The sequence below is a fragment of the Dasypus novemcinctus genome, chromosome 18, assembly GCF_030445035.2.
Source record: "Dasypus novemcinctus isolate mDasNov1 chromosome 18, mDasNov1.1.hap2, whole genome shotgun sequence".
In the NCBI taxonomy this organism is placed as follows: domain Eukaryota; kingdom Metazoa; phylum Chordata; class Mammalia; order Cingulata; family Dasypodidae; genus Dasypus; species Dasypus novemcinctus.
In genome coordinates, this window is record NC_080690.1 from 75,227,395 (window position 1) to 75,331,093 (window position 103,699).

Here is a 103,699-nt window from a genome sequence, read left to right on the forward strand (position 1 = left end):
TGCCCAGGAATGGTGCCGCACACAGAGAGGTGTCACAAGATGGCGCAACCAAAAGAAACACAGATTCCCATGCTGCTGACAATAACAAAAGCAGACAAAGGATGACACAGCAAATAGACACAGAGAATAGACAACCAGGGTGGGGGTGGGGGAAGGGGAGAGAAATAAATCTTAAAAAAAAAAATCTAAAACACCAATTCTTGAGGTCATAAGATATTCAGCATTTATTAGTAGTGAAGGAGGAAAGAATCATCCAATTTAGATGTTTTTCATTCACAACCATCCTACCTTAAATGGCAGAGATGCAAGACAATTGTACTTATGAAACGTGATCATATCAACTGCATTTTAACATTAGACCATAGTATAACTCATGTGATCAAAAATATTCTTAAGGACCTTCACAACTGGAAAAGCTCTATTTGAAATGTTCAGGGATGCAATGGAGACTTCAGGTAGATTTCCTCAAGGACTTAAAATATATTCATTTGATTTTTTATTTATTCATTTTCTTTGGTACAAATAAAATGTATAGGAATCCCAAAAATAAAAACAAAATTTTGGGGCATAATGGGATTGTGCGTTACACCAAATAGTATACGGTATGTAATATTCTATACCCACCTTTTCACAAAGACAGGAGATTCCTCTCTGTATTAGAATACAATGACCTTCTTTATTCTTTTTAGGTTTTATATTTATTTTTAAAAGTTTACCCCTCCCTCCCCAAGATGATTCTCTTGTCTATCTGCTCATTGTTTGCTCTCCCTCTCCAGGAGGCACTGGAAGCATGTGGTGTCTCCTGGCTTGTGGCATCTGGTCGTTTAACCGTCTGCTCATTACTGTGGGGTGCATGTTTGGCTCCACCAAATCTATAAGCATATTTACACCACAGTTACACATATATTCTGTCACTCCCCATGATCTTATTCATTTTTCACATCCACACAATATTGCATTAAGTTTCCATATCCTTGTTCTTCCAGGGAATAGTCATTACATTTGTATGGTTTTTCTCCATTATGAATTCTCCCACGATCCTGAAGGCTAGAGCTTGAAAAAAACATTGTTATGGGGGAGCAGATGAGGTCCTGGGTTCAATCCCCAGCCCTCAGTACCTCAAATAAAAAAAAACAAAACAAAACATTGTTACATATTTCAGATTCACCTTCTTTCTTTTTCAGTATGTGTTTTGTGATGTCTATTCAAGGTTAGGAAATTGAGTATAGGCTTTACCAGGTTTATTACATTTCTAAGGTTTCTTGGCAGTATGAATTTTCTGATGTTTAACAAGGCTTGAACTTTGGGTAAAAGCCTTATCACATACATTACATATGTGAAGCTTTTTTCCACAGGTTGTATTCTGATGCCTATAGAGATTTGTGTAATAGCCAAAGGATTTGCCACAGATGTTACATTTGTAAGGTTTCTCCCCAGTATGAATTCTCTGATGATTTACAAGGCCTCTATGTTGGGTAAAAGCCTTGCCACACACATTACATATGTATGGTTTCTCTCCACAGGTTTTAGTCTGATGCCAAGAGAGGTTTGAGAAATCTTTAAAGGATTTGCCACAGATGTTACATTTGTAGGATTTCTTCTCTCCAGTATGAATTCTTTGGTGGGTTTTGAGGCCAGAATATCGCCTAAAGGCCTTTCTGCATGCAACACATTTGTATGGTTTCTCTCCAGTATGAATTCTACAATGACTTGCAAGGGTTGAATTATGTGTATAGGCCTTGCCATATACATTACATGTACATTGTTTCTCTCTCATATGGATTCTTTGATCTTTTGTGAGACTTGACACCTGTTTAAAGTCTTTGCCACATTCATTACATTTGTAAAGTCTCTCCTCAGAATGAATTATCTGATGGTTAGTAAGGACTGAGTAATAGCAAAAAGGCTTCCCACATCCATCACATTTGTAAGGTTCTTCTCTAATGTGAGTTTTCTGCTGCTGTGCAGGCTGTGACTGAGACATGAAAACGTTCCCATGTTTATGGCAAATGTTGCTTTTGACACTAGGAGGAAATCTTTGAAGCGGTGAAACCGAGAGACAATTTTTGATAGACTTTCCAACTTGATCAGATTCATACATTTTCTCTTCAGTTTGAAATCTCTGTATTTCAGCCAGATGTGACTTAAATCCAAATCTATTTTCAAGACATTTGACATCCTTGTTCTCTGCATAGCCTGGGTTATTTTTTAGCTTCAATGAATTCCTTAAAAATGGCTTCCCATGCCTGAAATATTGATATGAACTTTTTCTAACAAAAACGCTCTGCTTTAGTGGGCAATTATCACAGGATTTGATGTGTTGTTGATCTCTTCTACAAGTGACACTTTTGCTTTTGGTTGTAGGCACTCCTCTGCAGGTTCTTTTGCCATGTCCCCACTGACTCTCTGGAAATAATTCCTCAATTGCACATTTTGGAGCAATATCTGAAAGATACAAAAGACCATAGGCTTCCTAGTAACTAGAGTTAGAACATGAATATTTTATATTAGAAAACATAATATTACAGCAAAAATGATACAGTGAACAGAAGAAACATCAATCATGGTCTTCCAAATGTTTAGGTAATTAGTGCAATAAACTACATTGATAAATTGAAGAGGAAAAATCCCATGATTCTCTCAACTGATGCAGAAAAGGCATTTGATAAATAAGCACTTTTTCTTGATAAAAACACTCCAAAAGATAGGAACAGAAGGAAGTTTTCTCAATATGGTAAAGTGCATTGACAAAAAATCTACAGCTAACATTGTTCTCAACAGTGAAGCTTTCCCACTGAGATAGGAACAAGACAAGGATGCCACTGTCACCATTATTATTCAATACTGTGCTAGATGTTCCAGCATGAATAATTAGGCTAGATAAAGAAATAAAAGCCACCCAAATAAGAAAGGAACAAGTAAAACTATTTGCTGATGATACGGTACTATATATAGAAAATCCTGAAAAATCTACAACAAAACTTCAACAATTAATAGATGAATTCAGCAAAGTGATGGTATACAAGATTAATATGCAAAAATGCCAGTATTTCTATATACTACTGATGTGCAATCTGAGAAGGAAATCAGAAAAAAAACCTTCCATTTATAAAATAGCAACTAAAACAATCAAGTATTTAGGAATAAACTTAACCGAGAACATGAGACCTGTATTCAGAAAACTACAAAACATTGCTTAAACAAACTGAAAAAAAAAAAAAAACTTAAATAAATGGAAGAATATTCCACTTTCTCATGGAATAGAAGGTTAAATATTTAGATTTAGGGTAGATTTCAATTCTACCCAAACTGATATACAGATTTGACACAATCTCAAGAAAAACACCAAAATCCTTTTACAGAAATCGAAAAGCCAATAATGAAATTAATTTGGAAGGAGAAAGGACCACAAGCAGCCAAAAATGTCTTAAAAAATAAGTTGTACTACTCTCTCTTCTTGATTTTAAAGCATATTATTTAGTGACAGTGGTAAATACAGCATGGTACTGGCATGAAGACAGACAGAGGACCAAGGGAACCAAATCAAGAACTCAGAAATGGACCCTTACATCTAGTGAAGTGATTTTTAAAAAATGTCCATAGCAGCTTTATTTTTTTTAAAACAAGTCAATTTTATTAGTATATATTAATAAAGCATACAATTAATCCAAATTGTACAAACAGTGGTAATTGGTATAATCACATAGTTGTTCATTCATTGCTTCAATCATTATTAGAGCATCAAGAACCATAAAGCTCCTAGAAAAAAATGTAGAAAAACATTTTCAAGATCCTGTGGTAGGTGGTAGTTTCTTAAATCTTACACCCAAAGCATGAGCAATGAAAGAAAAAATAGATAAATGGGACCTCCTCAAAATTAAACAATTTTGTACCTCTAAGGAGTCTGTCAAGTGGTTGAAAAGGCAGTCAAGTCAATGGGAGAATATATTTGGAAATCATATATCTGATAAGTGTTTAATATCCATGATTTTTAAAGAGATCATACAACTCAAAAATAAAAAGACAATAAAAAATAGGCCAAGGTCTTAAAAAGACAACTGCCCAAAGAAGAAATACAAAGGTGAAGAAACACATGAAAAAATGTTCAATATCACTAGCAATTAGGGAAATGCAAGTCAAAACTATGATATATCACTTCACATCTATCAGACTGGAAAATTATAAATGTTGGGAAGATATAGAGATAGGAATGCTTATTCACTGTTGGTGGAATGCAGAATGATACAGCTACTGTGGAGGACTGTTTGGCAGTTCCTAAGGAAGGTGAATATAGATTTGCCGAGTGACCTGGTAGTACCATTGTTAGTATAAGGACAGCTAAAAAATGTAACACAGGACTGCATAACATAGTGAATCATTATGGAAAATATGAATATGGGTGAATTGCATATATGACAGTTTAACAAAATATAAATACACATAAACTAGAGATAAGGAAACAAAATAGCAGCTAAGTACAGCAGGGCAAGCATAAAAAGATTGAGTGGTGATGGATTGGTTTTTATTATTGGAATAATAAAAGTGTTCTAAAAATGATTGGGGAGATGAACGCACAACTATGTGATTACACTGAATACCACTGATTGTACATTTTGGATGGAGTTATGGTTTATTAATATGTATCAACAAAATCGACTTGTTTAAAAAAATGTTTATGTACAAGAAAAACCCCCATGATACTTAAATAAAGACTAATTCCATGCAATTCAAATGATTTTAAGGGAATCCTAATTTCATACAACCTATGACCAAAGCACTTACACTAAATAAACTTATATGTGTGCTGATCCAAACTATTTTCCACTGCAATCTCAAAGCACACACCAAATGGCAGTGGATATATGGGTGTTGATATTTGCAGAGAAAAAGATATTACTGAATATTTATTCCATTGTTGCCATATGCAGTGACAGAAAAGGGCCAATATTGTATGGTTATTCTCATTTGAAACAATTAGAATAAACAAACTCAAAAAGAATCTAGAATATAGGTCATGAGGGTACAGAGTAGAAACAGGGAAATGGGAAGTTTATGTTTAAAATGTACAGGGTTCCTACTTGGAATGATGGAAATGATTTGTTAATGGGTGGTGGTAATGGTAACACAACATTGTGAATGTAATTAACAGCACTGAAATACATATCTGAATATGATTAAAAGGGGAAATATTAAGATTATATATATGGTAACAGAATAAAAATTCCAAAAAAATCCATGGAACTATACTACACAAACAGTGAACCCTAAGTTTTTCTGTGAACATTAATAGTACAATTATAAAAATGTACTATCATCATTGAAACAAATGTTCCACACCAATGCAGGTGTTAACAATAGGCTGGTATATGGGAATTATGTATTTTATGCATGATTACTCTGTAAACCCACAACTTCTCTAATAACAGGAAAAAAACTCACAAGAAAGCTGCAGTAATGGAAAAAGTGTGCTTAGTACTGGCATAAGGAAGATATATAGATCAATGGAATAAAATGAGAGTTGAAAAATAAATCCATATACCCATGGTCAATTCATTTTGACAAGGTGCCAGGACCATTCAATGGGGGAAAGAATAGTTTCTTCAAGTGTTATTGGGACATCTGAAACCCACATACAAAAGAATGAAGTTGGACACTACCTTCATACCATATACAAAATTTAACTCAAAGTGGAAAAAGGATCTAAATATGAGAACAAAAGCTATAAAATTATCAGTTGGGCTCCCGTCTACCATATGGGAGGTCCTGGGTTTGGGACCTGGGACCTTCTTGTGAAGGCAGGCTCACTCGCATGCTGCAGAGAGCTGCTGGCCTGCAAGTGCCGCAGAGAGCCAACTCAGCAAGGTGACACAACAAAAAGGGAGACAAGCAAACAAACAAACACAGAAAAGCACACAGCAAATGGACACAGAGAGCGGACAAGCAAACCTCAAGGGGGGTAATAAATAAAAAATAAAGACACAGAAGAAAGCACAGCAAATGGACACAGAGAGTGGATAGCAAGCAAAAAGCCATGGAGGTGGAGAGATTTTAAAAAATGAGGTATTACTTCAACCATATAAAGATGGATGTTGTTAAAAACAAAACAAACAGGGAAGCGGACTTGGCCCAATGGATAGGGCATCCATCTACTGCATGGGAGGCTTGCGGTTCAAACCCTGGGCCTCCTTGACCCGTGTGGAGCTAGTCCACATGCAGTGCTGATGCACTCAAGGAGTGCCGTGCCACACAGGGGTGCCCCCCCGCATAGGGGAGCCCCATGCGCAAGGAGTGTGCCCCGTAAGGAGAGCTGCCCAGCATGAAAGGAAGTGCAGCCTGCCCAGGAATGGCACTGCACACATGGAGAACTGACGCAGCAAGATGACACAACAAAAAGAGACAGATTCTGCTGACAACGACAGAAGTGGACAAAGAAGAACTTGCAGCAAATGGACACAGAGAACAGACAACTGGGGGGGAAGGGGAGAGAAATAAGTAAATAAAAAACAAAATCTTTTAAAAAATGACAAAAAACAACAACAAACAGAAAACAAGTTAGGAGAAGAAACAGGGAAATTGGAACTGTAATTCACTGTTGCCAGGAATGAAAAGTGGTACAGCCACTGTGGAAAGTAATATGGTAGTTCCTCACAAAATTATAGATGGAATTATCATGTAAACTACCGATTCCACTTCTAGATATACTATTTAGACATAAAAAAGAATGATAAATTGACACATGCGCAATAGGGGTGAACTTTGAAAACATGATGCAAAAGACAGAAGCCAGTCACAAAACTCTGTTGGCCTGTTCTTGCCCTTTTCCCTTGCCTGGATCAGCATACAAGTAAACCTGGGCATTTGTAATCTGTGATGGGGACTGTAGTCTGTAAATCAGCCCTCTTTCACTCTTTTCAGCCCCTTTCCTCTCTACCTGGGACCCAGAATCTGTTATTTTCTCCATTTCTCTTTCCTCCATTCCTTAATAAATCACTGGCCTAATTGGAAAATCAATAGTCAGAAAGTAGATTAATGGCTGCATATAGTGTGGAGGGAGTGGAGGGCTATGAGGGTGACAGCTGAAGGGTAAAAGGCAAAGATACCCAAGGGCACGACCACCACTAACCTAGCATGAAGTGTGTGGTTAAAGTCCAGATGCTTTAGTATGACACTTGTCATTTCTGAAACCAACACAACTTACTCAGTTAAAAGCAAAGTTGAGGATCCCAAGTGACTCACAAGGGAAAATGCAGATACCCAAGGGCACAACCTGACTTCTGGAAGGAAGTTATGCTCACCCAGGGAGACCAGGTTCCTGTAGTTCTCCAACATCACGTCCCAGTACAAAGCCCTCTGTTCAGTGTCCAGGCATTCCCATTCCTCCTGAGAGAATTCTATGGTCACATCCTGGAATGTCAACAGTCCCTGAAATGAAAACACATTTCACCAAGTGGCCATAGGGAGAGTTCTTACCCTCCACAAAATGAGAGATTGTGTTAAAGATCAAATCGACTTAAGTAAATGTTTTGACAGATCCATGTAAGATAATTTTGAACTAGATATATATGCCAAATTTTGTTTCATCATGCTTTTCTATCAAAGGATATGAAATACACACTGCACATTTCAAATTTTTATTTTTAAGATCAATTTTATACATACATATTAATAAACATACACTCGATCCAAAGTGAACAATAAATGATATTTGCTGTCATGACACATAGTGAATTCATCATTTCAGTGAATGTTAGGGTGTTTTCATTACTCCAATAATAAGCAAGAAAAACAAAAAACAGACAAAAAAAACTACCTCTTAATAATCACCACATGGTCTATCCTTCCTCTGCCAGACACAGTTGCCATTCTGTTTCCATCTCCTTTATTTGTATCTATATTTTACATAGATGAAGTCAAACAATACACAGTACCTTTTCTCAAGTTTCTTCTATTTAGTATATATACATATTTTTTAACCATTAAGGGAAGATTATTAATATATTAATAAATAGTATGGTCCAGTTTGTTTTGCTTGTGGTTTTGTTTGATATTAATATCTTGTAACATTAACATGAATTTTTTCTGTTGCAAAGTAAAACATTGTTCTATATGCAATATTACCAATATTCATTATTTCTCATGAGGTTTGCTATATTATACTTTACCATGTTACAATTTTTAGGTTTCCTTCTCTTAAAATATAGGACCTTAAGCTTTCCCTTTCAACTGATATCATCACCATTCTTTTCCATGAAAGGATTTGAAATACATACTTAATCATGATGGATTTCACATTTTTGTGGATGATAAAGGAAACATGTAAGTTAAAATGTTCAACACAGGGTCCTCTGTGGGAATGCCAGATAGGATATTGTACACATGACAGGGTAGTTTCTAAAAGAACTAGAGCAGGAGTGGTATCCTCAAGGATGACCAGGCCAAAGGGGTTCAGGAAAGTCAGAATCTACAAATTGTTGAGGGTATACCAAAAGCAAAGACTAATTAGTTTTTCAGCACTTATCATGTGCTCAGCATTACTCTAAAAGCTTTACTCTAGTGACTCCATCATGACAGAAAAGTTTATATTAAAATTTTAATAGTTTTTCTTTTGAAATGAACAAATGTTAACACTACCAGATGTTAATAGCATACAAAAAAACATTATGCTAAGTAAAAGAAACCAGACACAAAGTCTACTACATACCATATGATTCCATTTATATAAAATATAAATCAATTTAGAAAAATGAAATTAGATTAGTGGTTATGTAGGGCTGGGGAAGAACTGCTAAGGGATGTGGAATTACTCTTTTTGAAGTAATGACATTATCTAAAATTTGCGTTGATGAATGCACAACATAGTGATTGTATTAAAAACCCTTGATTATATACTTTGGGTAGATCATATAGAATGTGACTATATCTCAATAAAACTGAATAATAATTGTGTAAAAATAGAAATAGTAGCTATGTACAGCAGGGGAAGCAGAGATTGAGAGGTGAAGAATTTTGTTTGTTTCTGGTTTATTACTATTGAAAAAAATGAAAATGCTCCATGACTATGTGATTATACCAAAAATCAGTGATTGCACACTTTGGATGAATTGTATTTATTTTTAAAAAATCAATAGCAAATTCATTATAAAAATGAGGCACAGCAGGTATTTCCTTATCACTCATTAATTTGGCATATAAGCAAAATGCAGTTTCACTAATTATGGTCTACAGAGAGCTGACAGTGCATCCAGACATATAATCCTAAAGAATCCCTGCTGTCTACTTTTATTGGCACCATGTGACCTACTCCCATCTCCAAGTCTCCAATCCACGCCTGGGTGGAAGCATCCTAGGATGATCCCGAGTGAGTAGGAATAAACTTCTTAGGCAGGAAGTTTCAGAGTCAGAGAAGATTAGGAAGTTCAAGAAAAGGCATTTAAGAAGGAGACAAAACAGTCAACAGAGAACATGACTTTTACCTGGGAAAGAGCCATTGCTGACACTTCTTTCTCAGGTAAGCTCTCTATGCTTCTTTCTTGGGCAAGATAAGTCTTGAGAAGTCAACCCTGAGGTTGAAAATATGCTGTTTAATGCTTAGATTCAACATATTCCATTCCTGCACCAAACCATGTATATCAGAAGGACCTCAACATGGGGGAAAAGATGGAGCTGTCAACTGTAACAGGAGGTATTTAGGGACAATATACTTCTTCATGGAAATCTGCCCTGAGTATTCCACACTTGCTTCCAAATATCCTCCCCTTTTAGTGAAATCCACAAATTTTGTTGGAAGACTGGGGATTTGGGCTACACAGAGAGAAAGATTTCTAAAAAAATAATCTGATGCCCTGCAAGACAGGAAGTGTTTTCTTTTGTTTTTTAATATTACAGATGTCTTTTATTGGTTTTCTACCTTTAAAGCCAAATTATACACAAAGCATTGAAAACAAACTTAAAATTATAGAACAGTATGGAAAAGGCTACAAGCCTGGATTTTAGTATCTGTCAGCTGAAAAGCTGGGAGAAGGAAGGGTGGAGGCAAAGCTAAGCTGTGAACTATTCTCCTTAGCTTCCAGAATAGGGAAGCTGTTGATCCTGTCTAAGTTGAGGAATCAATATGATGGTTAATTTCCTATCAACTTGAATGGGTAATTGTGATGGTTTGAAGGTATACAGACTCCAGAAAAATCTTGTTCTTAGGTTCAGTATGTTGCTAATAGGAAAAGTAAGATGGCAAGGGAGGGAAAATTAGTCAACTGGATTTACAAAAGAGGAGGTCTTTGGGGACTCCAAGAAAGAATTTATCAGTGGAATGCAGGGTCCCACAAAGGAGGGGCAGACTGGCTCCAATGAGTCCTGGGGCAGGAATGAAAACTTCCCTGGTGTCTCCCCAAACTGAGCTTTCCTGTTCTGACCAGGAATACAGCCCTTCAGCTAACTGTCCCCTATCTGAGGAACTGTTGCATCTCTAAATCTCCTCACCTGTGCGCCTGACTGGGGAAGGTTGAAACAATGGCTGCTGCTACCTTTTTTTCAGAGTGGGATTGAAACAGTGACTGTCCTTGGAGGACTGAGCAACTGAAATAGAAAACTGCCAGTCAAAAACTCTTTATCTGGCAAAATTGTCCTACAAAAATGAGGGAGAGTTTAAAATATTCACAGAGAAACAGAAACTGGGAGCATTCATCCATAAAAGAATTGCCCACCAAGAATTACTAAGGTGAGTCCTGCAAGTTGAAAGGAAAAGGCAGGACAGAGTGGCCTGGAGTATTGTGAAGAAATGAGGACTTTCAGTAAGGGTAACTAAGAATAAATGCAAAACCCAATAGTACTGTACCCCACAACATACACCTCTACGCCCTATAAGAGTCGGAATATAATGAGCAACAACAAAAAAGGCTTATTTCCTAATAATAGTCATGAAATATAAATTGGTAAAGTGGGACAAAAACAACATAAAGAGGGGAAACAGAAGGATGTGAAAGCAGAGAACATGTTTGCTATCCTAGCTAAGATGGCAACTTCTCAAATTTGTAGGTAATAGATATAAGTGCAGCAGTATAAACCCCAGAAAAACTACAGAGTTTATACAGAATAAGTGGTTGCAACAAAGAACTAAGAGACAAAAAAAATAAAAAGACATAAACGGGGGAAAATGGCCGAAGTAAGTACTACCTTTACAGTAATAACACTGAATGTTAATGGATTAAACTATCTAATCAAAAGCAAAGATTTGGGAAGCGGATGTGGCTCAGGTGATTAGGCTCTCTCCTACCATATGGTAGGTCCAGGGTTTGATTCTTGAGGCCTTCTGGTGAAGGCAGGCTGACCTGGGAGGTGAGCTGGGCCATACAGAGTGCTGGCACAGCAAGATGACACAACAAAAAGAGACACAGAGGAGAGACAATAAAAGATGCAGCAGACTAGGGAGCTGAGGTGGCACAAGAGATTGAGTGCCCCTATCCCACTCCAGAAGGTCCCAGGATCACTTCCTGGTGCTGCCTAAAGACAAGACAAGCAGACACAGAAGAACACACAGTGTATGGGCACGGAGAACAAACAGTGGGTGCAAACAATGTGGAGGGGGGAGAAATTTAAAAATGAAGCAAAACTTATGTAAAACAAGAATACAGATGATATTGCATATATGACTGTTTTTACAAAATATAAATAAAAATATACTAGAGAGAAGAAAAAGAATAGCAGCTATGTATGTCAGAGGAAGCAGTGATTGAGAGGTGATGTTTTGTTCTTTTGTTCCTTATTATTATTGAAATAATGAGAATGCTCTAAGATTGTTATCTATTATTTGGAAGTTTAATTTGTAGGACTGAAATGATGACTGCACAAATAGATGATTACACTGAATACTACTGATTGTACATTTTGGATGATTTATGCTTTATTAATATTTATCAATAAAGTTGAGTTGTTTTAAAAAAAGACATAGGCTGACAGAATGGGTAAGAAAACATGAGCCATCTATATGCTGTCTGAAGGAGACTCACCTTAGACTAAAGAATGCAGAAAGACTGAAAATGAAAGGGTATAAAAAGATATTTCACACAAATAGTAAGCAAAAAAGAACAGAGGTAGCTATACTAAAATTAGAAAAAAACAACCTTTAAATGCAAAAAAAAAAAAAAAAAAAAAAGGTAAGAGGGCAATGTATGTTGCTCAAGTAGTTGAATGCCTGCTTCCTGTGTAGAAGGTACCAGGTTCAATCCTGGAACCTCCTAAAAACAAAAACAAACAAATGAATAAACCAACATTCAATGGGGAGCAAAAGTAACTCAGTGGTTCAGCTCCTGCTTCCCATGTTTGAGGTCCTTGGGTTCAATTTCCCAGTATTTCTGGGGGGGGGGGGGGGGGGGGCGGAGATGAGATACACATTATATATTAATAAAAGGGATAATCTACCAGGAAGAAATAACCATCATAAATGTCTAAGAACCTAACCGGGGTGCTCCAAAATACACGAGGCAAACTCAGCAAAACAGAAGAAAGAAATAGACAACACTACAATAATAGTTGGAGAATTCAACACCCCACTGATGTCATTAGATAGAACAAGGAGACAGAATATCAATAAAGAAACAGAACATAAAAATGAGCTATACCTAATAGGCATTTACAGAACATTGCATCCTTAATTAGCAGGATATACATTCTTCTCAAGTACTCAAGGATCTTTCCAAAGGATAGACCACATGTTGGGTCACAAGTAAGTAATAAATAAGAGAGAATGAAATTATACAAAGCAACCTCTTAGATCATAATGGAATGAAACTGCAAACAATAACAGACAAGAAAGGGGAAAATTCACAAATGTGTGAAAGCTAAACAATACATTCCCAAACACAATTGGTGGATCAAAGAAGAAATTGCAAGGAAAATCAGTCAATATCTTAAGACAAATGAAAATGAGAACACAACTTACCAAAACATGGGATCCAGTGAAAGCAGTGCTGAGAAGAAAATGTATAGCCCTAAATGCCTATATGAAAAGAGAGCTAAAAATCAAAGATTTAACTGAACTGGAAAAACTAGAAAAAGAACAGCAAACCATTCCCAAAGCAAGCATGTACTAGTTAACAATACTGTATAGTTTGAAGAAGCAAATGATTAAATTTGAGTATTCAAAATCTGAGCAGTAGACTTATCTCTATGTGCTTTAATGTATAATTACAAATACATCATGTATTCTATACTGATGGTTATTTATATATTTATAATATATATATAAATATATATCTATGCGCATGTTAAAAAAAAAACCAGCATGGTTCTGGCAGAAAAAGTTAAATATGAAGAGCAATGGAATCAAATCACATTTACGGCCTATTGATTTTTGGCCAGGTTGCCAAGTCCATTCAACTGGGACAGTACAGTCTCTTGGATAAATGGTGCTGTAAAAACTGAATATCCATATGCAAAAGAATGAAGGAGAATCCCTACCTCACTCCAAATAAAAATGGATGAAAGACCCAAATAAAACAACCAGGACCATAAAACTCCTAGAAGAAAATGAAGGGAAGAATCTTCAGAATTTTGTGTTAGGCAATGGTTTCTTTAGACTTTACCTTCAAAGCACAACAACATATTGAAATAGGACCTCATCAAAATTAAAAACATTTGTGCATCAGAGAACTATATCAATGAAAAGAACAACCTACTTAATGGGAGCAAATATTTGGAAGCCATGTATCTGATAAGGGTTTAATATCCAGAGTATATCAAGAAATCCTGTAACAACAATAAAAACATAAACAACCCAATTTAAAAATTTGGCAAAATACTTTAACAGACATTTCTCCTAAGAGGATATACAAATGGGTAAAAAGGACATGAAAAGATGCTTAACATCACTAGTTATTGGGAATACAAAATGGTGCAGCTGTGTAAGAAGACAGTTTGGCAGTTCCTCAGAAAGCCAAGTACAGAATTACCATATGACACAGCTATCCTCTATTAGGTGTATTCCCAAATAATTGAAAGTGGGGTTTCAAACATGTTTTTACAGAAAGATGTTCAAAGAGGCAGCATTCACAATCACCAGAAGAAAGAAAAAAAACAAATGTCGATCAACAAATGAATGGATAAAGATCTTCCTCTCCCCTCTTCCTTTCACTTGGCTACGAGGTACCTGAGGGGCTCCTAACCAGGTAGCTCCATATCTCCCCGCTCCTCTTTCCTAGACAGTACAGCAACCAAGTAGCTTAATTATGGTCAAAGAAAATATTCATCAGGTAGCCCTGATGGGACCTCCGGAAATCCCTCACCCATCTCGACGGAAACTTCCTAACTGCAACCTCTGCAAATCCCTCACTCATCCCTTGCTATCTTCCCAGGATTTTCTTCCAATCCACCCCAGCCCTTAAAAAGCTGGCTCTCCTTTGTCTCCAGGAAGTTGAGTTTCACTCTCTCCCCCCTGCTAAAAGAGCCACCGAATAAAGCCATCCTTGCCTGTTTAACCCTGTCCGGTGCTGTTTCTCCTTTGACAAAGGGAAGCCTGTCTGACTCCAGAATCAGAGCCATGTGCCCAGCTTTGGTGGATTTCCCAGTGTTGAGAAATAAAAAGCATAACCGTGCAGAAAAAAATATCTAACGAGCCACTCCTGCCCTGCTTCTGTTAATCAGCCCATGAAGTATATCAAACAAACAACTCTGGTCCCCCTGCTTCTGTAAATCAGCCCGCAACCTTGCACCTGCCTTCTGCTTCTGTAACCACATTTGCAAAATTTCACCTAGCAAGGCATTAGCCAATAAGCAAAAGTCACACTGATCCCACATAAAATCCTATATAAACCTATGAAAACTGAAAAATGGGGCTCAGAATTTGGAGATTCTTCTCTGGGCCAGTGCTTAAAAAATCTGTTTCTCTGCCTCTCCGAGTGGTTTTAGGTTTTTCTGCCATGCAGAACTCCTGGCTTTGCTGCAATACCAGGGCACCCCCTTTGGTTTTATAAAGGGAGAAACTGAGGATGCGAGGGAGGCTGTGAGGGTCTTCACCCACCACTCCCAACAAGTACAGCTGATTCTGACTGGGCCTTTACAACAGCCCAGACGCTTTACAATCAGTCCTCACAACCACTCAACGAAAGCAAGAGGACGCCTATTATCCACGTTTTATGGAAAACAGAGGCTCAGAGCCGTTAAGTTAACTCCCCGCAGCAGTGGGAGATGGCGCTGGGAGGGGCACCAGGTCCGCCAGGAAGCCCTCAGCCCGCTCAGGGCCTCGGGCCCGTCTCAAAGAGACCCCATCCCCTACGACCCACTCGGGAGGAAAAAGGGACCCCCGCTCAGGCAGCTGCCCAACCCCCTGGGCGACGGGGGAGAGGAAGGAGAGGGAAAGGGCGGGTTTCCTCTAGAGTTCCCACCCACCACCACCCCCTCCTCTCAGGGGAACTAGAAACACTTGATCCCCGAGAAGAGTAATGGCGAAATCAGCCCATTCCCATGATCTCTCCACAGCACATCGGCCCCGTGGCTGAAACCCACGAAAGAGAAAATTCCTGGCCCATCGCACACTCACAGCCAGTCACAGGCCAACCCCCCACGTCTAGCAGCCTTTCAAGGCCTCCCAGTCCGAGGCATTCGTTCCATTCCTCAGACCCGCCCTCACCCCGCCAGCCGGGCCGCCGATGCCCAATCCTGAGCGCCGTCTCATCGGGTCCAAGGAACTTGACGGATGAGACCTTGACGCAGATTGGCTGCCAGCCGTTCCCCAGGTAACACGTTGCTTCCTCCTCGAGGGCCGCCCGGCGCCCCAGGACCCCCTTGCCATCTTTCCAGAGGCCCGTGAATCCTCCCGACCCGCAGAGCCTCGTTGCAGTGCTCGTCTGTGACAACCGCCTTAGGTACCGCAAGTCGTCACCGTTTACCTCCGCCATCTTGTCTCCTTCACCTTCAGAGGAAGCGGAAGGACCGTATTATGGCAAGAGAGGAGGAGAGGCCCGCGAAGAGGCGCCAGGGCCCCACAGGGCCTGCCCCGCGTCAGTGGCCCCGCCCAGCTCCCCCTCCTTTGGTCCAGGTAGATCCCGGCCCGCTCACGGCCGTTTCCATTGGTCGACGCTTAGGCCCTGGAAGCCTAGGCCTGGGGTAAGGAAACAAAATCCCTGGCATCTTAATAGCAGCTGGTTCCCACCTCCATCGTCACTAACGACCAGACGAGCAGTTCCTTCCAGCCAATGAGGGGCGAGATTGGGCGTGGGCGCAGCCTGTTCCGCTTCCACCTCCTTCAGTTGGGGCCTTTTATCCATTAAGTACCTAGGGCTAAGGAATTTTCAAAGGCCTGTGAGGATATAAATATATAAGTATAAATATATATGGCACCCAAACTGCAGGAAGCATAGGTTATAATAAAATAGTATATATTTCAGGAGAGATGACTACATTCTATGAAACTTTTAGGGGTTTTTAATCTCAGAGACAAAAAGAAAATAAATTTGTGGTTCCAAATACGAAAGGAAAACTGCAACTTTGACAAGTACTTAAGGAAGTGGATGTGACTGACGCAACTGAGCTCCTGTTACCAGATTTCGTTTAGGTTCCTTGGCTATGCTGGAGAAATGAATTTCAAGAGCCCGCTCGGGTTAGTCCAATAATTTACTCAGGTAGGGAGGGAAGAGAAATGGGAGAAAGTAACAGAGTAGGAGTCCCAGGTAGAGAGGAAGGGGCTGAGAAGTGATAAAGAGGGTTAATTTACAGGCTACAATTCCCCATTATAGGCTATAAATGCCCAGGTTTTACTTGCATGGTGATCCAAGTGGGGGAGAAGCAGATGGAGCCCGGATCCAGAGTCAAGAGAGCAGGAGAGAGAACTCAGCCCCGGTGCCGCTTTTTAAAATGCTAATTATTCCACTCCTTTGCTAATGGCAGGGGAGGAGTTCCTGCTGTTCACCACTCTGACTGCTTATTTCCGTCATCAATCTCCCAGGAGGGCCCAATGATAAGGTCCTTGGGGGAATATTTGCAGCTACTCCTGGTTCTGGAGGAAGTCTTCTTCTGAGTGGCAGAATCTTGGGGGAGGGTCTTCCAGCAGCCATCTTGGAGTTGCTGATGTCCATGTGGACTCTCTGCCAGGTTCCAGAACCATCTATTCCCTATCTTACTAGCCTGCTTCATGACCACCACCTGGGAGGTCTCTGGTTCTGTTCCCAGTGCCTTCTAGAAGGAGAAGACCAGCACACAACAAATGGACATAGCAAATATAAACAATGAGGGGTGGGGAGAAATAATTGAAATCTTTTTTTCCCAAAAGTATTTAAGAAATACCTAAATGAATGACAATTATAGTAAATCCCACTTCCTCACAACAACCCTATGAGATGGGTAAAGGACCATTATCACCCCCATTTTATGGGTGAGAAAACTGAGGTATAGTGCAGTTGAGGAATTTCTCCCAGGTCTTTGAACTTGGGCAAATTGATCCTGATGTACTCTTGAAGAAAATGAAAGCATTAGGAATAATATAAAAATTATATAAAATTTTATTTAGTGTGGAATTTAGGATTAGTTTGCTATTTAAGAATGTAGGATGGATGTACCTGAAAGTAACTTGTTTCTCTCCCTGTTGCTAGGATAGAAAGTAATGAATTATATATAAATTAGAAGGTAATGAGATGAAATCTCTTGGTGCCAAATTCCACTTTTGGTGGTCAGGAATATCCTGTCGAAGCAATGAAGTATGAAAATCAGCTTCAACCAGCTTGCCAAACCTGTGCAGAAGAAGCCCCTTGCTGTTCTCACTTCAACTTGCTTAATATAGTAAAATTACCACCCAGGGTGGCATTATCTGCCCTTTTTTTTGATAATGCAATATAGTGCAAGTGTGATTTTCTGAACAAACTAATCATACAATTATATAGCTAGGTATGTTTATACATATGCATAAAAGCTAATTCATAAAGCAAATGCTAAGTAGTAACTAAAGTATTTAAGGAAGAGTAAACAACAGCATGGGGAATCAGGTCTGAGTAGCTTAGACTGACCTTGGCTCCTGCCTGCAGACGTAATAAATATAAGTCCTGCCTAACTCTCATGTTAAAGTATTTTTCCCCCCTTTATATCTCTGGTTAGCCCCAAAGGCCCAGCTTTGGGGCCTAACACTATATCTGAGCTCATGTGCAGTAGGTGGCAGGTGCAATAAAACAAAACAGTAGGAGCTTCTGGTATTGAGAAACTTTTGTTTTGTTTTTATTAAGGGGGTTTATTGGGGGCAAATGCTTACGCTTTTGAGGCCATGAAATGTCCAAATCAAAGCACTATCAGAGGGGAAGTGGACTTGGCCCAATGGCTAGGGCATCTGCCTACCATGGGAGGTCTGTGGTTCATACCCCGGGCCTCCTTGACCCGTATGGAGCTGGCCCATGTGCAGTGCTGATGCATGCAAGGAGTGCCATGCCATGTGGGGGTGTCCCCTGCATAGGGGAGCCCCACGCGCAAGGAGTGTGCCCCATAAGGAGAGCTGCCCAGCGCAAAATAAAGTGCAGCCTGCCAAGAATGGTGCCGCACACACAGAGAGCTGACACAGCAAGATGATGCAACGAAAAGAAACACAGATTCCTGGTGCTGCTGATAAGGATAGAAGCGGTCACAGAAGAACACACAGTGAATGGACACAGAGAACAGACAACTGGGTGGAGGAAGGAGAGAGAAATGAAAAATAAATCTTTAAAAAAAACCACTTTCAGAGATGCTTTCTCATCAGAGTCAGCTATGGGTCATCATCCTGCCATGTGATGATAGGCATATGGTAGGGCTATCTCCATAGCCTTGAGCTTCTCCTTCAGCAGAGCCCTTGGGGGCCTCTTTCCCTGCCCCATGCTCTGCTGTTTGCAAACTCCTGGACCTCTTTCAGTCTCTTAGAAGCTGTAGGTGAACCTGGTGTCCTTTTTCTCACATGCCTGGGTCAAAATGGCAGAGCTCCCTTTCTCTGGGTGTCTCAATTTATATAAGACCCAGCAAGAGGCAGAAACCCAATCTGTGTCATGCCTCACTGATGTAGGCCAATTAAAAGGCCCCACACCCACAGGAATGGATTGGTTCAATAACATGATCTTTTTGTTTTGGGGATACATAAAAGAATTTTGAGCTGTGACAAAGATATATTGGAGTCCTGTGTATTGTTTATGTATTATTTTTGTGAATTTCTATAAGTTACAAATTATTTCCAATTAAGTAAAAATAGGGAGGCGGATGTGGCTCAAGCAACTGAGCTCCCATCTACCATATAGGAGGTCCAGTGTTTAATGCCCAGGGCCTCCTGGTGAAAGCAGGTTGGCCCATACAGTGGGCTGGCCCATGTGAAGTGCTGACCTGCATGGAGTACACGCAGGAGTGCTGCCCTGTGCAGGAGTGCTAACACATGCAGAGAGCTGGCACAGCAAAGTGACACAACAAAAAGAGACACAGAGAAGAACTAATAAGAGACACAACAGACCATGGAGCTGAGGTGGTGCAAGGAATGATTGCCTCTCTCCCACTCCAGAAGGTCCCAGTATTGGTTCCTGGAGCCACCTAATGAGAATACAAGCAGACACAAAAGAACACACAGCAAATGGATACAGCAGACAATGGCGGGGGGGAGGGGATAAATAAGCAAGTAAGTAAGTAAATAAATAAATCTTTACCCCCCCAAAGCAAAAATGAATCTCCTGAAATGAACACTGGAACCAATGGATCATTGTTCTCTTTGATTGGAATCTTCTTTTTCCCATGGTTTTCCACATGCTTTGGGATCGTCTCCTACTGCCCACTAAAGGACACTTAGAGGAAAGGTCAACTGAAAATATGTGCAAAGATGAAGGGAGTTCAGAATTTCCTTACAAGGCATTATTTGTACCACACTGTATATTCACTGCCATGAAAGCAGAAAATAGTTGAGTTAATCCTCACAAAGCAAATTAAGACAATACTGTCCTGGGTTACATTTGTGGATTATCAGATTTCCATCTGTTATCCATCACTCTTAAGCTTTTGCTCAGCAAATACTCAAAACCTAATTAGGTTTTTTGTTTGTTTGTTTGTTTGTTTGTTTTAAAGACTAAAAGCCAGTAAATGTAGAAGTGGAAGGGAAAGAGGAAAATATTCAGTATAGATTATTTGAATTTTCTTCTTCCCAGATATCTATAACATCCCACATGTCACTGTTTTTGATGCAGACTTGCAACATTTCCTCTCCAGTTCTTTGGACTCACCCAGGACAACAAACAAGGAGATTATGATGGACAATGACCACCTGAAGGAACAGAGTTTGCAACTGCAAGCAAGATAGTCCCACTCATCTGCCCCATGGGATCTAAGCTCCCTCTCAGATAGAGGTGGAGTGAACATCACCATCCCAGAATCCTCAGGATTGGGGAATGAATGATGGATTACAGTAGACTTACTGTTAATCTACTATAGACTTTTTTTTTAATGATTCTAGCAATGGAGGAACTTTTATCATTGATGTGGAGGCAGTGGCCACCGGAGGTTCTGAGGGGAGGGACAGGGAAAAACAGGTGTAATTTGGGGGCATTTTCAAGACAAGAGAATTGTCCTGAATGACATTGCAATGACAGATGCAGGCCATTATACATCTTATAATAACTTACAAAAATATGCAGAGAGAATGTGAACTCTAATATAAAGTGTAATCCACACTTAGTGGCAATGCTCCAAAATGTGTTCATCAATTATAATAAATATGCCATACTAATGAAGAATGTTGTTAGTATGGGAAAATGTGGAAAAGCTAGGAAGCAGGGCATGTGGGAAACTCCTATGTATTTTATGTAACTTTTATGTAATATGAGCATCTTTTTAAAAAAATTAAAAAGTGTATATATATATATAGAGAGAGAGAGAGACAGAGAGAGAGAGAGAGAGATACTGATCCCTGGAAGAAGCAAACCTAATGACCTCTAAACCAGAAGCCAATAAATTCTTATTGTTGAGAAACCTATGAAAATGGTGGCGATGGTGGCTGGTCTAAGCGGCTGGCTTGGGCCAGACATTGGGCTGAGGTTATTTTTGGTGACTGTGCTTCAAGCGGTATCTTCACTTGGGACAGAGTTTTCATCGGAAGCATGCAGAGAGTTAGGCTTCTCCAGCAACTTGCTCTGCAGCTCTTGTGATCTTCTTGGACAGTTCAACCTGCTTCAGCTGGATCCTGACTGCAGAGGATGCTGTCAGGAAGAAGCACAATTTGAAACCAAAAAGCTGTATGCAGGAGCTATTCTTGAAGTCTGTGGATGAAAACTGGGGAGGTTCCCTCAAGTCCAAGCTTTGTCAGGAGTGATAAACCCAAACTATTCAGAGGCCTACAAATCAAGTATGTTCATGGTTCAGACCCTGTACTAAAGCTTTTGGATGACAATGGGAACATTGCTGAAGAACTGAGCATCCTCAAATGGAATACAGACAGTGTAGAAGAATTCCTGCATGAAAAGTTGGAACACATAAAAATCTTGCTTAAATTTTCTCCTATCCTTTTGTTATATCAAATGAAATGTCACTGCATCTAGAAAAGAATTTAGATCTTGCTTTACTGATCAGCCTTTTACTGTGAGGCATTGAACATCTAATTAGAAACTGAAATTGCAATACAGCCCATGATATCTAATGAGTTGGCAAGCTTAACAAATCCCATTTTAAAAAAATTTCCACCCTCCTTTAATTGTTTATGCCACTAACAAAATCCTTCATAGCAGACTTGTGGTTAATTATGCAAATGATAGTTTGTGATAATTGGTCCAGTTTTACAAACAATGAATTTTTAAATTAGAGAGGTTAATAAGGGGGAGATGATTACTATGCCTCATGTGCCATGTGCTTTTTGAAAGTAATAACAGGAAACTACAAAGCAAATAAGATATACTGTCTCAACAGATTGACTGCTCCTCAGTCTTTCATATTTTTGTATTATCCAGTTTTCCTTTTAATAGAAATGTCGTTTATAGTTTATAATGAATGTATGGCATAAAAACTTAGTAGCTTCATTATTGTGAAGCAGTCATGGTCTACAATGAGAATGAAACATTTACAAAGATTCACACTAATGAAGACTACACAGAAAACCTTTCTAAGGATCTGTATGGATCTGATATTTAGCAAATTTTTGTGTTTTCCACTCTTGCAGAAAAATGAATTTATAAGACCAAAATATAAATAAAAATTTTCAAAAGTCAAAAAAAATCTCATTGTTAAGCCAACACATTTATTTATTTTTGAGGTACTGAGAGCAGGCATTGAAACCAGGATCCTCTATGTAGGAAGCTGGTGCTCAACCACTGAGCGACTCTGGCTCCCTTGAGGTGCCTTTGCATTTGTTTGCTTGATAGTTGTTGTTTTAAGAGGCACCAGGAACCAAACTCAGTATTTCCCATGTGGGAGATGGGTGCCCAACTGCTTGAGTCACATCCGTTTCCCAAAGTCAACCCATTGTATGGTATTTGTTTCAGAAGGAGGGAGACTAAACCCTCCATTGGCTCCATGGTTTTTGTCCTGCCCACACACAAATAGCAGGTCCAAACATTCATGGGAAAAACATGCCACCTAGATCCTCCCCCATGATCAGGGCCATGCAAAGCATCCTTGTCCTGGTGAGCACCTGTATCTGTCTTCCTACCCACTACTCCAGCTTTCAGGCTTACATGGGTTTTTTGATAATCCTGATTACCGTGTGCACACACCTCTGCATTAATTGCTGCATGTTTCCCAACAGTCAGCCCCTTTGCTCTTGTGAGCCAAGACCCCAAAATATCCAGGCTCTGTTTTGCCTGGATGAGGGATTAAAAATCCTGCTATTATCAGAAATCTACAAATAGTCTATTTTTGCACAAAGTTCATTTATTCACTTATGCTCCACAGAGTCTTAAGAACAGCCATGAAACAGTCACATTACAAGAGGATGCTCAACAGGCAGATGGGGCTACTGTTCCAATGATTAAAAGAAAAAAGTAATAGTAATCCTATGTGGGATATCATGAGTGATCAAATTACTTATATAGTTGAAGTTTCATTAATGTTTGTAATGAAGTAGTTCAGATTCTGTGCCATAATAAAAGAGTCTTTTCTCCATTTTTGATTGAGTTCTTTACCTTTTTACTGTTGAATTGTAGAACTTCATTATATATTCTGGATGTTAAAACCTTAATGGGGGGAAGTGGACTTGGCATAATGGATAGGGTGTCTGCTACCACATGGGAGGTCTGTGGTTCAAACCCTGGGCCTCCTTGACCTGTGTGGAGCTGGCCCATGTGCAGTGCTGATGCGCACAAGGAGTACCATGCCATGCAGGGGTGTCTGCCATGCAGGGGTGTCCCCCGCATAGGGGAGTCCCATGTGCAGGGAGTGCACCCTGTAAGGAGAGCCACCCAGCATAAAAGAAAGTGCAGCCTGACCAAGAGTGGCACCACACACAGGGAGAGCTGACACAACAAGATGATGCAACAAAAAGAAACGCAGATTCCCAGTGCTGCTGATAAGGATAGAAGCGGTCACAGAAGAATACACAGCGAATGGACACAGAGAGTAGACAATGGCAGGGAGGGGAGAGAAATAAATAAAAAAACAAACAAAAAAGCCTTAATGGACATCCTCCAGCAGGACCAACCTTAGTTCTAATACTACCACCAGAGGCAAAAGGGAGAATTTAGGTGGAGATTGGAGGAGTAATTGAATTTCCATATAAAAGGCAAAAAGTAAAGTTTAGCATTTGGAGTGGAATAGTATTTATTTGTTGTTAATAGCCTATGGTAGACCTGATATTACATTAACTTCCACTTTTATTTAAAAATAAATAAAAAATGAAAGAGCTGGTCCAGAAACAATCTGGAAATCTTAGGGCAGTCTTCGAGTGTCTAACTTTAAATTTGTGTTAAATTTTCTCTTATCTGCTTGTGGAGTTAGAGGGAAAATTCCATTTAATGGAGCAGCATGTGAAAGGATCATACAAGTAACTGAGGAAAAAAATGTTCCCATGTTAGAATGAAGTGGCCTTTGGTAAACCTGGAGATGTTGTGGACCAAAAGGGAGCTCTTACTCAATGTGCTCAGATTTAATCTGTAGACAGGAAGTTTTTGTGAAAAGAGAATGTTTATTTAGGAAAGTTTGGCCCTGAGAAGACAGGAGGATTCATTTTGCTCAAATCCATCTCCCCAAGTTATAAAGCTGAGGGGTACTCATGGATTAAACAAGGGAAGATGGGAGAGGGATATTAGGGCTTTAGGCACATTGGGAGTGGTGAGCAAGCATTGAAATTAACGACTCCAGTTGTTTATTATCACTGGCAATGTCTACGTTTAAATTAGGTGCTGTCAATTGGTTATTATCATTATGAAGAAGGGGTCTGTAGTCAGAAATTAAGCTCTTGTTTTCTCTCAGGTCCAGTATTTCCTATCCTGGTGTTTTGTTTGTTTTGTATTGTGTTTGTATATTACATCCTTAGGGTGATAGTAGTCTTTCAAAATAGGATTTATTGGAGGGAGATTTGTATAATTAAGGTTCTCACATAAAATATGGCCAGATTGAACTGGAGTGGGGCTAAGGATAGCACAGAACAAAATGCTAGATGATGTTTTAAAGACTTCAGACATATGTCAACCATTCAAAAAGATAGCCTACCTTGGATAAAACTGCAGGATTGGGGGATATGTAGAAGGTAATATGCCCATTCCAGAAGGGAGAAGGTGGGAGGAAAACAGGGCTCATAGGTCCCCAAAAAAGTCTGAAACCCAGCTGGGCAAACTCAACTAGATCTCAAGGGCTGAGAGTTATCTGTGGATCAATGGTTTGTCCTCCAGGCCTGAGGGAAAGGCAATTTCACCCCTTCCAAGCACCTGTACAGAGGCCACATTCTCTCCAAAACCTGGACTGTAGGCCCCACCTTCTCCAAGCATTGGGGTGGTGGTGAGGCACTCCACAAAAGAAACCAAGCTCCCCTTTGACATTTAGCTAGAGAACCCTCTCAGCTAAACATCCAAGTTCATCATGCTACAGTTCTACCTTCCATTCAATATCAGAACTCGGTTTCATCACGTTCTCTGCACTTTACAACAAGGGTCACCTTTCCCCCAGTTTCCAGTAACACAGTCATCATTTCCTTCTAAGTCCTTGTGGAAAGTACTTTAAATTCCATATTTCTACCAACAGTGTATTCTGATCATCTGCTTTTTTCTATCAAGTGCCTCACAATTCTCTGTCTTCTCCATTACCCAATTCCAAAGCCATTTCCACATTTTAGGTGTCTGTCATAGTCGCAGTCTGATTTTCCTCACAAGAGGAACATACGTTTTGTGGGGGATGCATTTTGACCCTCACCACCACCATTATTCCTGATAATTTCCAACTGAAAACAACCCATAGGCTCATTAACAGTGGAAGGACTAATAGCTTGGGATTTACACAACACTTTTACACATCTGTGCTAATGTGTGGGCCATAATAAAATGCAAAAACAAATCCACAAACAACCTAAGGAAAGAAAAAAGGCAAATATAAAAGAAAGAAAAAAGGCAAATACAAATACAAAGTAATGTTCTTTATTCCATTGATATAAAATTAAACTCAGGTGAAAATGATCTAGGCTGTTAGATGTCAGAAAAAACTAACTGTGGACAGGGACATGGATAAACCAAGAATCTCCTACATAGTTGATGGGTGTGAAAATTCATACAAACATTATGGAAAATCATTTAGCAATATCTCCTACATCTCAGCTGATGTGAGCCTATGACTCACAGGTTCCATGACTACAAAATTCATGACTACAAAAATTCACATGCATCACCGAAACGTGTAGAATATATATACTAGCACTATTCATAATGGCTCCAAACTCAAAAATACTCATAGATGCATCAACAGAGGAATGATTAAATTGGAGTTTTGGGGGATATTTACACAATGGATATTGATCATCAGCAAGATGATAAATTCATGAGCTTACAGAATTTAAAGTGAAAAATACATAAGAATACATACTGTGTGACTCTTAGCAACAGTGAGTGAGGGGAGACACCAGGGGAAATCTGGGGGCTGATGATATTCTGTTCTTAGATCTAGGATCTGCACACAGAGGGGTGTCCAGTTTGTGAAATTTCATTAATGTGGGCACTCATGACCTGCACATGTACTTTCAAAATTGAAATAGTGCTTATTGGCAATTAAAACATAAGATATAAGAAGGAAACCTGTTTAGTATAGCAAGCAGTTATATTCTCAGAGTACATGTTAAAGGTTTAAAATAACTTTACATCTTCTGACTATTAAAAAGTATATTGTAATTTCTACACTAAAAATACAGTGAACATTAATAGTACAATTATAAAAATGTACTATCATCATTGAAACAAATGTTCCACACCAATGCAGGTGTTAACAATAGGCTGGTATATGGGAATTATGTATTTTATGCATGATTACTCTGTAAACCCACAACTTCTCTAATAACAGGAAAAAAACTCACAAGAAAGCTGCAGTAATGGAAAAAGTGTGCTTAGTACTGGCATAAGGAAGATATATAGATCAATGGAATAAAATGAGAGTTGAAAAATAAATCCATATACCCATGGTCAATTCATTTTGACAAGGTGCCAGGACCATTCAATGGGGGAAAGAATAGTTTCTTCAAGTGTTATTGGGACATCTGAAACCCACATACAAAAGAATGAAGTTGGACACTACCTTCATACCATATACAAAATTTAACTCAAAGTGGAAAAAGGATCTAAATATGAGAACAAAAGCTATAAAATTATCAGTTGGGCTCCCGTCTACCATATGGGAGGTCCTGGGTTTGGGACCTGGGACCTTCTTGTGAAGGCAGGCTCACTCGCATGCTGCAGAGAGCTGCTGGCCTGCAAGTGCCGCAGAGAGCCAACTCAGCAAGGTGACACAACAAAAAGGGAGACAAGCAAACAAACAAACACAGAAAAGCACACAGCAAATGGACACAGAGAGCGGACAAGCAAACCTCAAGGGGGGTAATAAATAAAAAATAAAGACACAGAAGAAAGCACAGTAAATGGACACAGAGAGCGGATAGCAAGCAAAAAGCCATGGAGGGGGAGAGATTTTAAAAAATGAGGTATTACTTCAACCATATAAAGATGGATGTTGTTAAAAACAAAACAAACAGGGAAGCGGACTTGGCCCAATGGATAGGGCATCCATCTACTGCATGGGAGGTTTGCGGTTCAAACCCTGGGCCTCCTTGACCCGTGTGGAGCTGGTCCACATGCAGTGCTGATGCACGCAAGGAGTGCCGTGCCACACAGGGGTGCCCCCCCGCATAGGGGAGCCCCATGCGCAAGGAGTGCGCCCCGTAAGGAGAGCTGCCCAGCATGAAAGAAAGTGCAGCCTGCCCAGGAATGGCACCGCACACATGGAGAACTGACGCAGCAAGATGACACAACAAAAAGAGACAGATTCCGCTGACAATGACAGAAGTGGACAAAGAAGAACTTGCAGCAAATGGACACAGAGAACAGACAACTGGGGGGGAAGGGGAGAGAAATAATAAAAAATAAAATCTTTTAAAAAATGACAAAAAACAACAACAAACAGAAAACAAGTTAGGAGAAGAAACAGAGAAATTGGAACTGCAGAACATTGTTGGTAGGAATGAAAAATGTTGCGGCCACTGTGGAAATATGGTAGTGTCTAACAAAATTATAGACGGAATTATGTGAACTAGCAATTCCTCTTCTAGATATACTATTTGGACATACTCAACATGGGTAAACCTTGAAAACATGATGCAAAAGAGAAGCCAGTCACAAAAAACTTTGTCATAAGGTTCCATTCAAAAGAAATATACTGAATAGGAAAATCTATGCAGTCAGAAACTAGATTAGTGGTTGCGTAGGGATGGAATGAATGGAGGGACATGAGCTTCACAGCTGAAGGGTTAAGGGCACTTTATGAGGTGATGTAAATATCTATGAATATACTAAAAACCACTGAAGGGTACATTTATTTTTAGAAGGTATCAGGAATTGAACCTAGGACCTTATATATGATATGGGAAGCAAGCACTGACCACTACATTTTAAGTGAGTGAATTCTTTTTTTTTTTTAAGATTAAAATTTTTTTAAAATTATTTATTTATTTCTCTCTCCTTCCCCGCCCCTCCCCAGTTGTTTGTTCTCTGTGTCCATTTGCTGCATGTTCTTCTTCATTTGCTTCTGTTGTCAGCGGCATGGGAATCTGTGTTTCTTTTTGTTGTGTAATTTTGCTGCATCAACTCTCTGTGGCGGTGGCACCATTCTTGGGCAGGCTGCACTTTCTTTCGTGCTGGGTGGCTCTCCTTACGGGGTACACTCCTTGCATGTGGGGCTTCCCTACGTGGGGGACACCCCTGCGTGGCATGGCACTCCTTGTGTGCATCAGCACTGCATGTGGGCCAGCTCCACACGGGTCAAGGAGGCCTGGGGTTTGAACCACGGACCTCCCATGTGGTAGACAGACACCCTATCCACTGGGCCAAGTCCGCTTCCCAAGGACTTACTTTCCCACACCGGCAGTCGAACCTGGGTCGCCTGGGTGAAAACCAGGAATCCTAACTGCTAGACCATGTGGGAAACTAAATTCTATAGTTTGTAAATTATACATCAATAGAGTTAAGAAAAAAATTGACATAAGGTTTTGTGCTTAGTCGTCCTTAGAACCACCACTAACCTAGCATGAAGTATGTGGTTAAAGTCCAGATGCTTTAGTATGACACCTGTCATTTCTGAAACCAACACAACTTAATCTCAGTTAAAAGCAAAGCTAAGGATCTCAAGTGACTCACAAGGGAAAAGGCAAAGGTACCCAAGGGCACCTCCTGACTTCTGGAAGGAAGTTATCCTCACCCAGGGAGACCAGGTTCCTGTAGTTCTCCATCATCACATCCCTGTACAAAGCCCCTGCTCAGGGTCCAGGCATTCCCATTCCTCCTGAGAGAATTCTATGGCCACATACCAGAATGTCAATAGACCCTGAAATGAAAAACACATTTCACTAAGCGACCATGGGGAGAGTGCTTACCCTCCCATAAAATGAGAGAGACTACTTAAGGGTCAACTCAACTGATGTGACTGTTTTGACAGATCCATGTAAGATAATTTTTAACTAGATACATAGCCCTAATTTTGTTTCATCATGCTTTTCCATCAAAGGATGTGAAACACACAGTAAAACACTACACATTTCAAATTTTTAAAACCAATTTTATTGAAAGATATTAATAAAATATATATACCATCCAAAGTTAACAATCAACAGTATTTGCTATAATGACAGAATAGTGCATTCACCACTTCAGTGAATGTTAGGGTGTTTTCATCACTCCAATAAAATAAATAACAGACCAAAAAAATCTGCCCTTTAATAATCACCACAGGGAAGTGGATGTGGCTCAAGTGGGGCTCCCATCTACCATATTGGAGGTCCAAAGCTCGATTCCCAGGGCCTCCTGGTAAAGGTGAGCTGGCCTGCACGACGAGCTGGCCCAAATGGAGAACTGGTATATGCAGAGTGCTGACATTCACAGAGAGCTGGTGCAGCAAGGTAATGCAACAAAAAGAGACAGTGGAGAAATAATAAGAGACACAGCAGACCAGGGAGCTGAGATGGCGCAAGAGCCTGAACACCTCTCTCCCACTCTAGAAGGTCCCAGAATTGGTTCCTGGTGTTGCCTAAAGACAAGCAGACAGAGAAGAATGCACAGTGAATGGACCCAGAGAGCACATGGAGGGCGATGGGTGGAGGTAAGAGAAATAAATTAATCAATCTATGAAATCATAATCATAATCATAGTCTCTCTAGCCTTCCCCTGACAGATATAGCTGCCTTTCTGTTTCAATCTCTATAATTTATATGTATTTATATTATATGTAGATGGAATCAAACAATATGAGGTACCTTTTGTCAAGTTTCTTCCACTTAGCACATTTTCTTTATTTTTTTTTTTTACTATTGATGGAAGATTATTAATGTATTAATAAACATTACAGTTCATAGTTTGTTTGCAGTTTTGCTTAATATTAAAACCTTGTAACATTAACATACTTTTTTCTGTTTTAAAGAAAAAGTGTTACATATGCAATCATGTCCATATTCACATATCACATGATGTTTCGATATGCTATACTTTTCCATATTACATTTTTTTAGCTCTCCTAGCAAAATACAGGACCTTAGACTTTATCTTTCAACCAATATCATCATCATGCTTTTCCATGAAAGGATTTGAAATACACAGTAAATCACGATGGATTTTACATTTTTGTGGTTGATAAAGGAAACGTGCAAGTGAAAAATGTTCAACACAGGATCCTCTATGTGAGACTGCCAGATATGATGTACACACCACAGGGTAGTTTCTAAAAGAGCTAGAGGGAAGCAGATTTGGCTCAATGGACAGAGCATCTACCTACCACATGGGAGGTCCAGTGTTCAAACCCAGGGCCTCCTGACCCATGTGATGAGCTGGCCCATGCACACTGTTGATGTATGCAAGGAGTGCCATGCCAAGCAGGGGTGTCCCCCACATAGAGGAGCCCCATGTGCAAGGAATTTGCCCTGTTAAGGAGAGCCTTCCAGCACAAAAAAAGTGCAGCTTGCCCAGGAGTGGCACCACACACATGGAGAGCTGATGCAGCAAGATGACACAACAAAAAGAGACACAGATTCCCAGTGCCACTGATAAGAATACAAGTGGGCACGGAAGAACACTTAGCGAATGGACACAGAGAGCAGAGAACTGGTGGGGGCCGGGAAGGGGAGAGAAATAAATTTTAAAATCTTTAAAAAAAAAAATTAAAGAGCTAGAGCAGGAGTGATGTCCTCAGAGATGACCAAGTCCACAGGGGTTAAGGAAAGTAAGAAACTACAAATTGTTGAGGGGACTGCCAAGAGCAAAGACTAATAGTTTTTCAACACTTATGTGCTCGGCATTACTCTAAATGCTTTATTTGAGTAACTCCTATCATGACACAAAAGTTTATTAAAGGATGATCAAATTCTACCTTACAGATGAAAAAACTGAAGTCAAAAGCATATAAAGAATTGTCTTGTCCCATATAATGAGAGTGAAGGTATACCCACATCCTGGGGAGGACTGATGCCATCAAATAGAGGGAACTGTATCTCTCAAGAGAAATGATGGCTCCCAGGGCATTAGGGCAGTTGAGCATGTCAAGCCCTCAACACTGTTGCAAGTATCTCTGAACATGGCTCTTCAAGAAATGAAGATTGACTGTCACTGTGGGCCCTAAGAGGAGGGGGTAATAGGTATTGAACAGATGGAACCAATGTAACTGTGTGGGCAATAGAAGTGTTTCACAAGAGTATGCAAGGATGGATATAAGACATGTAAAATTACACCAAAAATATATAGGGGCTGATAGGCTAAAACGTAAATCATAATGTAAAACATAAGATAACTAAAAATTTAGAAAATTGTAGTCTAAAATATAAACCACAACGTAAACACAAATGTTACCTTGTTTGAAAGCTGTTGTCACAATATGTGTACATCAGTTTCAGTAAATATGGTGTGAATATGTTAAAAGATTATTGCTGTGGAAGGGAAAAGGTTTTATGTTGGATATGTGGGAGTACTGTATATTGTATATATGAATTACTGTGATCTAAGACTCTTGTGAAGATAAGCTTAATAATTAAAAAAAGAAAAGAAAAAGATAGGATGTAGAATTTTTCCAAATTAATATGTATTCTATATCTAACCTTTAAACTCATCGCTATATTCCATTTTACTATTAAGGGAACATGGCACTATATTGGGCTTCACTTTTCAGGAAGTTTTGGATCACAGAGAGGTTCGACAATGGCAGGGGAGGAATACTGGTGTGGGATGTTATTCACAGGGGACACATGGTTGGCAGAGAGTTCTACAGGGCATATATCCAGGGTACATAAAAATGTTTGGATATTTTCATAGTGGAAACAATTAAAAACAACAACTGAGGGAGTGCTAAGTTCCTAGCCAGGGGAGCTCTATCACAGTCCCTAAAGGAACAGCAACAATTCCCCAAGTGCAATGCCAAAGACCAAAAAAAGAATGAAGGTCCAACAATGAGCCCCTGATACTAACGACTATGCTTGTGAGCATGTGCAACTGAAATAAGAACAAGGCGTAGAGCAACAATGTGCCTAAGAGTTACCTCCCGAGAGCCTCCATGTTGCTCAAATGTGGCCGGTCTCGAAGCCAAACTCAGCATGTATATTCGTTGCCTTACCCCCAGAGTGGGACATGAATCCCGGGGATGAGCCTCCCTGGTGCTGAGGGATTACTACCAAGTACCAGTTGATGATGTAACTAGAAAATGACCTTGAATAAAAGGGTCAACTCGGACCAGCAGAATATCTCTGTCTACATATAATAACAGGAGTTAAAAATGCTTTTTGACCTAAATCAAAGGGGAAATGGAAAGGACAAATGAGTTTATATGGCTATGAGTCTCTAAAAAAGAGCCGGGAGGTTTTCAGAGGGGTTGCCTCTTTATGCACACGTGAACAGAGTCCCAGAGACAAATAAAGTAGATACAACCCCAGGTATTGGTTCTTCTGAGGGCTACAGAGACCCATAATTCTATGGTCATGGCAGATGGAGTTCAGTGCCATGTCAGTTGGCCCTTCTTTTGAGTTAGTGTTTCTGTGTGATGGAGCTGGACTCAGATGTGATCTCTTTTCACAAGCCTTTCCTGTTACTTTACCAGAATTGTAGTTGGTGCTGGGGTTTAATATATACCCAGTAGATCTGAATCTCTGGACTGACCATATGATAGCCAGGCCCTGAGCCTCAACAGACTTCAGCTCCTACACTCTGGTTTATTGGACTTACCCCACTCAGCTAACATGGAGTTGAAGAAGGTCAACCACCACACCATGGAGCCAAGAGTGCCTACAACTGAAAGCAGGAGGATTGCATCCAGCATCCATGTGGAATCTAAGCCCCCTATTGACATAGGTGTGGAGTGGGCACAATGAATCCAAGGGCCACAGGATGGAGGAATAGAATATGGATTAGAGTGGACTTACTGCTATTCTATTCATGAACTATTGTGATTAGTAATCGAAGAAAATGTGGCATTGGTGTGGAGAAAGTGGCCATGGTGGCTGCTGGGTGTGGGGAATGGGAGGAAGAGATGAGATGTGGAGGCATTTTCAGGACTTGGAGTTGTCCTGGGTGGTGCTGCAGGGACAATTACCGGACATTGTAGGTCCTCTCATGGCCCACTGGATGGAACGTGGGAGAGTGTGGGCTGTGATGTGGAGCATTGACCATGAGGTGCAGTGATGCTCAGAGATATATTCTCCAAATGCAATGAATGTCTCATGATGATGGAGGAGAATGTTGCTATGGGGGGAATAGTGTGGTGAGGGGGAGGGGGGTATATGAGGACCTCATATTTTTTTAATGTAATATTAAAAAAATGAATAAAGACAAAAAAAGAAAGAAATTGTCTCACAATGGAAGAAATTTTATGATTGATGTGGAGACAATGGCCACTGGAGTTGCTGAAGACAAGGAGAGGGAAAAAGAGGTGTAGTATGGGGGCATTTTTGGGATGGAATTGTCCTGAATGACACTGCAAAGACAGATACAGGCCATTATATATCCTGCCATAACCTACAGAATGGAGTGCGAGAGAGTGTACACTACAATGTAAACTATAATCCATGCTGTGTAGCAATGCTCCAAAATGTGCTTATGAAGGTACCACACTAATGAAAGAAGTTCTTAATGTGGGGAAAGTGGGAGGTGTGGGGAGTGGGGCATATGTGATCCCTTATTTTTTTATGTAACATTTCATATAATCTAAGTATCTTTTAAAAATAAATAAAAAACATATTAAAAAATTGCCTCAGATGAAACAGCTAATAAAAGGCAGAGCCAGCACCTGAAACCAGGAAGCTGGGCTTCAGAATTGAACAAGTAGGGAACACATCCAGCAAAAGTAAACTGGCAGAGGGTTTCTTAACTTAGCACACTGGAAACAAGTTCAAGGCAAACAACATGGAACTCAGTAAAAGTTCACTATACATGTGCACACACACATGTAAACACATGAGTTACTATTAGTAGTAGTATTAACTCACCAATGTGATAACATACAAAACCTTCAAGGCCATGGAAAACATATGACATATTTTCAAATGGTAATGTGAAGACTAAACTTATTTATGAAATGAAACTAGAAATTTTGTATACAACATGGGCTCCTGGGCATGCACAGACATACATACATGCACATTTAATTGCAATAAAAATAGTAGTCATGAGAGATTATTCCTTTATATGCATATCCATTTCAGCATGTTTTGTAAAATGAACGTGCACAAATTGTACTTAATTGGAACTAGGTTCTGGATAACCTAGTAAAAAAGAACAAGAGTGGACCCCGAACTTGGACACATGCTTTCTGATGGCAAAGACAAAATTGTCTGCCTCAATGCCTTGGCTGAATTACAGCCATTTTCACCTAATGCACCAGCTGCATGAGAGTCCCTGGGGTGGGAAAGGAATAGACAGGTGAAAGCCCAGCATAATATCTGTAACACTATTATGTGAGTATGAAAGTGCTTTAAAGGGAAAGTCTAAGTCATGTACATTACTAAAAGGAAAGCTATAAAATGTAAGATGGCATTGTATAGCATAGTAACACCACAGGTGAAATATGAACATGGGTAATATTGCATATATAATACTGTTTTTCATTTAAAATGAAGAAATGTATGTTAATACTAGCAGATATTAATATCATACAAAAAATAACATTATGTAAAGTGAAAGAAACCAGACACAAAATACTACATATTATATGATTCCAATTCTATAAAATGTTAATATAAATCAATTTATAAAGATGAAATTAAATTAGTAGTTATTTAGGGCTCGGGAAGGGCTGCTAATGGGTATGGAGTTTTTCTTTTTGAAGTAATGAAATTGTTCTAAAATTTTTTGTGTTGACGAATGCACAACATAATGATTGTATTAAAAGCCATTAATTAAGCACTATGGATAGATTGTATGGTATGTGAATATAGCTAATAAAACTGGTTAATAAATACATAATTGTGCAAAAAAAGTCAGAAATAGTAGCTATGTACAGCAGGGGAAGCATAGAGCTACTGAGAGGTGAAGAATTTTTTCTTTCTGTTTTGTTTATTACTATTGAAAGAATGAAAATGCCCTAATAATGATTAAAGTGATGAATGCACAACTACATGACTGTACCAAATATCACTGATGGTATACTTTGGATGAATTGTATTTATTTTAACAAATTCATTATAAAATCAGGCAAAGCAGGCATCTCAACACTTTACTTTTAGAGAACTTTCCAGTGTTCCTAACATTAACTCATCGTATTAGCAAAGTACAGTTTCATTAATTATGGTCTACAGAGAGCTGACAGTGCATCTGGATGTGCTATTCTAAAGAATCCCTGCTGTCCACCTTCAATGACACCTGGGACCCACCCCTGTACACAATCCATGCCTAGGTGGAAGCATCCCAGGATGATCCCGAGTGAGTAGGAATAAATTTCTTAGGAAGCTTCATAGTCAGAGAAGATTAGCAAGTCCAAGAAATGGCATTTAAGGAGAGACAAACTCATCAACCAAGAACATGATTTTTACTTGAGAAAGAGATATTCCTGACACTTCTTTCTCAGGTAAGCTCTCCAGGCTTCTTTCTCAGGCAAGGTCAGTCTTGAGAAGTCAACCCTGAGTGTTGAAAATATGCTGTTTAATGCTTAGATTCAACATGCCCCATTCCTGCACCAACGCATATTAGAAGACCTCAACATGGGGAAAAAGGTGGCCTTGTGCTGTCAACTATAACAGGAGGTATTCAGGGACAATATACTCCTTCACACAAACCTGCCTGGAGTTTCCCACACTTTCCTCAGAATGTCCTTCCCTCTTAGTGAAACCCAAAATTTTGCTGTAAGAACGGAGATTTGGGCTAAACAGCAAGATAGATAAAGAAATAACAACAATAACCTGACAGGAAAAGTGTTTTAAATCAAAGGTTCAGTATTTCACTGAGGGAAAAGTAAGATGATGAGGGAAAATGAGTCAACAGAATTTACATAAGGGGAGGTCTTTGGGGACTCTGAGAAAGAATGTTATCAGTGGAATGGTGGATACAAAAGCACCAATATTTCCAAAACAGGGCCAGGGTCACAAATTGGGGGCAGACCAGCTCCTATGCATTCTGGGGAAGGAATCAAGAAAGGTACTAAAAACCTTCCTGATGGCCCCCCAAATTGAGCTTTCCTGGCCTGCCCAGGAATGCAGCCCTTCAGCTAACTGTCCCCTGCATCTGAGGAACTGCTGCATCTCTAAATCTCCCTACCTGTGCCCCTGTCTGGGGAAGGTTGAAACAATGGCTGCTGTTGCCTTTCTTCAGGGTGGGATTGAAACAATGGCTGCCCTCAGAGGACTGAGCTACTGAAATAGAAAAATGCCAGTCAAAAAACTCTTTATCTGGCAAAACTGTCCTACAAAAATGAGGGAGAGTTTAAAATATTCACAGATAAAAAGAAACTGAGGTAGTTCATCAACAAAAGAACTACCCACCAAGAATTACTAAGGGGAGTCCTGCAGGTTGAAAAGGCAGGAGAGAGTAACCTGGAGCATTGTGAAGAAATGAGGACCTTCAGTAAGGGTAACTAAGAGTAAATGCAAAACCCAATAGTACTGTATCCCCAATATACACCTCTACACCCTATAAGAGTCAGAATACAATGAGCAACAAAGGCTTATTTCCTAATAATGTTCATGAAATATAAATAGCTAAAGTGGGAGAAAAACAAACAAAGAAGGGAAAGAGGGACATGTAAGCAGAGAACATGTATGCTATTGTAGCTAAGATGGCAACTTCTCAAATTAGTAGCTAATAGATACAGGTGAAGCAGTGTAAACCGCAGAGAAACTACAGAGTTTATAAAAAATATACAGAAACAGGAATGAGAAAGAGATCAGTAAGATAAAATACAAAAGATCAACTATACAGAATAGGAGGTTGCAATAAAGGAATGAGAGAGAGAGAAAAAGATGACATATAAAAACCAAAAGACAAAATGGCTGAAATAAGTACTGCCTTTACAATAATAATACTGAATGTGAATGGATTAAATTTTCTAATCAAAAGACAAAGATTGGCAGAATGGATTAAAAGCATGTGGTTTACAAGAGACTCATCTTAGACCCAAACACACAAATAGGTTGAAAGTGAAATGGTGGAAAAAGATATCCCATGCAAACAGTAATCAAAAAAAGAACTGTGGTACCTATACTAATATTGGAGAATATAGCTGTTAAGTGAAAAGCTGGTATAAGAGACAAAGAAGGAAACTATATATTAATAAAAGGGCAATCCACCAAGAAGAAATAAAAATCATAAGTAGTGATAATAAAAATCATAAATAGTGATGTACCTAATCACAGCGCCCCAAAATATAAAAAGCAAACACTGGCAAAACTGAAGAAAGGAAAAGATACCTCTACAATAGTAGTTGGAGACTCAACATAACACTCTCAACAACAGAACATCTGGACATAAGATCAATAAAGACAGAGAACTTGGATAATATGAGAAATGAAATATACCTGACAGACATATACAAACACTGCACCCTCAAACAGTAGGCGATGCATTCCTTTCAAGTGCACATGGATCATGCTCCAGGACAGACCACATGTTGGGTTGCAAACCACATCTCAATAATTTTAAAAGACTGACATTATACAAAGCATCCTCTCTGACCATAATGGAGTGATGCCGGAAATCAATAACAGGTAGAGAACTAGAAAATCCACAAATACGTGGAAGTTAAATACTACACTCTTAAACAATCAGTGGATCAAAGAGGAAACTGCAAGGGAAATGACAAATGAAAATGAGAACACAATATATCAAAACTTATCATATGCAGAGAAGGCAGTGCTGAGAGGGAAGTTTACAGGCCTAAACGTATTCATGAAAAAATTTCAAAGGGAGGAAAAAAGCCATGGAAGCAAGAAGCTGAAATCAACAAAACCAGGAAGGGAAGGAAGGGACATGTAGAGCCAACCATGTGCCTTGGCATGGGACAGAGGAGCCCAGGATCATAGGTGGCCAGTCTCTAGGAAGAAAGCACTGCCTTGATGATGTCTAGATTTGAACATTTTGGGTTCTTTTTTTTTTTTTTTTTAAGATTTATTTATTTATTTCTCTCCCCTGCCCGCCCAACCACCCACCTGCCCCGGTTGTCTGTTCTCTGTGTCTATTTGCTGCGTCTTCTTCTTTGTCTGCTTCTCTTGTTGTCAGTGGCACAGGAATCTGTGTTTCTTTTTGTTGTGTCATCTTGTTGTCAGTTCTCCATGTGTGCCGCGCCATTCCTGGGCAGGCTGCACTTTCTTTCATGCTGGGCAGCTCTCCTTACGGGGCGCACTCCTTGTGTGTGTGGCTCCCCTTCACGAGGGACACCTCTGCATGGCACGGCACTCCTTGCACGCATCAGCACTGTGCATGGACCCAGCTCCACACCGGTCAAGGAGACCTGGGGTTTAACGCGGACCTCCCATATGGTAGACAGATGCCCTAACCACTAGGTCAAGTCCACTTCCCTAGATTTGAACATTTAGGATGCATATGTAAGTTACAATTATAAAAGCAAAGAAGAAGTAGAAGAAGAGGAAGAGGATGAGGAGGAGGAGGAAGAGGAAGAGAAGGTAACCAAAATATCTTAAAATATGAATGGTTAAATAAATTGTGGTTCATTTATTCAAGAGACTAGTATAAAATAAAATTATATTCAGAAATGATACTTTATGACAGGTAAAACTTTCTTACACATGGTAAGGTAAAAAACTATTTATATCTATCTTATGGTTCCAAATTTGTACAACAGATTTAACAATTCATAGAAAATTGAAAAAAATTATAGTGATTATTTTGTGCATAGGATTAATCGTGATTTTTAATTTCTTTATAGTTTAGAGTATTTTAAAATATCCTGTAAATTTATATTTAGATATTTATAGTTATATTACTGTGTATTACATTTGTATCTCTATCCTTTGTATTATTATAATTAGACTGCAGTTTTTATTATATTATAAAATGAAAAACAGAAACATACTATATTATGTTCTATCACCGAAAAAATGTTGCATTGTAGTAAAATAGAATCATGGTTCAAATAGGCTAGTCTTTCTTAGAAAGACTCTTTTTCAGACTTTAATGTCACATTGAATAATCATAAAAACCAACAGTTATAAAACATTACCATGCACTGGGCATGAATCTAAGTGTTTTATATGTGTTAACTCATTTAATCCTCAAAACAACCCCATGAGGCAAGGAATACAATTATTCTTGAGAAACTAAGGCTCAGAGAGTTTAAGTCTAAACATCATAGATGCAGACACTGGATTTCAATCCAAATAGTATGGTTCCAGAGACTGGGCTCTTAACCCTTACATTTATGTCCCTATCACCAACAAGCAAAACAATAAGCCAAAGAAATAAATCAAGAACAATGATGTAACTGTATAGTATAACTGGAAATGGGTCTGAGATGCAAGGGCATACTGGCTGGATGAATGTGCAATTAAGTAAAATTTTTCAAAATGTTGTCTGAGGCAGCCTGGGGCCCAAAAACAAAACAAAACAAAAACAAAAAAACCCACCCATTAATAATTACCACAAAGTTTCTCTATCACTTCCCTACCAGACATAGCTGCTATTCTGTTTCCTTCTAATTTATTTGTATTCATATTTTGTAAAGATGGAGTCAAATAGTACGTAGTATATATTGTCAAGGTTCTTCCACTTAATATATTTCCTTTCTGTTTTGTTTTGTTTTGTTTTTTACTATTAATGGAAGATTATTAGTATATTAATATACATTATGGTCCATGGTTTGGTTTCTTGAGTTTTTGCTTGATATTAACATCTTGTAACATTAACATTCACTTGTCCTGTATCAAAGAAAAGCAGTGTTATACATGTGATATTACCTATATTCATATTCTTAAAAATTTATTTTATTTTGAAAGAACTTATTAGATTCCATGAATGATACACTGAAAATACAGATGGGCCCTGAGCCTCAGCAGAGTTGCATCTCCTACTCTCCAGTTCGTTGGATTTACCCAGGTCAGCAAACAAGGAGGTGAAGATGGTCAACCACCACACCACAGAACTGAGAGTGCCTACAACTGCAAGCAGGAGAATCATATCCATCAACCATGTGGGATCTAAGCCCTCTGTTGATATAGAGGTGGGGTGGGCATCACCATCTCAGGGTCCACAGGATGGAGGAATAAAATATGGATTAGAGTAGACTTACTGGTATTCTTCTATAGAACTATTGTGACTAGTGATGGAAGAAATTGTAGCATTGATGTGGAGAAAGTGGCCATGGTAGTTGCTGAGGGCAGGGAGAAGGAAGAAGAGATGTGACATGGGGGCATTTTCAGGACTTGGAGTTGTCCTAAATGATATTGCAGGGACAGATGCTGGACATTATATATCCTGCCAAAACCCACTGAATGTACTGGGAGAGAGTGTAAACTACAATGTAAACTATTATCCATGCGGTGCAGCAGTGCTCCAAAATATATTCACCAAATGCAATGAATATGCCACAATGATGAAAGAGGTTGTTGATATGGGAGGAGTGGATGGAGTGTGGGGTATATGGGAAACTCTTATATTTTTTAATGCAACATTTTTTTGTAATCTATGTATCTTCAGAAAAATACAATGAAAAAATAAATAAAATTTTAAAAAAAGAAAATATAGGTGCTAGCAGATATGCCTCAGTAGTTGAGTGCTGGCTCCCCACATATGAGGTCCCAAGTTCAATCCCCAGTTACTGTACCTAAAATATATACATATATGGAATAAATGGATTCCTATAAATCCCACACCCTCCCCCTCCCACACCCTTCCCAACAACATCCCTCATTAGTGTGGTTCATTTGTTACAAGTGATGAACACATATTGAAATGATCAACAGTTCACATTACAGTTTTCACTTGCCACCACACATTTTTATAGGTTTTGACAAACTGTGTAATGGCCTGTATCCATCATTTCTGCATCATTCAGAACAACTGCAGTATCCCAACAATGCACCCTGTTAGACCTACTTTTCCCTCTCCCTCCCCTCAGAACCTCTGGTGACCACTGCATTCACACCAATGTTACAAGGTCTTCCATTACTATAATAATAACAAAAAATCTACTTTAGTCCACAGCTGCATTCCCCATCTGTGTGTTCATTCCTTAATTCTGAGGACTCTAGGATGGTAATGCTCACTCTTTCTGATTGAGAGGGGGCTTAGAATGCCATGGTATTCATATTTCAGATGTGGTATATGAATGCTGTACTTTACGAAATTTCATTTCTTGGCTCTCCTTCTAGTAATTACAGGACCTTAGACTTTCCCTTTCAACAAACATCATCATGCTTTTCCATCAAAAGGATATAAAATACACACTAAAAGATGATTTCAAATTTGCGAATGATATACAAACAAAAAATGTTCAACAAGGGTCCTCTGTACAGAAGTACTAGCTGTCATGTACACACCAGAGTAGTATCAAATGAGCTAGAGCAGGACTAGCATCCTCAGGGAAAACAAAGTCCATAGTGGTTCAGAAAAGTCAGAATCTACAAATTGTTGAGGGAACAGCAAGAGCAAACACTAACAGTTTTTGAATACTCTTCATGTGTTCAGCATTACTCTAAATGAGTCACTTGACTATCTCCTATAATGATATAAAAGTTTGTTAAAGGAAGATCAAATTCTACTTTAGTTTAAAGAGGAGACAAATGAGTCAAAGCATAGAAAGAATTTACATCAGAGGAAACAGTTAATAAATGGCAGAGCCAGCACCTGAACCCAGGAAGTTGGCCTTTAGAATTGAATCTAAAGGATCAAACAAGTAAGGAACACATACAGCATTAAAAGTAAATTGGGGGGAAGTGGCTGTGGCTCAATCAGATGAGCTCCCATCTACCATATGGGAGGCTCTCAGTATGCATCCTGGGGCCTCCTTGGGAAGGCAGGCTTGCCCGTAGATGCTGTGGAGCACTGCCCAGCCTTCAGATGCCATGGAGAGCTGACTCAGCAAGGTGGTGCAATAACAACAACAACAAAAAAGAATGGAGACAAGTGAGAACACAGAAGAGCCTGCAGAGAATGAACACAGAGAGCAGACAGTAAGCAAGCCACGAGGAGGGGAAATAAAATAAATAAATACACACAGAAGAATGTACAGCGAATGGACACAGAAGGCAGACAGCATGCAAAAAGCTGCAAGGGGGAGATAAAAAAAAAGTAAATTGGGAAGCAGATGTGGCTCAAGCAACTGGGCTCCCATCTACCATATAGGAGGTCCAGGGTTTGATTCCTGGGGCCTCCTGGTGAAGGCAAGCTGGCCTGTGTAGTGAGCTGGTCCACGTGGAGTGCTGGCCCATGTAGGACTGCTGGTGTAACAAGATGACACAACAAAAAGAGACACAGAGGAGAGTAATAAGAGACGCAGTAGACCAGGGAGCTGAGGGGGCGCAAGAGATTGATCACCTCTCTCTCACTCTGGAAGGTCCCAGAATCAGTTCCTGGTGCCATCTAAAGAGAAGACAAGCAGACCCAGAAGAACGCACAGAGAATGGATAGAGAGAGCAGACAGTGAGTGCAACAGGGCAGGGGGAGGAGTAGAAGAAATAAATAAATAAATCTTAAAAAAAAAAAGTAGATTGGCAGAAGATTTCTTCACAGAGCACACTGGAAACAAGTTTAAGAACAAAAGCATGGAACTTGGTAAAAGTTCATTGTGTATGTGCTTACACACACACACATAATATTAAACTTTTTATGAAATGAAAATGTCTTTTGTACACACCATGGGCCCTGGGCATGCACACACACATACACATGCACACACATTTAATTGCAATAAAGAGAGTAGTCTGAGAATACAGATTTTCTTGGATTTTCATGATCTATCATTTTATATGCAAATCCATTTCCGCATTTTTGGTACAACGAACATGCACAAATTGCAAATTGTGCTTAATTGGAACTACACATTGTCAACATTATTCTAGGTAACCTAGTTAAAAAAAAACAACAACAACAAAGGGGGAGTGGGTGTAGCTTAGGGACTGAGCACCTGCTTCTCATGTACCAGGTCCTGGGTTCAATCCCAGGTAACTCCTGAAAATCAAAAGCAGTAACAAAAACAAAAACAAACTACAATGGTAGGATCTGAACTTAGACCCATACTTTCTGATGGCAAAGATAAAATTGTCTGCTTCAATGTCTAAGCTGAATTATAGCCAGTTTCACTTAAAGCACCTGCAGCATGAGAATCACTATGGGAATAGCAGGGTATCCTTTGGATGGTGTACTGAGAATGATTTAAAGAACCTCTTAGCATTACACTTTATAGGATTTCACATTTTAAAAGCAATTATGTAATGAAACATCCTCTACCATTGTTGTGGGTTTCAGAACTTTAAACTGTATCCCAAATCAATATGAGTCAAAAACACAGTGATTCACATGTTTAACTTCAAATACATTATAAAATCAGGCAGAGTAGGTATCTGCTTATCACTCTTCTTTTACAGAACTTTCCAGTGTTCTTCCATATTAATTCAACTTATTAACAAAATGCAGTTGTGACAGTTTGAGATTATTTATGAATCTCAAAAAGAGAAAGATTATGTTTGTAAACTAATCTATTCATCTGGCAGTGATACCCTTTGATAATATTGGATTCAGTTCAGGGGCTCTTTATTATATTACCTGTTAAGATTAGGGCTTTAATTCAACCATGTCAACAAGGCATGACTTAAGTTGGGTCCCGGCCCCCTTGGTGTACTTATATAAATCCAGACACTCACTCAAGAAGACACAGGAGGTGAGAACTTTGTTGTTTTGATCCTGACATGTGACAGAAAGGAAAGGTTCCCTTGGGAAAAGAGTTGTGACTGATACAGGAAACCTGAGAGAGGAGTTCTAACCAGTCCTAACATTTGTCCAAACAAACAAAAACAAAGAAATGAAAAAACAATTCTTACGGGTAGCAGATGCAGGTCAGTGGTTGGGCATCTGCTTCCCACGTACAAGTTCCTGCATTCAATCCCTTACCTACTAACAACATCAAAAAAGGGGGGGGGTGGGAGTAGATGTGGCTCAAACAATTGAGCTCCCACCTACCACACAGAAGGTCCACGGTTTGGCTCCTGGTGCCTCCTAAAGAAGAGAAGCAAGATAGCGAGTTGATGCAAAAACATGATGCAGCAAGAAACATGAGGAAAAACGTAATGAGAGATACAACAAAGCAGGGAGTGGAGGTGCCTCAAGTCATTAGTCACCTCCCTACCACATTGGAAGTCTTGTGTTCAATTTCCAGCGTCTCCTAAAAAAGAAGACCAGCACACAACAAACAAATACAGCAAATGTAAACAACAAGAGGGTGGGGAGAAATAAATGAATAAATCTTTTTAAAAAGTGATAAGGGATCAGAAGGATATTATATATTAACAAAAGGGATGATCCACCAGGAAGACATAACAGTCATAAATGTCTATGCACCTAACCAGGGTGCTCCAAAATATGTGAGGCAAACTCTTGCAAAACTGAAGGGAGAAATAAACATCTCTACAATAATCATTGGAGACTTCAAAATACCACTCATATCATTAGATAGAACAACTAGACAGAATATCAACAAGGAAACAGAGAACTTGAACAATATGATAAGTGAGTTAGACCTAACAAACAAATACAGAACATTGCATTCAAACTTAGTGGGTTATATATTCTTCTCAAATGCCCATGGATCTTTCTCCAGGAAAGGTCTTAGGGCATAATGCAGTTCTCAATAAATATAAAAAGACTGATATTATACAAAGCACCTTCTCAGATCATAATGGAAATAAACTGGAAATCAAAAATAGGAAAAAAGTAAATTCACAAATGTGTGGAGGCTAAACAACACACTCCTAAATAATCAGTGGGTCAAAGAAGAAACGGCAAGTGAAATCAGTAAATATATTGAGACAAATGAAAACACGAACACAACTTATCAAAACTTAAGGGATACAAGGCAGTCTTGTTTTTAAATTTCTCTCCCCTTCCGCTCCACCCAGTTGTCTGCTCTCTGTGTCCATTTGCTGTGTGTTCTTCTGTGTCAGCTTGTATTCTTGTCAGCAGCACTGGGAATCTGTGTTTTTTCATTGCATCATCTCGCTGCATCAGCTATCCATGTGTATGGTGCCACTCCTGGGCAGGCTGCACTTTTTTCATGCAGGGCGGCTCTCCTTACAGGGTGTACTCCTTGCATGTGGGGCTCCCCTATGCAAGGGACACCCCTGCATGACACAGCACTCCTTGTTCACATCAGCACTGTGTATGGGCCAGCTCACCACATGGGTCAGGAGGCCCTGGGTTTGAACCCTTGACCTCCCATGTGGCAGGTGGATACTCTAACAGTTGAGCCAAATCCTCTTCCCATGAAGGCAGTCTTGATACAGAAATTTATAACCTTAAAGGTCTATATTAAAAAAGAGAAAAAGATAAAATCCTAGATCTACTTGAACTAGAGAAACTTGAAAAAGAACAGTAAACTAAACCCAAAGCAAGCAGAAGGAAAGAGATAATAAAGATAAGAGCAGAAATAAATGAAATTGAGAGCAAAAAAACTGCAGAGAAAATCAACAAAACCAAAAGCTGGTTCTTTGAGAAGATCAATAAAATTGACAAACCCCTAGCTAGACTAACAAAGAAAAGTAGTGAGAAGATGCAAATAAATACAATCAGAAATGAAAGGGGGGAAGTTATGATTGACACCACAGAAATAAAAAGGATCATAAGAGGATACTATGAGAAACTATATGCCAACAAACTAGACAACATAGATGAAATGGACAATTTCCTAAAATTACACAAACAACCTTCACTGACACTATAAGAATTTAACAAACCAGCCACATTTAAAGAGATTGAATCCATCATTAAAAATCTACCAACAAAGAAATGTCCAAGACGAGATGACTTCACAGGTGAATCACATGAAGCATTTTGAGAAGAATTAACACCAATCCTGTTTAAACTCTCCCTAAAGATTGAAGAGGAGGGAAAATTATCCAACACATTTTATGAAGCCAATACCCTAATACCACCCTAATACCAAAGCCAGATAAAGATACTACAAGAAAAGAAAATTACAGACCAATCTCTCTAATGAACATAGATGCCAAAATTCTCAACAAAATACTTGCAAATCGAATCCAACAGCATACCAAAAGACATACATCACAATCAAGTGGGATTTATTCTTGGTATGCAAGGCTGGTCCAACATAAGAAAAGTCAATCAGTGTGATACACCACACTAACAGCCTGAAGGAATAAAACCACATGATTATCTCAATCCAAGCAGAAAAGCATTTGACAAAATCCAGCATCCTTTCTTGATAAAAACACTTTGAAAGATAGTAATAGAAGGAAAATTCCTCACTGATAAAAGGCACATATGAAAAACCCAGAACCAACAACATATTCTATGGGGAAAGGTTAAAAGCTTTTCCTTTAAGATCAGGAACAAGACAAGGATGCCAACTGGCACCATTGTTATTCAACATTGAAATCTAGTTGTAGCAATTAGGCAAAGGAAAAAAAAAATTAAAAGCCATCCAAATGGGAAAAGAGAAAGTAAAACTCTATTTGTGGATGACATGATCTTGTATTTAGAAAATTCTGAAATGTCTATTAAAAAGCTATTTGAGCTAATAAATGAGTTCAGTTAAGTGGCAGGATACATGATTGGCACCCACAAACAAGTAAGGTTTTTGTACACTATTATTAAACAATTTGTTGGGGAAATCAGGGGGAAAATCCCATTTACAATAGCTACAAATAGTTTCAAATACCTAGCAATCCATTTAAGCAAAGAAGAATAGGACCTACATGTAGGAAACTACAAAACAATGCTAAAAGAAATCAGTGAAGACCTAAACAAATGGAAAGACATTCTAATGTTTAGGGATGGAAGACTAAATATCATGAAGATGTCAATCCTAACCAAACTGATTTATAGATTCAATGCCTGACTTTGAAATATATTACAAAGCTACAGTGGTCAAAACAGCATGGTACTGGGAAGTAGATGTGGCTCAAGTGATAGAGCTTCCTCCTACCATGTGGGAGGACCTAGGAACAATTCCTGGGTCCTCCTGGTGAAAAAAGAAGAGAAAGTGCACCCGCATGGTGAGCCAGTGCCTGTGCAAGTGCCCATGTGATGAGCCAGTGCCCCCATGACTGCCCATGTGGTGAGTCAGTGCTTGTGCAAGTGAGTCACACAGCAAGATGATGATGCATCAATAGAGAGACTAGGGGAGAGTCAAGGGGAAGCACAGCAGAAACCAGGAACTGAGGTAGCGCTCTTGACAGGGAACCTCTTTCTACATCAGAGGTCTCCAGGATCAAATCCCAGTGAATCCTACAGGAAAGGAAATGAGAAGACAACACAGATAGCAAAAACAGCAGGGCAGGAGAAAGGGGAAGGGGGAAAATAAATAAACAAATCTTAAAAAAAAAACAAAACAGCATGGTACTGGCATAAAGATAGACACATTGGTCAGTGGAATAGAATTGAGCATCCAGAAATAAACCCTTACTTCTATAGTAAACTGGTTTTTGACACTTACCAAAGCTGTATTAATGGGACAAAACAGGGAAGAGGACTTGGCCCAGTGGATAGGGCATCCGTCTACCACATGGGAGGTCCGTGGTTCAAACCCTGGGCCTCCTTGACCTGTGTGGAGCTGGCCCACGCACAGTGCTGATGTGCACAAGGAGTGCTGTGCCATGCAGAGGTGTCCCCGCGTAGAGGAGCCCCACGCGCAAGGTGTGCGCCCCATAAGGAGAGCCACCCAGCGCGATACAAAGTTCAGCCTGCTCAGGAATGGTGCTACACACATGGAGAGCTGACACAACAAGATGATGCAACAAAAAGAAACACAGATTCTCATGGCGCTGACAACAACAGAAGTGAACAAAGAAGAACACGCAGCAAATGGACACAGAGAGCAGACAACGGGGGGTTGGAGGGGAAAGGGGAGAGAAGTAAATAAATGAAAAGGACAAAACAGTCTTTTCAACAAATGGTGCTGGGACAAATGGATATCTCTATAACCAAATCAATGAATGAGGACCCCTATCATACTCTCTATACAAGAATCAATTCAAAATAGATCAAAGACCTAAATATAAAAGTCAGAACCATAAAACCACTAGAAAAAAATTATAGGGAAAGATCATAAAGACCTTATGGTAGGTGTTGGTTTCTTGGACCTTATACCCAAAGCATGCGCGACAAAAGAAAAAGTAGATAAATGGGACCTCCTCAAAATAAAACACTTTTGTACCTCACAGGACTTTGTCAAAAGGATGAAGCTGACTCAATGGGAGAAAAATTTTGGAAATCACATGCCCGATAAGGGTTTAATACCCAAGATATATAAAAAGATGTTATAACGCAACAATAAAAAGACAAACGACCTGATTAGAAAATGGGCAAAAGACTTGAATAGATGTGTGTTCAAGGAACAAATGCAAATGGCAACACAGAGAGATTGAGAGGTGAAGAATTTTCACATCAAAATGTGATTTCTTGTTTATTGTTATATTGAATTAAAGAAAATGCTCTATTAATGATTGAAGTGATGAACGCAGAGCTATGTGATTACAATGAACCATTTATTTATTGTACACTTTTGATGAATTGTATGTTTTATTAGTATATGTCAATAAAATTGATTTGGTAAATATCAAATTTATTAGGAAGGGACTTACAGGATACAGGACAGGTATTTATTTGGAAGGGACTTAACAGGATACAGAAAAGGAAGCACAGAGAGGGAAATTTATAGCTCTAAACACCTATATAAAAAAATGAAGAAAGAGATAAAATCAAATATATAAAGAACAACTGGAGAAACGAGAAAAAGAACAGCAAGCCATTCCCAAAGCAAGCATGGATAAGCTGACAATAGTGTATAAACATGAAGAGACAAATGATGAAATTATCTCCACGTGTTTATATATATAATTATAGGTATATCAAGTAGCCTATAATGATTGTTATTTATACATGTGTTATAATATAAATATATATATATATGTCTGTGTGTGTATGTGAGAATAAAGAAAACACTATGCTACTGCCAGATGGACAGATAGAGCAATGGAATCAAATCACATTTATAGCCAACTGATTTTTGACAAGCCTGCAAAGTTCACTTAACTGGGACAGAATAGTCTCTAGGACAGTTAGAAATCCAGTAGCATGATTTTTAATAACCTGTCTTTGTTTTTCATGTTAAACAGTAAATGCTAGTAGTGACCATGAATACAGTACTTACACACACATCATACTGGAGGGATTTCATTTTTAATTTATCTTATGAAGATTTAGAATTCATTCCTAGTGTTTAAAGGGAATATTTAATTGAGAAATAAACCTTTGTGTACAAAATGCTAAAAAAATAAAAATAAAAAAAGAATAGTCTCTAGGACAAATAATGTTGGCAAAAGTTAATATCCATAAGCAAAAGAATGAAGGAGGACCCATAACTCACATCATATATAAAATAGATCAGGGAAGCAGACTTGGCCCAATGGACAGGGTGCCCGCCTACCACATGGGAGGTCCACGGTTCAAACCCCTGGCCTCCTTGACTCGTGTGGAGCTGGCCCACGCGCAGTGCTGGTGCATGCAAGGAGTGCCGTGCCACGTAGGGGTGTCCCCTGCACAGGGGAGCCCCATGAGCAAGGAGTGTACCCCATAAGAAGAGCCACCCAGCATAAAAGAAAGTGCAGTCTGCCCAAGAATGGCACTGCACACATGGAGAGCTGACACAACAAGATGACACAACAAAAAGAAACACAGATTCCCGGTGCCGCTATTAAGGATAGAAGCAGTCACAGAAAACACAGCAAATGGACACAGAAAGCAAACAAGTGGGGGGCAGGGGGAAGGGGAGAGAAATAAATTAGAAAAATAAATCTTTAAAAAATAAAGTAAAATAAAATGGATCAAAGACCTAAATATAAGAACCAGGACTATAAAAATACTAGAAGAAAATGAAGGGAACAATCTTCAGAATTTTTTGTTAGGTAATGGTTTCTTAGACTTTATATTCAAAGCACCGGCAACAAAAGAAAACAGAGAAATAGGACCACATCAAAATTAAAAACATTTGTGTATCAGAGAACTTTATAAGTGAAAAAGACAACCTACTCAATGGGAAAAAATATTTGGAATCCATGTATCTAATAAGGGTTTAATATCCAGAACATATAAAGAAATCCTATAACTCAACAATAAAAAGACAAACAGTCCAATTAAAACAAATGGGCAAAAGATTTGAATAGACATTTCTCCAAAGAGGATATACAAATGTGTAAAAAGGACATGAAAAGATGCTCAAAGTCACTAGCTATTAGGGAAATGAAAAGCAAAACCACTATGAGATAGCATTTTACAACCACTCATTCATGGCTGATGGGAAGGCAAAATGATTCTACTGCATAGGAAGACAGTTTGGCAGTTCCTCAGAATGCTAAGTACAGAATTACCATGTGGTGCAGTTATTCCCTACTAGGTGTACACCCAAAGAATTGAATGCAGGGTTTTGAACACATATTTGCAGGAAAATGTTCATAGCAGCATCATTCACAATCACCAAAAGATAAAAGCAATCCAAGTGTGGATCAGCTGATGAATGGATAAAGAAAATGTGGTATATATGATGTGGGCTATGGGTGGCAGGCTCTTTGTCTCTTCAGAGATAACCTAAACTATCTGTGACTTGTGGGTGTGGGATGATAAAAGGCTGCAGTCCTGCCCTTGCCGAGCAGGAGACAGGGTCTATAAACTAAGTATTCAGGGGAAATGCAAAGCAAATATGCTAAAAGCTTATCCATGAGGTCCATGCTAAAAGCTTACTAAGATGTGGAAATATATGCTAATTCAAGCCTATTGAGAACTGAAACAAAAGGACCATTTGGCCTTTCCTCTGTATAAAAGGGACTAAAAAATCTTGTTGGGGGCTCAGGATTCAAACAGAAAGTTCCCGAGTCTGGCCGGCCATCAATAAACCATTTTTCCTTCTCAAAATCATTCCTGAGTCCTGGCCTCTCTATACTCAAGTAATTGAACTTCTCTCAAATTCTACAACATATACACACAATGGAATATTATTCAGCAGTAAAGAAGAGGGAAGCCAACATACCTGAGACAACCTGGATGAACCTTGAAGACATGAGTGAAATTAAGGCAAACACAAAAAGACAAATATTGTATGATCTCACTGATGACATAATAAACAAACTATGTTATAGAGTTAAATTCTAGAATATAGGTTAACAGGCATTGGATTGGGGGTAGAGAATGGGGATTTATTGCTTAATTTGTATAGAATATATATTTAGGTTGATTGTAAAGTTCTGACACTTGGTGGTGATGGTGACAATATCGTGAGTGTAAACAACATCATGGAATTATACATATGAATGTGGTTTAAAGGGGAATTTTAGGTCATATATGTTAATAAAATAAAAATTCAAAGATAAAACTTAGGATTGTATTACACAGTGAATGCTATTGTAATTGACAGATTACAGTTAATAGTATGAGTTCTTACATGAATTATAACAAAGGTACCACACTAATGTAAGGTGTTAATAGCAGAGTGGTATATCAGGAATAAATACATCCAATATAAACTATAAACTATAGACTATAGGAAACAGTACAATTTTAATATTCTTACATCACTGGTAACGAAGGTACTACACTAATGCAAAGTGTCAACAGTGGGGGGGTTATATTAGAACATTGCAGTTTTACATGATTATTCTGTAAACCTACAACTTCTAGAATTAAAAGAATTTTTATAAAATGTTGATGTTGCAGTAGCAAGATGAGTGTTCTCCTGAGACTACAAGGGACCTAAGGACTTGTGCACAATCCCATGGTTGGCAGCAGCCAGGAGCAGGACCAGACCATCCCCAGTCAACAGCAAAGCAGGGGACCCAGGTCAGAGGCAGGTGGGTGGCCCAGTTAGGGAAGATCTCTCCCATGGCTTCCATGGAGGAAGAAACAAGTTCTTTGAGAGAAAAGATGGGGAAGTGTTGGAGATTTGGGCCCAAATCTACCAAAGGGTATCAGGAATGAGAGAAAGAGAAAAAGGAGAGTGAAAGAAAGAGAAAGAAAGAATAAGAAAGAACGAGAGAGCTGGGATCAGGAGGTCTGCGAGTAGAGACTCATCAGACAACTTTATTGTTTACAAGGGGCTCTCTATATACCTCAATCTATATGACAACAAGCAGGAACGTAGCCTGTAGCCTACATGACAACAAGCAGTAACAGGCAGTTAACTATCAGTATTACGCATAGACTAAGGAATTTTTAAAAATCTTATCTCAAGGTACAAAGTCTAAGTGTTCTATTTACTACACAAGGTATGTGCTCATCTTCTCATTCAGCCTTTAACAGCTTCCTCCTATCTGCCAGGAACTCTTAATTACCACATTCCTTAGGTTGCAAATGTAGCCAGGGAAACAGCACGTCTCTCCTTGTGAGGCCACTGTGCCTCAGTTTCCAACATCGAAGGAGGTATTGGACTTTGGAGGGGGTCTAGAGAAAAAGGTATGGAAGAGACAAATAAGGGAATTCAAGAAGAACTGAGCCAGGAATCTGAAGTGACACCAGTTGATTTGAGCTTATGTTTTCCTCCACCTGTGAGGAAGCACAGAGGAGGCAGAGCTGCATGGGATGAGGATATGAGGGAGAGGCAAGGAAGTTGGGGACCCATGAGAGGTGGATTTTATCAGGCCTTTGATCTGGGGGCCTTTGGGGCATCATTTGTACCTAAGACTATTAGTAACTGAATGGGGTTTTCTGTCTCCATCATTCAAAAGTAAACTGGAGGGAAGTGGATGTGGCTCAAGCGATTAGGCTCCCGCCTACCTCATGGGAGGTCCCTGGTTTGGTTCCTGGTGCCTCCTAAAGAAGACAGTGAGCTGGCAGTGACATGCACAGCAAGCTAATGCAACAAGAGACACAAGAGGAAAAACATAAGGAGAGACACAACAAAGCAGGGAACAGAGGTGGCTTAAACGATTAGGCATATCCCTCCCACATTGGAGGTTCTGGGTTCGGTTTCTGATGCTTCCTAAAGAAAGAAATAAGACGAAAAGACACAGCAAGTGCAAAACAATGATGGGTTAGGGAGAGATAAATAAATCTTTAAAAAATAAAAAATAAAATAAAAAAGGAACCTGGATGAAGGCCAGGAGAATATTCCCCACTTACCATTTGTCTTCCCCATATGAGAGAATGATTACAGCAGGCCTCTGATTGGGGGGTCTTTTGGGGCATCATCTGATCCCATGACTAATAGTAATTGAATGGGGTTTTCTGTCTCCATCATTCAAAAGCAACCTGGATGAAGGCCAGGAGAATATTCCCCATTTACCATTTGTTTAATCCAATGTCATGACAAAATCACTGCCACATAGTAGAGGCTTCAGAGGTACCTACGTGGACGAATGACTGAGCTGGTCGGTGACTCTGGTGCACCTTCTGGCACAGCCTTCACTTTAGGGGCTGATGTTCCCAGGTTTCCTATTCCGAGTATAAAGTTCAACCAGAAACTCAGTGAGGTGATATCTGGGGTGGCAGCCTGAGGCTGAGCAGACCCACTTTGGCAGAAAAAGTCTAAACTCAGCAGAAAAAAGAGAAGCCTTGTGGCCACGAAGATTCCTCCATGGAGAAGTTTCTGACAGAGAGACACACACAGAGAGAAAAAGAGACTGAGGGAGGGAGAGACAGAGGAGGGAGGGGGGGAAACAAGGGAGGGGGGAAGATCTGTTATGTCTCAACCTTATGATTCTGCTTCATCCCAGTGGTTCTCCTTATTTTGGAGGACCAGGACCCGGATAAGATTCTAATGACAACCAGGCACCATCTGTGAAAATTATGCCAATCATTTCAGGGATTATTTTTCCCCTACATATCTTACTTCCCTTTCTCCTCTACTTCTTCCTCGGCTTCAGTCTGTCACTCTTGTTCTAAATCCACCCACTCCATCCCCTCTTGCCCTGATTTGCCCTCATTCCGCCTTTACTCCCTGGATTTACAGGCTTTCTCCTCCTCTCTCAGCCACTCCTTCACCCTCCCCCACTCCCCCAACCCCCAACCCCCCACCCCGTCCTGCACATTCACAGGTAAGGACCCAACGTCCCCTGCCCAGGAAGAGCACTTCCCACCGGGGCTTTGGGGATGGAAACAACCACGACAGGCAGCCAGTGGGACGCGACAAGCGTGGAGGAAACACAGAGTCACGGAACAGGTGCAGGTCATCTCCCCCAGAGCCGGGGTGAGGGGCCTCCCCAAGGCGTGGGCTGGACCAGGGGGGCGACGGCAGAGACTGCGAGAAAGGGGGGACTCAGGGGAGGGGTGGAGGCTGCAGAACCCCAGGATGGAGAGGTTGAGGCCCTGGGACCTCGGCTGTGGCTGGATGGCAAATACCTGAAGCTCCTTCCACCATCGATAGGAACTTATTACCTGACTGAGCAGGAGTTGGAACTGTCTGCCTAGGTGATGGAAACCAGGCTGTGAAACTCTGCCGCTGCAGAATGTGCAGCATAGTCTGGTCTCCCCTCCTTTTCTATCCCCCATTAACTACCCCGGGCAGAGCAACCCAGGGCTCACTTCAGGGAACTGCACAGGGCCAAGAGCTGAGTGCGGGGTTGTCGTTGGGGGAGACTGAGAAGATGCTTTAAATAAAAACTTCTGCTTGTGTACATATAAACTAATTTTTATTTCTTTACTTTTAATTCAAATATCCTGTAGACATAATGATTGGCATCACATCTTTTGCTTAAGTCATTAAAGAGTAATTATTTTTAGAAATTTTAAATTTATCTTTATTATCAGGTGTTTGGAAAAGAATTTTTAATATGAAATGGAAAATTATATATATATATTTTTAATTTCCCAGTTTTATTGTATTGCATAAAGGAACAGCAGGGAGGTAATATATATTCGCAAATGCTCAGGAATACTTCTGCTACCAGATTGTTATTTTACTTACTGTTCCAATTTCTTAATAAATAATGACTTACAAATAAAAATACATTCAACATAGCTTTAAATGTATTTTTCACAAGTAATCAGTATATATTTTTATATCATATTCACTTATGCTTAAGAATGAAAGTATAGTACTTTGATTGAAAAATGGGAAATATCCCATGCAATATACAGGAATAATATTAAAGTCAAATGGAAAAAATACTGCTTATTTTTTCAAATGTATTCATATATATTCGACTACATGATAGATGAGGAAATTTCTGATGTTTTCCACATGTCAGACAGACATTTCAATTTCACCAAAAGTACCTGATATCTACAGCTAATTTGTAAGTAGGTGGCATTCCAATAAAACCAAAATGACCCCTACAAGTTCCTATAAACTAAAGTTTCCAGTGGACTAAAACGGTCAGTAATTAGTACAATCATTCAGAGGATTATGGTTCAGTAAGCCATGCAAGTTTGAACCTGCCAAAATGAGGTATTTATAGTAATTTATATGTAATTCCATTGAAATTCTTTTTTCCTAGCATAACAAAAGTCCACAAGGAAAAAATGTGGATACATTTAAAAAGTAGTTATTTTTAAAGTAACTTCAGATTCCACAGGCCAATCTTGGAAACAGGATCTTGCTGGATGGAATCCCTTCATTTTGTGGCTTTTGCATGTACTTTACTGGGTCATTTCTTCTGTGTGTGGTTATAACGGCTCACCAAAACAGAGATCTTGCCTAGAGGTAGTAAAGAAGAAAATTCCTAGGTGGGGAGCCAATGTGGCTCAGGGGTTGAGTGCTATCTTCTCACATATGAGGTCCTAGGCCCCGGTACCTCAAAAGTAAGTTAATTAAATTAAATTAAAATTTTAAAAATCCTAAAGGATAAGAAGCTAATTAGCACCATCCTGCTTTCTGACAATACGCTACAATATCTGCATTCATGATGGTTGTAGGGTCAGAGAGTCCTTGTCCACTCATCACTGGTCTACTCAAATACCTCCAAACATGATTTGCCAAGAGGGGCATATGGAGCCCCAGCATGAGCCATTCTACTGCACAGAGACATGACGCAGAAGAAAGTGTGGATGAGGTCCTCTTTGAACCAGAGGGTTTAGGGTATTACACTGGCCTATAGGACTCCTGTCATCAGTCTTTGTTCATCAACTGCTGTGAGAGACCAGATGGTGAAAAAGAGAAACGCGGTGGTGAGCAGCAGCAGAAGACCGCAAGGGTGAAGGCCATGGCTAGGAGAAACAGCAGCCAACAGCATGGGTGGCAGCAGAGAAAGGCAGCCCAGGGCCTCTAGGGATGAGATATTTAATCTGTTGTTTTCCTTTCTATTTCTGAATGTTTTGGGTCAAGTGCAGATAATGAGGTTTGTATAAGGTGTATTCTTTCAGAGGTATTTGAATTTGCTTTGAATTAATGAAATATTAATTTTGTTATATTTCCAGAGATATTTGAGAGGATATTCCATTCTTTTATGTTAAAATTAAAATTAAATAAGAAAACTAACTTCTAAAGCCTAGAGACCACAGAACCCCAGAGAACCCAAAGATGGGCTCTGGTGCCAGGGGAAAAGGGGTAGAGGTAGAGAGAAGCTAAAGGGGTGTATGTATATTTTTATGAGGCAGCAGTCCAGAGTTTATCAAATTCTCAAAGGGACCCATGATCTGAAGAGTGAGGACTTGTTGATGCATAAACAAGCCTATAGCTGTAGCCACAGGCCCTCTCTGTAATTCCTTAGGCCTTGCTCAATGTTTATGGAATAAATGAATTGCACAATTGCTATTTTCCATTTCTCAGAACTAGACAAAAATCCAGGTTACCATTCCATGCAAACACGAATGGCTCCTTCACAGCTCTGAGCAACCTGTGCCACAACTAGGAATGGCTTGGATATAGGACAGGAGTGATTACACGGAGCCCAGGTCTCATCCTGGATCTCCCTCTGACCAACTGAGGCAAGTCACTAAGACCACCTTGTGCTTGTTTCCTCATCTGAGAAATGTGGCCAACACCAGTACCCAGATCACAGTGTTGCTATGAAGATTCAAGGGGTTCATGTGCAGAAGGCAACTGGAATGGGTCCTGGGGTGCTGATCTGCGTTCCCAGAACTACCTGGCCCACAGAAGGCTTCTGGATTATCTGTCAGAAAGAGGTATGGGGCCTTTTAGCAGGAACTGCCATCTTACAGTAACTCACCAAAGTGACAGAGAAGAGGCCCCAGTCAGATATTCTCTAGGCCTTTTAGAAAACATGGAGTCATTCCTGTGCCCACATAAATGTGGATCCACAAGAAAGGTTATTATTATAGACATCAAGGGAATGGCACTGTTCAAAAGGATCATCCCACACATTTGATCACAGCCAAAACCAGATGTCTGAAGTATAATCCAGCATGCTGCAGGTATGCTGGAAACAAACAAGTTCAGGCCAAGATTCATGTGAAAGAAACGAATATTGAGCATAGGAAGTACTATTAAGATCACAGTAAGAGAGACAGAGAGAGAGATAAAGACCTGAAACACATGAATGAAAATGATCAGGAAAAGGAAGCCACAGAGAAGGTGCCCAGGGATGGAGTTAAGTACCAGCCTCCTTCACCCCAAGAAGTACACTGTTGTGAGAACCAGTGGAGAGGAGCCTCATCTGCTGAACTCTATTCCCTATGACGTCATGACATAATCCATGTCAATAAGATATTTAAGGCTCTGGATTTGGTGGTGGTGGTGGGTAACGTGGGATGAGTGTGGGTTCCTTCACTGAGAATGCTGAGTGGGAAACCTGGAGCTGGCTGGTAAGAACCCCTGGTTCCAGAGATAAGGAAATGAATGATTTCTTTACAAAAACAGACCTAGGGCACTATGTGACTTTGCCAATGCCAGGGTTAAGTGACGGCTTACAAGACCCTTCCCGCATCCGGCTCTCAGATGCTTCTTTACCTTAATCTCCTAACATCAACAGCTCATTCCCTGGATCCTGCCAGAACACAGGCTGCATGTTCTGGCGTCAGGACCTCTGCAATGGGCTTCTCTGCCTGGAATACAAGGGGCCTGCTCCCTCCCCTCACTTCTCTGCCCAAATGCCACTTTTTCATAAGGCTTCCCTGCTCATTCTACCTAAAACTGTATCCCACTCCCTGCTCCTCCCCTTCTCCCTCCCTTTCTTGTTTCCTTCTTTTCCAGGGCACTTCTCACCATCTACCTGCCTTCAAGTTGGGTTTGTCTCACATCTGCCTCCACAAGAAAGTGAGTTCCACCACGGTACAGATTTTTGCCTGGTTTGTTCACTGCTGTAGCTTAATCACACGGATCCAGTACCCAGCACTCCATAAATATGTACACTTGGTGAATGAGTAGTTCACCTTCATTTACATCATGCAATAAAATTAAAAGGATTGAAGGAATAAACCAAAGGAAGGCCAAAGTAACTGACAATGGGGAGAAAAAAAAGCACATGGCCACAATCCTCTTATCTCCTACCACTTTCCCCTCAATCTCCACATTCCAACCAGAGTGTCACTGGGAGGCAGAATGACCTCCCACTCCCACAAGATGTTCCCAAACCAATCCCTGCAAACATTGATTATGCTACTTTACAAAGCAATGAGAACTCTGCAGATGTGATCACAGGTCAGCACCTGACACATTATCTGGGAGGAATGGATCACGTGGATGGATCCTTAAAAGCAGAGAACTTTTCCTGGCTGTGGTAAGAGGGAAAGGTGACTACAGAAGAGCAATAGAGAAGAGGAAGAAAGCTGTGGGCTTCACAGATGAAGGAAGCCAAGGAATGCAGAAAACCTCTAGGAGATGGAAAAGGCAGTTTGTACCAGCAGCAATAAATAATACAGTGACCAAAGATACCAAGCTTGCTCTTGCCTCAGGGCTTTCCCCTTAGAATGTGCTGGCAGCCCCAGCACTATGACCCATTGGATTACATCACTCTTTGTTCTTGGGGCCCTCATGGGCACTGCAGGATGTTGAGCGGCATCCCTGGCTTCTACCCATAGATGCCAGCAGCACAGCCAATCTCAGTTGTGTCAACTAAAATGGTCTTCAGACATTACCCAATCTCCCCCATGGGGCAAACTCATTACACCTTAAGAACCCCTGGCATTGTCTATCTCCTCTTGTCTGGAAAGATCCTACCTACCAAGAGAGGCCTGCCCTGATTGCCCTCCTAAAATGGCCCCTCCCCATCCCCCTCTCTATTTGCTGCGCTGTCTACCTGAAGAACCTCATGGCTCCTTTCCTTGCCTCCTTTGGGTCTTTGCTCAAATAGCACCTATTCAGTGAGGCTTCTCCTAACCACTTTTAAAAACTGCTCCCCCATCGCTCTTCCTTATTTTTTTCCATGGTATATATCTCCAACTCACATCCTACCTAATTTCTGGGTTTTATTTCTTGTCTCTCTCCTATCTTTACCTTGATAAGCTCCATGAGGCCAGGGCATGTTGTCTGTCTTGTTCCCGGATGTACACCTGAGTCAAGGACAGTGCCCAGTAGAGGCCTCAGATGGCCACTGATCCCCTGTCACAACATCCTGTTTGTTTACTGCCCAGCATGTCTCACATGGACAATTACATTTAGCTCTGGCAACATGATTCACACCTGTTTCCTGCAGAGCAATTGATGTCCTTGCTATTGCCCCAGCACCACAATTGATGCACAGCAGTTTACTGAACAAATCAATTCACACAACTGCCCTATCAACCAGATAATTATCCCCAATTGACAGAAGAGGAACGAATCAGGCTTAAATAGCTTGCCCATGTCAATCAGCAAGAAGTGAAAGAGTCAGGAGTAGAAGCTGAGTAAGGCTGTCTTCCTTTCTCTTGCCAGCCTCCCAGTTAACTTTGTATCTGCCTTCTGGCTCCCTCAAGGATGCTGAAAAGCAAAAAGCAATATCACTCTAAGGGGGAGAGGCAGGACGTGGGATAGGAGGGGACATGGACAGAACAGGGGACAGGTACAGGACAGAGAGGAATACCAATGCTGAGAGGACTTCAGGCCCTGTTGTAAATAGCAGCCTCACCTCTGATCTTCCCCTTCCCTTCCCTCTCCCTCTCACCTGGCTACCAAGCACCTGAGGGGCCCTAACTGGGTAGTTCCTTATCTCCCTCCTCCTCTCTGGTCCTTACAGCAGCCAGGAGGCCTAACTACAGGAGAAGAAAATATTCTTCATCAGGCAGCCCTGATAGTGACCTCTGGAAATCCCTCACTCATCTCGACGGAAACAGTCCTAACTGGAAACTCAGCAAATCCCTCATTCAGTCCTTGTTTTCTTCCCAGGATTTTCTTCCAGCCCACCCCCAGCCCTTAAAAAGCTGTTCTCTTTTTTTTCTGGTTAGTTGAGTTTTACTGTCTCCTCGCCACCCCCGTGTCCCCCCCCCCCCCCCCCCCCCCGCCTCCATTAACAGCCACTGAATAAAGCCATCCTTGCCTGTTTAACTCTGGCCGGTGCCGTTTTTCCTTCGACAAAGGGGAGCCTATCTGACTCCAGAACCACAGCCATGTGCCCGAACCTCGGAACTGGGCCCAGCTTTGGCGAATTTCCCAAATGCACCCTCCTCGGTTTTACAAGTCGGGAAACAGGTCGAGAGGGATGGGGCGGGGCGGCTTCACTCACTACTCCCACTGCTTACAGCACACATTGACTGGGCCCTCACAATAGGCCAGGCGCCGAGTTTCACTTGTATTGAAGCAATCAGTCCTCACAACCACCCAGCGAGTCCAGGAGATAGAAAACAGAGGCTCAGAGCCGTGGAGTAACTCGCCCAAGGTCACGCAGCGGTGGGAGGTGGCGCTGGGACCCGCAGACACCAGGTCCACCAGGAAGCCCTCAGCCCGCTCAGGGCCTCGGGCCAGGCTGAGAGACCCCATCCCCTACAACCCACTCGGGAGGAAAAGGGGAGCCCGCTCAGGCAGCTGCCCACCCCCTGGGCGACGGGGGCAGGATGGGGTGGGGGGCTTCTACACTGCAGTCGGCCCTGCAAGGCTAGGCACCCCTGGGGTGTAACCGCCCCTCCTCTTAGGGGTCTACAACTGACAAGAAGAGCAATGGCGAAGGCAGCCCATTCCCGGGGTCTCCCCACAGCGCTGCAACCCACGGAGAGAAAACCACGGCCCCTCGCCCACTCGCAGGAACCCACGGGCCCGCCCCCCTCCAGGGGCCATTCAGGGGCTCCCAGTCCGAGGCCCTCACCCCCGCCGTCCGGGGCGCTGATACCCAACCCGGGCGCCGTCTCATCGCTTCGGAAGCGCTGGAGGGATGAGACCTGGACGCAGACTCGCTGCCAGCCCTGCCGCCTGGCGAACGCCGAGCTTCCTCCTCCAGGGCCGCGGGGGCCCCCAGCCCACCCTCGCCGTCTTTCCCGAGGCCCCTGTGCCCTCCCGACCTGCGCATCCTCCTTGCAGTGCTCGTCTACGACAACCGCGCTGGGGCAGAGCAAGTCGTCACTGTCCACCGCCGCCATCTTGTCCCGATCCCAGTCAAGTTGATTGGAAAAACCGCCCGTTCGGGCGAGGAAGGAGGTGGAGAGGCCGGCGAAGAGGCGCCGGGGCCCTTTACAGCGCCCCGGCAGCGGCCGCGCCCCGCCCAGCTCTCGCTCCTTTGGTGCGGGCAACTTTCCATTGGTTAAACAGACCAGCTTAGTCCTGAGGGAGTCCAGAAGTACGGTAAGGAGTGGAAATTCCCGGTAACTTAGTAACCGAGGGCGTTCCTGCCTGCGTCGCCGCTGACAACTGAGTGATAAGCAGTTACTTCCAGCCAATGAGTAGCCAGCTTGGGCGCAGGCGCAAGCGCAGCCTGTTCCGCTTCCAGGAGGCGGAAGGAGGCTTCTGCGCTGCATCGCTAGGGCCGCCAGAAGTCCTTAGGGACTGTGCGGGAGGAGCTTGAGAGATTTTCGCTTGAGGGAGGTTCAGGAAACGGAGGTTGTGGCGTTTGCACTTTTGATCCCGGCCTCACTCCACTCAGCCCCCCACCCACTGTCTTAACGACTGTTAGAAAGAAATCTTCGGGAAGAAAATAAGGCCCACCCGATTGTGGAGAAGAAAAGAATTTATTCTCAATCTTCCAAGAAGGGGCGCACAACCAGAAAACTTGGCTGGCACGCCGAACAAAGAAAAATGACACAATTTATACCCCTAAGCCTAGCACGCAAGCCCTTCCTCTGTTTCTCCATAGATTAGATACTTCAGAAGTTACAGCCTATCCGAGAAGATCTAACTTTCCCACACAAAAGTTTGTGATTAACTGCTTACCCCATCACATGCTAACCATTTTAGTTTTCACCTGCTCCCCTTTACCAAATAAGGAATGGAATTTAGTGCTGAATTGGTATTGACTTAGCTCTTTCTTGGGCATCTTTTTTACTGCCTATAGTGTTGTAGAATTTGAGAGAAGTTTAATTATTTGAGTATAGAGAGGCTAGGACTCAGGAATGATTTTGAGAAGGAAAAATGGTTTATTGACGGCTGGCCGGACTCGGGAACTTCTATTTGAATCCCGAGTTTCGAACAAGATTTTTAAACGTCTTTTAGTCTTTTATACAGAGAGAAAAGGCTAAATGGTTTCTTTGTTTCAGTTCTTAATAGGCTTTAATTAGCATATATATCTTTTACATTTTAGGTAAGCTTTTAGCATGGACTCTAGATATTTTAGATAAGCTTTTAGCATATTTACTTTTTGCATTTTTTAAAAATACTTAAAGTTTATAGCCTTTGCATTGTTAAGCTGTTTCCTGGGACTGGAGCCTGTTGCTATTGTCTCTAAGGGCAGGACTGCAGCCTCTTACTGTTCCACACTTACAGCTTTCAGCTTAGGTCATTTCTGAAGAGACAAAGAGCCTTCCACCCATAGCCTACATTATTCTCCCCCTTTTGCCAAAGTTTAACTTGCTAAGCTTTGGCATAATTATTGTTGGAGCTATGAGGTGGATGGCTGTTTGTTGTTTTGATTGATTATTTATCAGTCTTTAGTACAGCATCTAGGACTGTTTTTAGAAGTTTAGAACTTTTCATTCTGGACAGCAGAATCTTGGGCAGGGGCCTTCTGTAGTTATTCTGCTGCTACTGGCACTCACGTGGATTTTCAGTCAGGTTCCAGATCCATCTATTACTTTTATTTTACTCTTAAAGAGTTTACACCTTTAATTTAAAAGGGGTGCTGAAGGGAGACGATTTCTTTTTTGTAACTGCTTCCTGCTGGCTATGGGCTGTAGTCATTGTTTAATAAGGTGTAAAACTCTTAATTTATTCTAACTGGAGGAAGATGGATCTGGCATTCTGTACGAAGTTGGATGAAGTTTTTATATGGTTAATAAGATGTTTACTCTGAAAGAAACAAACTTAATTAAAAATTTGGAATACTTGTTTTTAAAAGAGGACACATTGGATTACAGAGGTAGACAAGGTTAGATGCTTATAAAGATGGCACTCTTTAAAAGCTGGTGGGAACAGTATATATATATTTTTTAAGTTATTTATCTTTAGAGATAAATTGTAACAGACACTTAGCTTTGTCTGAAGACACATTCTAAGCTGTTCAATGATTGACACTCATTCGCTCTGTCAGATGCTCTTGGTGAACTGGCACTCTTTGGGCAACTGGCTTCACTCAGGATTAGAACACTAATTTGGAAATACTCTTAGTTTTTACTTGTGGGAGTGATCCGAACTACAGAATAAAAATTTTTACACTTTGGTTTTTATTGTACAATTTTTAGCAATTTTGACTTATTTAATAGGTGACTCAGTATTAGCAAGCAAGCCTCACTTTTGCTACACAGCAGAGTACAGCAGAATATAGAAGTTGACTGAGACTGGCTGAGACTGCTACTTTATTTTATAGACATGTTATTAACTGTTTAGAAAATGATTTTACTAGGAATTGAACATGTCTAATATACTTCTGCACTTGATTTAAAATAGAAAAGATAACATTACAATTATTAGGCATATATTTAGTACAGGATAAAAGTACAGCACTTAATATTAACTAATGTATTACTTAATGCATAAGGATTCAGAGTTGCAATTATTAGTTTTGAGGTTCAGGTTTGTAATATTTTACATGTTATCTCTCCATGAGAGCAGGCCATAATACTAATTGTGTTTAAGTTTCACTTACAGTATTTTGGTATTATGGCTCTACTTAGCATGTTTTTCAACGCAGTGAGCAAGTTGCAGCATCTTTCATCTTAGAGAGATTTTCTAGTATTTTACTAGCCTGGTGCATAGTGCTCTCTGGCACTATGGAACAGTGCCAGTCTGGAGGCGATATCTATTGTATACTTGGCTGTACCGAGTTATTATTGGCTGCTGCAGGAGCTTGAAACTGCAATATAGTTTTTATTGACTTCAGGAGCAGAACTAGAGACTGATATAGCACATATTTTAATTGAGGGATCAGTGACTAGCCTAGCTAATAACTTACATGGAGAGGCTACCTGTAATGTATTTAAGGCCTGGTTTGAATGCACAAGAGTTTGACAATGTTAAAGTTTATTTTTTGTTTTTATATATATTTTAAACAACTTAATGTAACACATATATCAAATGACTGTTTACTTACACAATTTTACTATGAAGATAACAGTAGGTACTTTAGTAATAGAGGAAAAATATTATTTTTCATTGTTAGAATGAAAACAGAATATTTCCAATAGAATTAAGATAACTTTTTATTACTATTTACTTAAATGTGTACTTTGCAGTGGCTTTCAGACAGGTTTATTATCATGAAGTTATTTCTGCTACTAATATTAATTTAAGTTTTTTTAGTTAACAATGACTTTTACAACTAGAACTATTTAAACATTTTCAGTTTGGAAGATGTTTTACAAACTCTTTATAATTGACTATAACTACATTGACTAGCCACTTCATGTTTAAATAAACTTACTAAATTACAATTACCAATGAAAGAAATTCACTCTTTAAGAGAGCATATCTACAATTTTTTTCTTTTAGCTTAATTTTACTAATGTGAACTTACAATTTTCATTACTCTAAAGATTTTGTACATAATGTTAATTTAGTTTATAAATTAACTATGGGAGATTACACTCAAGTTAAATAAAATTGAAACTATAATAGTTTATGCAAGGAATGTTCTTTTTTTCTTTTACAGGAAGCTAGAAACTTCTTTAAGTTATGAAAATTATTAATTTAAAAGCATACTGACTACTAGGTTTTAAAACACATTACACAATTACTTACTTTTTTTAAATCATAACCCAGGAAAGATCTCTCTATAGTTTTTATGGACTTTTCTTTACTTACTGAAATTTGTTAATAGAGCTACTAATTACTTTTATTTTGTTGGAAAGAAATCTTCTGGAAGAAAATAAGGCTCACTAGATTGTGGAGAAGAAAATAATTTATTCTCAATCTTGCAAGAAGGGGTGCAGAGCCAGATATGACTGGTGCCACGAACAAAGAAAAATGACACAATTTATATTCCTAAGCTTAGCATGCAAGCTCTTCTTCTGTTTTTCTATATATTGGATACTTCAGAAGTTACAGCTTATCTGAGATTTAACTTTCCTACGCAAAAGTTTGATTTAACTGCTTTTTTTTAATCACATTCTAACTATTTTAGTTTTTATTTGCTCTCCTTTGTCAAATAAGGAATAGAATTTAGTGCTGAAATGGCACCAACTTAGTTAGCTCCTTCTTGGGCATCTTTTCACTGCCCATAGGACTGGCTTAAACTGGTCTCCTCCACTGCTGTCCAACCCGGGAGTGGGAGACTGAGGCAGCAGGCTACCAGGTTACATTAACATTTTTCTTATGTGAAAATTAACCTAATCTTTGTGGTTTTTGTTTTTTTTTTTTTTGCATTTTATGGCTGACAAAGGTTTAAACTGGGAAATTACCAGGCAAACTGATTCTTAATTCTTTAGTCTAGTAGATAGGTTTAATCTGCCACACCTAGTCTTGCTTTAAAAGCTTTTGCAAAGAGGAGGCCTTTTCTTAATTGTTTCTATAATCAGATTTCTATGACTTTTTGATCTTGCTTAGTTTAATTTGGGCTTTAAGAATATTTATAAATATAACTGCATATTTAATTTTTAACAATTTAAATAGACTTCTTTTAAGAATTTTTATTTGTTAATTTGATATTATCTTGATGTATGAAGACATACATTGAGCATTTTTTTAAAATGGGCAGACACAAAGAGTCAGACACAAACACAATTTATTGATATTACTTATAATTTGCATTATTTTATATACTGTTTAGCTTAATTAATTAGGGGTCCAGAAATACATATTACTTATATAACTGCATATTTAACTTCAACAATTTGAGCAAATAGGCAGATATAAATAGTTTGAGACAAAAACATAACTTTAATTACTTTAAACTTTTAATCTTTACAAAACAAGTGTGACTGCAAACATTTCAAAGACTCTTGAAACTCTTCTTAATTTGCACTATGACTATGCAGTTTACCACAAGAATTTTCTTTCTTACTTAATGGACTGTAATAACTAAAATGTTTTTAATGCCTTAGCACCATTTTGTTTTAGAACTTTATATTTTACTTTGAAATTAGCAGAATTTTGGAAAAGCAACAAGATTAATTTTATATATATTTACTGAGGCTATTTGAAGCCTCAGGGAGACAGACTGCTTTCTCTCATGAATTGCCACTCTTAGGAACACTGACCGTCAAGGCAGGAGACTTTTCCCCCTCCACTCCCCTTTTTGATTTTGGAGATAATAAAACTCCAGTGGTCATTTAACCTTATTCTATCAGGCAGCTATTTATTTAGGTTACACTTGAATTCATGAGAGAAAGGGTTACTAATACTAGGAGAGGAGACAGTGATGTCCCAGCTCTTCTCAATTATGAAATAACCATAGGCAAAGGCAAAGGGTGAGGTTAGGCTTGAAGTAACTATAAACAAAGGAAAGGTTAGTTTAGAATTTATACTTAAATAATAGTTTCAGGCTAAATTCACCTAGCTATAATTTCAGTTATTGTCTTTCTACTGTTTTATAATATAAATGCATTTATAAATGATTTTAACTCTTAGTTACCGTTTTTATTAATTTTTTAAAAAAACTTATTAATTTTATAACACTTTTAAATACTTTTTATTCGACTTATAACATATTAAATGAACTTAACCATTACTTTAATTTTTCCTTTAAAGTAAAAGAATAAATCTCTTGCAGTTAGTTTGAAATAAAAAGCTACTTTTCAGGATTTGATTTCTAGAACATAAATGTTCTTTTAAAAGAGGTAAGACTCTTTTTTAAACACTGAGGAAATGATGAGGTTAAAGCACAAGAAGCTATTGATAAAAGATTTTCTTTGTATATTGATCTTACTCAATTTTAATCATAAAAATTTTCCTTCTACAAACCTTCTACACTTTCAGTATTTATTCAGGTTCTGTCCCACACTCTACTCTTTTTAATAATTAATCATTTTATCTTAGGACAAAATCATCTTCTGTTTCCTTAACAATAAAAACACACTCCATATATCTCACATACTAAGTTATCAGGCAAACTTTTTACAACATATAATTGCCATTAATACTAAACAAGCTTGTTAAAATAATGAACTTTTCTTCACTTTAAATACTTAGTAGCATGTAATACCAGAAACAGTTTTTTTGGAAGCAAGTTGGCAGGGGAGATTGGCTGCTGAATAAGTTTGTTATAAAATTGCCTTTTATTATTATTATTATTAATTCAGTTTTGTTAAATAATGACTTTCTGCAATTAGCCATTTAAATACTTTAATTTAAACAATGCTTTGTAAAACTTTTATAATTATTTATACTCTTAAGACAAATTTTACCTTCACAGAACACATTCTTTTACTTAAAGTTACTACAATTCCTTCTAAGAACCTGGGCAGAAAGACAAGGTATTTTGGCTTTGACACCCTAAGGAGGGAACTTTACTGCATTTATTCTGATTCTGCTTTTCACCCCCTTCACTTCCCCCACTTCCAGGCAGTCGGGTGCACAACAAACAGGAATGCGGCTTATGAATAGAAGGGTGGACTCACTGGAAAGGGGCAAGCCACTCCCCCCTTTCCAGCTTTTAGCCAAAATGGGCAGACAGAACCTACTTAAATTTGGCAACTCTCCCAGGAACCCAGCCACCCTGACTGGGACATTCCCAACAAACTTGGGTGCTTGGCGCGGACACAGATGGCCTCCAAGCCCTGGCAAAGGGCCAGACCAGAGACAAGACAGCAGAGCATGCACAAACATTTAGACTCCGCAAACATCTAGACTCCTCAGCTTTTGCCCTAGAATCATTTCACCCCCTTGCCAATGGCAAGGGAGGGCTCCAGCTCAGCTGTAATTCTACTTTACATAAGGACACAACTCCAACACTAGCACTGAGCTGACACAGACAGAAGCACAAAGGTCACTAATCTGACCCACAAGTTTATATATTTATTTTCACCATGGCTGCCCCCACAGCCATCACAAACCTCAGAACACTTAACATTTGGTATAAAGCGAATTCATTCACAAATTAGCACCATAACAAAAGATTTTAGCTAGACTTTTCTACTGTTTAAACTTTACACCCAGACTAAGCTCCACCAGAAAAGCTGATCTATTTTCCTGTAACCAAGTTTTGTTTTCCTTAATCTAGACCAATTTCCAGGACATTAGGACTTGAACCTATAAATAGCCCTTCCTATTAAAATTGAGACTCCACTCCTTTAGTGAATATAAGACCAGTACCAGATTCTAACATGCAGTTAGACAAACCCAAAACACCAGGGCTTTTCCCCGGTTTTTCTCCTTTTCCCAAGCTTAGAGAGAACGGCTTCCCCCCAGCCTTCTGGGGCTACTAGGGTTCTCTCGGGAGGTGATCAGCCTCCCCTTCCTAGCAATTAAAGCTAGGGCCTTCCAGACTGTGCTCACCCGGGGAGTCTTACCTTCTTCCAAGTTCGGAGTTCTTTTTCGTTCCCAGAATCCTTCTCTTCAGACTTTCCATTGCCCTCGATTTTTGTCGGGAAGATTCTGGTGGAGCCCACATCTTTTCTGGATTAAATTTAATCCAGATTTGGGGTTCACCCGAGTCCTCCCGGCTTCCTCGGGGGATTTGGAAGGGGCAGCAAAATGCTACCGTCTCTGGCCTTCCTTTGTTATCCCACCAGAGTCACCAAAAATGTTGTAGAATTTGAGAGAAGTTCAATTATTTGAGTATAGAGAGGCTAGGACTCAGGAATGATTTTGAGAAGGAAAAATGGTTTATTGACGGCCGGCCAGACTGGGGAACTTCGGTTTGAATCCCGAGCCTGGAACAAGATTTTCAAACGTCTTTTATACAGAGAGGAAAGGCTAAATGGTCCCTTTGTTTCAGTTCTCAATAGGCTTCAATTAGCATATATATCTTCCACATCTTAGGTAAGCTTTTAGCATGAACTCTAGATATTCTAGATAAGCTTTTAGCATATTTACTTTTTGCATTTCCCTTAAATACTTAAAGTTTATAGCCTTTGCATTGTTAAGCTGTTTCCTGGGACTGGAGCCTGTTGCTATTGTCCCTAAGGGCAGGACTGCAGCCTCTTACCGTTCCACACCCACAGCCTTCAGCTTAGGTCATCTCTGAAGAGACAAAGAGCCTTCCACCCATAGCCCACATCAATAGGACTGGTTTAAGCTGGTATTTGTTCCTGCTTAAACCGGGAGTGGGAGTCTGAGGCAGTAGGCTACCAGGTTACATTAATTAATAATTTCTTCCTTTATGTGAAAACTAAACTGATCTTCGTTTCTTACAAGACCACCCCAAGAGGGGTGGGAATTGAAGGCCTGGATACCCCTGCCCCCTTTATCATGCCCACCTGAAGGGCCGTGCTGAGCTAGGACACCTGGACAGGTGTGACAACCCCAGGCTTCTTTTCCAAAACTCTCCCCATAGGTGTGTGTTTGTGTGTGTATGTGTGGGGGTATTTCGGCCCCTGTTCTCCAGATTCCCAGGTTCCCCATCTGAGCCACTGACTCCCCATATCTTCTCTTAGTTAGGGGGACTTATTCTGATGTCAGACTGCACATGGTCTTGGGTTGGGACATTTTATCCTTTAGTATTTAGGGCCTAGGAATTTTCAAAGGGGAAAATGAATGTGGCTGAAGCAGTTGAGCTCCCACTTATCACATGGGAGCTCCTGCCAACCACATGGGAGTTCCCAGGTTCAGTTCCAGGACCAGGTTCAGTTCCTGGAGAAGGTGAACTGGTGCAATAGCATGACTCAACAAAGAGACATAAAGAGGAGATACAATGGCTCAACAAACTGGGGAGCTGAAGTAGCTTAAGGGAATGAGCACCTCTCTCCCAAGTGGGAGGTCCTCGGTTCTAGTACCTAAGGACTCCCAAAGAAAAGCCGGGGGAGGGGGGGGGACAGTAAATAAATACAAGAAATCTTCAAAAAAATTTTTTTCAAAGGCCAATAAGTATATATATACACATACATAAAATACCATGAAACTTAGGATAAATTAAAATAGTATATGGTTCAGGAGAAATGACTACACCCTATGAAGTTCTTTGGGGATTTTAATCTCAGACACAAAAGGATAATAACAAATTATTGGTTCCAAATTCCAAGAGAAATCTGCAACTGTAATAAGTATTAAAGAAATATCCAAATAATGGACACTTAATTACAGTAAATCCCACTTCCTCATGACAACCCTATGAAATGGGTAAAGGACCATTAACACCCCATTTTATGAGTGATGAAACTGAGGTGTAGAGCATTTCAGAAACTTCTTCCAGGTCTTTAAACTTGGGCAGACCCTGTTGTATGGCTTGAAGAAAATGAAAGCATTAGGAATAATATTTATTTACCCCAGTCCTAGGCTCACTTGGCCCAAGCTTCAACCAATAGAAAATGGGCTGTGAGCGGCCTCGATCTGCCCGGACCAAAGGAGCTACAGCTCGGTGGGGCGTGGCCACTAACGCGGGGCAGGCCCCCTTAAAGGGCCCCGTCGCCTCTTCGCGGGTCTCTCCTCCTCTCTCCCCTCAGCACGTTTCTTCCTCAGTCCTATAGGAAGAGGGAGACAAGATGGTGGTGGTGGGCAGTGATGACTTGCTCTGCCCCAGCGAGGTTGTCATAGACAAGCACTGCAAGGAGGATGCGCAGGTGGCGGGGGAAACAGGGGCCTCGGGAAGGATGGCAAGGGATGCCTTGGGGCCCGGGAGGCCTTTGAGGAGGAAACTCGGCGTTAGCTGGAGTGGCAGGGCTGGCAGCCATTCTGCGCCCAGGTCTCATCCCTCCAGCTGCTCAGACCTGATGAGATGGCGCCCCTGATTGGGTATTGGCAGCCAGGATGGCAGGAATGAGGGCGGATCTGTGAAGCCACTGGGAGATCATCTGACTGGGAGGCCCTGAATGGCCACTGGAGCCAGGAGGGGCTGTGGGTTTTCCCTTCGTGGGTTTCAGCCGCAGGGCGTCAGTGCTGTGGGGAGACCCTGGTAATGGGCTGCCTTCGCTATTGTTCTTCTCCTCAGTTGTTATAGACCCGTAAGAGGAGGGGGGCGGGGAAGTGAACATAGCTCAACCGATAGAGCATCAGCCTACCACATGGAGCGTCCAGGGTTCAATCCCCAGGGCCTCCTGACCTGTGTGGTAAGCTGGCCCAAGCCCAGTGCTGGGGTGTGCAAGGGGTGTCGTGCCACAAAGAGGTGTCCCCACGTAGAGATACTCCACGTTCAAGGAGTGTGCCCCCCAAGGATAGTCACCCGGTGTGAAAAAAGCGCAGCCTGCCCAGGAGTGGCGCTGCACACACAGAGCTGACACAGCAAGATGACACAACAAAAAAGACAGTTTCCCAGTGCAGCTGGATAATGCAAGCGGATGCAGAACACACAGTGAATGGACAGAGAGCAGACAATGGGGGAAAGGGGAGAGAAATAAGTTAGAAAAATAAATCTTAAAGAAAAAGAGGAGAGGGGCAGTTAAACCCCCAGGGGAACCTAGCCTTGCAGGGTGGAGTGCAGTGTAGCAGCCCCCTTTCCCTCTCCATCCTCTAGCCCCTCACCCAGAGGGGTGGGCGGTTGCCTGAGTCCCCTTTTCCTCCTGAGTGGGTTGTAGGGGATGGGGTCCCTGAGCCCGTCCTGAGGCCCTGAGCAGGGTGAGGGCTTCCTGGTGGACCTGGTGCCCGTCCCAACGCCACCTCCCATGGCTGTGTGACCTTGAGCGAGTTACTCCATGGCTCTGAGCCTCTGTTTTCTAGCAAATGAGGGCTAATAACAGTGCTCCTGGCCTTGCTGGGTGGCTGTGAGGACTGATTGCCTTAATACAAGTAAAACTCAGCATCTGGCCTGATGTAAGGGCCCAGTCAGTATCAGGTGTAATTGTTGGGAGTGGTAGGTGAAGCCTCCCATCCTCTCATCCTCAGTTTCTCCATTTTGTATGACTGAGGGGGGTGCACTGGGAAATCTGCCAAACCTGGGTACAGCTCAGAAGTTCTGGGCACATCACTGGTTTTGTAGTCAAGACAAGCTTCCCTTTGTCAAAGGAAAATGGCACCGGTCAGGGTTAAACAGGCAAGGATGGCTTTGTTCAGTGACTGTTATAGCAGAGGGGAGGCAGTAAAACTCAACTTCTCGGAAACAAAGGGAAGCCAGGTTTTTAAGGCCTGGGGTGGGTTGGGAGAAAACCCTGAGAAGATAGCAATGGATGAGCAAGGGATTTGCTGAGGTTCCTATTAGGATTGTTTGCATCAAGATGGCGAGGAATTTCCAGAAGTCACCATCAGGGCTGCCTGATGTGGAATGTTTTCTTTTGCCATCATTAGGCCAACTGGCTGCTGTAAGGACCAGGATAGAGGAGGGAGATAAGGAACTACCTAGTTAGGAGCCGCTCATGTGCCAGGGAAGCCGGTGAGAGAGCGAGGGAAGGGGAAGATCAGGGGTGAGAGTGCTAGCTATAACTGTCAGGGTCGGAAGTTGTCCTCTATTTGTATTCCTCTGTGTCCGTCCATCCCATGCACTTGGAATTGTTTTTCTCTGCAGTCCTAGAGCTGCAAAATTAGTCAGGACCCAGGAGGGAGCCATGAGGAACCTGAGGAGTGAACTGGCAGCTTGTCAAGAGAAAGGTAGACAATCTTAGCTTATACTCCTAGTTCTTTGATTTCTTGCTGACTGACAGGGGCAAGCTAGTTAAACCTTGGGTTCCTCTTCTGTCAAATGGGGATTATTATCTAGTTGGTAGGGCAGTTGTATGAATTAATTTGTTCAGTAAACTCCTGCCATGCATTAATTATGGTGCTGGGGCAATAACAGTGACATCAGTTGCTCTGCAGGAGACATGTGTGGAGCGTTTGGGTAGAGATAAATATATTTGTCCTGGTGAGACATGGTAGGCAAGAAACAGGATGTTGTGACTGTGAATCCAGAAACATCACAGGCCTCTGCTATGCCCTGCCTTCTGCACAGGTGTATAGCTCATGGAGCTTCTCAGGGTAAATAAGGTAGATACACAAGAAACAAAACAAGTAAATTGGGTACTGAGTTGGAGATAAGTAATATGGAGAAAAATAAGAGGGATGGGGGAACAATTTTTCAAAGAGTGCTTAGGTAGTGGATGAACCTGGAGGACATTACATTGAATGAAGCAAGCCAGACAGAAAAGGATAAATACTGTATGATTGCTCGACTATGTACTAAATATATTATGTAACATACTTTATAATTCTATTTATATAAGATGTAAATGTAAATCAATTTATAAAAATTGAAATTAGATTAGTGGCTTTATGGGGCTGGGTTCAGGCATTCTAGGTGTGTAGACTTTTTCTTTGGAGTAATGAAATGGTTCTAAAATTTTTTTGTGGTGATGAAAGCACAGCATTGTGATTATTATACTGTAAGCTTTGTAAAGATCATATGGTATGAAAATGTATTTCAGTAAAACTGCTAAATAAGTAATTGTGCAAGAATAGCCAGAAATAACAGCAATATATAGCAGGGAAACATAGAGATTGAGAGATGAGGAATTTTCTTGTTTATTTGTTTTGTCTGTTTTTTGTTTATTATTGAAGAATGAAAATGCTCTAATAATGATTGAAGTGATGAAAGCTCCAACTATGTGATTATACCAAATACCATTGATTGTACACTTTGGATGAATTGTATGCTTTATTAATATATACCAATAAAATTGATTTGTTTTTTTAAAAAAAGAGGGGTGGTTAAGGGAGTCCTCATTGAATAGGTGCTATTTGAGCAAAGACCCAAAGGCAAGGAATGGAGCCACGAGGCTCTTTAGGTAGAGGACACAGCAAATAGAAAGGGGGATGGGGAGGGCCATTTTAGGAGGGCAATCGAGGCAGGCCTCTCTTGGTGGGTAGGAACTTTCTCATGGAGAGGAAATAGACAATGCCAGGGTTCTTAACCTGTGATGATTTTGCCCTATGGGGGAGATTGAGTAATGTGTGAAGATCTTTTTAGTTGTTGCAACTGAGGGTGGGGTTTCTACTGGAATCTAGTGGGTAGAAGGCAGGGATGCTGCTCCACATCCTACAATGCCCAGGACGGCCCCCAGAGCAAAGAATGACCCCGCCCAAGGGGTCATAGTGCTGTGGCTGCCAGCACATTCTTACAGAAACCTCTGAGGCAAGGTCAAGCTTGTTATCATTGGTCACTGTCTTTTCTGTTGCTCCTGGTACAAACTACCAGAAACTTCATGGCTTCAAACTACAAAAATTTTAATTATCTGTACAGGTTAGATAGGTCAAAACTCTGTCACATGGATTGCCAGGCTAAAATCAATATGTTGGCAGAACTGTATTTCTTTCTCGAAGCCTTAGGGGAGAACTGTTTCTTTCCTTTTCTATCTTCTAGAGGTTTTCCGCATTCCTTGGCTTCCTCCATCTGTGAAGCCAGCAATATTCCTCCTTCCTCTACTGCTTTTCTTTAGTTACTTCTCTCTCTGACTACAACCAAGAAAAGTTCTCTGGTTTTAAGGGTCCATGTGATTAGATCAGGCCCTCCCAGATAATCTCCTCTCAAGATTCCGACCCCAGTCACATCTGCAGAGTCCCTTTTGCTTTGTAAGGCAGCATAATCAATGGTTCAAGGGATTGGCTTGTGTACATCTTGGGGGTGGGGATGGGGCATTATTCTGCCAAATACAGTCACTGTCTTTGGAAGGTTGAGATTGAGGGGTGTAGCAGTTTGATAATAGTTATGAATTCTAAAAATAGATATTGGGTTAAGTTTGTAAACTGATCTGTACCTGGGTGTGATTAAATTATGATTAGGGCTTTGATTGGGCCACATCAGTAGAGCACCCAACCCTTGGTGGGTGGGGACTCACAGATAAAAGGCATGGCAAAGGACAGAGTTGGGATTTTGACCTGGAGCCAAGGAAGTGAACACACAGGAGAAAAACAGGAAGAGAGACAGCTCCTTACACATAGCAGAAGCCCAGGGGAGAGACACCAAGCCATTTGCCTGATAGTCTACAGCTGGCCTTGTGGAGTGAGCACAGCAGATGAACCCAGAGAGAAACCAGTCCCAGGAAGAAAGAAACCCAAGAAGCCTGAACTCTTGGCAGACATTGGCAGCCATCTTGCCCCAACACATGGCAGTAGACATTGATGAGGGAAGTAACTTATGCTTTATGACCTGGTATCTGTAAGCTTCCACCCCAAGTAAATACCCTTTATGAAAGCCAATGTATTTCTGGTATTTTGCACCAGCACCCATTTGGTGCTGCACCCATTTGGTGCAGAGAGAGATTGTGGCCTCTTGCTTTTTTTTTTCCTTTGGATATTAATTTAGCTTTTATTTTATTTATTCATACATTCCTTCCAATTTTATCGCATGAGTTCAATGAAGGTGAACTAGTCATTCAACCTGTATTCATATTTATGGAGTGCTGGGTATGGGTCTATGGACTAGGCTACAGCATTGAACAATGTATATCTGACCTGTGGGAAACATCACGAGTTTCTTCATCTATCATGTAGTTGATTATATATAGATATATTTATAAAAATATTGGTATTGTTCCCCTTTGAGTATTATTCCTGTATTTGCATGAAAGAGATTCCCATATTTCCATTAGAGTAATATATTTGCTTTAATTCTGAAGCATAAGTGATATGATAAGAAATATATACTAACTACTTATGAAAAATGCATTTAAAGCTGTTTGAATGTATTTTTTATCTGCAAGTCCTTACTTATTAGGAAATTGGTTATTTTACTGACTGTTCTAACCTCCCCTCATGCAATACAACTGTGAAATTAAAATATATATTAACTTTTCACATTAAAAATACTTGCCCAAATATTAATAACTGAGAATGATAAATTTAAAGTTTCAAAAATTAATTAGTATTTGAGGACTTATGCAAAATATGGGGTGCCAAGCAATATGTCTCCAAGTTATTTGAATTCACATCAAGAAGTGTGGACTAAAAAAAGAAACAAAACAAAACACAAAGGAATACAAAAGAGAATAAAAAAGAAAGAAAAAAGTATAGACTAGGGGGAGCAGATACAGCTCAAGCAGTTGAGTGTCCACCTCTCACAAGGAGGTCCCAGGTTTGGTTCCTGGTGCCTCCTAAAATAGGCTAGCTGGTGCACTAAGAGACACAACAAGCAGGGTGTGAATGTCGCTCAAGCAGTTGGGCACCGGCCTATCACATGGGAGCTCCCAGATTCAATTCCTGATGCCTCCTAAAGAAGACAAGCAGACAGAGAGAACACACAACAAACAAGACATGGAGAGCAGACAATGGGGGCAGGGGTAAATTTGAAAATGAATCTTAAAAAAATTTTTTAAGTATAGACTAGAAAAACATGTTAAAAGTAAACAAAGACTTTACACAAGCAGAAGTAAAGCATCTTCTCAGTCTCCCATCCCCACAGCCTAGGTCTTGGCCCCCAGAAATTCTCTGAACTGAGCCCTGGAGTTGCTCTACCCCGAGTGGAATGGCGGATGGAAAATGACGGGAGGCCATATCAAGTTGCATATTTCTTTAGTGGTGGTAGTGCATTTCACACCCTAGTTTTCATCACCTATGCACACAACTGCCAACTGTTGCTCAATTAGAACAGAGGTTCTGATGGTCTCAAAGGAACCTCAGGCATTCCTGGGTCCAGCCACATGCAAAGTGTCAGGTTCCCAACCACTGGGTCCACTATAATTTTTAAAAATTTTTATGAATTCTTAAATCTGTTATATAAATTTGGAACCATAAACTAGGTATAGGTAATTATTTACCTTATAGTGTACCAGAAAGTTTTACCTGTTGTAAAATATCATTTCTGAATATAATTTTAATTATTGTATATTATTCTCTTGAATTAAGAACTGCAATTTACTTAGCCATTCATATTTAAAGATATTTGGATGCCTTCTCCTCTTCCTCTTCTTCCTTTTCTTCTGTCTCTTCTTTGCTTTTATAATTGTAACTTAGATACGCACCTTGGTATGAGATTATTTTTGAGGCCTTCAAAGTGTTCAAATCTAGACATCAAGGCAATGCTTTCTTCCTAAAGACTGGCTGCCTGTGATCCTGAGCTCCTCTGCCACATGGCAGCCTCTGCTGATCTCTCCCTTCTCTTACAGGTTTCATTGATTTCAGCTTCTTCCATAGTTTTCTATCTTTGAAATTTTTAAGTGTAAGCCTATAAACTTCCCTCTCAGTCCTGCCTTCTCTGCATACTATATGTTCTGATATGTTGTGTTCTCATTTCATTTGTTTCAAGATGTCCTTTGTGTAGCAGTTTGATATTTATGAATTCCAAAAAAGATAGTAATTATGTTTGTAAACTGGTCTGTTCCTCTGGGAATACCCTTTATTTGTATTAAATTCAAAGGTTTTATGTTTACTTGGTTAAATTAAGATTAGGACTTTGATTCCACTGTGTCAGTAGGTTGTGACCCAGGGGTTGAGTCCCCACTCCTTTGCTGGGCTATATAAATGGACATGCACTCAAGAAGGACATATCCCAAATAAGAAGAGCCCAGGGCCAGACGGATTCACAGGTGAATTCTACAAACATTCCAGAAAGAACTAACACCAGTCTTGCTTAAACTCTTCCAAAAAATTGAAATAGAAGGAACATTGCCTAATTCATTCTATGATGCCAACATTACCCTAATACCAAAGCCAAACAAAGACACCACAAGAAAGGAAAATTACAGACCAATCTCTCTAATGAACCTATATACTAAAATCCTCAACGAAACACTTGCTAATCATATTCAATAACACATCAAATGAATTATACAACATGAGAAAGTGGGTTTCATCCCTGGTAAGCAAGGACAGTTCAACATAAGAAAATCAATCAATGTAATACACCACGTAACCAGGTCAAAGGAAAAAAACTCGCATGATCATATATATAGATGCAGAAAAACATTTGAGAAAACACAGCACCCTTTCCTGATAAAAACATCAGAAAAGTTAGGAATAGAAGGAAACTTTCTGAACATGATAAAGGGTATATAAGTAAAACCCACAGCTAACATCATTTACATTGGTGAAATTCTAAAATCCATCCCTCTAAGATCAGGAACAAGACAGGAACATCCCACTATCACCACTCCTATTTAACATTGTGTAAGAAGTACTTGCTTGAGCACTGAGGCAAGAAACAGATATAAAAGGCATCCAGATTGGAAAGGAAGAAGTCAAAGTTTCACTATTTAGTGGCCAGTCTCGAAGCCAAACTCAGCATGTAAATGCAATGCCTTCCCCCCAGCGTGGGACATGACACCCGGGGATGAGCCTCCCTGGAAACGAGGGACCACTATCAACTACCAACTGATGATGCAACTGGAAAATGACCTTATACGGAAGGTTCAATGCGGATCAGCAGAATATCCACGTCTACATAAAATACCATGACTTTGAAATGCTGTTTGACCTAAAGTAAGGGGGAAATGAAAAGGAGAAATGAGTTTATATGGCTACGAGTTTCTAAAAAAGAGTCTGGAGGCTGGCAGAAGGATTGCCCTCATGCACAACTGAGCAGAGTCAGAGAGACAGATAAAGCAGATACAACCCCCAGATATTGGTTCCTTTGAGGGCTAAAGAGACCCATGGGAGTTATGGTCATGGCCGATGGGGTTAACTACCAGGGCAGATGGCCCCTCTTTGGAAATGGTGTTTATGTGTGATGAATCTGGACTCAGATGGGATCTCCCTTCATAAGACTTTCATGCTAATGTGCTGGAGGTGCAGTTAATGTTGGGGTTTAAGATATATTTAGGGGATTTGAATCTCTGGACTGACAATGTGATAGCCAGGTCCTGAGCCTCAACAGACTCCAGCACCTACAATCTGATCTATTGGACTTACCACACTCAGCTAAGATGGAGTTGAAGAAGGACAACCACCACACCATGGAGCCTAGAGTGATTACAACTGAAAATGGGAGGATTGCATCCAGCATCCATGTGGAATCTGAGCCTCCTCTTGACATAGAGGTGCAATGGACACAACCAATCCAATGTCCACATAGAAGAGGTGGCATTGGATTGGGAAAAGTGGACATGGTGGCTGATGGGTATGGGGAAAGGCAGGAAGAGATGAGAGGTGGAGGCGTCTTTGGGACATGGAGCTGCCCTGGATGGTGCTTCAGAGGTAATCACCGGACATTGTAAATCTTCACAGGGCCCACCGGATGGAATGGAGGAGAGTATGGGCCATGATGTGAACCATTGTCTATGAGGTGCAGAGGTGCCCAAAGATGTACTTACCAAATCCAATGGATGTGTCATGATGATGGGAACGAGTGTTGTTGGGGGGGGGAGAGGGGGGGTGGGGGGGTGGGGTTGAATGGGACCTCACATATATATTTTTAATGTAATATTATTACAAAGTCAATAAAAAAAAAAGACACAAGAAAAGGAAAAAAAAAAAAAAAAAACAAAGTTTCACTATTTGCAGATGACATGATCCAATACATAGAAAGCTCTGAGAAATCTGCAATAAAGCTTCTAGAACTTATAAATGAGTTCAGTAAAGTCACAGGTTATAAGATCAATGCACAAAAGCCAGTAGCATTTCTATACACCAATAATGAACAATCTGAGGAGGAAATCAAGAAAAAAAAATACGATTTACAATAGTAACTAAAAAAATCAAATACCCAGGAATAAATTTAACCAAAGATGTAAAAGACTTACACACAGAAAACTACACAACACTGTTAAAGGAAATCAAAGAAGACTTAAATAAATGTAAGAATATTCCCTGTCATGGATAGGAAGACTAAATATCATTAAGATGTCCTTCCTACCCAAACTGATCTAAAGATTTAATGCAATCTCAATAAAAACACAGCATTTTTTAATGAACTTTAAAAACTAACTATAAAATTTATTTGGAAGGGAAAGAGGCCATGAATAGCCAAAGACATTGAAAAAGAAAAATGAAATCAGAGGACTCACATTACCTGACTTTAAAACATACTACAAAGCCATAGTGGTCAAAATGGCATGGTATTGGAACAAGGATAGACATACGACCAATGGAACCAAATTGAGAGTTCTGATATAGATCCTCACATGTACAGTCATCTGATATTCAACAAGGTCATAAAGCCCATTCAACTGGGAAAGAATGACCTCTTCAACAAATGGTGCTTGGAGAACTGGATATCCATATGCAAAAGAATGAGAAAGGATTACCACCTCACACCTTATACAAAAATCAATTCAAGATGGATCAAAGATCCAAATATGAGAGACAAGACCATAAAGACCTTGGAAGACAATATAGGGAAGCATCTACAGGATCTTGTAATAGGAAATGGCTTCATGAACTTCACACCCAAAGCACAAGCAGTGAAAGAAAAAACAGATAAAAGGGAACTCCTCAAAATTAAGGCTTTTGTACCTCAAAAGAGTTTATCAAGAATGTGAAAATACAGCCTACCCAATGAGAGAAAATATTTGGTAACCATATATGTGATAGGAGTCTAATATCCAGCATATATAAAGAAATCCTATATCTCAAAAATAAGACAAACAACCCATTTAAAAAATGGGAAAGAGATTTGTACAGATGCTTCTCCAAAGATGAAATATAGGACTTCCACCAAGATGGTGGCTGAGTGAGCTTGCCTTGCCGTCTCTCCTGGGAAGAGGCAGCTGGGTGCCACTGGAGGTTCTCCGGGACCAGGCTTTTTTGGGATTTTTGCAGGGCAGGAAGTGTCTGGACATCGATTTGGTGGGAAGGTAATGGAGAGGATTGGTCTATAAGATATAATTTCGGTTCTATTACCCGGAGGTGAGACCTGCACACGGGCTGCTCCCTCCTTGGTGGTGGGCGGAGCCGCAGAACCCGCACTTTGGCCGCGCTTTTTGGTGGCTCTGCGGTGCAGGGGAATTTGAGAGTCCTGGGCGGGCTGTTGGGGGGTTGATGGGACGGGACGCCTTTGCGGATCGATTTGGGGAGACAGACGGCGTTTTGTTGTGAAGCGGGGGAATTCTTGATTGCGGACACAAATAATAGCGCTTCCGCCTGGAGGCCTGCCCCACAGGCCCGGCTGCTGATCTGCAATGGAAATAGATAGCTGAATTGATGAAATATCCACATAAATAAACCCTAGTGAGTAAGTGAATTGCAGGGTTCAGACATAATATAGAGTCTGCAGATCTCACTTCCCCCATAGGGCTGGCACCCAGCTGCGGGGATCCCTGAGGGCTGTGCTACACTGTGGGGCTCCTAGGCTTCCTGTTGACCAGATTTGAGGTTGCCAGTTCTGAATCCCCTAAACTCTGGTGGCCCATACCCCAGAGACTCACACCTCTTGAGTCTTCAATCTCTCAGACTTTCCACCCCTGAATCCATCATGCCCTGAGGTCCATCTGAGGTCCTTGAGTGCCCTAGCCTTCAACGTTTGCATTTTTTCTTAACCGTTTCATTTTGTTTTGTTTCTATTTTCATTTTATCTTATTTTTTACTTTTTTTAATGTCCTGAGTGCTAATATTGCATTATCCCCTAGTCTTTTCTCCCAGCGTATTCCCCAAAGTCTTTTTCTTTTATTCAGTTATTTAGGGTTTTTTGTTGTTGTTGTTGTTGTTGTAGTTGGTGTTGCAATTGTGGTTCACGTATATCTGTTTTTTTCTTTCCCCTACCTGTTCCCCACCCTTTGCCCACCCCCCTTTTTCTTTTTTCCTTTCTTCTCTTCTTTCTTTTTTTTTCTCTTGATTTTTTGTTTTTTCTTTTTCTGTTTTCGCTCTCCCTCTTGTCCCTCATTTTCTACTTATTTTATTTCAACTCAATTATACAATAGGTGCTGCAGGGAACACCTCACATTTGCTGGGTTTTCTCATCCTCCACTGCCTCATTTCTATGTGAACTGATTTAGGCTACCTACACTATCCCCTTTCCCCTACATCTTGATATCCACCATCATCTACTGTCTCTCCTATATTCAACCTCCAATCTCCCTTTCTTTGATCCACAAAGTATCTAACTCTTAATTCCTAATACCCTTGCTTTGTTTTCTGTCTGTTATCCACTCTTGAAACTATTACCTTTCTTTTCTCTTTCCCTCTCTCACGAAAGCAATAGCTTTTTAGCTCATACCATATTCCTCCCATATTCAGTCAGCTACCTCATAATAGGTACTCTACCTACTGCTATAACTCTACACAATTTTACATGAATCTAACCTACATCCTCCCAGATCTCATATTCTTGCTTTGTTAACATATATCACCAAAACTACTTTACACTTTTTCCTTGCTTACACAATTACCTTTCCCCGGCACTAATACTTTCCTTTAAAGTGAACTTAACCAGCAACAAGAAATTAGAATAAGAAGGACAAAGTGACAAAGAGAAGATATAACACTTACACAAAAACAACAGCTAATTAATCTCCAAGAGTAGACAAAGAAGCTAAGGAACTGATTAAACCCGTCAAGATAAAATGATGACCAGACAGCAACAAAAACCTACAAACCAAACCAGCAATCAGGAAAACATGGCTGAATCCAATCAACAAACTAAAAATCAGGAAGGGGAGGAGAACTTCGCTCAAGCAATGAAAGATTTCAGAACATTTATCACTGACAAATTTGATAAAGTAATGAAAGAGGTTAACAACATGAAGACAACACTCGGAGGGGAAATTGTAGACATAAGCAAAAAGATAACAGATATGATGGGAATGAACACTACAGTTCAAGAAATCAAAAACATACTTGCAGCAAATATTAGCAGACTAGAAGAGGCAGAGCAGAGAATTAGTGATGTGGAAGACAGTACATCAGAAATCAAACAGTAGAAGGGGACGATAAAAAGATACAAAAACTCCAGCTAGGACTTAGGGACCTGAATGACAATGCAAAACGCTCAAACATACGTATTATAGGCATTCCAGAAGGAGAAGAGAAGGGAAAGGAGTCAGAAGGTGTGTTGCAGGAAATAATGGCTGAAAACTTCCCAAATCTACTGAAAGAGACAGATGTACATATCCAAGAAGCACAGCGCACTCCACTAGTCATAAACCCCAATAGGCCCACCCCAAGACACATACTTGTCAAATTATCCCATGCTCAAGACAAAGAGAAAATCCTAAAACCAGCAAGAGAAAAGAAAACCATCACATACAAGGGAAGCTCCATAAGATTAAGTGCTGATTTCTCATCTGAAACCATGGAGGCAAGAAGGCAGTGGTATGATATAATCAAAGTACTAAAGGAAAAAAATTTCCAACCAAGAATACTCTATCCAGCTAAACTAGCATTCAAACATGAGGGAGAGTTCAAAATATTCACAGATAAACAGAAACTGAAAGAGTATACCAACAAGGAACCTCCCCTTCAAGAAATTCTAAAGGGAGTTCTGCAGAAAGAAAGGAAAAAACAGGACAGGCATAGTTGGAGGAGAGTATAAGAGCAACAAAAAAAGACAAAAATAGAAGAAAAAATACAAACAAAATATGACAAACACAAATCCAATCAAAATATGGCTAACACAAATAATTCCTTGAAAGTAATAACACTGAATGTCAACGGATTAAACTTACCTATCAAAAGATTCAGTCTGGGTCATTGGATAAGGAAATATGACCCATCCATATGCTGTCTACAAGAGACACATCTTAGACCCAGAGACGCATGGAGATTGAAAGTGAATGGCTGGAAAACAATCATACAAGCAAACAGTAACCAAAAAAAGGCAGGAGTAGCTATATTAATATAAGACAAAATAGACTTTAAATGTGAAACAATTGTGAGAGACAAAGAAGGACACTACATTTTAGTGAAAGGGAAAATCTGTCAAGAATATTGAAATATAAATATTTATGCTCCTAACAATGATGCCTCTAAATATGTGAGGCAAACGCTGGAAAAACTAAGTGAAACAATAGATGCATCTACAATTATAGTGGGGGATTTTAATACACCACTATCTACCTTGGAAAGAACATCACAAAAGAGAATCACTAAAGAAACAAAACATTTGAACAGTATATTAGAGGAGCTGGATCTAATAGACATATATAGATCATTACACCCAAACACAGCAGGATATACATTTTTCTTAAGCGCACATGGATCATTCTCCAAGATAGACCATATGCTAGGCCACAAAGAAAAGCTTAATGAATTCAGAAAGATTGAAATCATACAAAACAATATCTCTGACCACAGTGGAGTCAAGCTGGAAATTTGCAAGGGACAGAGGACCAGGTTTCACACCAAGATGTGGAAATTAAACAGCACAATCTTAGAAAAACAGTGGGTCAAAGAGGAAATCTCAAAAGAAATCAATGACTACCTTGAAACAAATGATAATGATAACACAACATACCAAAATTTATGGGATGCAGCAAAAGCAGTACTGAGAGGGAAATTTATAACCATAAATTCATATATCAAAAAAGAAGAAAGAGCAAAAATTGAAGAACTGCACATTTGAAGGAATTAGAAAAACAACAACAAAGTAACCCAACAGGAAGAAGAAGGAAGGAAATAACAAAGATAAGAGCAGAACTAAATGAAATAGAAAATAAGAAAGCACTTGAAAAGATAAACAAGACCAAGAGCTGGTTTTTTGAGAAGATCAACAAAATTGACAAACCTTTAGCGAGACTAACAAAGAAAAAAAGAGAGAAGATGCAAATACACAAAATAAGAAATGAGAAAGGCGATATCACCACTGACCCCACAGAAATAAAGACTATCATAAGAGGATACTTTGAAAAACGATATTCCAACAAAAATGACAATTTAGAGGAAATGGACAAATTCCTAGAAACACATAAGCAACCCATATTGACAAAAGAAGAAATTGATGATCTTAACAAACCAATCACAAGCAGAGAGATAGAATCAGTCATTAAAAATCTCCCAACTAAACGAACTTTGGCCCAGTGGTTAGGGTGTCCGTCTACCATATGGGAGGTCCGCGGTTCAAACCCCGGGCCTCCTTGACCCGTGTGGAGCTGGCCATGCGCAGTGCTGATGCGCGCAAGGAGTGCCGTGCCACGCAAGGGTGTCCCCCGCGTGGGGGAGCCCCACGCGCAAGGAGTGCGCCCGTGAGGAAAAGCCGCCCAGCGTGAAAAGAAAGAGCAGCCTGCCCAGGAATGGCATTGCCCACACTTCCCGTGCCGCTGACGACAACAGAAGCAGATAAAGAAACAAGACGCAGCAAATAGACACCAAGAACAGACAACCAGGGGAGGGGGGGAAATTAAATAAATAAATAAATCTTTAAAAAAAAAAAAAAAATCTCCCAACTAAGAAAAGCCCAGGGCCAGATGGCTTTACAGGTGAATTCTACAAAACATTCCGGAAAGAACTAACACCAATCCTGCTGAAACTATTCCAAAAAATCGAAACAGAAGGAACATTGCCGAACTCCTTCTATGACGCCAACATTACCCTAGTACCAAAGCCAAACAAAGACACCACAAGAAAGGAAAATTACAGACCAATTTCTCTAATGAACCTAGACGCAAAAATACTTAACAAAATACTTGCTAATTGTATCCAACAACACAGTAAACAAATTATACACCACGACCAAGTGGGATTTATTCCAGGTATGCAAGGATGGTTCAACATAAGAACATCAATCAATGTAATACACCATATAAACAGATTGAAGGAAAAAAATCACATGATTATATCTATAGATGCAGAAAAAGCATTTGACAAAATACAGCACCCTTTCTTGATAAAAACACTCCAAAAGATTGGAATACAAGGAAATTTTTTGAACATGATAAGAGTACATATGGAAAACCTAAAGCCAACATTGTTTACAATGGAGAAATCCTAAAATCCTTCCCTCTAAACTCAGGAACAAGACAAGGATGCCCATTGTCTCTGCTCCTATTTAACATTGTCTTAGAAGTACTTGCTTGAGCACTGAGGCAAGAACCAGATATAAAAGGCATTCAAATCGTAAAGGAAGAAGCCAAAATTTCACTATTTGCAGATGACATGATCCTATACATAGAAAACCCTGAGAGATCTACAACAAAGCTTCTAGAACTCATAAATGAGTTTAGTAAAGTCGCAGGTTATAAGATCAGTGCGCAAAAATCAGTAGCATTTCTGTACACCAATAATGAGCAAGATCAGGAGGAAATCAAGAAACAAATACCATTCACAATAGGGAATAAAAAAATCAAATACTTAGGAATAAATTTAACTAAAGAGGTAAAAACCTTATAAACCGAGAACTATACAAGACTGTTCAAGGAAATCAAAGAAGACCTAAATAAATGGAAGAATATTCCTTGTTCATGGATAGGAAGACTGAATATTATTAAGATGTCTATCCTACCAAAACTGATCTACACATTCAATGCAATCCCAATAAAAATCAACACAGCCTTCTTTAAGGAACTAGAAAAACTAACTATGAAATTTATTTGGAGAGGAAAGAGACCCCGAATAGCCAAAGACATACTGAAAAAGAAAAACGAAATTGGAGGAATCACACTACCTGACTTCAAAACATACTACAAAGCTACAGTAGTGAAAACAGCATGGTATTGGCATAAGGAGAGACACACAGACCAATGGAATCGAATTGAAAGCTCAGATATAGAACCTCACATATATAGCCATATAATATTCGATAAAGCCATCAAACCCTCTCAACTGGGAGAGAGTGGCCTATTCAACAAATGGTGCCTGGAGAACTGGATAGCCATATGTAGAAGAATGAAAGATTACCATCTCACACCTTATACAAAGATCAACCCAAGATGGATCAAAGACCTAAATATAAGAGCCTAGACCATAAAAACCTTGGAAAGCAGTGTAGGGAAACATCTACAGGACCTTGTAATAGGAAATGGATTCATGAATATCACACCAAAAGCACGAGCATCAAAAGAACTAATAAATAAATGGGACTTCCTCAAAATTAAATCCTTCTGCACCTCAAAGGAGTTTGTCAAGAAAGTAAAAAGGAAGCCAACACAATGGGAGAAAATATTTGGCAACCATATATCTGATAAGAAACTTATAACTTGCATATAAAAAGAACTCCTATATCTTGAAAATAAAAAGATAAACAACTCATTTAAAAAATGGGAAAAAGATTTAAACAGACACTTCTCCAAAGAAGAAATACAAATGGCTAAAAAGCACATGAAAAAATGCTCCAAATCTCTAGCTATCAGGGAAATGCAAATCAAAACTACAATGAGATACCATCTTACTCCCATAAGATTGGCAGCTATGAAAAAAACAGAAGACTACAAATGCTGGAGAGGATGTGAAGAAAGGGGAACACTCATCCACTGCTGGTGGGAATGCAGAAGGATCCAACCATTCTGGAGGACAGTTTGGTGGTTTCTCAAAAAACTAACCATAGATTTGCCATATGACCCAGCAATACCACTGCTGGGTATATACCCATCAGAACTGAAAACAAGGACACAAATGGATATATGTACACCAATGTTCATAGCAGCATTGTTCACTATCGCCAAAAGTTGGAATCAACTCAAATGCCCATCAACAGATGAGTAGATCAATAAAATGTGGTATATACACACAATGGAATACTACTCGGCTGTAAGAACAAATACACTACAAACACACATGATAACATGGATGAATCTTGAGAACCTTATGTTGAGTGAAGCAACCCAGGCATTGAAGGACAAATACTACATGAACTCAATGATATGAAATAAGAAAGCTGCCTCAGAGAGCTAGAGACTGAACGATAGGCTTACAGGAAATCGGGGGGTGGAGGAAGGATGTGAGCCGACGTCTGCAGGGATGGAATTTATGATGAGCTGGCGGTGAGTATGAACACAAAGAAGAGATAAAATGGGGGTAAGGGGTTGCCTTTGGGTGGGGCTTTGCAGGTTTGAGGGAGGCTGGGGATGGGCGGATGGGTAATATTGCCCAAAAAGTGGGGGGAGGGAGGGGCAACATATGAACATAGGAGAGTGTCAGGTGTTGGTCAAGATTAAAATGCTGAGAAAATCATATCAAAATATAATTAAGAGGGTTACCTGTTTAGGATGCTCGGAGGGGATGGTCGGATGCGGGACGGGCTCCTGGGGAATGTCTGAATGCTCATTTTGCCAGAGTGGGTGGTACCATTGGGTAGAGACCCAAGTAATGAGCGTGGGGGTGGACCCACATCCTGGGGAAGACTAGTGCTATCAGATAGAGGGTACTTTATCTTTCGAGAGAAAGGGTGGCTCCCAGGGCATTGGGGTAATTGAGCAAGTTAGGCCCTGAACAATGTTGCAAGTGTCTCTGTACAGGGCTCCTCGGGAAACTGAGGCTGGCTGTCACTGTGGGCACCAAGGGGATGGGAAAATGGATGTTAAATGTGTGGAACCAAAGTAAATGTGGGGTAAGAGAGGACTTTCATGAGAGTACACAAGGATGGATATAAAACATGTAATATTACACCATAAACATATAGGGGACGACAGACTAATAAAGTAACCCATAATGTAAAACATAGGATAACTAAAAATTTAGAAAACTGCATATCCTAAAGTATGGAACACAATGTAAGCACAGATGTCACCTTGTTTGAAAGCTATTGTCTCAGAGTCTGTACATCACTTTAAGTAAATATGATATGAATAAGTTATAAGAATATCGCTGTGGAAGGGAAAAGGTTTAATGGTAGGTGTGGGGGAGTACTGTATATTGTATATATGAATTACGTGGTCTAGGGCTCTTGTGAAGAGAAGTTCAATAAATAGGGGAAAAAAAAAAGATAGGATGTAGAATTTTTCCAAGTAAACACGTATTCTATATCTAACCTTTAAACCCATTGCTATATGCCATTTTACTAGTAAGGGACCCTGACATTACACTGGACTTCAATTTTCAGGAAGTTTTGGATCACAGAGTGGTTCAACAATGGCAGTGGAGGAATACTGGTATAGGATACTATTGACAGGTGATATATGGCTGACAGCGAGCTGTACAGGGCATATGCCTAGGGTGCATGGTAATGTTTGGATATACTCATAGTGACAACAATTAAAAACTACAGCTGGGGGGGTACTGAGTTCCTGGTTGGGGGTGCTCTGTCGTGGTCCCTAGGGGAACAGCAGCAGTCCCCCAGGTGTAACAGTAAGGACCAGAAAGGAATGAGGTTCCAACAGTGAGAGCATGATACTAATGACTATGCTTGTGAGCCTATATGCCTGAAATAAGAACAAGGCCTAGAGCAGCACTGTGCCTGGGAATTTCCTCCTGACAGCCTTCATGTTACTCAAATGTGGCCAGTCTCGAAGCCAAACTCAGCATGTAGATGCAGTGCATTCCCCCCAGCATGGGACATTACACCCGGGGATGAGCCTGCCTGGCACCGAGGGATCACTACCAAATACCAGCTGAAGATGGAACTAGAAAATGACCTTGAATTAAAGGTTCAATGCAGATCAGCAGAGTATCCCTGTCTACATATAATAACATGACTTTAAAATGCTGTTTGACCTAATGTAAGGGGGAAATGGAAAGCAGAAATGAGTTTATATGGCTACGAGTCTCTAAAAAAGAGTCTGGAGGCTGTCAGAAGGATTGCCCTTATGCACAACTGAGCAGAGTCTAAGAGACAGATAAAGTAGATACAATCCCCAGGTATTGGTTCCTTTGAGGGCTAAAGAGACCCACGGGTTCTATGGTCATGGCAGACGGGGTTCACTGCCATGTCAGATGGACCTTCTTTGGAGCTGGTGTTTCTGCGTGATGGAACTGGACTCAGATGGGCTCTCTTTTCATAAGACTTTCATCCTACTTTACTGGAATTGTAGTTGGTGTTGGGGTTAAAGATATATTTAGGGGATTTGAATCTCTGGACTGACAATATGATAGCCAGGCCCTGAGCATCAACAGACTCCAGCTCCTAAAATCTGATTTATTGGACTCACCTCACTCAGCTAAGATAGAGTTGAAGAAGGACAACCACCACACCATGGAGCCTAGAGTGCCTACAACTGAAAGCAGGAGGATTGCATCCAGTATCCATGTGGAATCTGAGCTTCCTCCTGACATAGAGGTGCAACGGACACAACCAATCCAAGGCCCACAGAGAAAAGGTGGCACTGGAGTGGGAAAAGTGGACATGGTGGCTGATGGATATGGGGAGTGGCAGGAAGAGATGAGATGTGGAGGCGCCTTTGGGACTTGTAGTTGCCCTGGATGGTGCTTCAGGGGCAATCACCGGACATTGTAAATCCTCCCAGGGCTCACTGGATAGAATGTGGGAGAGTATGGGCCATGATGTGGACCATTGACCATGAGGTGCAGAGATGCCCAGAGATGTACTTGCCGGGTGCAGTGGATGTGTCATGATGAGGGGAGTGAGTGTTGCTGGGAGGGGAGTGATGGGGTGGGGGTGGTGGGTCTGAATGGGACCTCATATAAATATATATATATATATTTTAATGTAACATTTTTACAAAATCAATTAAAAATAATAATAATAAAGTTGATGCTATAAGCCTGCTCCATAAGCTTTCCCCCCAATTTACACTAAGTGTGAGACTATTTCCCCACACCCCTGTGCTGAGTTACAGCTTTTCTTTGATATTAAACATTTTTTTACTATTTTTTAACCATTTATTTTCTTCTTGGAGACCTGCTGGTGTCTGGTAGAGTGCCTGTTTTATAATATTTAACATAATAATAGTAATAGCTGGCATTTTTGAGCCCTTTTGTGCTTTACATGTATTTGCTCTTTTATTCTTCACAAAGACCCTATGAGTTATTATTATCTGCCTATGATTGGTGGGAAAACTGATTCATACAGAAGTTAAATAAATGTTCAAGATTGCACAACTACAAAGGGGAGGGCCAGGATCCAAAGTATATTAAATCTAAAAAAATGAAGTGTTGAATGAAAAAAACAAAAAACAAAAAACAAAGATGAAATACAAATGGTTAAAAAGCACATGAAAAGATGCTCAATATCACTAGCTATTAGGGAAATGCAAATCAAAATCATAATGAGGGAAGTGGATTTGGCTCAATGGATAGAGCTTCTGCCTACTACATGGGAGGTCCAAGGTTCAAACCCAGGGCTTCCTGACCTGTGTGGTGAAGCTTGTCCATGTGCAGTGCTGATGCATGCAAGGAGTGCCATGCCATACAGGGGTGTCCCCGCACAGGGGAGCTCCACACACTAGGAGTGTACCCTATAAGGAGAGCTGCCCTGCACAAAAAAAGTGCAACATGCCCAGAAATGGTGCTGCACACATAGAGAGCTAACGCGGGATGACAACACAACAGAAAGAGAAAGATTCCCAGTGCCACTGACAAGAATACAAGCAGACACAGAGAGCAGGCAACTGGGGGTGGGGGAAAGGGAGCGAAGTAAATAAAAAATCTTTTTAAAAAACTACAATGAGATACCATCTTACACCCACTAGACAGAGGACTACAAGTGTTGGAGAGGATGTGGAGGAAAGGGAACCTTTATCCACCGTTGGTGGGAATGTAGAAGGATCCAGCCATTCTGGAGGACATTTTGGTGGTTCCTCAAAAAACTAGCTACAGATTTGCAATATGACCCAGCAATTCCACTGCTCGGTACATACCCAGAAGAACTGAAAACAAGGACACAAACCAATATATGCACACCGAAGTTCATAGCAGCATGATTCACTTTTGCCAAAAGTTGGAATCAACTCAAGACCCATCAACAGATGAATGGATAAACAAAATGAGGTATATACATACAATGGAATACTACTCAGCTGTAAGAAGGAATACAGTACTAACACATGGGATAACATGGATGAATCTTGAGGACATTATGTTGAGTGAAGCAAGCCAGGCATTGAAGGACAAATACTACATGGCTTCTCCAATATGAATTAAGCAAATCAAGCTGTCTCAGAGAGCTAGAGACTGGAAGATAGGCTTACAGGAAATGGGGGAGAGGAAGGTTGCGAGCCAACACTCACATGGGCAAAATCTATGATAAAGTGGAGGTAAGCAGTTGTCCAGTGAAGGTATAAGATGGGGCATAGTGATACTATTTGGGTGGGGCTTTGCAGGCTTGAGCAGGACTAGGGTTGGAAGGATGGTCAGATGGTCCAAGGAATTGGGGGAAAAGTTGGGAGGGGAGCAAGTGATCATGGGAGATTGTTGGGTATGTGGTTCAAACTATAATGTTGAGAAAATTCTTTAGAACATATAATAAGGAAGGGTTACTGGTATAAGATGTTTGGGGGGGCATCTGGCACAGGGTGCACCTGGGGCAGGCTTTTAGGGAGTGTGTGAGTGCTCATCTTGTCATAGTGTGTTATATCATTGGGTGGAGACTCATACAATAAGCAGGAAGGTGTTATGCCCCTATCCTGGGTAGGCCTGATGTTCTCAGACAGAGGGGAGGGTGTCTCTCGAGAGCATGAGTAGCTCCCAATTGGGAAGGACAAACTAGTGTGTCAAGCCCTCAGCATTGTTGCAAGTATCTATGAATCTTGTCCTTCAAGCAGTAAATCTTGGTTGCCATTGTGGGCCCTGAAGGGATAGGGAGAGAGGAATAGAATAGCTGGAAGTGGGAGTAACTGGGGGGCAATGGAACTGTTCTGCATGATCCTGCAATGATGAATACAGGCCGTGTTAAATATAACCAAAAATTTATAAAAGTGTAGTCTAAAATGTAAACCATAATGTAAATGATAATGGAACCATGATTAGTAGCTATGTTTCGATATCTGTACATCAGTTGCAACAAATGTAACATCCACATATAAAAAGATCATTGCCAGGGAAGGGGGAAAAGGGTTTGATGTTGAGTATATGGGAGTTTCCTATATTCTATATTTGACTTTACTGTGACCTAAAACTTTTTTGAAGACATAATAATAATGGTAATAATAAAAGGATGTAGACACTGAGAAAGAAATGGAAGAGATTGCCTTGCCACTGTACATATAGGGCAACACCTATCACAGTGATGAAAGTCAAAATGTCAAAAAATTTTTTGACATTTTTCATTTTTTAATACCCCAATTTATTTTTTACTTTATTTTAGGTTTTCTAAATTATTATGTATTCTATTTCTAATCTCTAAACCTATAATTACTATTTCATTTTCCTATTAATTGAATTTGGCAATATATTCAACTTCATTTTTGAAGAAGTTTTGGATCACAGAGGGTTTCAACTATGGCAGGGGAGGAGCACTGATATGGGGTATTGATGGATGCATGGGTGGGTGGGAGATCTCCAGGGCATGAATATAGAGTATATAGATATGTTCATATGTTCGTTGGGTATTGACATGGGGGTAAAGCTTCACATGACAACTGACGGAGTGCTGACTTCCCATTCCAGGAAACTCTGTCATACTCCCCAATGGAGCAGCAATAATTCCCCAAGTACAAGGGCACAGACCAGTGAAGAAGGATGGTCCAATGATGGGCCCTTGATACTGATGACTATGCTTATGAGCCTGTATGCTTGAAATTTCAACTAGGCCTAGAGCTTCAGGGTGCCTAAGAATTACCTCCTGAGAGCCTCTATGTTGCTCACATGTGGCTACTCAAAGCCAAACTCAGCATGTAGGTGCATTAGCTTCCCCCCAGCATGGGACATGACTCCTGGGGATGAATCTCCCTGGCACTGAGGGATTACTACCAAGCACCAGCTGGTGATGCAACTAGAAAAAGACCTTGAATTAAAGAGGGAAATGGTAAATACAAATGAATTTCTATGGGAAAGAGACTTCAAAATGAAATGGGAGGTCATCAGAGGGGTCATGCTTATGCACATCTCAGCAGGATCTAATAGCCAAAATAGATACAACCCCAGGTACCTAAGGGTGCTCTTAGGGCTATGGAGACACCCAGGTCCTACAGTCATGACAGACAGCTCTGGAGTTCAGTGCCTTGCCAGTGGGCCCTACTTTGGAATTTGTGCTCCTTAGTGTGATGGAGTTGGATTTAGATGTGACCTCTCTATGCATGTCTCTTCTGTGACTTTTAGTGAACCTGTGGTTGGCGCTGGGGTTGGTGTATGCTCAGGAGACTTGAATCTCTGGGCTGTCTTATGTGCCAGCTGGGCTCTGAGCCTCAGTAGAGTTGCAACATCTACTCTCAGGTTCGGTGGACTTGCCCAGGTCAGCTAACAGGGAAGTAGGGATGGTCTACCACCACACCAGGGAACTATGAGAGTCTACAGCTGCAAGCAGGAGAATTCCATCCATCAGCCATGTGGGATCTAATCCACCTCTTGATTTAGAGGTGGAGTGGACATCACCATCCCAGGGTCTTCAGAATGGAGGAATAAAATGTGGATTGGAGTAGACTTACTGGTATTCTACTATAGAATTACTGTGACTCTAGCAGTGGAGGAAATTATATCATTGATGTGGAGACAGTGGCCACAGGAGTTGCTGAAGGCAGGGAGAGGGAAAAAGAGGTGTGATATTGGGGCATTTTCATGACTTGGAGTTGTCCTCAATGATACTGCAGGGATAAATGCAGGACATTATATATCTTGCCATAACTCACTGAATGGACTGGGAGAGAGTGTAAACTACAACATAAACTATAATCCATGCTGTGTAGCAATGCTCCAAAATGTACTCATCAAATGCAATGAATGTACCACATTAAGTAAGAAGTTGTTGATGTGGGAGGAGTGGGGGGTGTGGGGAGTGGGGTATATGGGAACCTCTTATATGTTTTTTAAAAATTTTTAAGAAGATTTATTATTTATTTATTTCTCTCCCCTTCCCCCTACCCCAGTTGTCTGCTCTCTTGTGTCCATTCGCTGCATGTTCTTCTGTGTCTGCTTGTATTCTTGTCAGCGGCACTGGGAATCTGTGTCTCTTTTTGTCATCTTGCTGTGTCAGCTCTACGTGTATGTGGTGCCACCCTGGGCAGGCTGCACTTTTTTCATGCTGGGTGGCTCCTCCTTACAGGATGCACTCCTTGCACATGGGCATCCCCTATGCTGGGGACACCCCTGCATGGCATGACACTTCTTGTGTGCATCAGCACTGCACATGGGCCAGCTCATCACATGGGTCAGGAGGCCCTGGGTTTGAACCCTGGACCTCCCTTGTGGTAGGTGGATGCCCTATCCATTGAGCAAAATCCGCTTCCCTTATATTTTTTAATGTAACATTTTGTGTGATCTATGTATCTTAAAAAAAAAAAAAAAGAAAGATAAGAAAAAAAAAAAGAAGTTGGGGATGAATTTTGAGTCTTTGAGAGGGAATTAGAATTGGACCGGAGTTATTTGTTCAATTTCATTGGGGTACTGCAGTATTAACCTCTTAATAAAATGGTAGCATGAATATAATGCATTCTTGGAGGATAGGTAATAGCTAAAGATATTGGCAGTGGAAACCTGACACAGATTGATAGCAATTATTGAACACCAGTGAGGAACAGATGATGTTGGAAGACAATGTTTATTGCCCTTGCTCTTTCTTACATCAGGCCTTTACCCATGCAGTGTGTACAGACAGGTGTTGGTAAAACAAGTTTTTAAGAGTTTTGCTTCCAAAATCCCTTGTGAAGATTGAGTTGGAGATGGGAATGTTTTCTCATGTCTTAAAACATATAAGCAGTTTTTGAAATCTCCCAGAGACTTAAAATACATAAAAGGATTGTTTTCTATCAGTTACTCCACTCTGCATTGTGTGATCCTCTGGTGTCTGTGTGTTAACTTCCCAGTGCAGGTGTGTCCATGTCATGTTTTGTCCATCTCAGAAGGGAGCTTCTGTCATTATTGCAAAGCAAGAGACCACGAAGGTCATGCTATGGCTTTAAGTGGTTTGGAGTAGAAGTCAGTTGCTATGTCTACTCATTCAGTAAAACTAATCATAAGGTCTTTCTGGAGGCAAGGGGGTTGAGAAATGTGAGGGAAAATGTGAGGAAATACTATGTGCAATAAAATTGTTAAAAGAATAAAGAAGGCCACTATATTCTACTATAGAGATGAATCTCCTCTGTGAAATACTGGGCATAGATTATTACATACGGCATAATATTTGATGTAAAAAAGAATCAAAGTGAGTCCCAAAATAATACAGATATTGGAGTCCTTAAACAGTCTTTATGGATTTTTCCTGGAGCTATCCATCATGCAGAGTTTGACTGGGCTGTTTGAATAGAAGCCCTTGTCCTCACTCTGACCCTTGCCCTGTGCTATCTGCTTTTCTAGAAGAATGATTTCTAACCTTTCCTGAAAGTCCCCATAGCAAGGTGATTTAGTGATGTAGGAAGAGGAATGTGTTAAATTAATTTTATATTGGGGGCTGGTTCTGGTATCCCTTGCATGATTTGTTTCTGCTTTTCTCAAACATTTATAAATATTGATTCCTATCCAGGTGGTAGAGAAACAAAAGGAGCAGGAGATCCAACACAGGAATTAGAAAATTAAAGGAATGTTGCAAAAGTCAAACTTGACTCAGCCTAAAAGTAGTTAAGTCTTCTGAAAAAAAAAAAAAATAACCATTCTCTATCATGTGAAACCCATTTCTGCCCCTGGGCATTGAAGTTGAGCATGTGTGCTACAGGCTAGAGTTCCAGGCTTGCATCACAGAATGATGGAAATAATCCAAAGGATTCATCAGGGTGGGGAAGAGGACAAAAGTGAGAAGGTGACCCTATGGCCCCCTCCCCCACCATCCATTTCTAGCAGATTCCAACCATACAGGGCCAATTCAATTTCTCCACTCTTTAGCTCTCCTTCCAGTCATAATTTAAAATGTATCCTTTGGGACAACTCTCTTATTTATCCCACATGTAATCTATCAGCTGCATCATGCTCACCTTGGAGATATTGGTTTACCCCACCCATTCCACAGTTATCAAAGGCTGAAGTTTTCTCAGCAATTTGTGTTATTTTCAAGGGTTTGTACTCTTAGGATCTCCTCTGTCCTTAATTCAGTCTACCCCATAATTTGGAGTTTGCCTTATATAGACACAGACATGAAACTCAACCCTCCATCAAGTATTCCCCAAGGAATCCACTTTCACATAAGATCCTCAGTGAGCAAAGTGGGCTTATCAAAGAGACTGTCAGGGTGACATACTGGGAGAGTGAGGCCAGAACAGTCTAGGGGAACAATTTAAAAGACTTTTATAACAATTGATTTTTCCTCCAAGGTCAATTCTGGGCTGCTGTGTGTGTGAGGCATCTTGGCATAGGGCAGTGGAATCTAGAGGAATCATCAAATCCTGTGCAGAAAGTGTCATCAAATGTCAGTTGCCTGAGTGGAAATGTTTTCTCCTACTTTAGGTTTACGGTGCTATTAATGGAAACCCTAATTGTGTCTCTATTGAAAAACTTCATGGTCTGTTGATTTTGGCGGGAGAGTTGTCCCTCTTAAAGTTAGGGAAACATTTAAGGAAAAGTTCACATTAATGCTTTCAGACAGCAGCTCTCAGACTCATGTATTTTGTGATATTTTACCCCCTTTGAAACATATTCTAATATCAATTAAAAAATATAGCTCAGGAAAGCAGATGTGGCTCAAGTGATTGGGCTTTTGCCTACCACATGGGAGGTCTCAGGTTCACTTCCGGTGCCTCCTGGAGAAGGCAAGCTGGTGTGATGGGCAGGTAGGGTAAGCTGACTCAACAAGATGGCACAACAAAAGAGACACAAAGAGGAAAGACACTGAGAATCTCAATAAACCAGGAGCTGAGGTGGCTCAAGTGATTGGTCACCTCTCTTCCACATGAGAAGTCTGAGGTTTGTTCCTGGTGCCTCCGAATGAGAAGACGAGCAGACACAGAGAGCAGACAATAAACACAGGGCAGTAGGGGGAGGATAAATAAATAAATCTTAAAAAATATTTTTTGTTCAGTTTGTAAAATGCACAAGATTTCATGCCTTACAATTTCCATCTTGAATATGCTTTTATATTTTAATATCTTCACAAATCTTGCCTCATTGCTAATAGACTTAACTCAGGTATGAATAATAAATAGCCATATATGTTTTTATAGTTAGTGCTTTTCATCCCATTGGTTAGGGGAGATTTTGCAATAGAAGCGTGATAGGTGCAGTTCTACTTTTGATCCTGACATAATAAAGCAAATGAGTCTGTTGTTGTCCTAATATCTTGCATTTGTTAAATCCAACTTGTCCAGGGGCAAGTTCCAACAGGATTATATTGCAGACAATGCATCTACATTTATTAAGTTGTCTAAAGATTTTCCATAATTCATATTGGCCTAAGAATAAATCCTTCCAAATAAATGGAAACTTGTTAAAACAAAACCATGACATACCACCAACCTAAAATAAAATGACAAGGTATAAAAATAAAACTAAATATAAATCTGGATTATTTGAAGAACAAAACAGCTAATTCGCTTTTGAAAATAGCACCAGTCCAGTGCTCTATCTTTGTTACCAGCCCAGTTAGGTTAAGTCCCAATTCTGCCCTAAGCAGTATGAGAATTTACACAAACACTTACTGCCTCTTGAGTGTCTTCCAGGTGATGGTGATCAGCCTCGGGAACTCCAGGTGGGCAGAGCTTACAGGAAAAGTGCCCAAGTATGTCACCTTCCCCGTATCCCTGTGCTGGCTCCTCTCCTGCTGGTAAATACCACTTTCCTGTTATGTGACTGGCAGTTGGAGAAATGGTACCATCAGAACTAGAAAATATGTGATACTGTTCTTCTGAGCCTCCTGACAAAAGCACAGACTCATGGCCTCCAGCCTTGCTGTACCCCCGAGGCTGACACTGGGGGCTCAGGCTCTGGGCCAGTGGCTTCCTGGTCTCCATCAGGTCCAGGCACAAGCAGCGAGTCTGACACCCTCACAGGACCAGCCTCTCCCAGACCCTCCCCTGGGTCCAGAGCCCCCCACATCGTCCTTGTCCTGGTGAACACCTTGGTGGTTTCCCTCTCCTCCTCCTTGCGAGTTGTCCAGGCTCTTTTAAATACTCCCAGTCAGTGGCTGGTGAGCACTTCTGCACTGATCACTGCCTGTTTCCCAAATGTCAGCCCTTAGTGCTCCTGAGCCATGACCCCAGGGTGTCCAGGCTCTGCTTTTTTTTTTTTTTTTAAAGATTTATTTCCTCCCTTCCCCTCCTCCTGCCCTGCTGTTTTTGCTGTCTGTGTTGTCTTCTCTTCTCATTTCTCTTCTCTAGGATTCACTGGGATTTGATCTTGGAGACTCCTGATGTAGAAAGATGCTCCCTGTCAATTGTGCCACCTCAGTTCCTGGTTTTCTGCTGTGCTTCATCTTGATTCTCCCCTCATCTTTTTTTTTTTTTTAAGATTTATTTTTTAAATTATTTTCTCTCCCCTCACCTCCCCCCAGTTGTCTGCTCTCTGTGTCCATTCATTGTGTTCTTCTGTGTCTGCTTATATTCTTGTCAGCAGCACCAGGAATCTGTGTCTTTTTTTGTTGTGTCATCTTGCTGCATCAGCTCTCTGTGTGTGCGGCACCACTCCTGGGCAGGCTGCACTTTTTTCACACTGGGCAGCTCTCCTTATAGGGCACACTCCTTGCACATGGGGCTCCCCTAAACGGGGGACACCCTGGCGTGGCATGGCACTCCTTGCACACACCAACACTGTGTGTGGACCAGCTCATCACATGGGTCAGGAGGTGCCGGGTTTGATGCTCTATCAGTTGAGCCAAATCTGCTTCCCTCATCTTTCTTTTGATGCAACATCATCTTGCTGTGTGACTCACTTGCGTGGGACACTGGCTCACCACATTGGCACTTGTGCTTACCATGAGGGCACTTGTGCTCTCCGACTCACCCAGCAGGCACTTGCACAGGCACACTTTCTCTTCTTCTTTTTCACCAGGAGGCCACAGGGATTGAATCCAGGTCCTCCCATATGATAGGCAGAAGCTGTATCACTTGAGCCACATTCACTTCCCCAGGCTCTACTTTTTCTGGGTAAGAAACACAAAATCCCCTGTACTTATGAGGAAACTGTAAATGATTTGTTATTGCACAAGGTTCACTTGTTGACTCCTTTATCTTCCACAGAATCCCAAGCACATTTATGAAAGTCTATCACAGAGAGTGGCAACACCTGCAGGAACATAGATGTGAGTGTGTGTATCTGAGCGTGTGCAGGCATGAGTGTGCATGTGCATATTGGTCATTTTTTTGTTACCCATTGAGCAATAATGTTGGGAAATTACACTTTAATTTACTTCAATTTAAGTAAAGTTTACATTTCAATTTTAAAATGTTCAATGTAAAATAATGCAAATTAAAACAATGACAAAAAGCTTTAACTCAAAATCCATTTTATCTGGTATTTATTGTGTGATTTGAGTTGAATAATTACAATCACAGGGAATCTGTTTCATTAACCCACTTCATGTCTTCTGTTTCAGCTATATCTCTTAGAAATATACCCAATTGAATATTCTCAACCAATATTTGACTTTAAGAGGTATGTTTAGTCTTTTATGTTTAATATAACAATGGATCTGTTTGGGAGGAGTTGAGCAAAAATTTTTTTGTGCTCTTCATCTTAATTTATTTAATTCTACATTTTACCCTTTATCATTGGGTGCTGTATATTCAGTATCTCTGCATTTTTATGTAGAAATTACATTACACTTTTTAAAAAAAGATTTATGTTATTTATTTCTGCCCCCACCCTTTGTTCTTTGTACTCACTGTCTGGTCTCTGTGTCTGTTCATTGTGTACTCAACCTCTTTTTAGGAGGCACCGGGAACCAAACCTGGGATCTTCCAATTGACAGGCAGGAACCCAACTACTCGAGCCATATCCACTTCCTACAGTATGCGTTCTTAAAGTAAACAAATGTAAAGTTATTTTATACCTTTAACATTTACTCTGACTATATAAGAACTTGCAACAATAATCAAGTTTCCTTCTTACAACTTATGTTTTAATTGCCAATATGCATTTTTAACATTTTAAAAATACAGGCACAGATTTTGAATGCACATCTCAATGAAATTTCACAAACTGGACTCTGTGTGCAGCTCTGAGAGCTAAGAAGAGACTATTATGAGCCCCTAGATGTCACCTTGTGCCTCCCCCCACTCACTGTTGCCAAGAGTAACCACTATTCTGCCATCTGACAGCAGAGATCACTGACATCTCTTCAGTACTCTATACAAATGGAGTCATACAGTGTGAATTCTTATGTTTTTCATTTTAATTCCATATGTTTGTGAATTTATCTATATTTTAACATCTTGCTGGTGATCAAATTCCATTATGTAAATATCCCCAAAACCCCAATTTAATCATTCCACTGTTGATGCATATATGAGTGTTTTAAGTTTGGACTCATTATGAATAGTGCTAATAAGTATATCTAGAACACGTTTTGGTAATGGGTGTTAATTTTTGTTGGGAATATACATAGTTGTGAAACGTGTCATGGGCTCTTATTAGCTCAGCTATCGGAGATATTGCTAAGCAGTTTTCCACATTGCATGAATTTTCACACCCATCAACAATGTAAGAGATTCCTGGTTAATCCATATCCTTGTCTGTACTTAGTGTTTTCTGATATTTAACATACTAGATCATTTTTGTCTGTTTTTAATTTTATTAAAATGGAATAATAGAGCATTACCTCTTTTGTATTTGGACCTTTTCTTTCCTTGGTTGTTTGTAGATTTATCTTTGCATGTTGTTGTGGACCCTACAATAGCATGGTTGTGTAAAAGTCTGTTGTGTAAATCCCAAAATATTAGATTAGACCTTCCCCTGTTAATGGGCCTATGGGTTCTTTTCAGTTTGAAACTATCAGGAATAGTAGTGGTGGTGGGGATCGAATCATGGTCCCCACAAGAGACATGGTCCTTTCATGAGGAAAAGTGGACTGTGCCATAACAGACACCTAAAATGTAGAAATGACTTTGGAATTGGGTAATGGGAGAGGAGGGAGAATTGTGAGGCATTTGATAGAAAAAGCCTAGATGGCTCTGAAGAGACTATTGGTAGAAATATGGACATTGAGGGGACTTCCCATGAGGTCTTAGGAGGAAATAACAAATATGTTACTGGAAACTAGAGGAAAGGTGACCCTTGTAAAGTGCAGAGATCATAACGAAAGTGAGTTTTGATGTTGGATGGAAAGCAGAACTGTAGAATGATGAATCTGGATATTTAGCTGAGGTGATTCCCAAGTTAAATGTTGAAGGGGAGCCTGGTTTCTTTTGCAGAGTCCCTGACTGCCACCCCACTGCTAGGAGAGGGTTTGCACAGGTGCTTAGAAGGGGTCAAACTGGCACTCCCTCAGCCCTGGAGATCAAAACATTGATCCACAGATAACTCTAGATCTTGAAATCTAATGGAGTTTGCCCTGCTAGGTTTCAGACTTTTGGGGGGCCAGTGAGCCCTGTTTTCCTCCCAACTTCTCTCTCATGGACTCGAACATTACCTTCTACAGACTCCCAATACTGGCAGTTTTATCCTAGACAGCATGTCTTTTTGAATGGTTGACATATGCCTGAAATCTTTAAAACATCATCTAGCATTTTGTTCTGTGCTATCCTTAGCCCAACTCCAGTTCAATCTGGCTATATTTTACATGAAAATGTTATTTCTATAAATTTCCTTCTAATAAATCCCATTTTGAATAACTGCTATCACCCCAAGGATATAGCATACAAATATACAAAATATACAGAACACCAGAATAGAAAATGCTGGACCTGAGAGAGACCAAGACATCTAATGTCTGACTATAAACCCACTCATAATAATAATAACCAATTTACAGTACCTATTTTAAATGGAAACTTTGACAATGATAATAAACAACTGGAGTTATTAATTTCAGTGCTTACTAACCAATCCCAATGTGCCAAAAGCCCTAATGTCCCTCTCCCATCTTCCTTTGTTTAATCCAAAGGATAACACTCCCCTTTCTAGCTGAGGCAGATTTGAGCAAAATGACTCCTCCTGTCTTCTTGGAGTTAGCTTTTCCTAAATAAACATTTTCTTTTCTCAAAATCCTTCTGTCTACTGATTAAACCTGACTGCCGTGAGCAAGCACTCACTTTCAGTGCACATCACCTCCCGTTTCACCAAAGGCCACTTTGTTCTAACATGGGTATATTTTAAAAATCATTTTCCTGTATGATCTTTTCAC

The 103,699-nt window shown here is 40.4% G+C and overlaps 2 protein-coding genes across 14 annotated transcripts; one reads left to right on the forward strand and one right to left on the reverse strand.

The window, feature by feature from the left end:
- Positions 1–200: 200 nt before the first annotated feature.
- Positions 201–61,923, reverse strand: LOC101445455 (zinc finger protein 677-like). 13 transcript variants are annotated; one of them, XR_011646437.1, is made up of 5 exons: positions 61,575–61,659; positions 16,142–16,288; positions 15,620–15,901; positions 7,296–7,422; positions 201–2,445 (listed from the first exon to the last, which is right to left on the reverse strand). XR_011646437.1 is itself a non-coding variant. In XM_058279430.1 (5 exons), exons 2-5 carry the CDS (start codon positions 16,254–16,256, stop codon positions 1,253–1,255), a joined length of 1,458 nt encoding a protein of 485 aa, XP_058135413.1. In that variant the 5' UTR covers positions 16,257–16,288; positions 61,575–61,659; the 3' UTR covers positions 201–1,252. The 13 variants fall into 13 exon arrangements, 12 of the variants coding, with proteins under 12 accessions (XP_058135413.1, XP_071065730.1, XP_071065733.1 ...); XM_058279430.1 differs by having other exon boundaries at positions 15,879–15,901; XM_071209629.1 differs by lacking the exons at positions 16,142–16,288; positions 61,575–61,659 and adding exons at positions 12,935–12,962; positions 13,453–13,511 and having other exon boundaries at positions 15,879–15,978.
- LOC101442331 (selenoprotein F-like) lies at positions 20,929–23,061 on the forward strand. Its single transcript, XM_012525849.3, is given in 2 exon segments — positions 20,929–21,262; positions 21,265–23,061. Coding segments are annotated over 2 exon segments (561 nt in total). The 5' UTR covers positions 20,929–20,943; the 3' UTR covers positions 21,507–23,061.
- Positions 61,924–103,699: the final 41,776 nt, after the last annotated feature.

Bases quoted from the DNA above. Each gene is read 5' to 3' on its own strand.
- LOC101445455 (XM_058279429.2), bottom strand. From the start codon at position 15,781: ATGGCAAGGGGGTCCTGGGGCGCCGGGCGGCCCTCGAGGAGGAAGCAA. The intron at 7,423-15,619 runs GTGAGGGCGGGT...TTTTCATTTCAG, and splicing joins TCGGCGGCCCGGCTGGCGGG to GGACTGTTGACATTCCAGGA. The intron at 2,446-7,295 runs GTGAGCATAACT...TGTATCTTTCAG, and splicing joins CAGGAACCTGGTCTCCCTGG to ATATTGCTCCAAAATGTGCA.